This window comes from Sinohyriopsis cumingii, chromosome 4 (assembly GCF_028554795.1).
Source record: "Sinohyriopsis cumingii isolate HCF-2022 chromosome 4, ASM2855479v2, whole genome shotgun sequence".
Classification (NCBI taxonomy): domain Eukaryota; kingdom Metazoa; phylum Mollusca; class Bivalvia; order Unionida; family Unionidae; genus Sinohyriopsis; species Sinohyriopsis cumingii.
The window spans coordinates 148678590-148822768 of NC_142964.1; the positions used below are offsets into that span (position 1 = coordinate 148678590).

A 144179-nucleotide genomic window follows, 5' to 3' on the forward strand; every position below is an offset into this window, starting at 1 on the left:
GTTTAAATCTGCAGTTACAAGTTACCCTACATGTGGCAACTGTTTTTCCCACGTTTTATGCCCCACCTTATTTCCTTAGGTTTAAGTCTTAATGCATGTAACACTGTTTATCGAATAAAATATTTTTTTTCTGAATTAGTTCTTTAGGGGCACATATACTGCATGGTATAGTTTGTTTTAATCCTTCTTTTAATTTAATCATGGTAATTAAACTCTACAAATACGGTAGAGGAATGTCAAATTAACTGGCCGAGTTTCTTTGGCGGAAATGGAGATGCGATTTTGTTTGCTGAGAAAATTTCACAGCAATCCCAGCAATCATTTAGTTAAGCTAATTGGTGACAATTTTGTTCTTTTAATTTTTATTTTACTTTAGTACTGTTTTAGTCGTTTAAAAACGTCTGAAATTTACCTGAATAATGTTTAATCATTACGTTCTATTTACTGAAGAAAAAAAACACTGTCGTGTGATATTAATTATTTCGTCCAATGCCGGATTTAGCGTGTGTGTGTGTGTGTGTGTGTGATTTGGATTTTTAACGTAGCTTTAACAATTGTTCAGTCATATCGCTACGATGTCTGCAGTGTGGCAGTTTAGACATAGCAAGGCCCTAAGCTATGGGAAGCTGTAGAGATCCTATTTAGTAGAAAATAAATTTGAGAGACCTTTTCAGACTGTGAGGCCCTAAACTGCAGCTTGTTTAGCTTGCACCTAAATCCGGCACTGATTTCATCACTACAATATTCACAAGTGATAGAATAGAATATGGCATCTGTGGAATGCATACGTTATATGTATTTATGTATGATTTGGGGCTTGTTATCTTCTGAGAAATGAAAATTGACAGTCATAATGTAATAATCGGGACTTCTCTGCGAAAAATTGGGAGATATCACGAGATAGGGAGGTAGATGAGGAAATACTCCAAAAATAGGTAGGTTTTTCTCCCGGCTTGAGAGTTGACAGGTGTGAACTGTCCGGGCTTGTGGAATTTCAGTCAGGGCTCGAGTTTATTTAAGTCACCAGCCCGGGGCATGTGCCTAAATAGATTTTCTTTGAGCACTGACAAATACAGTACATAAACTATTATACCAAATATACCAGACAGCAGATTCAACTTTTGAATGTGCGATCCAAATCTGGTATCTTCATGTCGGTCTCGCTCGCAATGTTTATGTTTGTATTCGATGATTTGCTAAGTATTGCGTCACGGGACCACCTGATCAGTCGTCTCATCAAAACTCGGAAAAACTCGGCAATTTACAGAACCGTGGTATCTTCCACGGAATATAATCACTACCCGCTTACGATATTTAATTTATAAACATTACAGTCGAATTAAAATCTGTAGAGAATTACGTGCATACAAGGAAAAGTTTGATTTCTGGTCTCCTTTAATTTGTTCAGTTGATTAGCAGATTGTCTCCTTTTAACATATTATGTATGTAGCGTTTTTGTTCTTAATACTTTACATAGATTTGTTCCTTTATCAGATGTGTCCATTTTAATTTGCCTTTGCATAATATATTACTTTCATTTGATAAATTTTCACTTCTTTTCGATCAAGTTTGAAGTTCCTCAAATAGTCTGGTTTTACATAACTCTTGAATAGTCTTTTTGAATTTTTGTTATCTTGTATTGTACAAATCAAACAAAAAAGAAGAAAAAAATTGAATTTTCCCTTTTCTTTTTTAAAATGTTAATGTTCTCTGTTGATATTTTAGAATCAATGTTAAAATTTAATTGTTGAATATAATCACTTTTTGTATGAAATAAAGTAGTATAAAATGTATTCATCAGTCTCAGACAATTTTAATTAGCTATTCATATTATATACCGTACCAAATTTAATTTTTAAAAACACACATACCCCCCTCCCCCGGCCTGGTTAAAGTATCTGCCTCGGATGCGGGAGGTCGCGGTTTCGAATCCCATCTTAATCATACCAAAAGAAAAATGGTTCAAGCAGCTGCTTCACTTGGCGCATTGCATTCAGTGGTTAGTGTTAGGACTAGTCGGCCTTGCATCAGGATAATGTGGGGCTTACCACATGTCTGCTGTATGATGCTTCCGTACTAGACATCACTATAAATTGCCACAATGCAAATATCGCATCGATAAGACTCAGATGGTTAAAGTTACGTTAAAAATATAACACACACACACACACACTCACGCAGGCACGCACGCGCGCATATGCTAAATCACGTTTATTGACTTATTGTGCTCTGGTTCTATGAATGCATGCAATGATGCAATTTCCGTTTACATTTAATAATAATAATAATAATAATAATACTAGTTTCTTGATATATGATAACTCAATTAATGAATACATTGATCTCCTCTGGCTCTCTTGTATTGCATAATTGTGAAAAAAAGAACTAAAACGAAAAACAAGGAGAACCATATGTATTATAAATAACTATCTATAGTATTTACCGATACATTCACATACTAACATGCCTATTTACATTCACCCACACTCACTCGCATAATTTATCACTTACATTAAACTATTCTTAGAATCTCTTTAAAAATCTATCTCACCAAAACTGTAGAAAAAAATATTCATATGTGAGTCTATTTATTGATTCAGTTTGTAACGAGATGGGACAATAGTGTGATGTTACTTGTCTAATCAATCCATATCATCATCGGCATCAACCTTTATGCCAAGCAATCTAACATTGATTTTTGCACATCTTCAATGGTCATTTACCCGATAGTTTTCATTGTACCTAGTCCATGACCCTTCTGTCACAAGTGCAACGCTTTAACATCAGGTCCACCGCAATGCCCAGAACAGAAACAAGAGATTCAATTAGCTAGATCATGGTTATTGCTTAACCCCTGCACAGTAGTTTTTTGTGTTTGATGTCTTAGAAAATACGATTGCGAGTGAAAATGAAATATAAACAGAACGTAAATGCTATATCAAATCTTCGATCAACAACTAGTGAGCTGAATGTACTGCTGTTTCAAAAAGTGTACACGAATACTGAACCATAATATGTACTGCTGTCTCAAAAAGTGTACACGAATACTGAACCATAATATGTACTGCTGTCTCAAAAAGTGTACACGAATACTGAACCATAATATGTACTGCTGTCTCAAAAAGTGTACACGAATACTGAACCATAATATGTACTGCTGTCTCAAAAAGTGTACACGAATACTGAACCATAATATGTACTGCTGTCTCAAAAAGTGTACACGAATAATGAACCATAATAGTTTTTACAACAGCTGTTGCACTAAATCGTTTTACAAAATTACATCACAAGAAAATCCAGTTTGGGAATAGGACAAGAAGGTTATCAGCAGTATGCAAGATATCTTAAGAATTTTGTATCCCTAAAATTATTAACTCTTCGAATTAAAATGTTGGTCATTTTTGTGTAATTAGATATGCATATAACATCAGGAGCAATAGTTTAGGATCAATTTTAGAACTGGCTTCTTCCGATTTTCCTTTCAGGTGACATGCGGTAATGTGCATTGTATGTTTGAAAATGGGCCACACGTGTGACTACGCCATCAAATATATGAAATATAATGTTTTTAAATAAAATATTAAATCTGGTATGATTGTTAAACTGCAACCCAAATCTTGTCAGTAATTGTATAATCCACGGGAGGAGGTTGGCAAGGGACACTCAGCATTAACTCGTATGTTAACATGTGAGACCCTCGTGGAGGACAAGGGGAAATCCTATGTTGTTGTTGTTGCTGTTGTTGTTGTTGTAGGGTTTAACGCCATTTTTCAGCACACGGTAGGCTATACATGGCAGCCAGTATTAATGGTGGATGAAGAACCCGGGAAAACCTCCGGAAAGAACCACCGACCCACGAGAAGCTACTGGCAGGCTTTCTTACATAACCACAATTGCCGAATCTGAGACTCGAACCCACGCAGACAGAGGTGAGATGGCATAGGTTTAACATGGGAATGAGTTTATCGGGAAAACAGTGTTTATAGGGACAAAAGTGTTTATGGTGACAGAAGCATTGATGGGGACAAAAGAGAACGGTATGGTTAATATGACGAACATATAAACAAAATATAGACAAAAATAAATTGCAGTTATTGAATTGAATCTCTCTTTTTAAAAGATACCGGTGACCCTAAAACGGACCGTTTGGTTTCTTAACCAGAGTGAGTTAACATAACTGGCATTTTACTGGTATTCTTTTCCTCAAACGTTATTTAACAGGGTGTCTGTACAGTAAGAATCTCCTGAGGCACCCCTGTTTTTCCACACAAACCCTTCTCTTCCAAATATCTGTGTCCGTAATATTAATAATGGCCCGCCATGCCTTCACATACATTGGACATTCTGGGTTGAACAGCGTCCACGTGTTGTTGTGAGAACAGGTGACCTTTGGTGGGATATTTTAGACAGAGGCAGATGGAAGAACTGGAGAATTCATTTGACAACGGCAGAAAGAAGCAGAAGAAAACTTATTTGTTATTCAACAACAACAGCAAGAAGAATATGAAGTAAACGAGAAGAAGAGAAGGTAACTGGGACGAATGTATCAGACTTCTTTAATTCGAGCCAACAGAAATAGGCCTTAACGTGTTAAGCATCCCACCCCCTCCATCGTCTGGATATTACAATATAACGTTTAGATTGTCATGGTGTATCCGCAAAGAGATCATGCACATTCAGACAGAGTCAATTAGACAGAATACAAAAGAACGAGCGGGAAAAAAGAGAGTAAGAGAGTATGATGAATCATCAGTGAAAGAGGAAACGTAAGGTACATCCTAGGTTGGTGATTCCATACCCTCAAGAAACCAAGAATGAAACGAATAGTGCAAAAGATGTAGTCAAAAAATATAAAAGTGGAACAGTTGGAAAGAAACTTACTCAGCATCTGGAAGCTGACGAAACGGGTCTAAAAGACATTTCAGCACAACATGCATCAGTACACGAAATAAATTGAAGCAAAATGTAAGAATGAATAATGAATATCAGTGATAAGTGCTTTAGTCATTGAGACTTCTTCAGACAGATGCAAATTTGAATTTGCATGGTTCCACGTTTTCTGCACTTTTGCCTTTATAGTTAACAAACGACCACACTTTTTATGACTATGGGCTGACGTATATGTATTGCTTGCAGCTATGAAGATGTAAGTAACATCCAGAAGAGTATTCTTGTTGAGATAATTTCCAAATACTGATAAGCATTGCTCAGTTAAGGGTGAGTGAGTGAGTGAGTGATTTTGATTTTTAACGTAGCTTTAAAAAAATTTCAGTCATATCACTATGATGCATGCAGTGTGGCAGTTTATAGAGATGTTTAGCACTGGGGCTACATGCCGCAGACATGTAGCATGATGTCCCACCCAGTCACGTCATCCTGACACCAGGCCGATCAGTCCTAACACTAACCTCTTAATATTGGATGCCAAGCGAGGCAGCTGTTAGCATCATTTTTGTAAGTCTTTGGTATGACTCGGCCGGGGATCGAACCCACGATCTCCCGCATCAGAGGCGGACGCTCTAACCACAATGCCACCGGAGCTCAGTTAAGCAGTGAGTAATTAAAAAAGAAGTTATTCGCCAGCAATTAAGAAGGAAGAAAGACGGTGTGAAAAGCCCATGTCCAGCATAAAACAGAAAGTAAATATTAACAGGAAAGGAAAGTCAAAGAAACAAAAGAGTACAATTCAATGGCCCTGTGTGGTATGTGGCATAGATGCAAGTGACAATTATATTGATCTATGGTTCCATGCTGATTGTACGAAAATTGAAGACCTTAATGCATTACCAGATGAATAGTTTTGACCCACGTGCAAAGAAGAGCAAGAATCAGAATAATGTATGTAAAACATAATCCAGTTATTAGTTTGGGGCCTGCAAGGATTCATTAATTTATTACATGGGGCCATATGTTCTGATTGTTCCCAGGATGCGAACTTTTAATCTCACATGCAACACATTATGGACAATTTCTTATTCTGTTCTCAAACTCGGTATCAATGGGACAGCTTTGCTACACCAACCGACACCAGGAAAGCCTTATTCAGAGCCTACTATCATAGTAAATGGCCAAAACCCTCATGACAATGAAGAAGTTCACCTACCTTGGCAGCAAATTGTCATATGCAGTCTAAATCAATGATGAAACCAAAGCCCTGATTGATAAATCAGGTGTGTCCTTTGGCAGACTTAGCAAATTTGTAGAAGCGCAGAGGCACCAGTCTGCAAACCAATCTACACGCCATTTGGTTTACCTTGCTTAATTTTTTTGAAACCTGGACGGTATACAGATGTCATGACAATAAAGTGAATCCTTTGCACACAGGCTGGCTGTGAAACAGATGAGGAGAAGATAGCAGGGCAAGGTCCCAGATACTGAGGTTCTTACACAAGCTCGCTGTCCATGCATATACACACTGCTGAGCTCTTGCAGCACATCCATTATTGATCAAGCGAACAACAGTGGCATCTACTGTCATGTGTGCCACAGACAGTTCAGAGCACAAAATTAACCTGCTCGATCACAGAAACTATACAAGTTAGTTTTGTCATGGTCCTCTTCGAATTCAATGGACTAACAATAACAAATTGCCTTTCCTGAGGATACTTCAGTAATAAAAATATAATGTGAAAGGTGGAAAAACATTTACTTGCAAAGACTCTTCAAGAAACCTGTCGTAAATTTCAATATTACAAAAATCAGTTTGTTTCAAAGTATTGTAACACTGTTAAAACGTTGTACACTTATGCACAGTTTATATTTTGTCAGTAAATGGCATAACAGGGTATCCCCCCCAACACTGATACAAGTGTAGTTGCTCCTGTGGTGAATCACAGTGGAGATTGTCGTTTGAGGTTAACAAGAAACACAATACAGATATTCAGTTATGTTTCCTTCCCTGTGGAATATCACATATTATACCAGACCGTAACTTCAAAAGAGTTTCACATTGGGCCTTCAAACATGTAATCTGAAGATATAATAGACATAATGACACCCAGTTTGAAAACACTGACCCTATCTGATAGTGCAGGCGAACATTTACTGTCTTGCCAACACACCACATCATCAGGTCCAGCTAAATAATCTAAACGTTACTAGACTAGAGTTAATGCAACACAGAGGGATGAATGTGCCACATTACATTTGAGTCGAAGATTACATAATGATGTTTCTATCAAGAAATATCTATTGACCATACGCCCATAAGAATTGCTGAGCCAGCTTGGCATACATTTAGGAAGGACTTTCAACAGTAATGCACAGGAACCATTTGTTTTGCGGCACCCTAACAATTTAGCCACTGCCTACTACTCCCAAATTCTGCACTGAACACAAATTGGTTATCTGGTTTTGCTCTTCTTGCAAACAAAAATCACGGAAGCTAAATGAGCTTTTTGTTTCAAGCTTAATATATACTCAATCATGTTTTACAGTTTGAACTAAAAGCGATCAATAGATATTGTCATTAAAGCTATCTCCTATGATTTTCTGCAATTTAGCAGTAAGAAAGCGTCATCTTCTTGGTATAATGGAACTGTTTTAGTTTGTATTTAATGCGCTGTCAGAGTAATAATCCTCAACATTCCTATGAGCGTCTTTAGGTTTCGAACTCGTGCAAAATATATTAAGGTTGTTCCTTTCATTTCTAGATTTTTCCAAAATACCCCAGATTCAAAGCACAAAGTATATCTTCATTGTATTCAAATTGGTATATATTCACGATGTATGGGGTCACTTCTGATATTGGATGCAGCTGTTGATATGAGTGTAATCAAGAACCTTGACATAATTTGAGAGCACAAGTTTGTAAATTTCTTTGCATGTGTTACCTGCTATTTTAATTTTCTCTTTTATCGCTATATTTTGTTTTGTATTACAGACGTCGCTTCCAATCAAGAATATATTCAAGTAACATAATATAATACAATCTGCACTAAAAAGTAAGTGATTACTATCGTTTTAAGTAGCAAATTTGGAAGAGCAGGAACGAACAGCAATCCGGATTGATTTTAATCAATAGCTGGGACTGCATGGTGCACGTATAGATATAGGTTCCAAAGATTCTTGTAAAAGGACAATTTGGAGTAAATAAAGAAAGCTAGTTTCACGTGTCATTAATGTCTGGGAGTAAAGAATTATGAAAGAGAGATCGAAAAAATCGCAATTGAACAATGTTGTTTGCTCTGATGTTTCAGTTTACTATATTTTGTACTCAAGGTTAAAGCAAATCAGTTACATAATCTAGGCACTGATTGATGATGAATTGTAAAAACGTTTACAAAGATTAAATTTTTTTTCTTCTTCTATATGCTTTGGGGTGGGAAGTCTATTTCAAACTAGAGTGATTCTCTACTTTGATAGTTCGCCTGGTTAGAAAAAAAAAAAAAACTAGCGGCGTGGAGTTGTAATTTCACATGTCTTATATTTTTTTTTTCAGATGGCCTAAGTAGACCACCTTTTAGTTCCGTAAAGTCAAGACATCTGCTAATAATCAGCCATAAGATTTTAAACTATCTTATCTTATTCTCGTTAAATCGATAGATCTCTTCAGATCCAGGTTACTGGACGTGTTATGCCTCCAACATATTGCCAGAAGTCCTGGAACACTACCGAACCACCCGTCCATCCATCTGTAATTGAAGTATCTCATTACTCCATGACAGCACACCGGTGCTGAAATTCAGTCGTGACAGAATCCTGAAGCAACACAGCATGCAAACTCCTGCGACATCATCGATTCAGTTCTGATTTACCTTTTGTCTGAATCCCTTTATCAAAGGTTCGCTAAGGAGGAAACGATTATAAAGCCGCCATGCAGTTGGAAGTGTAGTTTTCCAGTTTAATGACAATATACCAAGAAGTGAATATAAAATAACATTTAGTAGTCGGATAATCAGAGAGAAATTGTGCACGGATGCATAGGGAGTACTTTAAGGGAATGTACTGATGAACTGCTCACTATGAAATAACTTTATTGTACAGCTCACTAATATTCATAACATTTCAAATCTTGTACACAACATATAAAAAGGAGAGAAAAGCTTGCAAACAGGTGAGTAATAAAGTGATGGAGTTGACACACACCAACAAGTTACAAAGCAAAATCAGTGATATCAAAACATGCCTTATAACGTGAATATCTACAAATAAAAAGTTTTAAATACACATTTTAAAATATGTATTTACCATTTTAAGAGTTTTTCGTTATTAAAAATCATTATGTTCTCTTATTACATATGTATATTTTTATGTATGTATATGCATGTGTGTGTGTGTGTGTAAATGTTTTCTCTCGGGGAGATAAAATCGCTTCAAACAGAGGCATTTCTGATCTGGTGATAATACACACTTGAAGATGTATAATACAGCAAATTTAATTTCAACGACAACCCATAACAACTGTTTTCGCTTCTATCACTAACGTTTTGTAGTAGTAGTAGTACCTGTGTAAATAATACTACCGACAGAGCAATGAAATTTAACCCCTAATATTAAGAAGATATCCATGACATGTTAATCTTCAGTTCAAAAGTATATTACCAGTTACCGATGTAACACTATCATTGTTCGACTCTATTATAAGACTACAATAAGACTGTCACACTGGTGTTTCGTTATAAATATGGATAGATATATCGTCCTTCGTTTTTGCTGTTTTGAGATAGATATTTTCTCTTTTCACACAAATTTTGGGTTTTATTGTACCGATGCAAGTTCCGGTTTCGAGTTCGTCGTGCTCTCTAGTGTGCGGAAGGCACGATATCACTGGCAATAAATAGTTGTCCTCTGTCGTGAGTGTTACTAAATCAGGGTCTGCTTGTGATCCACTTCTCAAAGGGGGGCAAGTAGATCTTAATAAACCAGCGGACTCTTCTCCTATACATTCCAGGTAGGTTCTGTCAGTTTGATTGCTGTCAAAGACATTCCTTGGAGGTTGATCGTGTTGAGGAACGGAATTGTCAATATCTTTGTCAACAACATCACAGATTAAATCATAAGTGTCATCGGAAGACCGGTTCCTGATTTCCTTATTTTCTCTGCTGCAATCACATAGAAAAACAATTATAATACTCTTTTATTGTATATTATTTAACTTTCTTACTCCATATCTCATATATATATATATATATATATATATATATATATATATATATATATATATATATATATATATATATATATATATATATATATATATATATATATATATATATATATATATATATATATATATATATATATATATATAAGAATGCTTGATAATAGTTGGCAGACTTAATATTTTAATACAAATAATACGTTCAATATTATTTGTATGCATATATATATATATATATATATATATATATATATATATATATATATATATATATATATATATATATATATATATATATATATATATATATATATATATATATATATATATATATATATATATATATATATATATATATATATATATATATATATATTACCTTTAACACCGACGTCAATATCAACCGACAGAAATATAAAGGTGCCACCCACTCTAATCTTTTATGAGTTTGGTAGGTCAGCTCCAAGCTTAAAAGGTCCCATGAGAGGAACAAAGTGATCCTCCTTGCTAAGCACAATGGAATGTAGAAGTGTGCAATAAAATTCCCTTCTTCACACGTGAATCCAACAAAACCTTAACAGCAACTTCAAAATCGGCTTGTCAGTTATTTAATGGTCAAATTATTAGCGTCAAATAGAATGTTGTCTTAGACGTAGAATCTATGAATGGCAGATGTTAAGAAGTATTATGAGACTGTAGATGTTTTATTTATGATGGCTTCGTTAGTGTTCCTTGTTTATGTTACCACTGAATAGATTCCTTACATCATGAAAGAGATATATAGCCTTACATGTATGATGTAACACGTGGTTTCAAATGTTAAATTTAATGTTATGGTAGACAATACCTTTTCTGCGCTAGAGGACAATGACATGGATTACGGTGGTTTTCAAACTGTGACCAATATGTGAGAGCTGATAAATACAGGTGGAAACTTTCTAGGACCCAAACATTTTGAACAAGATTCGATCGAGGATAAACTTGCATTCATTTTTGAAGATTTGAACGTGCTAATGTTGGGACAAATGGTCTGGTCTGTAGGTTAGTCATCATGCAAATGAATCACGTTTTCCTCATGCAGAAAGATTGATCAAGTCATTGAAGTAACAAATAAACGTGTTGATATATTAAAGACTCTGGAAAATAAATTAATAGATATAAAGCACAGAGTAGCAGCGGTGATGTGACTTTCTGGGGTATTGATAAAATTTTCTGAGAAAACTTTTTGATGTGGTGAAATATTGTATTTGCAGTAAGCTGAAGAACGATGTGGATTCCATGTTGATTGCCCGTAAGCACGGTTAGGAGTATATCAAGTGAGTCGCCGTTATGGTGATGTAGTGAGATGCAAGCGGTCCATATCAATGGCATTCCGCGAATATTATGACATGCAATATGTTTTAGAAAATTATATAATTTAAAAGGGCACTAACTTTGCAATTATTAGATATTACCAGCGAAAAATTGTGAAAGCGCGAAAGAGACTGTCCTCATAACTTAAGGGGCTAGGCCAGATTAAGATAAAGAACACAACTCTTTAAAAGAAGATACTTCCCCATCCCCCACCTTGATAGTGACATTGACGAATTCAGTGAGTACAACACGTATGACTGGTGACAAAACATCGATGAGTACAGTACCAGAAACACAGTAACATCAAGACACTTCAATATAATTTTGTTGATTACGATGAGCAAGATATCAATACTGTTTTAGACCAATCGATACATCATCATTTGACCAAAACATCTACTGATAATCAAGTGTATATTTCATCGGGTTCTGACACAAACAACGCACCATTCACTCCTTTTAAACATAGATTACCTCCAACAGGAAATCAATCGATTTTTCGTTCGAATGCGCCTGCAAACGTACCTGAACGCCAAGTCATTGAGGACAAACACACCAGCAAATATACGTTGACTCTAATCTTAAACGAGAAATGATGTTGATCAACAAGCCTTTGCCCATCTGTTGATTCAAAATCGAAGTAATCATAGTCACGAGTCGAGAATTCGTCAGCGAAAAGCAAATGAGATATGCTGCCAACTGCAGCCAAGATAATGCCTGGTAGTAGTTTATACAGACATAACCAAATGTCTCCACATGGCACTAATGGATAGGTCATGACACTAGAAGCTTTGACTACAACATCAGATAAGGCAATGAAATTCCCGTGTCTGAAAATGGTAACACCGAGAACAAGGCAGGTTGGGCGAAAGAGACGTTACGCTTTCACCTATTAAATGTTCCAGTGCTATCAGCAAAAAGAGTGAATGTACTAAAAAGTAAAGAACTAAATGAAATATTGGCTTCTTATAGAAACGTGGACAAATAAAATATCTGATTTTCTTCATAAAATTGTCCCCATCTTTTTTCGCATAGAAAATTTAAAGAATACAGTTTTAAAAAACTGATAGAGCGATTGCATCAGTATATTATGTACAGGAATGAGATAATATAGTATGTGTTATATTTGAGGGTTCAATATTTTGAAATACATTTTTATTTATGTTTTTCCCTTTGTTATATTGTACCCGATGGTTATAGTAGGCAATCTACATGCTCTTACAGCCTCTGGTGGTAATAGAAAGTGATTCAATTAAAGATTGAAAAATTATTGATGTGGTGATTTTAATGACCGAACAACAACACCCCCAGAATTTTAATTCATAACAATAGTCTACATATGTCCATATACAGCTGACAGTATCTTAATTTTATATGGGATTATGTCACATATAACTAATCAACGTAAGCAATTATTGTGCGCGTGTATTGAGTTCACCAAAGCTTTTGAATACTTAGTAAGTGATAACGTGTGGTATACATTAGCAAAGTTTAGTTTAAGGGAAATATTCTAGATATATTCAAATCGATGCACAGCAATGTAAAGTCAAGACGAAAATATGATATATTAAGTGATGAAATCTCTTGGGTTCTTGGTGTCCTGCAAGGAAAATGTTTATCAGCATCTCTTTTTCAAAATTTATAAATGATTTAGAGACAGAGTTAGTCATTCATGGTACTCACGACATAGATACTGGCACGTTTCACCTTTCTGTTGCTTTTATTTTTTTGTTTTATACCCGAACGGCATTATAATCTTTTTAGGTTAGCCTGATGATCTTCAAGCCTCGCTAAATTACATAAAAGTGTATAGTACTAAGTGGATATTTGTAGCTAACACATCAAAAACAACGGTTAGAATGTTTAGAAAACATGTTTACATAACTTGGACATCATATGACTTCTGCAAAAGCAACATTAGCAGAGCAAGCTAAAAAGGGAAGTAGCGAAATATTTACTTGCAAGTTACCTATATTAACGTATATCTTTAAGAACAAGCCATAACATGAATCAAGTTGATAAGCTGATAAAACCTTAAATTATTGTTGCTAGATTTCGGGATTTATTATTTAGTGCTTGAATCCTTGATTTATAAAGATCTAAGAGCCACATTTGAAGAGAATATGAATATTCTGAATACTTTAATTTTGAATAATTTGACCACGTACATTTATAAAGATTTTAAGCATGGAAAGACCCTCGTATATTCAGATATCTTCTAAATATTTAGACTAACCACTGCTCCAATATAAATTGGAATTGCGTAACGTCTGATTTTATGTTCATAGTATTACCCTTATTAATGTAGATATCCATTTCTCCCTACGGAGATATTTTGCGAATTAATTTATTTCGTCTGCATTGATTTGCGTCTGCATGCATATGTTATTTTTTTCTATGTTTTCTTTACTATGTTTCCTTTGTATAATGTATATTATAGACCATAATACCTTTCTCTTTATTGTACTATCCGTCATTCAGTTTAATTAATTTAAAGAAATCTACCTAAAAAATCCGTTTGGGCTAATGGAATAAATAATATGCGCAAATATTATTGCAATTAGGCAATTAGGAGGGCATCCGTGAAATGCATGAATACCTATGTCACTGCAGTTTTAGAAAATGTAACAAAAACACTTTGCATAACGATAAGACGTAATAACAATGCTAAGTTATCAATTTTCAAAAAAAGGATTTTGTTTTATATGCGATACAGATTCTTAAAATCTACATAGTAGTCCGTACATATTGGTTTAAACCATACCTGGATATAATTCTTGGCGGCGGAACTGGAGTGTCTCTGCAATGAAATGAAGATTAGCAACTAAGAACACCATCCAGATCACAAATATCGATGAATTCATTCTTTGTAAAGCTCTGTTCATCGAAGAAATTCGTTTGTCGAGCGACTTACGAAAACGTTATGAAACTTTTGGTAATACTCTTTATGCACATTAGATGCTTTTGAAAAGATCCAATAACTATTTCACTTGGTTTGAGATTGCCTCTGAAAAGATGGCTCTAAGAGAGAAATCATTCAGGTGAATATTCTATAACACTCATTTAAAAAAACTGTCACTGTGACGGCAACTTTGGTTAAGATAAAATGCATTTTTTTGTATGGATCATGCTATCAGAGTAGCATTGAGGGAAAAGGTTCAAAGTAATTCCTAAAATAAACTTTAAAGAATGAAAAAGTAAGTAGAGATCTTAAAATGTAAGATTTCAAACACATGTACTACAAGTACATAGATTAATAAAGTATATTTATGTTTAACCCTTTCGTGCTGATATCAATATTTTTTTGGCGGAGATATACATTGGTGAGAAGTCTATATTGTTCTAATTGCTCATGTACAATTGTAAAGCTAAAACAGACGATACTGTACGGCGTTGATGCAAAGGACCCTGAAAGTTGTTCCGGTAAAACAGGTTATACTGACGTAAATATGTCAATTAGGCGTAAAGGTCTTAAATATCAGTTTAAGTGAAAAGGCAAAAGGTATAAATATTTTACTCCCTCCTTATCTTCTAAAATATAGTCAAGTATACTTCAACGATGACTTATCGCAGGCGCAGGGACTTCCCGAATAATTTTGAACATGCGCCGTCTATGGGTTTTACAGATTTAAAGATGTAATCAGGAAGGACGCAAAAATCTGTCAAAGCACACTTACCTCAAAGATGTCAACATTATTGGTAATTCTACATTAAAACTAAATACAACGAACATCACTTTTTTGTAAAGTGCATGCAATTCCATTGATCACCATATACAAACTTTTGTCAAACTTACTGTATCTGCATTGGACTTGATTACGAAATATACGCAGTGTATCGTCTGATGTTTGATAATTATAGGTCATATACCGATGGCTACGTACTTGTGCTTACAAGGTTACACATGGAATTTCGTTCCATGGTAGCCAATATGGCCCAAAAATGGACAAAACGCTGCTTACGATCCTACTTATCCTACATAAATAGGAAATAATTCAACTTTTGTTAGAATCAGGAATATTCAATAATACTATATATATATATATATATATATATATATATATATATATATATATATATATATATATATATATATATATATATATATTGCACTTAAAATTCCGACAAAGTTATATTTTTGTATTTTAAGCTACTATTTTCATATTGGATATCAACTTAATTGACATTAGTGTATTACATTTAATAATTGGACTCGTTATTTTGTGAAAATGTTCAGCTAGCATTCCATTTTATCGGTAAGTTGAAAGTTATGCTTATTTTAATATGTGCGTGCTACCATACCCAAATTATGGCAAATACCGCGATAATATAGAGTTGTTCTCCCATAGTACGGTAATCTGAGTCAGCCGCCATACGCGGTTTTATTTACATTTACGTGATTGGTTTGACATATATTTTTTGTTGGAATAGATGGAGGGAAAGTAAGAGAAACTTTACAATGTGTAACAGTGCATAAATAACAGAACCGTTTTAATATGTACCGATAACAATATTAAGTACCACGAAAATACAGCGTTCCAGGCTACATGCCATTAAATTAGTGCGGAAACTGAAATAGCTGGACTTTTGTGAATAAAGTGGAAATGACAAGTGTCAACTTATATTTGCATCAAATACATATAATATCATAGTCACTCAGCCATCTGTGGAGAGGGATACAAACGCAACTAAACATTTATTCTCTATGTGAGATTTGCATTGACAATACATAGACAGTCTGGTGCGAAATATCAAATAGAATGAACACTATAAAACTACTGCACTTTGTCACTGTAAGGAAAGAAAGTCTGACCATCAGCAAAACTGCATAGATCATACATACATTTTCGCGAAGGAAAACCTCTGTTTTGATGATTTAAAAAAACATTTGTGCAAATAATGAATTTATCCCATTTCAAGACCACTTCTTAAAAATGGTCCTCAAAATGTAAAATCTGAATTGAATTCCTAATTAGAGTGCATTGTTTGCGCGTGAGAGCTGAAACTTTCACTGGAACTATCATCCAGGTTTTGCACGTAACTCTATTCTGCGTAGGTAATGTGTGACACAAACAAACATACTTTCAGCACAACGGTGTTTTTAAACTTGATCGTTTATATCCTTTAATTAGGGCATTTCATTCAAAAGATATACAGAGTTAATCGAGAAGGATAGGCCGAGTTATTCGTCAATCATAATAATTGATTTGATTAAAAATGCAAAGCAAAACATTCGGTGAAAAATACAATATTGCAGTAAATGTACTTGAAAATGTTAAGTGCAGAAGGGTTGTGTCCCTTAGATATAACTAAAACGCAAGATGGTCTTTTGTGAGAGGTACCTATTGTCTTTTATGGGTTAAATTATGTATTGACTTTTACGAAGCAGCTAATGTCAGTTATGGGTTGAATTATGTATTGACTCTAATTTGCATTGTTATTGTTACTTTGTTGTTTATTCTACAGAAAGCTTTTGATGTTTCATACCTATATTAACGCAACCATCTAACGTATATGCACTAAATTAAATTGCAGGGTTGTTTCTTTACTTATTTACTTGCATTTTTCCTCAAATATTCGAAATAGTTGCCTGTTTGCTGGTTTTCTTTCCCCACCCTCCACGCCCAAATTACTGTTACTCCATAATATTCTACACTATTGTCAGTGAATTATGGTTGTTATACAGATGCTTCTGTTTCTGATGTAATTTAAATGTACATTTATTAATCTCGCATACATGTTGTTTCAGTACTGTAACTTACACAACGAAGACATGGCCTTTAGTATATATCACTTGTCCAAAGTCATTTGTATATAACATGACCTGGTTTAAATTATTTTTGGTAGATACTGTGCACCTTACAGTGAAATTACATTTGTAACTGTGCAAAACTGAAATGTAAACTTATCGTTATTTTAGTAAGATTGAACATTTAATTTTATGAATACTTTAAATCATTATCTCTTCCAGAATATCGATTAACAAGTCAAGGAATGTCATTAGAATGACGTTACAATTAGCAAGCAAGTAATCTTATTTTTGGGTTCCATGACACAGAACAATAAAATTAAAACCATCATTCATTGTTCTATCATGTAGCAAGTATTTTGTACTGACCAGAATTGATACATTTGTTTGATTGTTGAACATTATAAATTTTGTTATCGTTCTAGTACAATTTAAGAAGCCATTTCCCATGCTATTTTGAAGTAAACCCCATTTTTCCTCAACTGTGTTTCATTTTATACGATTTAGAGTAAGCTTAGCTCCTTCTGGATGAATGAGATGTCAGTTTAGTTGTTTAAAACTCATTAAATACATTTTTGTTCTCTGAATTGTCGTTTGTACAGCAAATCAGCTCAACACCTTTAGCTCGTTGATCAAACTGTGAAGTTTACCTTTTGCTACCATGTACAGAGGTTCATCGTGCAATTTTATATGCAACTAACATTGTGTCTGAAAATTCCTAAAAGCGCCAATCAGCGAAATTATCGCACCTTGCCATACAGTCTGAAAGTTGAATTCACCTAGCAGTCACGAAAATCACTGCCATTCTGTTTATGATCATAGGACTTAAACTTGACAAGTTCGTTATCAGGTTCAGAAATGAGAACAAATCTTTTGCGAGTTTATCTTGCTTTTCTACACTAAACATTGACATAAATCAAAACGTTAACGCAATAATAAATTAATCATAATTCTAGAATAATTATTAACATTTAGGCAACAAATTGGAAACATATTTTAATAACTGACCGTCTTATATAATTTTTCTTAGCAAACACTGAGCTCTTTAACCCACCCATCGCAGTCTTTCTTGACAGAAACATAACAGTTGAGAGTCAAGACTGAGAAATTCCTTACGTTTCTATTCAGAAATTCAGAATTTGGGCCATGCTTATTTTCAAATGGGTAAATAATGGTGGCTGAAGTAAAAATATAAATTCTCCTTCTCTCCGTCTTTTTACGTCTTCAGCAATTGCACAACAACAAAATTATAACTAATTATAATTCGTTTACTGGTATAGTGCACACTTTTCTAGTACAGTTGAACTTAATACATGTTTTTATTAGTGCATAACTCGAATTCATTCAGACTATGATAAGTTATATACGGTTGAGAAATATTCATTGCTCAATACAAGTATTGGACTTCTCGCTTAAATTGAAGTTTTACTTCCTATATACGCACCACCCACCCAACTCCAACGGATACAGAAAACTCCCAATGAATATTAAATTAAACAACAAACACAAAAAGCAAAACAAAAGAAAAGAAAACAAAAAAAAAACCACAATATGCCCACACCATAGCATTTTGGACAAACTATATCTAATGTAATTTATTTGAAATTAACAAATCTTACCTTCTTTCAATTACTTGAAAGGGTTCATGTCTCCTAGATCTATGAACTGAAACGAAAAGTATTATCGTAAGTACACTAGTTTTCGCTTTCACAGGCTCTTCGTGCTCAACTTTGCGTCCGGTGTGGAAATTTACATAAAACTATAATAACTACCTTTTAGAAAGGATTCTTCTACCAATGTGCGAGTTTGCAAAACTAATCATAACAAGTATATACATAGTATTAGAAACTTCATCAGCTATTTAAACCTGTACAATGAAAACCGTATGGATTATATATATATATGTGTGTGTGTGTGTGTGTGTGTGTGTGTGTGTGTGTGTGTGTGTGTGTGTGCGGGGGTGTTAGGAGTTGTCTTAACATCTGGAAAACCTCAGAGACACCCTAACCAGAGCAAAGATACTCCAAGTAATGACCATAGTACCAGATCTAGTCTCTTCGGTGATAACAGGTGCAACACATTATATAGCACAGTGAAAGAGCGAAATATTGAACATGCATGGTCCTAACAGCAAGTGCAAGACAGAATGTTATTTATGATATCATATATAAGACATGTGGCCTGATGTATGTCGGAGAAGCCGAAAAGTTACACATAAAGATCAATCTTCACAAATCTAAGTAGAAGACAAAGGAGCTGGAGAGAAATCCATTGATACGAGACTTATCTTCCCCTTGTTTGCAACTGGAGTGCTGAAACCAGAAAATACATTTACTGGATACGCCGCCCACAAAACACTAAGAACAAGCAGCTTAAACCAAGAATGCTTCAAAAAGGTCGTCCATATGCAGATCAAACCATCATCTGTTTAGAGCTCATATTTTTCAACTAAATAATTCCTTCATTTGCTTTATTATCCATTAAATTACCTGTTATTACTATTACTGCAGTTCTTGCTACTGTCTTTGTAGTTCTTACATGTCATTGCAGAGACAAAGAGTTATATGGGATGCAGTCTACAGTTCTAACACGTACAACAAGAAAACAGATGCCGTTTTTGCTCATCTTTGTGTATGTCAATACCACCTAATTTATCTACAGAATTTAAACAAATTTGGCGCGTTATCTTTAACAAAAAAAATTCTTTTCGGCATAGCCATGTATGTATTTGTATATTGAAAACTTTCTTTTGTGTTTATGTTGGTCCTGTTTGTTTCTGTGTTGTATTTGCCTACAGCTATAAAACAGTGATAATCGAAAGTGCTGAGGCTAGTTACAGAGATGTTTTGGACTGTCCTTTGACAATTTTATGATTGAACAGATTAAAGAGTTATTACTTGTTTTGTTTTTTAAAAAGCACACATGTGTGTGTGCCACTGTGTGTGTGTGCGTGTGTGTGTGTCTCTGTGTGTGTGTGTGTGTGTGTGTGTGTGTGTGTGTGTGTGTCTGTGTGTACATATAGAGACATGAGACATACTGACAAAAGATGTGACCTTTTTTCCAGATGGCGAATCCAAGAATAACGATAATCATCAAGAAAACAACTACAGCCACGTTCACTCCTATGATCAAATTGGTGTTGTATATAACCACTTGTTTCGCATAGTACATATCTGAATATGGCGTTGTACGGGTGCTTTCTAGACGTACGTTCACGTCAGACGTGGATACTATCCGTAAGTAGGTTGTAGCACGGGTGCTTTTTGTACGCGCCTTTTCCTCATGTTCCGTTTCCCTACTGAAAAATTGCGACTTGTTTTTAAATGTTTCTAATGTTTCTGGTTGTAGCTTAACATGCTGGCTCAAAGGTTTTGTGTTGTCTTCAAAGGACTTTTTTCTATCCATTTTTTCTGTAAATGAACAAAAACAATATTTTTTAAATTCAAAAACATAGTGGATGTATGCATTGCAAGAATTTTGTTTTTTGCATCAGACCATTCCCAATTTAACATTTTAAGTAATTAGGCTATCTGCTTTCATCGTGAGAAGATTCTTAATGCATAAAGTATACTGGTAGTTTCCGTATAAATGTAACTTACTATCAGACATAGCTAATAGATACTATACTAGGGAGTTATCTAGACCATTCCATTTCTGTTACAACCTAATGCTGTTTTAACAACTTTTAAGAAACGAATGCATGATAGCAAAAACAACAAAAATACAGTATTAGTTAATATACAGCGTTGTGGTCGAATAAAGTTTTCAATCCGAAAACATTTTCCTAACTTTGATAACAGAGATTTAAAAAATTACACATTACTTAGAGAACACTGTTATAATAAAAACAACGCACAATACACAGAAAATACTGTTATAATAAAAACAACCCAGTACACAGTGAATATTGTTATAATTTATTTTAAAAAACAATACACAGAGAATACTGTTGTAATTAAAACAACCCATAACACACAGAGCATACTGTTATAATTAAAACAACCCATAACACACAGAGAATACTGTTAGAATTAAAACAACCCACAATGCACAAAAGAATAAAGCAACCCACAATACTTAGAGAATACGGTTATAATTAAAACAACCCACAATACACAGATAATACTGTTACAATTAAAACTCACAATACACATAGAATACTGTTATAAAAACAACAACCCACAATATACAGAGTACTGTTATAACAAAACCAACCCAAAATACACAGAGAATACTGTTATAATTAAAGCAACCCCCAATACACCGAAAATAATGTTATAATTAAAACAACCCACACTACACAGAGAATACTGATATAACTAAAACAACCCACAATACACAGAAAATACTGTTATAATTTTTAAAAACACAATACGCAGAAACTATTGTTATAATAAAATCAACCCAAACAAACAGAGAATACGGATATAATTAAAACAATGCACAATACATATAGAATACTGTTATAATTAAAACTACCCGTAATACAGAGAATACTGTAGTAATTTTAACAACCCACAATACCCAGAGAATACTGATATAATTAAAACAACCCACAATACCCAGAGAATACTGTTATAATTAAAACAATCTTCATTACACAGAGAATATAGTTATAATAAAAACAACCAACAATACATACATAATACTGTTATAATTATAACAACTCACAATACACAGAGAATACTGCGATAATAAAAGCAACTCAAAATACACAGATAATACTGTTATACTTAAAACAAAACAATACACAGAAATTACTGTTATAATTAAAACAAACCACAATGCACAGAGACTACTGATATAAAAAAACCTAAAATACACAGAGAATACTGTTATATCAAAAACAACTTAAAATACTTAGAGAACACTGTTATAATAAAAAAGAACATGGCTAAACAACGGATAGAAAATAGTGCAACATATATATTCGTATAGCAAAATCTAATTTGCAGATATTAAGCTTTATGTATTCATGGAGAGGCTTTAAGTGTTTAAAGAGAGATGGAAAAAGGAAATGCACGGCACTTGTCTTGAATATTTTACAAACGAGAAATATGATGTTATTAAATAGACAAAAAATGAGTTGCGACTGGTACAAGCGAAAACAACAGATTCTGCTCCACATGTAATAGATTACGGCAACAACTTTAGAACAAGTTGTTTTATTATGGTGGATAACATATTGCATATTTAAGATATAAACTAGTTTATCTGCCAGTTAACATCTCCTTTCTGCACGTAATAAACTGTCCAGAAGATTAATTACTCCAACGACACCATGACTCAAGCTTTTTTACCTACAACGAGACCATACTCCAGAAGATTTAGAAATGATAATTAAAGGAAAAGGATTTATTCTAGCGGCCTATATACTTCCCAAAAAGTACAAAAGCTGGATATAGATTTTTATTACATACCCGTTTAATCTGTTCGATCCAGATGTTCAGTCTAATATTCTATCGCTGATATAACATTTTCGTATTGCACACCCCGCCTAGAATTACTTTTACAGCTTAAACTATTCAATAATAGTCCATACTGGAAATAATTGGAATGATTTTTTGCTATCCATTTTAAATTATTCAAAAACATCACGTTTGTAATTTTAAGAAATACAGTCATATTAGGTGAAAATGGCCGCTTTTACCGCTGGAGATAATGGAGAGTACCGTAAGTAGCGTCAAGCAGCTCATGTGCATTTCACTGTATCAAGAAACTGGCGTTAGTTGAGGCTGACAACAATATTGTGATCAGAATGTTTGACAATGAATTCTCAGATGACGCTGGTGTGCTCGTGTTTAATTCCCAAGAGACATTCCACAATGTAATATAGTATAATGCATATATAGTGACAGATGGTACAGTCCATAAACCAGGCTTATGTACATGTGAATTGCCATTGTAGTTCCGAAATTAGGGCAGAGTCGCGTATATTTTTTGTCTCTAGAGTTAATCAGTCGATAAAACTAATTAAGTGTGTTATAAAGGATAAGGAGTAAAATGGAAATGACATATGCTTATACATGTACATATGATCATCAAATGTAAATGTGACATCACCTTTAATGATAGAAGTATATCTTTATTGCTATATAAAAACATTCTTCAGATGAATGCATACAATATTTTAGGAAAACTATTTATAAAGAATAGAATATATGTATAGTGATTTTGGTCTTTTTAGAAAATAAATTGTTATGAAACTGGACCTTGAAAATTGGTCTTTTTGTACAAACCTGTTATGAGGGACCACTAGTTTTGAGAGACACGTTTTTTGTTGGTAGAAGGGGCGGTCTCTCATAATAGGATAGAATAGAATAGAAAAAATATCAAGAAAATGTGTTTGTATTTAATATTCCAAAACGCATAAAGGCAATAGTATTTAAATAGTTAGAGGTAATGAATCAAGGAAAGGAGTTAGCAGTTAAAGAAATGTCTAAGGTAAATTACAGAAGAAAATACATATATTCTAACGCTAGATGGAAAACAAGAGTTTTATTTATCTATTTGTTTCTGGAGATCTCTTTTATGAAGCTATTACTTAACAGTAGGGGCCCAGATTCCAAATGATCTAAAGCGCTCGCCCTCATGGATCCATACCATGGCAGCTTTGTCCGCGTGGGTTCGAGTTTCGGGCTCGGATAATGAGGATATGTAAGAAATGCCGCCAGTAGTTTCCCGTGGGTCGGTGGTTATTACAAGGGTTTTCCCAGGTTCTGTCTCCACCAGTTATACTGGCCGCCATATATGGCCTATCTTATTATGACAAATGGCGTTACACGCAAAAAGAAAAATTAACAGTGTATATGTAAATATTAGGCACCGACCAGATTCACGTCTTGTGATGTCTTCAACTTAGACAAGACTATTTACATATCGAGATTTTCTTGGATATAGATAAACATGATTCTGATTTTTCCTACACATACATAAACATATTCCAGAGTTTGACAGGGATATAGATAAACATGATTCTGAGTTTGACTTGGACATAGACAAACATGATTCCACGTTTGACAAGGACATAGATAGACATGATCCTGTGTCTGACAAGATCGTTTGAGCAACTACATAACAGTAAAATTAGTTAAACTGCAACATAAAAGTCTTGCCATAAAATGTGAATGTGAGTTTGATTTTTTTTATCTGCATTACATTTCCCTGAGTAAAATATGCAGAATTTAAGAGAAAAACATCAAGAGGTAAAGTGGGATTGTTCGATTTTATTATACACTCGTGTTCCCCGCCCCCTTCCATTACCCAGAGAGCTGGGACCCCGCAAATATTAGGGAACCTTTAAAGTAATGTTTTGTTACAAGAATGCTGGCAACTAATTAATTTGTACAGAATAAAGAAAAATAAACATGGTGGGTATAAAACTGAGTAAGGACGGCGGAATATTCGCTTGAACTAAACGTGGGGTAAGAACCAATGCAAAAGAATCTCATTGTTACCAGTTCAGAGCTCCGGCGTTGTCGACACAGTGAAAGAGAGAGTCCACATGTGCGTACGACTGTAAGTGTCTTGCAAAGATAAAATATTTGAATTAGATAAGCATGATTCGTAAGATCCAGCTGATTCACCAAAAGGCTACATTTTGAAATAGACGTCATATATCCGGAGCAGCTTCTTTACGCGCACAGCGATTCTTCGCTGGCTTATGGGGCTATCATCGTTCAAGAGGATTGGCTGTGCTGCCCCAGTACCCTGCGGGGAGGGAGGACTGGGGGGGGGGGATTGTGGAGAAGGGTAAAATTATCACTCATTTTACAGCACTAAGCGAAATGTGGAGTAAAGATAATTTGATATAATTTGAGTGGAACACCATTTCTGTTGGTTTCGATCTTACAAAATGTGTATCTCTTTCCTCTTGTAAACATGAATAAAAAGTAACTTTCATTTTTAAACAACTTTTTATGATCATCATTTGGTCCTTGACTGTTGAAGACACGCATATGAAAATATGAAAGAGATTACAATGGCTATAACAAGTGTCCGGGTCATAGTCTTGGCCGACTTTACATTAGTTCACCCTTCACCTCCCTGGCTTCGTCCGAATATTTTTTTCTTTAGATTTAATTTATATATAAAACGAATAATACAATCAGGACCTAGGCTCCGATTTGGTACCAGTGATTTTAGTAACTGAAACGTTGGGTTTCAATATTTGTTTTACTACCAGTCACATTTTAAGCTGTGCAGAAAATTATATTATGAGGTGTAGACACAATGCTATATTTTCCTTTCTTTGATGCAACACATTTGATACTACCTCATTTCCAATGTTAAAGATACTGATGTACGGTACTACCTCATTTCCACGAAAGTCTCTACTCTGACGCTGTGTGCTAAATGAGCACAAATTATTCTAATATTTGAATCCAAATTACTTCCAGTGTATCATGCAGGATAAATATTTCATAGTCATTTATTGTAAGAGACTATCATTCTAACTGATTCCTGTTATGTATATTTAACTTACATTATTGGTTAGTCATTTTTTTATTATTTTTTTTAATTTCATTACATACTATTGTAATCTAACATTATATGTTGGACTGGACCTTTTCCAAAATTTAATTCATTTCTGCTTGACCAGAACTAATATTTTTGGGGTGATTTTATTCTGAGTAAACAACTAATACACAGCTAAATTATGTATGGGATTAAAATCAAAAGTAATATTTATAGAAGTAAATACGTTTATTTGGGTCTAGGTCTAGGTTTGGAATTTCCTAAGTGAATTTTACATAATCCACGTAATGGTTGGTATCTTGTAAATATCAGGATCATTCTAAAAGGTTTTATCCCATTAGGTAATGTTTACTTTTAGCAAATTCTAATTGTGACATGAGGTCAAGTAGAGAACTATATAAACTTGTAACTCTGAGGTTTTATTTTGCAGCTGTGCTTAATGATCTGGCACATTCAAATTGTACTATATGTTGTGTCCACTATTGCTTTTTAGGCTGTAAAATTTAATTTCTTCAAGTTGTTGAATTCAAGTGATTAATGTCTTTGGAAATACAAATATACTCGATAAAATTCATGGACAGAGACATTGACATTCACTGGAATTTATGGCACTGCGATTTAACGAAAGACTGTAGGCACTTCAAGACTCCATAAGCTGCCACAAACACATCATCGTCGTCAGTTTTCGGATTTATTCAGAACTTTAAATTATTAGAACTTGTGTATGTACTTCTTGGATTATTTTGGGATTTAATTCGCTATTCCGTAAGTTCTCTTCTTCCCATTTTCACTTTGTATTCTTGAGAAATAAATTATTTGTTACAATTTACAAATCTTGATGTCTTTCACTCTTTGCTGATACTTATTTTAAGAACATAGACTCGTAGCATACCAAAGACAGTCAAATATAGATATAAATGAATAGCTAGATGGATAGATGGATGAATGGATGGACGGCTAGCAAGATAGATAGATATATTAACAGATGGATGAAAGGATGGATAAATAGATATATAGATAGGTAGGTAGGTAAGTAGGTAGATAGGAGGGTGGGTGGGTGGGTAGGTAGGTAGGTAGATAGATAGATAGATAAATAAGTAGGTAGGTAGGTAGATAGATAGATGGATGGATGGACGGACGGACGGACGGTATGGTGGATAAGGACACACCTTTTCTGCGGATGGATGGATGGATGGATGGATGGATAGACAGATAGATAGATAGATAGATAGATAGATAGATAGAGATAGATAGATAGATAGATAGATAGATAGATAGATAGATAGATATATATATAGATAGATATACCTTCTTTCCCTCTGATTATTTTTCCACAGGACAAGCAACATTTGGATAATATGACCTCTTTATGGCATTTGGCAGGTTCTAACAATACAGTCGAACAATCTGATTCATCAGTGCACGAATTGACACCTGTAAAATCGAACCTAATCGGATTTCAAACTGTCCATGTATATAATGTACAATCATAAAGTGTTATTCCTGGATCGTACGAGACAATTCGTGATAACAATATGTGAATTTTTAATTGTGAAGAAATAAAATTATCATACAGTAATTGTTATGCCGTCACTGTGGTAGGTGTGGGGTGGGGTGCTTCCAATATTTTATTTAAATTATTATATAAGTCCCACAAAGAATCGATTTTGGTTGGAAGTTAAATTAGTCAAAGATAGATATAAAGCTCCGAGCCCCCAGTCAGCAATGCCGACGGTTAAATGATTGAATGTACAAAAAGTGAAATTAAACTAATAACAATTTAATGACAATTCAATAATCAAATGATTAAAATTTCCCAAGTACTCTCCTTCCGCTCGACCCTGTGATAGCCTATTGCATCATTTGATTTGTAGTGTGTAAGAGAGCTTTCCACCTGTCCTTGTATTTTACTCATCTGTTTAGTCTTCTCTCCTATTCATCCAATTCCTTCTCCACTTTCTCCCGACTTTCTCCAAATTTCTTCTCCTCCTCGACTTCTCTTTACTTCTCCACCATTTCCACTTTCTCCTCCTCGAATCCTTTTCCTCCTCCTCCTCCTCCTCGACTCTATACCGACTAGACTTGTCGACTCCGACTGCTCTGCTAGTCTTACTTCCGTCTCCCCTCTTAGAGACTCGGGACTTACTGAACCGGAAGTTCTTTCCCCCAAAAAGCCTCCTTTACGAAACTTTGTCTTTCCTTAAAATCTACTCTCTAAGTTTTACCGCCAATTTACGAGTGGATTTCTTAGAGTAATCCTATTTGCTCAGCAATCTTCCCAGGAAAACTAATGTTTGGCTGGTAGTTAGAAGGTATAATTCGGATCGAAATTGTTATCACACCCTCCGTCTCAATTTCTGTTAGATGTCTCTTTGATTCAATCCAATCAAAATTAGTGGGCCATGACTTTCTCGCTGTCTGTCCACGAGAGAACGGATTTAGAACACGCTCCGGTCCCTCGCGGTTCATCTGATCTTGGGATAAAGCTGTAACACCTAGGTGGGAAGTCGCTCGATTTAACGCTTGTGCCGATTCAAGATGCCGGATCTTCTCTCTGGTTACGGTAACCTTGCGTGAGAGATTAACTCTAACCTGCGGTTACGCCCAGACATCAAATATGGCTTGTACTAATACCTTAGTTTATACAAGACTTCAAACTGGCAAAGCAAACGTGATATACATGTTATAGAATGCCTTTGCCAAAGACATTGTAGCATCACGTTTTGGTGTATGGTCGATAGGGCACACGGTTTGGATTCTTCAGGCAAAGCAATAGGTGCCGTAACCTGCCTGCCAACCGTTTGCGAATCTCTACAGAGTACTAATTTTTTCCCTTAAGCACATAACCTTACTTGCGTTCGTGTTTCATCATCAACTGTATCACAAGCATCATGTTTCTTTTCCATAGCGTTACCTATTCAATTATTTACTAGATCACATTCCAAGCATCATTTAATTCCAGATATGTAAAAAAGACAATTTTTTAATTAATGAAAGAAAATAAAACCTTGACCTTTAAAACTGTAGTGTAAAGCATGTAACAGCGGTACTATTTTCATAACGTAAACCATCTTATTATTCCACTACCTTTATCTTTCCTCTTGAACTCCGCCTCGATAGATGCAAAAAAAATTGTCGAAACCTTCAATGTGTGCAGATATTCTAATTCTGAACCATGGTGCTTCGATTAGTGATAATTTATGACTTAATTCATCGCACGAACTGACCGAGTAGGGAACTGACTTTTTTGTTTTTCTTTTACTAGAAAAACAGAAACCATCCTCTTTTTTGGTATGTCTGTCAATCAACATCGACACATCCAGCATTACAACATTCATATATGCAATTAGCGTAAAACATGTAAGCGTAAAATTCAGATTAGATAATTGATAGATATATAATAACCAGTGCATTTTCAGAGAGACCATACAGTAAAGATCGTCACAACCCCTCTACAATATTAGAGCTAATACGGCTGAAAGGTGGGCATTTGAATTGTTAATGACTCACGAGTCGCCATTCAGCAAGGCCGTCAGCCAAAATACATGAACAACTCAGCGTAAAATATATAACAATTTAATCAACATTAATAATAAATACATTATTCAAACAAGTTCTGGATATAAATATTTCAATTACACTCCACTCATATTTAATACATTCATTGGCCTGTTAACAAATGCCTTCTTTATTCCATCATATGAGTGCTAACTTCCTGATGTGAGAGAGGCTCCATCCTGTGAGTAGTCCCTTGTACTTATTTATATTCGTTCTTCTCCTATTCACCCTTCTCCTTTCCTCCTGCACTCTTCCTGTGCCGCTCTTGTGTTGTTCTCTTTCTCCTGCACCCGTCTTGTGCTACGAATAGCGGAGAACTCGCCCCATGGAGAACTCGCCCTGGGAGACCTCGTCCCAGGTGTCAAGAGAAGTCGCCCCACTTCGCCTGGATAAGTCACCAAAAGGATCATATATGGTAATTCTGAGATGTCGCCACATGGTTGCAATTTTTCAGCTTTTTTATTTGATCAACTCCGCTTCTGTACTTAACAAAAAATAAGTGTTATCTGTCCCTTTTGCTCTGCTCTTCAAATCATTAGATGCATTTTATTTGGAAAAATAGAGTGGGTGTAAGCATAATGTGATGTCTGCAGTATTATATATGAAAGGGTTTCAACCTAATAACCTGTCATCCTGAGATGACTTTATGGCATGGACCTCTATAACCCGAAATCGACTGAATTGGCGATGACCGTCAATAAGCCAAAGGGTTATGCTATCATCTCTATAACTGAACAATTTAATCTGATTGTTCATCGAGATCTGCTAACCATTGACGAATTATACTTGAACTTGATAAAAAGCATCATTGACGCCTACTCAGAAAATGCGGTCGCTACCGAGTTCATCATCATGGCTAATGCGCAGAATTCGGACGGTTTCTGAAAGATCACTTGTACTATGCCCATCAAATAGTTTATTTTATTTTTTGTTTGTCAGTGTTCGTAATTTTATTATTTCTCAATAATAACAATTTCAAACGAGAAGTTTAAAAAATATTTCACTAGTAAATTACCGATGCAAAAAAAGCAAGATTAAGTTATTTTATTATATATAAAAATACCATGATCACGCGTACATATTGGTGGATATTAGTTTCCTTGATATGAATATTTGTAGAGATAGTATTATCACTATTTTTTAATTACATTTACATCTAAAAATGACACATGCGTACTAAATGCACTATAGGTAAATTTAATCGTCGGGTGAAAATGATTTAGGCTATCAATACATTTTTTTTCAGTTCTTCAGTTGAATGCTTCCAGATCATAAATATGTCATCTAAAAATCTGAACCAAAGAGATGGATTAAACTTTTCGTTTTGAAGAAAATCCTTTTCTAATGTACCCATGAAAGGGAGAGTATGAAGGAGCCATATTAATACCCATTGACGTACACATTATTTGTATGCAATTCGTATTATTAAATTGAAAATAATTATTTTCAAGATAAGTTTTACTATTTTACAAATATCTTCACTAGATAGGGTACTATTATTAGGATTGTTATCCACTAAATATTTACACGCTTCAATGCCATCTGCATGCATCATGTTGGTATATAGTGATGTTACATCTAATGATACCAGGATTGAAATTATCAGATAGCTGTGAAAAAGACTTCAACTTTTTAATGAAAGTAGTTGTATCTTTAATGAATGAAGGAAGTGATTTCATTAAAGTTTGTAAAACACTATCAATAAATTTTGATAGGTTTTCAGTATATGAATTGCAACCTGATATAATGGGTCATCCTGGATCATTTAAAGGTAAATTATGGTCAAAATTTTTATGAGTTTTGGGTAATATGTGGAATTGAGGTGTATGTATGTTAAGAGGGAAAGTATCAAATTCCTCATATACGGAATTATTATTTTTAGCGATCTCATTAATACATGTTGAAATTTTTTATTTAATTTCTAACTGACGTTCAACTTCTTTAAAATAATCATCTTGATTCATAATAATAATAGTGTATGACTTATCATCCTTTTTAATCACTATATTGTAGTCTTTCATTAGATTATATAAAGACTTAATTTCGTCCTTAGAAATATTACTGTGATATCGCTTTTTATGATTACCAGTTAATATCTCTTTTGTGATCGCGTATATATAAAAATCTAAATAGGAATCACATAAAAGATGACAATTCTGCTATAAAAAGGCTATCTGGGTGACATGTTTTGGGATGACTTCTCCAACCAATTGGGACGACTTCTCCAACCACTCTGGGGCGACTTCTCCAGATACTTTGGGGCATGTTCTCCCATGGCGAGTTCTCCATAGGACGAGTTCTCCGCATACCCTGTGCTACTCCTTGTACTGCTCCCTTCTGTATCCCTTCTGTACTATTCTAAAACTTCCTCCTTCCGTCTCTTGACAGTTACGTGCCGTCTCTACGTGCACCCTGGGAGCTTCCTGCATAAGATATAAGGGACGTTCATCCGGTTCTCCCTATACTCATCTCGTAATCTACCACTTTCTGACAGACTTCTCATCAAAGTGCGAACACTTTACCAGGCCATCTTCACACACTAACGTCCCTCATTCCATACACGCCTTGCTCAACATACAAATTATATTTTAACGAAGTTTTGTAATAAACACATCGTCTAGATCTTATATTCTGACACAGCAATTACCGTTATCACGGTAATCGTGCACATTGCCTGTGTCCTACGAATAATAGAATCATACACAGAAATACGTAAATACATATGCATACTAATCCATTCTGTCTACCTCACATAATTCTTAGCCTACATACTGATAAACGCAAATACACATCCCAATTCAATTTCTAATAGATAAATCATACGCTATGATGTAATATTCTCTAATAATTCTGAGATATGGTAAGTTCCATATCCTCATAAAATAGCAATCCGTTATATTACACAGTCTAACAAATTCATATTTACACAAATCAACACAAATATTTGGTTGAGATATTTCCTACCTGTAGAAGCTTCATATTTCTTTCACAGATCAATTTCTCTTTCCCAGTTTTACGAGTCTCTCGCTTGGAGTGGTCTTTTCCTCTAGAATACTTTTTGATACTTCTTGTATCCTCTGCTCCTTTCAAACACCAGGAAACCACCGATTAATTGTACACAGGTAATGGCTAGATGTTACATTCTCCTCTGTCTGATACATTTGCTCCTCCTACTGGTAGGTTTTTAAATTCCAAATTCCTCTACTTCCGATTGTCTGGTACGCCAAGTTTGAAGTTCGCGATGCTTGACACAACCTTTTCACATGTAACTGCGAACGTAGAAATTAAGCCTTCTTAGCGACATGAAGAGTTTAATCCCTTTGAAGCGACTAGCCGACTCAACTGTCTAATTACTGAATAAATACATGGCCGCCATCTCTTGTTGGTCTCACAAAGCCTTTAGTCTAATGTCATAAAACTTACGTAACCCTTAACTAGCAAGAATGTTAAAATCACAGCCATGAAGATGGAAAAATTCTGAATATTCTTCAGAAAAATACATGATAATCAGTGCATTATGAGAAAGATCAAATATTAATGATACATGATAATCAGTACATAATTAGATAGACCATACTTTAATGATACATGATAATCAGTACAATATGAGACAGATAATGCATTAATGATACATGATAATCAGTGCAATATGAGATAGACAATGCATTAATGATACATGATAATCAGTGCATTATGAGACAGACAATGCATTAATGATACATGATAATCAGTGCAATATGAGACAGACAATGCATTAATGATACATGATAATCAGTGCATTATGAGATAGACAGGGCATTAAAGATACATGATAATCAGTGCATTATGAGACAGACCATGCATTAATAATACATGAAAATCAGTACAGTATGAGATACACCATATTTTAATGATACATGATAACCAGTGCATTTGAGATACACCATACATTAAAGATACATGATAATCAGTGTATTATGAGATAAACCATGGATGAATGATACATGATAATCAGTGCATTATGAGATAGAAGACAGATGAATGATACATGATGCTCAGTACATTATGAGACAGACCATGCATTCATGATACATGATAATCAGTGCATTATGAGATAGACAAGACATAAAAGACACATGATAATCCATGCATTATGAGATAGACCATATTTTAATGATACATGATAATCAGTGCATTATGAGACAGACCCTGCATTAATGATACATGATAACCAGTGCATTTGAGATACACCATACATTAAAGATACATGATAATCAGTGTATTATGAGATAGACCATAGATGAATGATACATGATAATCAGTGCATTATGAAATAGACAATATATTAAAAATGCCAGATAATCAGTGCATTATGAAATAGACAATGTACTAAAAATGCCAGATAATCAGTGCATTATGAAATAGACAATGTACTAAAAATGCCAGATAATCAGTGCATTATGAAATAGACAATGCATCAAAAATGCATAATAATCAGTGCATTATGAAATAGACAATGCATCAAAAATGCATAATAATCAGCGCATTATGATATAGACAATGCATTAAAAATGCATAATAATCAGTGCATTATGAAATAGACAATATATTAAAAATGCCAGATAATCAGTGCATTATGAAATAGACAATATATTAAAAATGCCAGATAATCAGTGCATTATGATATAGACAATGCATTAAAAATGCATAATAATCAGAGCATTATGAGATAAACCATATTATTAGAAATACATGCTCATCAGTGCATTGGACCATACGTTAAACATATAGGATAACCATTGCGTTGTGAGATAGACCATACATTAATAATACCTGATAATCAGTGGATTATGAGATAGACCATACATTAATAATACCTGCTAATCAGTGGATTATGAGATAGACCATACGTTAAAGCAAGACCGTGCTCACATTTCATTATGAGTAAAGGGTAGCAGGTAGATTGGAGTTTAGTATATCAATCTTTTATAAAAATAACTCAAAAAAGATTTTTGTTTTTTTAAAAAAATAAAAACAAAGAACGCCTGCGCTTGTACATTACCGACATCTGAGTACGAATGTCATAAAATGTACAGGTACGTCATCTAGCTTAAATGGCTTGGACCCGCTTTTCTTCCTCAAAATTGCAGTCTTTCAATATTTTTTATTCCTTGATTTGGAATTATACATTTTTGCTGAACATTAAGCTGTCCTAATGGATTAGCATAGCCATACTATCTGACATTTTTTTCTGAGCTTAAGTCTTGTTTTATAGCCTTGTAACAATTTTACTTTTTCACAAATTTGACGATTTCCTCAAATTGTTTTCAAGAATTGAAAGATTTTCATGTTTAGAATTTGAAAAATAAACAGACATTTTCATTCCTTGTATTTCGTTTTCCTCTCACAAAAAAATCCCAGATCTGTAAGAAAAATAAAATATAAATAGTGAGAAAAGCATAAATATAAACTCCAAGCTGAAATACCTCTTGTGTAGAGTCTAAAATCTAGAAACAGGATGAATAAGGTCCTTAGGAAAATAAAATCACCACTCATCGTATACATGTTACGGCCCGAAGAACCACACTGCTGTGATTCTCTTTAATTTGTGAATTTTACAACGTATCAGGAGACAAAATCTTGATATTTGTCCCGGATTCTCGCAAGAAGTACTTCCTATGTTAGGTTAATATAGTGGTTCATACAAGAAGAATGTAAACGTTGTATTCAAGTTGTTTGTCCGATTTTCAGTGTGTCAACTTCATCATTTCCTTGCATAGTACAATCAACACTCAGTCTGAACTGCTTTGTTCGGAATATTTAAATAACTCTTGCCTGGGGGGAGGGGGAGTGATTGACAGACACATGGACAGACAGAGAGAAACTGTGAAATCTTGGTATGACTTTAATAGCTTTGTGATCCCAAAGAAGACGAAAGATAATAGCATATCTCAAATTTGCATTATAGCCGTGGATAATAAGGCGATTTTCAATAGGGCTAAAAGTAAGTTGTTTTCTCCAAGCCCGCTAGAAAGATACTCCAGAACATCCAGACCAGAACTATCTCATATGGTGCTTTTAGTACTTCTCTATCTTTGTTTCAGTTAGGTTTAACCGAAGAAAAAAGTCTATTTGCCAAATACAGTCTTCTATGGATAAAATATTTTTGTCGTTTACAGTGACAAATCTAAACATGGCTTTGGACTGTTAATCAACACGTGTATGTTTTCTTTCTTTTTCTCTTCTTAGTTAATTTCAAGAGAAAAATGTCTTCCAATCAACCTAATAGTGTCTACCTCAGCAAAACTATCGCATATATATATATATATATATATATATATATATATATATATATATATATATATATATATATATATATATATATATATATATATATATATATGAGAGAGAGAGAGAGAAAGATAGAATCCAAGGCAAAATAAATTTGATCAGTCTGCCGCTATTAAACAGTAATAACTTTCCTTGGAGAAACAATGGACGATGCGACAACGACGTATTGAGTCACCCTATAAAATGAGAACGGTTATAGCAGTAATTCCGTGTAGACTTTTCAGGAGGACAAATGGATCCAAAGCCAGTTCTATACTTCAAGTCTCTCTCCTCAAATCATAAGGGCAAAGTTCAGCAAGAAAGAAAGGCTTTTCGGTCGGCATGAGGGATTTGCTTATATTCAAACCAGTGACAATGTGATTTACAGATAATTTATAACTACCGCTTACACTTACACGGCGAGATGTAAAGAGTTCAAGACGCAAGTCCCTGCATGAAAAACGGTTATTTTTATTACTGGCTTATTTAAGTCTTTGTTCGAGCTTAAACAACAGAATCTGGCCAAAATGAACAGTACATTTCTGGCCTTTTTTTTAATACATCAATAGTATTTCAAAACCAAATACACTACTAAACCAATTCTTAGCAGCGATATTCTGTCATATGTGTAATACTTTTCCAGTCAACAAATGATAACTTCAAATATACTGTTTACAAAATATCAATGAGTGCCCAAACTAAAGCTATATATTTTAACATTGTGTTAAAGATTTGGAAAACAATGTTACCATGGTGTTCATTTTGTTCTCAAGACCAAAAAAAAAAACGGTGGCTACAAGGAGAAATCTCGTTTTAATCTGCAACTGTACCATTCCATTAGTACCCATAGTGTCATGTTGTCAACCATTTGCTTAGCGTCAATGTCAAATTTTCCTGGAGGCACATGGGTAATACTATTGTTGAACATACGGACATTGTTAACATTACATTTTCCCTTCTGGTCATTGGGCCATTTTTGAAACCATTTTATGGACTTGATGTCAAATTCCCATTGAGGACATATAACATGAAATTCCTGTTAGAAACAATAGAACCATTTTTGTAATTAAAAATAACATCAATGGTACAAAAGAGTATTCTCATACTAATGTTCCATTGAGATCATATGACCATGCAAAATAAAAACATTTTTGAAGCCTCAATTTTCAATTTCCATTGAGGCCAAAGAACTAACTGAATGTTAAACCTATGGACTTTTGACATGAAATTTACTTCAGATGCCATAGAGCTAAATTTCAGCGTGGCGGCTTAAAGTTAATGTCATTTCTACAAGTGTCATGTTGAAGCCATTCTAATGGTACACACGTCAGTTTAAGTTTTCTTCTCATGTTAGACTGAATCTTAATTTTCTCTCATTAGGACCATTGCTAAAACTATTATTATTAACCCTTAGTTCGCGGACTGTGACAAATTGGTTTTTTGGTGCCTTGATCTGTGTTTCACATTTAATCATGTTTCCAAGTAATTTTCATATCCATTTAGCACTTCTCTAAAATAGCAATATTGGTGAATTGTCTATTTTATAGTTCCTATTTGATATGTATAAATTTTTAATCCCTTATTTTAAAAACCAGGAAATATCCACACAAAAAATCATTGACAAATACTAGAATCTGCTAATATTACACATTATACAAAGAGCTGGGTATCAGATTGCACCTTCGCATTAAAATCAATACTTACATGTCTTCTTTACTTCAATTAGAAAATAATCAGTAAACCATACAAGTTAACATTCGAAGTAAATATTTAATACTTTTACCTTAATCATTAGTTAAATACTTTCTACCCTTATGTATATTTAATCTGTATTGTTTGTTGGCATTTCTCAATAATTATGTGTTATGCATATTTATCTTTTGTCACTTACCTTAGTTCAAAATCAAATTAAAGGTCTACTTGCCTTCTGACATTTATTTTATAAACAACTTAATCCAAAGCTAATAGTTATCTATTATTACTCTTATGTACATTTGATTTAATTATAACTGATTGAATATATATTTATTTATTTTAATTGAATTGTTTGTCAGTTTAAATTATTTTTATTTTTCATTACATGATATTGTAATGTAAATTTATTCACTAGAGAAGATACTTTTTTCAGAAAATAGTTTGACTTTGTTAGTTTATAAACACCAGGTGCTGATCTAAATCCTGACCTTGTTAAAATTTGTAGCAATTAACAAAGTTCTATCTTTATTTTAAAATGATTGGTTGTTGTCGAGTTCATGATGGAACTTCGTGCTAAAGATGTAAACAATTGTTTTATTTTTTATTTCTTAGAGTAAAATGATTGTTTTTTTTCAGAGTCACACTGGGTAGACGTGATCTTTAACAAGTACTTATCTTCTATAAACTTCCAGAAGATGATCACGTGTCCCCTTATTTATGTTTAGAATACGATATAACCTATGTTTTGGAGAATTATTCTCAGTAGAAGTAGAAGCTGGGCTGTTAAGTTTGAACTGGTATATTGTGCTGTTTGGAGTTATTTTAAATTAATTGCATTCAAAAGGATTAATTCTGTTATTTTTCTGGAAAAAAACATGTTCTCATGTCAGATTATTAATCAAAGACAGTTCTTATAAGAAATTTATTTAAATTTCCAAAACGGGAGTGATAATTCTTGTTTGCACAAGGAACTGTAGACTTCACCACTACAGATTGCAGCATACGTCATTGTCTTGCATCTAGGATTCTTCGTCGGGATTCCAACTTGAAATCAGTATAACATTTTGTTATTAGGACTTCAAAAATTTTATTCTTGGATAATTCTCGGATTCTTTTTTGTGGATTTGATTCTATAAAACCGTAAGTTCATATTTTTTCAATTTTTACAGAATTTTTAAATGGAAATAAATTATTGTATTTTTTCAAAGCTTGTTGTTTTCACTCTTTCTTGTGCTACTGTTTATTCAACGCTAAACACGTGACATAAGATTACCAAAACAATTATTTAGATCATTATTGCTGGATCTAAACATGTTCATTTGGATCTCGTCCAGAACATCGGTTTTAACTTGAAACTTTCTTAAGTTGTTGACAACTTGGAATGTTTTGGAGACGACTCTGGCCTACATCCTGGCTCTACTATTGTGTCTTAAATTTTATATAAAATGTTGTTTACTTGAAAAAGTATTAATTCCTGTCTTAACATCCCAAGCAGAATCAGTCTTAATGCTGTCTTCAATTTTTAATTTGAGTGGATTTATTCCTTAAAATTATTCACATCAATTGCAAAGTGCTCATGAATACTTCTTGGACAAGGCCAATTATTTTTTTTAATTCTGGTGAATTCAATCAGTGACATCTTGGATTATATATTATGATACATCAAAAGACTGTTAACTCATCGCCACATCCAATGCTAGAATTTATTTGTAATACCACTGAAATTCAATTGGAACTTCATACATTTTGTCTTGTGATAGAACTTTTAGGACTGTGTGAGATTTCATCTACAATACTATATTTACAATACTATACGTTCTTTTGAAATTTTCACTTGTATTCAAGGGAGAATTCTGCTCTTGAGTTAAAAGTGTTATAGAAACAACTGATGTGATTAAAAGCAGGTGGACATTGTTTTAGCAACTTTGAGTTCATGAAAAATGAACCATATCTGGTTTTATTGGGTGCCATGATGTCACCCAGTAATTTTTTAAAAATTTTTACAGAAGTTTTGTTTTTCGCTCTTTTCAGTTAGTTAATTTAAGATTACAGAGTCATAATACATGATACATATGTGTTAAGAATCTCTCAGTTTCACACGTATACGATACAGTAGGTATTAAGCATGCGTATAATAATTCAATACAATCGTTTGGTTTAAAACCTCTTGTACCCGTTCAACGGCAAGCTTTTCTGCTTTTAAACTGGTATCCGCCAGTATTCTTTGAGCATTTAAACATTTCTTATTGTTTGTAAATAAACCCAAATATTTAAAAGTGTAAAAACAAAATACAAAACAATCCTAATATATATTCCCCACAAAAATATATATCTGATTTGTTTATATCGATGAATTTTTAGTAACTATGTGAGTCTCTCACAAATATAAAATGTCTAATTTAATATTAAAAAAACGCAAGAAAATATGTCTTTTGAAAAACATTATCATGGCGATTGTTTTCAAGAACACTACAGTATTGCCGGATACATAATATTATAATAGTACATTGGAAAAGGTAGAACTTGTTGCCCATTGACCTATTATATAACCTGTAATTACACTACTATCGCCTTTGTCACTGAACTGTCTTAACACTACAACATTTTACATACGTTTATCTCAACGAAATAGTCACGGAATATCGCCATACTAGATGCATGCTTTACCCATAAAGAAAAAAAGGAAAAACAATACTTCAGACTTAAAACCGAAAAGAATTACATTAAAATACAAATAAATTTACTCCATTCAAAACCTAATACATTACAGAAAGTTGCAATAACCACAAACATATCCTGATTAAAATTACCAGTTTTGAGAATTATCTTAAGGAATAATGCCACCTTTCTTTTTATTCGTAAAAACTCATTAAACCCCATTATTTACAATATTCTTCCAGAGCGTCCAACAAAATTCGTTATCCTTTAGCAATTTCCCCCAAAAATCTCTCTTCTGAGAAAGAATTAGGACAAGTATATTATGATTCTCCAAGAAATTTTAATGTTTTAGCAAAGTCTAAGAACAGAACATCACCTTGCCTAACTAAAGACTAATATCAAAGAAAATAAGAATGGGGACCATAACACGATGTACCAAATATTCTATATATACTAGAAAGCAATCATAAGGTTTACCAAATAAACCGGATATACTAGCGTGTAACTGATTTACCAAAAATACCGTATATACTAGCATGAAAGTCTGATCCAACTGAAGAAAACAAACCCAACTAAGATCTGCTGTCACATCATGCGCCAGCAGAGATGGATCTATGTAATTCGGTCTAATCAATATAACAAACATCAATGGTTCTAATTTGCCGGTGCATTGTGCGACAGCAGATTATGGTGTATTATATTTGCAGTTGGATCGAATTATACACGAATGTATCCTGAAATTACATTATACATTCAAGTTCCTAGAACGGCGAACATTTTGCAAGTAAAGGTTATACACAGAAACTTGACACCTTATTCCATTTCTGGAAACTATCACAATCTACCATCGTAGCATAAAACTCTAGTCCAAATATTTAATCTTTAATGTTTGGTTAAAATTACTCGTTAATAATTGGTAAGCACCTCGACATTATTGATTCATTATACCTTTTTAGCTGCACTGATTTCACAGTTATGAAAATTTCCTTTATGCCCCTCTACGTCCAAGAACAATATTGAAACTAATTGTAATTAATTGTGTGATATAATGTGGTACTTTTTCATATACAAAATGTTAAATCAAATGAGAATCACTTTCATGCCGTTTTTATTTTCTTCTTTATTAATCTTGAATAACCATATTCACTACCGCTGCAAATGTAGTTTACAATACACCAAATGCAGTACAATATATTAACATCGTTATCTAAAAGTTCCCAAAAGACTCCGATGAAGCCTGATTAATCTCAATAATTCTGACCCTTATATTCTGCCACAACTGTGCGATAATCATCTGGTCTCTCATGCGAGTTCCAGATTAACGGTTGATGGCATTTTCGGTCGAGACTTCATCTTCATTTGAGAACCTGATATATATCGGCTGTCCTGCTGTGGCACTGCTCCTAGTTTCCATGTAAATATTGTGCCCATTTGCGGTATCTGGTAAGTTACATGACATTTGGAAAACGGGAGAAACATCAATGTAACCGTTGTCAGGAAGGTCATACGTGTGAACAGAAGACTGATTTCTATCGTTTTTCTTTTTCTTCCTGAAATTACATAAAATAATTGAATTCACTAATCAAAGATTTAACTTTCGCTTTATTTACTGTTATGATGTCAGTTTATATGTGCCTTAATGTCGTAATACAATCAGAAAATGTTTGTTTTTATTTCATTCTTCTTCAGACTAAGAAGTCGAGAGGTGTACAAGGATGCATTTTCATTCCTATCTGCTAAAAGTAGTGAATCAATTAAAATAGCCCACGGTACTCTCCCGTTATCTAGCAAAGGTCAAGGTTTTGGTGGGCTAATTCCATTCTGAATTTGGTTGTTTCTACTCGTGCTTTCAAGCAAACAAGTACAGTATCTTCTGCTGGCGTTTTAAGGGTTTGTGCTGCTCTAAGTTTAATGCGAGCTATGCACGGGTGATTACGACATCCTGTTATGCATTTTGCAATTGGGATTGTATTATACACAGATTAAAACATATAGGAGGATTTAACTCATCTACCAAAGAGATCTGAAATTGTCTGACTGACATGTATCAAGAATAATTTTTCACTTTTGTTTACAGAATTTGAAATACCAAACATTTAATAAGACGCATCTACTATAATTGTATTCAGGAAAAACACACGGATTACCTATACAATTACGACAGGTACCAACCTGATTAACCTACCTATAGCTAAGAGTTATATTTTTAGCGCTTTGTATTTTCTTTCTATCAATTATGTTTGTTAGACGATTTCGATTTCGGTTATTTACCTGGCCTCCTACCAGTTTGATAGACTGAAAGACTGGTAACAGAAACTTGCCCAAAGTACGATGCCGTTAACGACAAAATTATATACCACATACATTTTGCAAATTGTCTGGATTATTTTTGTGGAAATCATCTTTAACGGTCCATAGTGTTGCCTTACGTCGATAGTGTTACTTTACAAGAGTTTGTGTTAATCATATTCAAGGGTCCATAGTGTTGCCTTACGTTGATAGTGTTACTTTACAAGAGTTTGTGTTCATCATATTCAAGGGTCCATAGTGTTGTCTTGCATTGATAGTGTTACTTTACAAGAGTTTGTGTTAATCATATTCAACGGTCCATAGTGTTGCCTTACGTTGATAGTGTTACTTTACAAGAGTTTGTGTTAATCATTTTCAAAGGTCCATAGTATTGCCTTACGTTGATAGTGTTACTTTACAAGAGTTTGTGTTAATCATATTCAAAGGTCCATAGTGTTGCCTTACTTTGATAGTGTTACTTTACAAGAGTTTGTGTTAATCATATTCAAAGGTCCATAGTGTTGCCTTACGTTGATAGTGTTACTATACAAGAGTTTGTGTTAATCATATTCAAGAGTCCATAGTATTGCCTTACGTTGATAGTGTTACTATACAAGAGTTTGTGTTAATCATATTCAAGGGTCCATAGAGTTGCCTTACGTTGATAGTGTTACTATACAAGAGTTTGTATTAATCATATTCAAGGGTCCATAGTGTTGCCTTACGTTGAAAGTGTTACTTAACAAGAGTCTGTGTTAATCATATTCAAGAGTCCATAGTGTTGCCTTACGTTGATAGTGTTACTTTACAAGAGTTTGTGTTAATCATATTCAACGGTCCATAGTGTTGCCTTATGTTGTTAGTGTTACTTTACAAGAGTTTGTGTTAATCATATTCAAGGGTCCATAGTGTTGCTTTACGTTGATAGTGTTACTTTACAAGAGTTTGTGTTAATCATATTCAAGAGTCTATAGTATTGCCTTACGTTGATAGTGTTACTTTACAAGAGTTTGTGTTAATCATAGTCAACGGTCCATAGTGTTGCCTTATGTTGTTAGTGTTACTTTACAAGAGTTTGTGTTAATCATAGTCAACGGTCCATAGTGTTGCTTTACGTTGATAGGGTTACTTTACAAGAGTTTGTGTTAATCATATTCAAGAGTCCATAGTATTGCCTTACGTTGATAGTGTTACTTTACAAGAGTTTGTGTTAATCATACTCAAGAGTCCGTAGTGCTGCCTTACGTTGATAGTGTTACTTTAAAAGAGTTTGCGTTAATCGTATTCAAGGGTCCATAGTGTTGCCTTACGTTGATAGTGTTACTTTACAAGAGTCTGTGTTAATCATATTCAAGAGTCTATAGTGTTGCCTTACGTTGATAGTGTTACTTTACAAGAGTTTGTGTTAATCATATTCAAGGGCCCATAGTGTTGTCTTACGTTGATAGTGTTACTTAACAAGAGTCTGTGTTAATCATATTCAAGAGTCCATAGTGTTGCCTTACGTTGATAGTGTTACTTTACAAGAGTTTGTGTTAATCATATTCAAGGGTCCATAGTGTTGCCTTACGTTGATAGTGTTACTTAACAAGAGTCTGTGTTAATCATATTCAAGAGTCCATAGTCTTGCTTTACGTTGATAGTGTTACTTTACAAGAGTTTGTATTAATCATATTCAAGAGTCCATAGTATTGCCTTACGTTGATAGTGTTACTATACAAGAGTTTGTGTTAATCATATTCAAGAGTCCATAGTATTGCCTTACGTTGATAGTGTTACTATACAAGGGTTCGTGTTAATCATATTGAAGGGTCCATAGTGTTGTCTTACGTTGAAAGTGTTACTTAACAAGAGTTTGTGTTAATCATATTCAAGAGTCCATAGTATTGCCTTACGTTGATAGTGTTACTTTACAAGAGTTTGTGTTAATCATATTCAAGGGTCCATAGTGTTGCCTTACGTTGATAGTGTTACTTTACAAGAGTTTGTGTTAATCATATTCAAGGGTCCATAGTGTTGCTTTACGTTGATAGTGTTACTTTACAAGAGTTTGTGTTAATCATATTCAAGAGTCCATAGTATTGCCTTACGTTCATAGTGTTACTATACAAGAGTTTGTGTTAATCATATTCAAGGGTCCATAGAGTTGCCTTACGTTGATAGTGTTACTATACAAGAGTTTGTATTAATCATATTCAAGGGTCCATAGTGTTGCCTTACGTTGAAAGTGTTACTTAACAAGAGTCTGTGTTAATCATATTCAAGAGTCCATAGTGTTGCCTTACGTTGATAGTGTTACTTTACAAGAGTTTGTGTTAATCATATTCAACGGTCCATAGTGTTGCCTTATGTTGTTAGTGTTACTTTACAAGAGTTTGTGTTAATCATATACAAGGGTCCATAGTGTTGCTTTACGTTGATAGTGTTACTTTACAAGAGTTTGTGTTAATCATATTCAAGAGTCCATAGTATTGCCTTACGTTGATAGTGTTACTTTACAAGAGTTTGTGTTAATCATACTCAAGAGTCCATAGTGCTGCCTTACGTTGATAGTGTTACTTTACAAGAGTTTGCGTTAATCGTATTCAAGGGTCCATAGTGTTGCCTTACGTTGATAGTGTTACTTTACAAGAGTCTGTGTTAATCATATTCAAGAGTCCATAGTGTTGCCTTACGTTGATAGTGTTACTTTACAAGAGTCTGTGTTAATCATATTCAAGAGTCCATAGTGTTGCCTTACGTTGATAGTGTTACTTTACAAGAGTCTGTGTTAATCATATTCAAGAGTCCATATTGTTGCCTTTCGTTTATAGTGTTACTTAACAAGAGTCTGTGTTAATCATATTCAAGGGTCCATAGTGTTGCTTTACGTTGATAGTGTTACTTTACAAGAGTTTGTGTTAATCATATTCAAGAGTCCATAGTACTGCCTTACGTTGATAGTGTTACTATACAAGGGTTTGTGTTAATCATATTCAAGGGTCCATAGTGTTGCCTGACGTTGATAGTGTTACTTTACAAGAGTTTGTGTTAATCATATTCAAGGGTCCATAGTGTTGCCTTACGTTGAAAGTGTTACTTTACAAGAGTTTGTGTTAATCATACTCAAGAGTCCATAGTGCTGCCTTACGTTGATAGTGTTACTTTACAAGAGTTTGTGTCAATCATATTCAAGGGTCCATAGTGTTGCCTTACGTTGATAGTGTTACTTTACAAGAGTTTGTGTTAATCATATTCAAGGGTCCATAGTGTTGCCTTACGTTGATAGTGTTACTTAACAAGAGTCTGTGTTAATCATATTCAAGGGTCCATAGTGTTGCTTTACGTTGATAGTGTTACTTTACAAGAGTTTGTGTTAATCACCTTCAAGAGTCCATAGTACTGCCTTACGTTGATAGTGTTACTATACAAGGGTTTGTGTTAATCATATTCAAGGGTCCATAGTGTTGCCTTACGTTGAAAGTGTTACTTAACAAGAGTCTGTGTTAATCATATTCAAGAGTCCATAGTCTTGCCTTACGTTGATAGTGTTACTTTACAAGAGTTTGTGTTAATTTATATTCAAGAGTCCATAGTGTTGCCTTACGTTGATAGTGTTACTTTACAAGAGTTTGTGTTAATCATATTCAACGGTCCATAGTGTTGCCTTACGTTGATAGTGTTACTTTACAAGAGTTTGTGTTAATCATATTCAAGAGTCCATAGTATTGCCTTACGTTGATAGTGTTACTTTACAAGAGTTTGTGTTAATCATAGTCAAGAGTTCATAGTCTTGCCTTACGTTGATAGTGTTACTTTACAAGAGTTTGTGTTAATCATACTCAAGAGTCCATAGTGCTGCCTTACGTTGATAGTGTTACTTTACAAGAGTTTGTGTTAATCATATTCAAGAGTCCATAGTGTTGCCTTACGTTGATAGTGTTATTTTACAAGAGTTTGTGTTAATCATATTCAACGGTCCATAGTGTTGCTTTACGTTGATAGTGTTACTTTACAAGAGTTTGTGTTAATCATATTCAAGAGTCCATAGTGTTGCCTTACGTTGATAGTGTTACTTTACAAGAGTTTGTGTTAATCATATTCAACGGTCCATAGTGTTGCCTTACGTTGATAGTGTTACTTTACAAGAGTCTGTGTTAATCATATTCAAGGGTCCATAGTGTTGCCTTACGTTGATAGTGTTACTTTACAAGAGTTTGTGTTAATCATATTCAAGAGTCCATAGTATTGCCTTACGTTGATAGTGTTACTTTACAAGAGTCTGTGTTAATCATATTCAACGGTCCATAGTGTTGCCTTACGTTGATAGTGTTACTTTACAAGAGTTTGTGTTAATCATATTCAAGGGTCCATAGTGTTGCCTTACGTTGATCGTGTTACTTTACAAGAGTTTGTGTTAATCATATTCAACGGTCCATAGTGCTGTCTTGAACTGATAGTGTTACTTACAGGTCATTTATTTTATTAGACGTGATTGCGACAGTTTTATTTCATTACACCTGATTATATCGCCATTTTCTTATCGGTATGAAATATGGATATTATATACATTAAAGGAAGTTAAAATTATAATTTTATGCGAATCGTTTTAATGATTCACTATATATATATATATATATATATATATATATATATATATATATATATATATATATATATATATATATATATATATATATATATATATATATATATATATATATATATATATCAGTTCTTGGTCTCAAACTATACCTTGATGACTTTACGCGGACTGGAACTGCTGGCCTGTAAGAGCAGGAATGAGAAAATATTATCATAAGTATTGTTAGTATTACAAATATGAGAAAAGATTTAACATGTGCCAGTAAACTGTGAAATATAAGTCGCAATAATTTACATTATTGTACGGTTGCCGTACTAGTAGGGATGCATATAAGCACCTACTTTGAAGATTCTAGCGTGAAAAGTGCTTGACTAATAAACTTAAGACAATGGGTCACAGTGACTTAATTCTCGTATGAGTGTAGTACTCGTCAAGATGAACATCTAAGTTACATCTTTCTTATAGTATGCAAAGAAAACTGACGTATAGTTAAACCTACCACAAACTATGAGATAAAGTCATCTAATTATAATTTTCCTGTATATAATATGATAAATAGGCCAGGGGCTATAAATAGTATATGATAACAAGCTTATTAGAGAAAAAAATCACTATATCGGCGGCCCCTGTCTCATGGTCCTGGATCCCTTTTTTCTATATTCGGCGCCCCTGTATTCAGATGCCCTTGTCATCGACCTTTACTAAGACATGAGGATAAGTCAGACATTCTTCTCTCTTTATTCAGATTTTGGACCTATCTTTATTCTTAAGAACAAAAATAAAAGAAAGACTTTACTAAGAAGAAAGAAAGAAATTAACACTAACAAGAAAGATCACATAGATAAGGAAGAAAGACTAGCCGTCATGGAATCTACATCACTGGCCTCCATCTCTTAGTCTTTTCTGATATGACTCTATGGCCCCATCGATAACATCTCTGAAGAGTATGTGCCGAATATTTTGCGAGTTGAATGACATGAACTTGAAGGGAATTACTGCATAAGTTTCTTATTAATTATCCTAAACAGCTCTACCTCTTCCTAGGTGTCCACTGGAATGTAAACCGTGTACAATGTATGACTAAAGGAAGTAGTCCCAGCGATAATCTGTAGTATTTCTCGCTGTTGATCCGTCCTAAGTTTATCCACTCCACAGAGTCCTGCTCACCCTCCTTGTAATCAACGTACAGAAAGATCAAACCCACAGCAAATGCATCCTTCTTATATCTTTCAAAGTCAACCGAGTGTATCTTCTTGTCGTAGTACGGATTAAGATAAAGTTCGGACATGGAACACTTCCTGAAAACAATGTCTACCAGAATACCTTACTCTGCTACTTCAGAAGAGAGTTCTAGACTAGGATACACCTGAGGAAGATAATGATCTGGCAGCTTGAGGTTACTTCGACGATAAGGACACTTAAGCTCTTCGGTGATCGTGTATCAATCAAAATCCGGGTACTATCTGGATGCGATTATTATTTCGATGTTCATGGACTGAGACAAGTAGTTGTTGGCCACAGCTTCGAATAATGTTCCCTACAAGCAGGGAAAAGAAGATCGATTGTGTTCTCTCGTCCTCTTATGATGAAGTTTCTCAGCTGCGAGTTTTGTCACAGATGGAAAAGAATTGACACCTATCACTGAGGCTATTTCTGATCCAGATATGTTCGTTGTGAGCAGATCTTTCCATTCCTCATTGTGCAACTCTATCTTATGACGACCTGTAAAGTCCAACAACGTCTGCCTCTTGCTAGTCGTATTCGACTGCATAGCTGATGACATAGCCACTAGATATAACTATTCCTTTCCTTAACAGGAAGTATATCAGCAATCCATCCTTCATGAGCTGTCGAACATAGAGTATCGTAGGCCCTAATCATATTCTCTTTAGATCTGCTTCCTATTAGATCTATCTTACCTAAGATATGAATATTTATTCTCGTTCCTGATGAAAATTTAATCACGATATTATTACTGTCTTCGGGAGGTACGACATATACCATATTTTCACTAACGTTCATGCCTCCAATGACCGTAGGAATGTGAACCGTTTGATCTTCGCGATTATCAAGTGACATCGATAGTTAATCATCGAAAGAAGACCAAATATGATTATGATAGCAAATCTCAGACATATCGACATAAATTCAGTTCCAGTAACTCAATACCATCACTAAACTGCTCGTCCAGTATACCAGGGATATGAATCCTTCCTGTCATAGGGACTACATTGACCAGATATATTTTATCAGGCCTTATCTTTCCTCGAATGGCCATCTTCAAACAGGAGGAAAACAGCTTCTGGGCGGCTTCAGATACTCATACATTCTTGCATGACAAAAATTAGAGTTGGCTGCAAGAATATCCTTGTAAGACAGCATCCAGACATCTTTTGGCTGAGGTCTATCACGGAGAGAATGTATAAATCTAAATCTCCCTGATACGTGCAGGTGATACCAGTGGGTACTGATATCCTCATCATGAAGTGTTTCTATAATATATTGACAAGTCTTTAATACATTGAACCATCAATCTGCTCTAATAATATCAGTGGAGATAAGTCCGAAATTCTTTCTTCTTCTTGCAGATTTTGGACCTATCTCCTCTTGTCTATTCTGAAGAGTCATCGTCATCATCTGACTTTTTATCCTCATCTGGTTTCCTGGTATCTAAGGCTGCTGCGTCTAAGAATAGATTCACCTGTCTCTGAACCACAATCAGCTCACTGCGATCCAGCTTATGAAGAGCCTTTATTATCTCATGAGCTTATAGTCTGGCCAACACAACTGTATAGTAATCGGCTGGCAAAGATCGTCTATTGTGTGGAAGAGCTCTGGTAATAATTATTCTGTCCTGAGTCATATTATTACTCTCTCCACGTTGTCGGGCAGCCATCAACGCCAACTCTGCTCTGATCGATCTCAGATCTCTTGGAAGAAGATCATATTGAATCAGCTCATTCTTGACTTGATTAAAAGCCTTGTCCAAGTCTTCTATGTGGTGCGACAAGCCATTGTAGCCAACTCCATAAATATAGTCTGTTCATGTAGTTCTATCACATCTACCATCTCAAACTGTTTACAATCATTTTCTTTCTTCTTTAAGGCACCATGGATAGTTCCCTCCGGAGTCAGCTTCAACATGACGTCTTTGACCTGCACATGACTACGAACAAACTCCTAATTTCCTTCTTAATCTTTTCTAACGTCCATCCGTCAGGTATCATTATACCTATCATCTCTTTTCTCTCCAGCGACCTAGCTATTCTCTCATTATGGGCGCACGTATAGTCAGGTCTTCTTGTGGCATATTTTGCCTCCTCATCTTCTAGCATCTTTCTCAGGCAGGATAACATGAGCGTGAGCGTGATAGGATTATCATGATACTGCGAGATGATATATGCGGCTGCTGAGGCTTGTTCACGGGTCCGGGTGAATATATTCAGATAGTATTTACTCGACCAGTTTATGGGGCAGACGATCCACGTCTTTATACATAATATTCATTGCTTAACTTATGTTATCAATTCGATTTGTTCTTTCAAAACCTTCCGTATTGGTCTCTTGGGTGGACATCTCACTCGTCGATGTCTCGGCATTTTCTCCTTCTCTATCTTCTCCTTTTCTGCTTAACATAGTGCTTGATGATCAATACCCCAACGACTGATCCTACCAGAATGACTATCTCCACTTTATCTGCATTCGTCACGGGTTCGACGTAATAATCGCTAAACACAGGCATCTTCATAGTAACAAACTGATTCAGTAAATTATCGGTTTGTCTGTATCGGTCAGACCGCGATCAGATCCTGCTTGTCCTTCAGTGTCTCCAGCTGATCTTTGATAGAAATTCTTCTTTTACTCTAACTGTCGATACCGTGTCAAAGCATCATCTCTTATATTCTGATGTTTATTTTCTACCTCGTTATCTTTAGAAGACGTTACTATCTGAGATATACTTGTAGCTGCGCCAATGACTGAGGCCACAGCCATGACCGTCAATCCTATCTCAGCTATTCGTATTAGATCTACCTGGCATTAAGAGCAACAAAGGAGGAGGAGAAGAAGAAGTTATTCAAGAGGAAGAAGACAACGATAACTTAGTGATTGATAGGAGGCAGGACATTCTTCTTAATCATGTAGTCCCGAGGCATAATCGTAGCACTTATCACAATCATGATCTCAGATATATCTTTCAGTTTATTCGATGTGGGGTCAACGTTTACCTTCAACAGATGTTTGGCCAGCATAGCAAATCCCTCAAAGAGACCACAATCGATGAACCCTTCATACAACTGCTTTTCTATCGTGGAGATGTCCATGTTGGTACTCATCCTGGTGATTATGTTCATTTCTTAACATGGAATTCAGCTCATTAAAACTATTTCTTGCGCAGGTCCTGGAAGATTGGGACTGGGACTTGGTCTCCGCCTCAAATTTATGGAAGCTGATATAGATGGGGTAGCTGATAACCCATCATAATAAGTCCTGTCATAGCGGTAGTTGCCATGAGAATATGGATCTTTGCACAGGACATAGTCCTGGCCAAAGACTTACTCTGCTAGCTACCACGGTTTAGGACAGAGTCTTTGCCAGGCGTCTCTTCTACCTTCCTCTTTCTGCTTTTATTCTTGATAATCTTTTGACTGCAGGCTCCATCGGGGATGCCTTGTCCCTGGACGCTTCTCCCGACACATTCACCGATGTATTCCGTGATTCTGATTCGGAGTACATCGTTTTTCTTTACTGTTCCATATTTACTATGGCGCATTGTGATGAACCCTTCACATAAAAGAAGAAAGATCATACCCATCATGGCTACAATGAACCCTCTCCATGTTCCTAGCAAATATAAAATCACAGGATCACTGTATAGATCATCTTTTAACTTTTCTCTGTCGTCCACGGGGACATAGTGTTCTTCTGCTGTACAGTAGAAATCCTTAATACTGACACCAAGAGATCGGGACATCGCCGAAGATACAGCCATGTCGATTCTAGATTTCATTGTCAGCACCTTTGAGTCAGGAAGCTTGTCTACATCTTCCTGGGTCAAACTTTTGTCTGTGTACTACTTACAGCTTCCCCTAACAATCAAGTTTGAATCAGGTCTCGCGTAGAGGCTACTTCCTGCGCAAAATCTCTAACTCCTCCCTCTGGATCGTCTTCAAAAAACTCTCCACGAGAGAATAACTCATCCATAAAGTTAGCCATCTTATTACATGCATTATTAGTTTAACAGATAGAAAAGACACAGGAAGAATCAGTATGATTATAATCAATCCTTCTAAGGTTATCATGTCTATGTACACAATTTATACTTGTTAACTACAACGCAGACACGGTAACGTAGAACCTGGAGATCAGTCAGGAATTTCTTCCTTTTATTACAGATTTCGGACCTATCCCCAGTGCGATGATGGGAATGAATGTTATCGTCGGACCCTTGTATTGAAGGGTCAATGATAGTTTTTCATGATTGGGTTGTGGGTCATTCTCTGGATGATTTGTCTTGATTGGTTTATGGGTCATTCTTGGGATAATTTGTCTTGATTTGGCTATGGGTCATTCTCGGGAATTGTCTTGATCGGGCTATGGGTCATTTTGGGGATAATTTGTTTTGATTGGGCTATTGTCATTATTGGGATAATTTGTCTTGATCGGGCTAGGGGTCAACGATGATAACATTCATATGTCATGTCTAGTATATTTTGGATATACACGAGATCAGATACACTTTATACCAGAAACTGTTGAGAATCGTTCACGATCCACGTCTCCCTCAGGCATGGGGAAACTTGGTCGGGTCAACTTATAGTGGCCACGAGATCCATATTTCTTATTCTTATTCTCAGCTTCGATCTTATATCCATACCTGGAGAACGGGGTCGCTACTCATTTCTCACCAAGACAGGTCTTCTTTCATGTATCTTTTTTTATCAGAACTACACATCAGCATCATTATCATCAGCATCTAAGACTATGACCCGTTCGGCTCGTCCTATGGGTCTTTCCAGATGATGCCAGTGATCTCTGTTATGAGCTACTTGACATAGGATTTAGTGAAACTAATATATCAGCAGCACATTCTGTCCTCAATCCTGAGAACAGGCACTGCCTAGATAGTGAAGCGTATGTCTTGCCAGGAAGGTCATTGTAAGATTCTAGATGATAGTACGCTGCCGTCATTCTCGTAAAAAATCTTTCGATAGGACACTAGCACGACTGAATCAGACTGATCTATCATACTCCAAGCCGCTTCAGATTTACCCAGACCACAAGTAGAGCAGCTGATGTAATCATTATCGGAGATATTTCCATGGCATCGTGCTCCGCCTTCACGCTTCGGCCTTTCAATGTATAAATTGTCAGACGTGACAGAAATAAATCGACCAGATTTTTCAGGACTAAGCTTCATGTTCTGAACCAGCGAGTAATGGTTGGTCGTCATCTCATCCATGACTTCTATATCCTTAGAGTCAATGATCTTACCGTGAAATCTTGCGAGACGTTTTCAGCATGACTCAGAGGAGGAATGGCTTCCTGACAGATAAGAGTTTACAAAACTTCCTCTAAGAAGTCTGAAGGAAGCTGCCTGTGTAATAACCATCCGCATAGGTCTTTCCGCAGAGTATCAGGCTGAGATTCTTCTTTCTTATTCTTCTTATTGCTCTGTATGATAGTTCATGGTCATTCCAGTCTGAGATCATGGACAGTGCGGTTATAGAAAGCCATTATGTATGAATACCAGAGTATCTGTCTTATCATGAGTCCTGTTACAGAAACAGCTGTAGGTATCTAGTCCTCTGTGGACGATATCAATGTTGCTATTCTGAATTCATCCAAACACTAAGCCATTAGGATCACCTGTGAGTTTTTCAGAGATTTCCATGCTGACCGATTCAGGTAAATCTTCAAAGCGCTTTTCTCTCAGATTCAGATAGAGGTAACTTTCAAAGTCATCAGCGTCAAAGGGTTAAACCAGAGATTCGTACAGAGTCCATCACAGAAGTAATTCTTTACACTAGCTAGTTGCACTGGTTCTGGTCATGGCGAGCTTTAAGCTTTGAATGCCTGCCTGAACATCGACCATGGAGCTTGTTTGTTTTCAGCACTGCGGCCTTGACTCGATAAATCATCTCAAACACAGAAATTATCTTATCCATGTCTTGAGTTGAATCCACATCGAGGAATGCTAGTCGTGTCTTAGTGGGCTTGACAATTTCGTTACAGATCCCACCGTACCACGAATGGCCTCTCCATCAGCGTTGATGGCAAAGAAAAAGTCGTACGCGATGATCAAGTCAGGATAGCTAGATCTAGCCTCCTGTTTGATATGAAAAATGGCCTTATGATGATGCATGATTGATTGGTGGTACAAAAATAGGTATCTTCTAACTATTCGCACCTGCATGATATCCCAGTGATGAAGATATAGCCTTCTCAAATTGACCGCACATGTATTATGTCCTAGTGATCTGTCGCTGTGAAACTAGTAAATGATATAGCCGTACCACTGTCCCTGAACTAATCTACCATGGCAAATCGGAATATGGTGCTCAGTATACTAAGACCAAGGACTGTAAATTCAATCACCGTCGTGTGTAAATAAAAATGGCTGAAATAGATACGGCAGTAGCAGATAAACGCACGATGATACTCATAAGTACACGAAACATTATATCACAGACCTTAGGAGTACGTGAAATTTTATCTAATTCACCCGTATAAAACTCAATCATCTCTTTCAGATCCTAATGCTTTAACTGAATTACTCTATCGTGAGGCTTCCATGATGATCTTATGATCATTATCGTCTCCTTATAACGTGGACTGAAGAAGTCTTAGTACAACGATAAACTTTATTTTTTCATACGGAGAAACCATCCCTGGCACAATAGACCACGCCGATAATTTTATCGTTCCTCGCATCAACAACTATGTACTTTTCAGCAGCAGTGTTTCTTAACATTAACTCAGTATGTGGCCTTACTCACCTTCTGACTGATCCTTTTTCTTATAGCACATGTATACTTTATTGAGTATGTACAATCCTTGAGTGTTGATGTTTATGATCATTCTCCTGAAAATACTTTCTCCTGTAAATATCACATTGGCCGGGAGAGTTCTTCTCCGCCAACATAGTCTTCCACTACTTACATTCTAGTTTCCATAAGTACGTCAAACATTTCTTGACTCACCATCCTGACCTCTCTGAGCTCGTTTTCATCATCCTCCTGTCGAATCGCCTTACGATCCTCGGCCGTATTTGTTTCCAGCGCGTACAAGTTTCTTATGACCTGGATTTCCTCCTCTTCAAATTCCCCGATTTTCTATCTGTACTCAGAAAACTCTCCTTTATCTGTGTAATATCAGCTTCCTTTGAGTTGAGGTCATCTCCCAGGGGCTTTATCTTTTCCTCTATTTCGGCCACCTTTTCCTGATAATTTCTACAGACGACCCTTCGATTAATCTGATCGGCCAACTTGGTCCAGTCTCCTATGTCTCCTATCTTAGCAACTATACTATCGATCTGAGACTGAACTTTTTTGATATCATTGGAGTAACTGACGACCTCCAGATGACGTATGAAGAATATTGACTGTGTTTTCCAAAACAGAAATCTTAGACTCGTTTTTGCAGAATAAATCGTTTGCTCTCAGCGATCTGTGGGCAGAGAACCTCCGCAACAGTCAGTCTCTTTCCTGGTCCTCTCAATGACATGGTTGCATCTATCTATGCGTCATCACTTTTAACTCGGACACAAATGGTCAAGACAACTCTTCATAATGGATCTTACAGTTTCTAGTCCATGCGGATTGAGACAATGCTGTCGTCCAGAACAGAAAACTGAAGCCTTTGGAAGAGACTGCTGCTTGAGCCCACGTCGACGTGACGCAGTAACTGGCCTCAGTAATCACTCCAGAAAGAATTTCGTACCAGAAGCCACAACGGTAAAGCCCAGGTTGAACATGATGGCTGTATGATGATCTTACTGGGCTTAATTCAAGTGTTAAATATGACTGAATATACAAAAAGTGAAATTCAACTAATAACAATTTAATGACAATTCAATAATCAAATGATTAAAATTTTCCAAGTACTCTCCGTCCATTCAAACCTGTGATAGCCTATTGCATCATTCGATTTGTTGTGTGAGATAGCTTTCCACCTCTCCTTGTATTTTACTCATCTGGGAATTCTTCTCTCCTATTCTTCCAATTCCTTCTCCGCTTCCTCCCGACTTTCTCCAAATTCCTTTTCCTCCTCGACTTCTCTATACTTCTCCCCTTTCTCCTCCTCGACTCCTTTTCGTTCTCTTCCTCGACTATATACTGACTAGACTTGTCGACTCCGACTGCTCTGCACAGATATTCAAATATCCATGCTCTGATATAGATACATCCATATTAACAAATCTTACACACTTTAACCATTTTCCAAATTCATAATTCAAGTATGTGTAAAATCTAATATATCACATGAATAAATGCACTAGTGCACTACGAAGTAACCTAGCTAGTAGAGAATTACAAAACTAATTCTGACCACAAGCTAACAATCTACATAATTCTCTACATAATACACAAATTCATTTCTCAAAATTGCATGTAAATTAAACACGGTATGATATTATAGTATATCATCATGTATCACTGGAAGTCTCCCCCTATCCAAAACAACAATGAGAGTGATCAGTATGGCAAAGTCAGGCACTTCTGGTCGGGAAAAAAATCACCAACCCACTGATCAGCAATATGAGGGACCACAGGGTGTATGTTTCTGGCCCATACAGCATTAGGAAAATTAGCAACATCGTTACCCTGAGGGAAGTTACCGTTAGTGAAAATCAAAGAAATGCATGGCCTGGAACCTAGCATCAAGGAGACTAATATTAGCGATCAATATGGAGATCGAAGAATCGTGGACTTTTGACTCCATGAATCAGGCGTTGATGGCCTTAGATATGAACCCTGAATCTGTAATGTTCTGTACGTGTATATAAAACTACGACATAAAGAAATACAGGAGACCGCTTTCTTTCTTCTCTATGTGATCTTTCTTTTTAGTATTAGTTTCTTTCTTTCTTCTTAGTAAAGAATTGCCTCTATAGTTTGTCCCTGAAAATGGAGACAGGTCCGAAATCTGTATAAAGAGAGAAGAATGTCAGATATATCGCCATGTCTTAGTACAGTTTGATGACAAAGGGATCTGAATCTTCATCTCATCTCATCTTGGCATCCGTCCGTCTACGAGAGACGATGGCATAGCTCCAAAGTACGCTTTTGCTTATCCTTCTTTTTAGCTCTCTTTTCAGCTTGCTTTATTCTTCTCTTTTCCTCTGCGTTTTGAACTCCCTGCCTGACAACTAGGCGCCAGCTGGAACGGTTGTTTGCACAGCTCTCCCAGTCGTTGACATTGATGTTTGCTGTCTTCATATCCTTCTTGCAAACATCTTTGTAGCGCAGATGTGGTCGTCCAGTTGGTCGTGCACCTTCTGCTAACTCCCCATATAACAGGTCCTTGGGAATGCGACCTGGGTCCATTCTCTTGACATGGCCAAGCCAGCGAAGGGGCCTTTCGCTGAGAATGGAGAACATGCTGTTCATGTTGGCGCGTTCTAGAACCTCTGTGTTGGGTACTTTGTCCTGCCACTGGACGTGCAGAATGCGCCGCAGACATCTCAGGTGGAAGCTGTTGAGTTTCCTCTCGTGTCTTGCATAGGTGGTCCATGTTTCGCTGCTGTAGAGAAGTGAGCTGAGCACGCACGCTTGGTAGACACGCAGTTTGGTCTTCTCTGTGAGGTTGGGGTTGTTCCAGACCCTCTGGTTAAGTCTGGCCATCACTGCTGCTGCCTTGGCAATTCTGCCGCCCACCTCAGAATCAATGGAGAGTGAGCTGGAGATGTTAGACCCGAGGTATGTGAAGTTCTCGACAACTTCCAAATTGTACCCATCGATGGAGACAGAGGGAGGGGAGTCTGTGTCCTGTGCCATGACATTTGTTTTCTTCAAACTGATGGTCAGTCCAAATTCCTTACATGCATGGGAGAGGCAGCATACCAGCTGCTGAAGTCCATCTTCCGTGTGTGATGTCAAGGCTGCATCGTCGGCAAAGAGCAATTCACGGATGAGTACCTCTGTGACTTTAGTCTTAGCACGGAGACGGGCGATGTTGAACAGCTTGCCGTCAGCCCTGGTATGGATGTACACTCCCTCGCTGCAGTCCTTGAATGCGTACTGGAGAAGCATGGAGAAGAAGATGGCAAAGAGCGTCGGTGCAAGGACACAGCCTTGTTTGACTCCGCTAACGACTGGGAATGCTTCAGATGTTGCGCCATTGAAGCACACTGTGCTGTGCATGTTCTCGTGGAACGACATAATGACAGCAAGCAGACGTGGGGGGCAGCCGATCTTCTGCAGGAGTCTGAAGAGTCCACTCCGACTAACCATGTCAAACGCCTTCGTCAGGTCTATGAAGGCAATGTAGAGGGGCATCCGCTGCTCGCGACACTTCTCCTGCAGCTGACGTAGTGAGAAGATCATGTCTACAGTTGATCTGCCGGCTCGAAATCCACACTGGGATTCTGGGTAGACGCGGAAATACGGGCCACATAATATAGTGCAGTTTCTGTTCAGACCCCGTCTTCATTTCAGAAAAAAGGAATTCAGGCCAATGAAGCAGGGGCCGCCGATATAGAGTTTGTATTTCTATTAAGTCCATTATCAAATTCTTTTTACAGCTAACCGAATATAGTGCTTTCTTGTCCAATAGGCTGGTTATCATACACTATTTATAGACCCTGGCACAATAAGCATATTCTCTACGTAAAAAATCTAATTAGATGACTTTATCATAAAATATAGATAGAGGGTGTGATAACAATTTTGATTCGAATCCTAACTTTTTACTTGCAAGCGAGAATGCAGTCTCGCCAAGGAAGATTGCTGAGCAATATAGTGTTACTCCGAGGAAGCCACTTGTAATTTCGCGGTATAACTTAGAGAGGAGATTCTAAGGAAAGACAAAGCTTCGTAAAGGTCAGTAAGTTATTTGCTCAATTTTTGCAGAATATTACGGCATTGTAATTGTAATTATGTGTAGTATGCATACTTAATTATTAGGATTGTATAGTACGTAAAGTTACCTTGGTAGTGTTTAATTTACATGCGTATTTGAGAAATGAGCTTGAATATTATGTAGAAATATATGTAGAGTGTTAGCTTGTGGTCAGAATTAGTTTTGTAATTCGCTAATTGGTTACATTGTAGTAAACTAGTGGATTTATTCATGTGATTTGTTAGGATTTACACATGCCGGAATTGTGAATTTTGAAAATGGTTGAAGTGTGTAAGATTAGTTAATATGGATGTATGGATATATCACAGCACGGGTATTTTAATATTTGTGTACTTTGCATGAGTTGCAATGCAATGAAATGTATCTGATTGCTGTGATATTGTTTAGTATAATGGAATTTCGAATATGTACTGACGTGAAGCAATTTATTGATGTATGTATGAGAAGTAATTGATACCATGATTTTATTACGACGTTGTTTTACCATACAAGAATGTATGAGTATTTCGATGTGAATAAATGCGTGACCGAAGAAATTTAATAGCCGTTATCTGATGATAGGATAGGGGTAGTATGATATGAGAGGGCTAAGGAAAATATTGTACCGTCCATGTGCTTTCACAGGAAGCTTCTTGGAGGATATAACTTCCGGTTCAGTTGAGTCCCGAGTCTCTCAGAGGGGAGACGGAAGTGAGACTAGCAGAACAGTCGGAGTCGACAAGTCTAGTCGATGGCGCGAGTCGGTGAGGAGGAGGAAAAGGAGTCGAGGAGGAGAAAGTAGAGAAGGAGGAGGTGTATAGAGAAGTCGAGGAGGAGAAGCAATTGGGAAGAAGTCGGGAGGAAGAGGAGGAGGAATTGGAGGTATAGGAGAGAAGAATACATAGATGAGTAGAATACAAGGACAGGTGGAAATTTATCTCACACTACTAATCAAATGATGCAATAGGCTATCATAGGGTCGAGCAGAAGGAGAGTACTTGGGAAATTTGAAGCACATTACTGAATTGTTATTAAATTGTTATTCGTTGAATTTCACTTTTTTGTATATTTAATCATTTAACGTTCGGCACTGCTGAATGGGGGTTCGGAAGCTTTACATTTATTTTTCACTAATTTAATTTCCAACCAAAATTGAGCCTGGGTCGAACTTCTATAAAAATTTAAATAAAATATTGGGAGCACCCTAACCCAACCATAACACACCTACCACAGTGGCGGCATGACAACGCGTCACACCACAGTTATACTGGCTTTTGGAAGAAGAAAAAACTCTTTCATATCTTCGGTATTGTTAAACGAAAAACTTTTGATTCCCTTTATTTTGGTGTATGACTGATTGGTGTAGTGTGGATTATAGCCTTAGCTCAGGTGTGCACTTATCAAAAATAGTTTTGCTTTATTTGGTCATTGTCACTTCCTGTACTTTAGAGGTAAATTGTAAAAAATTGAGCCAGTAACTTTCGTTTACATTTTATATATTTGGTAATGCATTCACTTTACTTTCACAAGTCGTATTGTCTAGTCTGGCGAAATTAATTTTCCTATTTTAATAACTGCTGAAGATATTATACTTTAGACAAATTCAGACTGATTTTTCGACCACAAGGGAGCAGTATTTTGGTTAGCTGTGAGCTTAGATAATTTACAATTTCAACAAGTACAACATCCAAAGAAATTTCAGCCATAATACATGAATGGAACATAGAGGTATGCCAACATTCTCTCCATTGTTCATGCTGTAAATGTGAATAACTTCCCCTTAAACCCGTCACACTCTCAAAAGTTCATAATAGCTGTAAAGTGCCCCCTCTCTAATAGTTTCAGACATCGCATCCTTCTTGTTAGCGGATCACTTATAATGTTACATCGTTAACCAAACTTACCCATAATAATCTTAGTACTAACACGCTTGTGTTAAACTTTGGCATCTCAAAGTTGTATACATTGCATCATAGAATAAAATGAATAATGCTTTTGAATATAATATTCATGTGTGTTGTTAGGAGCTTAAAAGAAGTTGCAAAAATAGGACATATATCACGTATGAAAGTTTAAGAAGGAGATATTTTGGTCTGACAATGAGGTCCTATGGCAGAGACCAGGAACATTTCAGGGCTACATGCGTTATACCATTAGCGTTCAATTCTGAAAACTACATTAATTACGTAATGGAAATTAATACGAGAGAAAATATTTTTTGAAATATTCCCGAACTTAACAGTTAGCATGATTAGACTCCAACATGCTGTAGACATCATAGCTACTGTATAACACGATATATTACCGGTTTCATTTATATTTCATGTTTGTCTCTCACCATTACCAAGCATTATTTCAAGAAGAATGCATTTTCAGATTTACAGCATTTCGAGCTAAGAGTAATTGATTTTTTGGTTGGCATGATAAAGTTCCTGATAATCATATCAATGACTTGCCGACCAAACAGAAACTCGTACCTGTTATCAAGTGGGTGTGCTGCTTCCTCCTGTCGCCTGAATACTGCAAGGAAATTTAAACAAGGATGCATGATCAAAATTTTCGTTGCTAAAAGATATCAATTTGCCGTTCTTTTTCGCTTCTGTAATGATACATGGATTGGAACTGAACAAAACAATTGCACGTGTTTAATACATGTAGCACTTGGATTTCTTCGGTGCTTTAAATGTCGAAGAAAGTTCTTAATGTTCTATTTTTCTGCACTATTTTACCGATTTCTGTATCTTTTTTAATAATTTACTGTTTAGATGATCTGTTCCTAATTGTACTGGACGAATGTCAAAGGTTTTGAGTAACCTTGGAGTGACGGCCTGTTTGTGAAACATAATTCATGCATTAGTAATTACATCGAATAGCCACTATAGTTGAGACCTCACATTAAAACCATGCAGTCTACTTATCTAATTCTGATAGTCATGTACAATGGATTGTGTATTTTGTCAAATCAACGACTGTGTTTGTTGTTGTTGTTGCTGTTGTTGTTTTGGGATATAACGCCATTTCTCAGGACAAGATAGGCTATGTATGGCTAATAGTATAACTGGTAGAGGAAGAACTTGGGAAAACCGCAGAAAGAACCAGCGACCCAAGGGTGGCTACTGGCAACTTTCTCACATACACACATTAGCCGAGCCCAAGACTCGAACCCACGTAGACAGAGGTGATATGCCAGAGATTGGCAAAGGCGAGTGCTTTAAACCAGTCGACCCACACACACTGTATTCGTACGGAAATGAAGAGATATTTTCTTGCCATACATTTCATGCGTTGATTGATACAGTTTAAAACATCATAGAACGGTTGTGTGTGTGTGTGCGTGCGTGTGTGTGTGTGTGTGTGTGTGATTTGGATTTTTAACAATTTTTCAGTCATATCGATACGATGTCTGCATTGTAGCAGTTTATAGTGATGTCTAGCACTGGGGCATCATGCCGCAGACATGTAGCATGATGTCCCACCCAGTCACATTGTCGTGACACCAGGCCGACTAGTCCTAACACTAACCTCTCAATGCTGAGCGCCAAGCGAGGCACGGCTGTTAGTGCCATTTTTATAAGTGTTTGGTATGACTCGGCCGGGGATTGAACCCACGACCTCCCGTATCCGAGGTGGACGCTCTAACCACTAGGCCACCGGGTCGGTTGGTTGTGTCTGACATACTTCAGAGCATAATATCTTTGCCATGGTATTTGAATGAGTTGGAGCACTCATAGAAAAATGTTCGTTCTTTGTTTTATTTATTTTTACATTCAAACGGGATTTTTTTGTGGCCTTCGCAAGCTTCCAATCTAGTTCCCTACCAGACGCTGCATCCAATTTTCGATTGTCACTTAGTTACGGTTTGCAGTAAAAATTGTTGCTAAAAAAAAATTATTTCATTATTTAATCACACTTTCTACTGGGTGTTTGGGTAGTAGTTTGTATTCCATGGCGTAAGGTACTAATATTCGGCTGATCACTTGGTACGAGACTTCTTGGCTGAAACAGTACCACATAATCACGAAATATGTCATGTATTTAAGCAGCAATATGTTGTTTTCTCTTTATTATATACCAGACTTGCCCTAGAATTGAGGCTTAGAATATAAAATTCACACTTGAATACCTCAAACCACCCCGTAAATTCACCTCACATTCACAAGCGGGTCATATACTTAGCATGTGCTAAGAGAGCTATACAAATATGGATTGTCTAATCTGTCGTAGTAAAATAACATTTTTGACATTTCGTAAGCTATCTGATCATATCTGACCTCAAAAGAAGCCAGATTTAGCAATGCATCACAGCAGGTCTATCGTTGTTGTCAAGGAAGTATGGTGAAATAGCTTCATAGAGACGCGAACAGCGTTGAATCGAAGTTTTGAGCCAAAATTAGTTCCCATGTCTGAAATGTAACGCAGATTATATTTGTTCTAGATCACAAACTACTCGCTTCTGTGGGGACCCGAGTGGCCGAGTGGTCTAAAGCGCTCTCCGTTACGGATCACTGCCATCTCACCTCTGTCTGCATGAGTTCGAGTCTAGGATTCGGCTAATGTGGGTATGTGAGAAAGCTTGCCAGTAGCTTCTCGTGGGTCGGTGGTTCTTCCCGGGGTTTTCCTGGGTTCTTCCTCCGCCATTAATACTGGCCGCCATGTATAGCCTATCGTGTGCTGAAAATGGCGTTAACCCCACAACAACAACAACAACAACTCGCTTCTGTTATGGCAGGCATAACTTCTGTAGACATAAACAATCACGTGTCAGATGGCATGATGGGGAAATCTTATATGCGTAGTTCACAATTTGGCGTTCGTCTGAAATTTTCTGCGGAGTTGTTTTAACAATTAGATGACAAGGAGTTAAAAGAAATATTCGTAGCGATTGATGCAGATGAAAATGGATTTGACGATAATGCGATGGATGTTACAAACGCTGCAAATGAAACAGAACAACATGAAAACGAAAGAGCACCCCATGACCTCAGTCACCCTAGCCATACACAACAACAACAACAATAGCGTGGGAACTGGGCCAGTCGGTTTTGAGGCCCTGAGGGATACAAACCAAGATTCGACAAATTATCTGAGGAGGACTTAAAAGCTATCGAAATAAATCAATACTCAAGAGGTTGCTAATGGGGCATTGACGTTTTCAGTGGTAATATTTTTATTTTGTTATTTTAATTTTGTTTGTGTGAAGTTTCTGAATAAACGTAACTGTGACAGTACTCAATATGTTCGTGTGATTCTGTACAGGTTATGTATTATGGGGCGATGTGAAGCGGCAAATGAAAGGAAAGTACGCGCTACTTTAATTGGAACGCATTGTTGATGGAATAAGTAGATTTGACAAAAGAAAAGACGAAATTGGAATTATAAGGATTAAAATGATCACGGTTGGGTATTTATCGATGTGCAAACTTGACATAATCACTCACAAAGTTAACATAAAGTCCTTCGGACTTTATTTATTTTGTGAGTGATTAGGCAAAATTTACACATCGATAAATACCCAACCGTGATCATTTAATCCTTCAATAAATATTAAAATACGTCGTCGGGTCTTTGTGACGTCACTTAAATTATTATTAAGTAAAAGCAACCAAAAGTTTGAGGCGGTTCAGATGATACTATTTACATCGGAGGTCTTTTCTAATAGCAAGCAACTTAAACGGCTGAGAACCGTTACGATTGTTGTCCGAAACTTGAGGTCCCACACAGAAATCACAACATGAGTATTTTGAACTGCTGTCAAGCTCCATTCCGAACATCCTCGTCTATTTCCTATGCCAGTCGAATAATTACGAATACATATAAACAACCTTAGTTTAGACTGGTCCCCACGATGTATTCTAGACTATAGAGGCCGTAACCAGGCTAATCCTAATGATACTTCCAAAGTTGATAAATTTTTGGCAAACGAATATCAAAATGGATATTGGGAGAACATATTCTTATGAAATGAAAGTAGTTAAAAATAGCACTCAACGTTTTAACAATCAATCAAATACCTGCAATTTTAATTTTTTATGTTATCCCTGCAACTTTGCAGTGAAAGTATTGGAAAAATTATTCCGTTTCAGTATCATGAAACTACTGCCTACACAGCTGCTAGTGATAGCACATCACTTGATGGCAGGTCATTAAATCATTGAAACATCAGTGACGTTATTATTATTTTTTTCGCTTAATAGCCACGATCTTGAGGGCAATTCGAAATGGCCATTATTTATATCCGATGATTTTCTAGCATATGATAGAAAACACCGCTGACGTTTGAACTATATTAAGCTCGTGACTGTTGTTACTGCACAATAATCTTATTGCCTGATTGTCATTACAACGATTCGATGATGTTTCATAATTGATAATAGTAATCTGAGGCTGTGGAAACTGAATGCTTTTCTTCAGTATTTTCATTCATAAGTTACCGTAATATCATTTGTAATACAGAAATGCGGATATTTAATTTGATTGCTGAAACGTCGTAAATATTATTTTGTTATAACGAGGGTGTTCAGGGCATTGCTCGCCTTAGTCATTGTCTCTGTCTCTGGTTTTTCGGATTAGTTTATGAGTCAAACTGAGCAAAACGGGTGTATGGTAGGTTTTTTAAAGTTATATTTGTAAACTAGACAGCATACAGTAACCGTCAAAATTTTCTTTGGCTGTTATAAATTTACTGATATATGCATGTGAAGCAGAGCAAACATTTGTTAATGTAGCTTCACTGCATTTTTCTTCTGCAGTTATTCGGGTCGGCGCAGTGTTTTCGTTTACTAAAACGTTTAAACATTTACTCAAACATTTAATTTTCCTGATAATGATATGTGCAAAATAAAATTGTTCATCGCTTATACAGTAGATAGAATAACATACATTAGCACAAAGATTATGCTTCATAATACATCCTTGTCTTAGAGAAACAACTCACTCGTAAGCTCAGTGGCTTTATGCAGTCTTTAATGGTTAATTATTTATTAATCATATATTTTAATTCAGGCAACTGTGAAACTTCAACATATCAGAAGTATTACTCTGCATTTTTCTCTTTTCCTCTGAAGGAATCAAAATAAAATCTCACCACGCATATGCCTAAAGACAGAAATACAGGCGGATATACAAATATATGCATCTTCAATATAATAATAAATAAACAATGTTCCAATCCGATGTGGATATTAAATAATGCAATAATAATAAATAAATATAAAGATAGATAGATAGAGAGATAGATAAATATATAGATAGATAGATAGATAGATAGATAGATGGATGGATGGATGGATGGATGGATGGATGGATGGACGGACGGACGGATGGGTGGATAAGGACACTGACCTTTTCTGCGGACAAGATATCCGATAGGAATGATCATTATCAAGAACACAATCATTCCCACAATTCCTCCTGTGATCAGTCTTTTATCTACTGTTGGCTGAGGTGTTTGGTGGTTCCAAAGCTTTAAATTGTCTTCAGTCGTAGTTGCAGAGACCTCTGGAACAATTCCAGATTGTTTTAAGCAAAATGGTCACCAGCATGAAAATATTCGAGACATGCAGCATTTTATTGAAATATAATCGTTCTTTATACCTCATCGAATCTAGTTCTCAAATTGATATCCTAAAGCAAATTGAAATTTACTATTAAGTAGGATATTTTATGTTAATGACTAACAAGGGTGTGGTGTCGATTACAACTAATATATGAATGTTGTCATTTAATAAAAGTACGAATATGTTATAGACTCTAACTAATAGGAATATGTTTTCGATAACAGATGAGACGAGTAAACTGTCGATTGCAAATATTATGAGTAATTTATCGATTACAATTGGTGCAAGTATGTTATCGAATCGATTACAGTTGGTATTTGCACGTTGTCCTTTACAGTTGGTACGAGTATGTTCTCGATTACAAGTGAAGTGAGTATTTTATCGATTACAAGTGAAGTGAGTATTTTATCGATTGCTATGCATATCTATATTTTATTTTTGTAACTCCTGGTGCATGATTTTGTCTAATGTTTGTAATTTTTGTTCAAGTTTGTAAATTATAGTAATTATCTTTTTTAAATTTTGTCTACATGATTAAGGTCTGTTTTATGAATATTTAGAGCGTAAAATTACTCACAACATATAAACAGATGCTTCCATACGTGTTCACAATTACTAATAATAATCTTAATAATAAGATTTGTTGACAACTTTGGGTTAATTTCTCATGAGCTGATGGGGTTTGGACGGTTCTAGAAGAATTAATTAATTTTATATTGAGTATTATGCTTCTATCATATAAGTGATGTTGTGAAATATGGTTGTAATAGAAGTTGTATATACGGAGAGAACTGAGTAATCAGATTCATTCTTATTTTGGAGTCATTCTTATTTCTTGTGTTCCTGTTGTAACATCAAGTCTGCAGACTTGTTTTATGTTGTACCTAGATATTCTTTGTGATGAAAAGCATTTTCTTGGACTCTTCAGTGGAAATAGAAAATGCACAGTTAGACTATAATATTGCTTTGGAACTCTTGTGACCTATTCGGAGGAGTTCTGGAAAACGCCATTTGACAAAGTCACTATTCTTGGTGGATCAATATATTTCCGATTCTGAAATGTATGCGGAACTTTTCATTCTTTTGGACAACAATATAACCTTTCGGGATTATTTTGGATTTACTACATAATATTGTAAATACCTTTCACATTTTCACCTGTAACATTGATAATTAAATTATTAGTTAAGTTTTACAAAACTTGCTGGTTTTGCTTCTTTTTGTTTCTTAGTTTGTGTCAATAGATTCGTAAGACGATTACACATGCGACGAGTATTTTGTTGATTACAAATAATATAAGGATAATGTCTATTAAAATCGAAACGAGTACATTGACGATTATAGATGACGCGAGTGTGTTGTCAATTGACGTGGATACGAATATGCTACTATTTTATCAATTTCAACGGAGAAGCACACAAGTCATACTTACGATGGAAATTTATGAACTTCCATAACAAATATATAATCAGAACGATAAGCTATTACAAAACAATCTTTGCAACTTTGCATATAGACACCAACTGTCAAAGGCCTTTATAGTTATAATGGTGTACAAGAACATTGATTACCAAGTTGGAATAAACTAGTATATCGCTTTGGAGAAACACGAGTTATTTGGCGCTTCATCCAGATTGTAGAGTCTTCATATTTAGATTGTGATTTTTCGATAAAAATATAAATACCACATATATATATACACATGCATGCATACATACATACATACATACATACATACATACGTACGTACGTACGTGCGTGCGTGCGTGCGTGCGTGCGTGCGTAAATGCATCATAACACTATAAAGGTGCAACATTTTTATTGTGGTCATTGTGACACGTAACAATTAACTTTGACATATGGGCTAGAATCGCAATATATCGTTAACCGGCTATGATTAACCTCTCTTGTTTGAGGGCGTAATTGATTGCTAATTATGACCTGCTAAGATAACGGTTATAGGTACTGAAGAGGCCGATGTTAACGTAAGGTTCAGTAGCCAGAGAAAATTTAGGGCAGGTAATATTTGATGCAAGAAGTCTAGTTAATATCATCAGTCCAGTTAGGAATGCGGCTGGCAGGAAGGAAAAAGACATTAAATTTAAGGTAATAGGGTTGAGTGTGTATCAAGTTGCAAACTGAGCATATACGCCTTATTCTGTTGAGTTACGATAGGACGGTATCTGATATAACAGAGTGTGAATATTGCTCGTGACAAATATTTAGGTTGCGTTTAATTTATTTAAAGGAAAACATAGCTCCATATGTCCATCATGGTGCGGAGAAAGAGAACAGACAATCAAGTTACGTTTGATACCGACAGAGGCTGGAGAGACAGAAAGAGAAGAGAAAAAGGAAAACGGCCATTCTGATCTGTCACCAACAATGAATTTGCAAGGACTGAAAACAACTATGTTATGCCGGAATGTAGAGCAAATAAGTTCTATCATTAACTTGATTCCATGAGGAAATTTGTTTTCTCGATATACCAGAAGGGCTAATTGCATTTCGTGTAAATATAGTAATTCTGTTTCTATGAGAAAGTGTACTATTCATATGTCATATTCAATTTCATTTGTTCATGTAATTTAATAATTTGTTATAGTTTGTATATTAGTGCTCGTGCTGTTCTATTCTACATCTATGTTCAAATCCATGTTATTCCATCCATTAATTTTATATTCTATGCTATTATTTACTCGATTCGTGAAATATTACCGTGGTCGATCATCTCCTAGATAATGGTAATCAAAGCACCACATAAGTAGGGTAACTTTATCAATGTGTTACACACACACACACACACACATGCATACATACATACACATACATACATGCATACATACATACATACATGCATACATACATACATACATACATACATACATACATACATACATACATACATACATATACACATATATATATATCCCGATACTATTTTCACCCCGATCGTAAACGTGATTATATGAAGTCTCGGGTAGTAAAAATAATTTCTACTTTTATGTAACATAATCGGCTAGCGTAAAACTATGTCGCTGTTAATAATTTTTCGCAAAAACAGATTATTGTTTTAAAAATACAGTTTCTGCACTAGTTGGTCGTGTAAACGATGAAAACAATAAGAGCGTCAATGCTGCCGCCGCAGGTGCAGGTGCAAACAACTCCGTGTTTGCACACACGGTACCAGCTGTGAAAACACAGTGATTAATCTTTACCTGTGTGAATGATTTTTGAACAGGAAAATCTGCTGGAGTAAATTATATTACTCATTAGTCTCGCAAAATGATTTTGCGATCCAAAATTTGTGGACAGTCAGGCCAATACATTGGTGTTGATTATGACTATACAACGTATATCGAGATTCCTTTTCTTTGCGACTAAAGATACTAGTGCAGGAACACAGACACACACAGACACACAGACACACACACACAGACACACACACACACACACACACACACACACATATATATATATATATATATATATATATATATATATATATATATATATATATATATATATATATATATATATATATATATATATATATATATATATATATATATATATATATATATATATATATATATACGTGTGTGTGTGTGAGGATGTGTGTGTGTGTGTGTGTGTGTGTGTGTGTTCCTGCACTAGTATCTTTATATATATAAATTGGACATGAGAATCATCAACGAAGTGTCCCAGGAAGTCTTAGACATTTTCCGTACCACGAATGGAATTGCAGATCCTTCCCTTTGTTTTGGAAGTTATTATTCCGTGACCTGTTGCTTTCTTTAATGCCATCCCAGCAGCAGTTCCTACAGCACCAAGTGCAACTGCTTTCGCAACAGCTGGGGCTGCAGCGGCTATTAACGCTGGCATAGCTGCATGAAGTGGAAATATACCTTCCGTCTTAGCGATGTCTTTAATGGCGCTCGCAGAAAGATTAAGTCATGCGCCGGTCTTTGATCGTTTGGCTTCATGGATGTGCCTCATTTGATGTTCTGACAATGATAGTTTATTCGGATTTGCGATTTGTTCCTTTTTTAGTGATATTTTTGTTCTACAATTCCTTTTTGAGACTGATTTTAGCTTTTTAATCTGACTAGGAGTCAGAGAAACACTATAACAATGATATGACATTTTAATAATATGAGTGATTTACTTGCATGTTTCATGTTTTCTACTGGGGTATCAATAACTCTCATTCCTCCACCAACATCTTCAAGCAGCATTGTTTTATCTGAGAGTATAACAATCATTGCTCTATAACCATCAGCGGGCAGTCGAGCTACACGAGTTCCGAAGTGTATATCAACGACAGATTGACTAAAAAAATCTAAATGTCCCAATGAAAAGTAATAGATTGGATAGAGCGTTGTCAAATCCTTATGAGTTATCTGCAAACCAGAATCCACATTCTGATCACGCCCAATGAAAGTCATTAACCGATGATAAACAAGTGCAACATGATTTTGATCAAAATTTAGCAAAACTTCTTCAGAAGGTTCTTGATGTCCATTTATCCTCAAAGAAACTTTACTAACCCCAAGCGTGTCAAACACGATTGGATTTCGTTCTTGCGAATCTACTCTAGCATTTTCCTGAAACACGATGAATATATGTCGTGGTGCTGACACTTCTATCTGTAATGCTATCTGCCATGTGAATAACCCAGCAGCATTACTTTGAATACTGTCTGTGATCATTGTCAACCATGAAAATGTTGATTTACCACCTTGATACATGAAAGAAGGTAACCATTGTTCTTTGTCGATCGATGGAGTCATTACTGGCATCCAAAGCGAAAATTTTGTTAGTATTACTTTACCTGCATCAACTGCGTTGGGTCGCCATATTGCATCATTGTCGGTGGCTTTTCTTACAAATATCACAGTGTGTTTAGCGCCAAATATAACTTTTCTAACATTTCTACAGAATCCAGATATAAATATATGTGATAGTGGAATCTCACGTGAACAATTTTCTTCTCCATTTAATATTGATCTACGTGCGGCAAACCCTAAGTTGAAATCGTCATTTATTGATGCAACTAGGTTCCCAGGTGCATTCGGTCTCACGTTGCTGATCTCAGGGTGATCAGTGGTATTTTTTGCAAACATCATTGAAGGACCAGCTGACCTCGAGTAATCATCGGAATATCTTACAAGACCCAGTATCGTCATGGCAACATCAACATTTTCGAGACACTATTTAATACTTATTCCTTCAATCATGTACGTGGCGCTGTTAAATAACGATAAAACACAATTGTTAACAAAACCAGGTCGATTTCAAAGTCCGTACGCTGTATGATCTGCCTTCAAAAGTCAACCTGGGTCTCAGTCTCAATGAATGCCTAACCGGGTAAGAAATATTTAATTTTATCCTGAACTTGCATCTCAATTCTTCCCCGTGCGTAATGTACACGTGCGTAATTAAAAATATATTGATAATCGCGCACAGATTCATCTTTGAGAACTGGTGCGTCCATGTCAAATGCTGGATCAGATACATATTTGAACATCTTTATTATATTGGTATTGTCTAACACGAAGACCAGTTCCCGCTATCAGACTAGCAGTTATATTGGTTTCTTTTTCTAATAGTGGTACACCAGCCAACTCTACTAATGTCTGATGTGCAGCTTGAGTTATTATTTTACTAACATTTGCAGGCATCACTTCAGTGCTGGGTAATTTTACTGACTGCTGCTTTTGTCGTATTAATCGTGCTAGTCTATACTTGATAGCTGAGAATGCTTTCCTAGTAATATCACCAACAGCACCAATCCCTTTATCACGAACAACATCAATAGCTTTCATTCCCAGTTGCTTTGCAATCGGTATTGCTTTTAGGGCTATCCTTCTGATTAGACCCTGAACATCATCACCGAGTCCATCCCCGTAGATCGCTTTATATGTTGGTAATCGCGAATTTATCACCCTGACCAGTACAGGTCCAAGTTGAGCATTATGTATGATCATCTTATTTTAGACATTGTATCTAATTGTAAAACTAAATCAGTCTGGTGATCATCAAAGATTTCATCAATGAGGGACCGATAAACATTAATGTCCATGATGCCACCTGTCAATAATCTCTGACAAATAGCGACTGCTTCATTAAGGATTTCTGGGGAATTATTACCGGTTCGTTTTCCACGAATCAGAATTTCTAATCGTTCAACATCGGCAAGGATGTTGCTGAGACATGGAGTAATACGACCCCTTCCAAGAGTAATAAGACCACTTCCAGTTGTTTCTTTTGCTTCTTTCTTACTTGTTGAACTTAATTCCTTCCATCGTCTAATTTCTTTAAATTCGAAATCTTCTTCTTTTTGTTTCCTTGCTCGTTCAACCTCTGTAAGTTTCGACTTTATTTCTTTCTCCTTTCGTTTCCTTGTTGCTTTTTCAAGTTGCTGCTCCAGTTGTACGTTTCTTTCTCCCCTTTCCTGCCTTGATTGTCTAATATACTCATCGACTGCCTGTTTAAAAATGTCAAACTGATTAACATCTCTCTCAGATCTGATTTAGTAGCGATATGATATATATCCCTACTCCAATCGGCAGATATCATCGTTTTAGCATATTCGGGTTTTACATATTTATCTCTATTACGATATCCTAACGCGACAATATTATATAATTGGTCTGGGTTATAGATAGTGGCAATACCTTCGGGCGTAAATGCATCTGTAATGTTAATTCTAACTCTTGGCATAGGTTGTAGTTGAGGAGGTCGCTGTGGTGGTTGTTGAGCTGCTTGAAGACAGCCAGCAATATCAACAGGCAATGTTTCAAGATCTTTTTGAGCCGCCTCAGTTGCGTTAACAATTGTCTTTGTTGGTTCGACAATTTGTTTAAATGACTGTTCTGCACCTTCTATAGATTCCATCTGAAACTTATGATGCCCTTTTACAGTCTGACTATACATCCCGGTTTGTTGTACTCACCACCATCACCGATGTCAATAACGAAAACGTTTAATGTGATAAAAAGTGCACATAACTAAGTCAACTGAATCATCAATTTATAATTTCTAACCTGACTGTGATCAGAATGACACTAATACTGTCATCCCCTGCAACTTTAATGCTTAATCGATTTTCCATACTAACATGACGCCACATTGCGTACACTATGGATTAGTTTATTTTCATCAGACAACATAATGATATAGTTCATCCTGTTTGGTAACGGCCGGATAATTCTGTAAATTACATAACGTTAAGATTTTGGAATTATATCCCTTTGCACTCATGAACATATACATTAAACCGCTTGTTAAATCCCTGAATGATAAATTTGTTGTTGTAATTATTTGCCTTTGCTTGATTCGACATTGTAAATATCAGAAGCAGACGATATATGTACATCTGTAGTCGTGCGCACACTCCTTTGCTGAAAATGGGCTTGTCCAGGAACTGGAAATGGATCTCGAGCATGTCCGTCTATTATATTGAAAACTTCCGTTAAGCATGAAACGCGCAGAAAATGACGATATTAGGGCCACTCTACTCACAATCAGGTTAGAAATTATAAATCAACGAATGAATTGACTAAGTTCCTTGCATTTTCTATCACATTAAAGGTTTCCATTATTGAAATCGATACGGGGGTACAAACAAACGGGTTGGTATAGTCAGACTATAGTTGTTGTTTGACAGAATCACGGTCTGGAAGATATTTCTTAATTTACTCTAGCTGCTGTCGAGCTAGTTTAGCTGTGTGAGGTTCCATTATTGATGTAATAACGATTTAATTGCGCCAGACTGGAGCAGCAGGGAGGGTGACGACAAAAAAAAAATGAGTTTCCGGCTGGGTAAACGAACACGTATAAAAATTTGAAAATACCTACGTCAAAAGTAAACTACCAAATGAGCTAACCCAATTGTAGAAAATCTCGGTCAGTTAGAGGCTTTGGTTTGGCGTTATTGACCTTGTATTTTCATTTTCTTAGGAAGTTTTATTTTTGCAGATGGACCCTTCTAAAAATGGTCTGTTAACCCTCCCTGCAGCTACGATTGTATGTATGCATGCATAATAACTAGAGTCTAAGTCATTATACCTGAATATCCGGAGCTACACGTGGCACAACAGTCTGTCTCACTGAAGAGGATGTCACAATACAATTTGGTACAAAAAGGCACTCTGTCTCCATATTCACATCCTAAAAGAGAGACAAGCAAATACTACGTATGTGCTAGGTTATGGGTTTTTAAAAATATATATATAAATATTAAATATATATATATATATTAAAAATAACATTATTTTTGAAGTGTTGGTATGAAGCAATTTGATATAACGATACTGTTAGGTTATATTTGAACAGTAGACCATCGCTTCAACATTCTCTAAATCCGACAATTTTTCTACTGATTAATCATTAGCGATATAATAGAATAACTATAAAAATAGTAATAATCCCCGTTTAACCGTTTAAAAAAGGTGCAGAATTTCATTAAGTTCCTCCCTATCTTCAACCCTCCCATGCATAAGGAAGAGGATACGGAGAAGAATATGGAGTGGTGAAGAAAGAAAACTGAACTTATACCAAGTAATCCACAAGAACCTGGGACTTCGTAAAGGTTAGGTGTAAACGTTCCATATGATTTTAATGCAGTATTCACAATGTCGATAATACAAAGCTGCATCAGCCTGTCAAGAATTTTACGGTACAATTACTTGTAAATAGGGATACACGTGCCATAATCTTTTCGATGCTTTGTTTAAGTTCTTTTTTCATGTTTTCTGAAATATTAATATCGGTCTAGAAACTTATACATATTTAATATGTATACGTTACTGCATTTGTATGGAAGATTATTATATGCTCATTTTTTTCTCTGTTAACTTTAGATTATCAGAATCGTTCAATATTTTACGATATTGCACACCTTCATATTGCACCCACGCGCAGGACACGTGTGCCCAATAGTGAATTAGGAACTACTTTGTAAACAAATCATGTACATTCGCATAGTAGGCGCAATACGTTTTGGTTGATTAAATTTGTTTCTGAATGAACTAAAGCAGATGTTTTGTGGACTGCAACTTACCAACTGCTTTGCTACATTCTACGTTAACACTTTGATACACTGTTTCAGATCTTGCAATAGACACCATATTTCATAAAATTGCTTGGTACCTACAAATACCATGCAAGATATAAAGGCAAAAACTGTCTCCTTTAGCTGGTAATAAGAATGGCAAAAAAATATACTTACAATTTTACATCCAGAATTTCCTCAAAATGTACTTTCTTAGTTCTGCAAATCCGAATTACATGAGCCATGTCATGAGTTCTCAAGCTTGATTACACATTTCGAAATTGTACTGTAATTTCGACTAATATTCCAAGTGCAATTACATCTTCCTTACTGCACTCAAAATGAAATAAACATGAAATTCAATAACATCTATTTGATAATTGCAGTTGAAACACTTCATATTTTCCCACATTATGATTTAAAATAGTCAATGACAGAACAAACACACTTGTAGATGTCAATACGCTTCTCCCACGCTGCTTCAATCCGATGTATTTCATGTACAATTTGCACAGATGAATCCAGTCCAAAATCACGAACTTTCGTAGAATCGAAACAAAATACAAAATCTATTCATTCCAGAACAAATGGAAAAGTTGTTGCAATGTGCATTTATTCACAAAATGACTGCAAATTTCACTTTTAACTAGACACGTCATTTTCTTTCGAAAGTTATGCTGAGCGCGCAACTAAGTTTAAATTTATCTGGGCGGAGTTATGTGCGCATTAATAATATTGCTCTTGTTTAGTGATGAATCTGCGCTTGTGTATTTAGTTTGGAATACGGCATACATTCATTTACGTTGGTCTTGTAGTGTATTTTGTTTGTATAATTAAGCCTTAGGTAGAATAAGAAAATGAGCATACAATAAAAAGGTTGCTGCATTTGTATGGAAAAATATGAACTCGTTTTGTCGGATGGATATACTTCACTCCCAAGGTTGTGCAGTATTCCATCCAAAAAACTCGTTCGTATTTTCCCATACAAATGCAGTAACCTATAAGTATTGTTACGAGTCTATGCTGTTAGAATAAGTAACAGAAAAGAGTGAAGACACCAAACTTTGTAAAATTTAACAAAATTTCCCTAGAATAAAAAGTCAAATAGAGAAATAAGAACTTATGGTTTTACAAATTAAATCCAAAAAATCCAAGAATTAAAACACAAGTCCTATCAATGAAAAGTTCTAAATGAGTCACAGTTCAAATCCCGTTTCAAATCAAAGATGGAAGGCGATGACGTATGCAATATTCAGCGTTGTACTGATGTGTCAACAGTCTCTAGCTGAATCACAGCAAACATTATTCCAGTATTTTTTAATTCCGTATAAATTACGGTAAATGCCTTTGTCCAAGAATTAATTTAGGGTACTTTTGTCTTTCCTGAAAAAAACAATCACTTGAATTCAATAATTTGAAGAAAATAAAAATTCAACCCCAAACCGAATACAACAAAAAACAACTTAACGTCTCAAGTGTTAAGGCACGACTAATATAATTTTTATTATAACATCAGTTATAAGACTAACTAAAACGAAAACAGATTCCCGGAAGTTTGTTTATCAATTGACACGTTCTTTATATCGTGTTTTCCAGATATGACCTTCACTCAACTTACTGATTCTTACTCTGAGAAAGAATTTTTAAATAATTTAAAAACAGTTGTTTACCAAACTATGACTTATTTTAAGGTCAGCAATTAGATACAATGTTTCTATTATTAGGTATTTACATCAATTAAATAAATTTTAAAAAATCAATCATGTCAAACAGAACTGAACTTAATTCTATAAAACAATCAAGCCCAGTAAACAATATCAGATTCCAATAACATCTAATGGAATCAAAAATATTTAAACACTAACAGACAAACAATTAATTTAAATATACATAACAACATGAGCGAGATTTTCTCAGATAGATGTACTGCACGACCTTGGGAGTGCAGCATATCCATCCGAAAAAACGAGTTTTTTCCATACAAATGCATTAAGCTTTTTATTATATGCTCATTTTCGTATTCTACCTAAGGCTTTTTTATATAAACAAAAATACACTACAAGAAACAAAGTAATTGAATTTATGCTGTATTTTAAAATAAATACACAAGCACAGATTCATCAATACACAACAAAAATAGTAATGCACACATAACTCCGCAAAGCTAAATTTGAACTTAGCCCCGCGGCCGACGTCGTTTTGGTCAAATGAAAATAACAATTTAGAGTCAAATTGAGAATGAATGTGCATTGCAACAACTTTTTTGTCGATTCTATTAAATTTCGTGGTTATGGACTGGATTTATCTGTGTTAATTCTACGTGAAGTAGCATCTGATATTTGCAGTGAGAGAACAGCGTGTTGACTCATGTGTGTTTCGGTTCTGTCATTGAAGTTTTGGATCATAATGTGGGTAAATATGAACTAGTTTATTTTTTGCTTATCAAAAAGACGCTATGGAATATAATGTTCATTTCATGTTGAGTGCAGTAAGGATAACGCTATTGCTCTGGATTGTCGTCGAAATTACATTACGATTTCGAAATGTGTAATCAAGTTTTGGAACGCATGACATAGATCATGTACTTCGGATTTTCAGAATTAAGAAAGTACATTTGGAGGAAATTCAGGATGTAAAACTGTAAGTATCTTTTTTGAACATTCTTATTACCAGCTAAAGAAGACACGTTTGTGATTTATCACTTGCATGCTATTTGTAGGGACCCCATCAATATTACGATATGTCTGGCGTCTATCGCTAGCCTAAATCCGAAACACTGTATCCAAAAAATTAACGTGGAATATTGTAAAGCAGTTGGTATGTGGCATTCCACGAATCAGCTGCTTTAGTTATTTCAGAAACAAATTTAATCAACCAAAACGTAAAGCATCTACTACATGAGTGTACATGATTTGTTTGCAAAGTAGTTCCTAATACACTATACATCTACTAGGCACACGTGTCGTGAACGTGCGTGCAATATGAAGGTGTGCAGTATCGTAAAATATTGCATGATTCTGGCAATGTAAAGTGAACGGAGTCAAAAATGAGCATATAATATTATATCCGAAAACTGCTCGACCCTACCTTGGCTTTTCTCTATCACTGTGTGGGTTGGTACTGCAGAAGACTAATCGACCAATAAAGAAACATAGAGAAGGCAATGACTTAATGTTTTTATGGTAAGTCTCCTTAATCCCACACCTGTCTCTGTCTCTCTTTGTGTTTCTGTCTGTCTGTCTGTCTGTCTCTCTGTTGACCTTCGTAGAAAGAAACTCGCGAACGTCTGTTAAAAATCAAGAAACGTGGTGTATTGTCGCCTGCGTCATGCGACGATGTCTCTGGACCTATGAATGATGAAAAGATTTAGTCACACAAAGCAATGGGAAATGGGAAAGATAGAAATGGAGGATATAAGCAATTGTATGGTTGGTAACAAAGGTAGCAATGTTAGCTAAATCATAATAATGACTTAAATTAACTTTAAATACACTTAAATAATTGAATTACCTATAGCTAGTTCCTCATTTCAGTTAGTTTATATTCCCAACTTGTTTCAGTATGCTAGCCTCTATGTGATAGCCAGCGCGTTCAACGTTCAAACTGTTTTGTAGTGCTCTACTTTCTCCATGTAAAACATTTTTATCGTTTTAATCATAAGTGTGTCTTATATTTATTTAATCAATATAAATGAAATAAAATTCCAAAACTATAGGATGCAACTATCAGTTTGTAGAGGAGATTGCGATTATTCGCAAATAGGATAGGAGCTACATTTTACATGTAGCGAACACAGAGGACAGGGCAGTGCAGAGTTAGTTCATTCCGTCAATGTATGGTTGTTTGTAGTCAATCTTAACTGCGTTGGAAGTGTAAATATGTGTATTTGTATGTGATATAATTAAAATATATGTATAGAATGTACGCTGTACTTTGATATACAACTATCTGTACAAATAATTGTTCCGAAAGTGTATGGTTAAATCGTTCAACGATGCTTGATCGCGATGAACGCCGACATATCCGTGGCGAATTTTATTCCCGTTACGTTTCATCAACGTGGTTACTTCGAAATATTCTCTGCTTGAATAAACCTGAAGCTGACTTGGCGTACTTAATGGTCCACGCGCGTATAAATGCACGAATGCATCTACGACCTCGGTAGCCGTTTTGGCTGTGAACTGTTCAGCTTCCTTTTAGCGACTGGCAATATCGACGACGTTCAACAGGTAATTGTGTTTGCCGTTGTGTGTAGAAACAAGATATTAGCCTGGTAAATTTCGCTGTATGTTCTAATGTTAAACCGCCCATGTGGAGTTTATTCTCTCTCTCTCTCTCTCTCTCTCTCTCTCTCTCTCTCTCTCTCTCTCTCTCTCTTTTTGGCGCAGGTAAATAAGTCTGCCATGCTTGTCGTGCCAACCAATCGGATGCAATATTTTTATCAAGGACAGCGTCACTTGCTAATTTGATGAACGCTGTGGTGCCTTTTCAATGACCACTGGAACTGTAAGGAATCGATTCCAGACATAGTCCATCCAAGTACTCAAAATACCAGTACTCCAATATTTATTAACACGTTTATTAATTGCCTCAAACCGCTAACTTTGCCTGCATTGCGGTTATTAACGATCGTGCTAATGTTATTCAACACACCAATTAACTCGTGATCAGCTGTATGTCGCTGAGTTAAATCACGATTACTGTATCATGCGATCGTGTCGGTAACATGCGCGATCTATATCCGTGACTGGATTCTCACCATAGAGTGAAACGTCTCTGAATGTCGTTGGTATCCAGTCGAGTCCCAGGCCACAGTAATTAATCCCAGGTAAACGTTTCTGTACTGTGTATCTCGCCCACGGCGGTGATAGACCCCAAACGACGATTCATTATGCCACCGTGGACCACTAGACTTCTCTGCGTGCAAGCACGCGCCCGAGCTTGCTCGCCGGACAATTTATATTTATCGCGCCACATCGCGCCGTTTATTTTTCGTCGTAACTACCTTTGCGTCTACTGTGTCTGTGTAACCCTTACATCGCAAACAATATCAAATTATGGGCATTTTATATCATTGTGTCAACAGTTGTTTCGTTGACAACTGACAATTTATTGCCCAAGGACAATAAAGTGTCTGAAGAACGTTTATTATCTGCGACGAGTCTCACATAGTTAGCTTTTCAACGACCAAAAACCTCATCTGATAAAACACAACGAGGCCCTATGTGAGTGCTATAATCATAGGGCCGTCGGGGTGTGGGAAGACTCACTTGTTGCTAAACATCGTTATGAGAATGCTACAATGGGACAGGTTATATATGTTGCTCCAACCGCGCATGATTAGGTATGTTACAACGTCCTGCTAGACTACAACAAGGCCACCAGGAATAACCAAGGCGATGATATTGTTGAATTCGTCAACATCATCGAAGATGCACCTGCAATCGACGACATAGGTGTACGTATTAACAACTTAACGATGACATGATGCTTGGGGACCAGTGTAATCCATCAGCGTAGACATACAATAGCTACGTGATATATCTGACACAACAATACAAGCAGATTTCCAAAGTCGTCGAGGACAACGCCAATATGTTACTTGTGTTCAGCGGGAGAGATACACACACGATCAGAAACATTCATGCCACATGGTGTTTCAGAGACATGGATTTCAAAACCCGTTTCAAGGATCTTGCTCACATGCACAATCTGCCACCTATGGTCACCCACATAGGTTTGTTACCATTTCGATGTTAACGACAGTGCGATAACGGATTGACATTGATTAAATATATATGTGATCGCCAGCGCTTTTAAGATGTAATTGCAATATAATGAATAGAGGACAACGACTAGTGCAGGAGCGTCTGGCAACGCTAGAAAGATATTTGCCAGCCCGTGATACTGTACGCGAGCAATTAGAATAGGTTACATTTAGCAGTTTCTGGCAATACTACAACTTACTAGAATTTCCATTCTAGAACATTCTATATTCTCAGCAGGCTAAAATATGTTGTTAAAATTATAATAAAGTATCTGGTAAAAGGATGTAGGCTGTCTTATTTTACGTGGTCAGGCTCGAAAAAAAAAAATAATACAAGAAAGGGTGAAAACAACAAGCTTTGAAATATTTAAGAAATTATTTTTTCCCTGGAAAAATACTGTAAAAATGAAAAAATAAAAATGACCGTTTTAAGAATTAAATCCAAAAATAATTCAATAATAATCCACGAAAAAATTTTTAGAAGTCCTAATATTGATATGTTCTAATGAATTCAAGTTCAAATCTCGACGAAGAATCCAAGATGAAAGGCGATGACGTATGTTGTATCCTGTACTGTGTTGAAGTCTACATTTCCTTTTAGAAACACAAGAAATAATCTGGTGCTTGCGTTAATGAAATTTCTTTGTTCAAGAATTCTTCACGAGCACTAAAAAATATTTCCGGAGAAACGAATGAATCTTGTAGAATCCAAATAATTCGAATAAACATTAAAATGTAACTCCCAAAATGACACAACAAAATAAATACCTTTACGTCCCAGTGTTTAGAAGCTCGACCGAGATGATTTCTCCAAACGATGGTTTAAACTTGAATATTGCGCAAAACAGATGCCCGGATAAGGGCCACTTGATCTTGTTTTCATAACGTACTCTCAGCATGGTTCTGACAAGAACCAATCATTTTATTCAAAGAATAAAAGAAAAAAGTTGTTTACTTCAATAAAACTATTTACAAGCCTAGGGTCACGTATCCAACGCAGCCTCGATTTCAGGCTTATTATTCTCACAATAAAAATAAATTAAAACTAACTTGTTCACGTGCTTGTTACTAATTTTGAATGAAGATCGGGAACTAGGTCAGCTTTAAGTGTTTGCAAAATGAACAGTCAATGTCAAACTATTTTTTGGAAATGTATGGAGTTCCTAATAAACGAAATTACATTATTTTGACATATAATGAAATTAAAAAATAGAAGATTCTCAAACTTACAAACAATTAAATCAGATATGAATTAAATCAAATATACATAACATCTTAGTATTTTTATGGGAAATACCACTGTCCTAGACTCCTACCCAAATAATATATGTTTCCTTCTATTGATAATGATCATATTATTTAACCAGCACTCTTAGAAAAATGTTAGGTATGTATTTTTTGTTTACCAAAATAAAAACATCAGTGCCTCTACTCAGGAACAAAGAAATTTTGATTTTGGACAAAGTCAAGTCCAAAATACAATTATGCATAACTTATAAAGACAATAACAAATTAAATATACATAACACGATTACGATCGTTCGGTGGTCTTTCCGCGAATAACTCGTTCTTGTTTAGGATGAATGATTAGCAGTATCAACCTAACAAGAAGCTGAATATCCCGCGGTCGCGTATGACATAAAATCGACCAATGAAAGGATTCCACGGATGATTAGACGCACTCGGTGACCTATTTATCTCCCTCTTCTATTAAGTATTTACTTCATCCAGTAGGTAATTAAACTGCTGGACAAGGAGATAACTGCTATCGTCAAAAATGAGTCCGTCTTTGCCAAGTGTTTTGCATTTAGTTACGTTAATTATGACGCGGTGCTGAGTAATTCTAACCCCTCTTAAAGCATACAATTACTATGGAGGAAATGACTGGGCAAATTCATATTTACACAGCGACGCAATAAAGCTCTCTCTCTCTCTCTCTCTCTCTCTCTCTCTCTCTATTATTCAGAAATATCACAACACATAATTGTATGCAACCATTTTTATCTTAAACCATTTTTTTTATTTTTGTACGTAAAGAAAAAAGTAAATAAAAAAAATGGATTAAAATATATAATGGCCAGTCCTAACACAAACACAATTTATCATGATTGAAACAATACAGCACGCACACACACACACACACACACACACACGCACACACCACACACACACACACAGAGGACATTAAATTAATCTTTACCAAGATCACTAAAATTAACAACAATGATATAGAAACCAGCCGCAAGACCTAGTGTCTGAGGAATGAAGTATATTCATAAAAAAAATACCAGGAAGAAAAACAAAGGGACCAGCCCCAGGGAGTATGACCCGCCATAACATAATAAAATGCAAATAGCAAGGATCAACCCGTGAACAAAATTAATAAATACTTTTTCTTCCAAATTCTGTTTTGATTTTATATTACAGAAAAACAAACATTTTCACTGGGGGTGGGGATACAAAAACATGTAAAAGCCTTTAAAATTTTCGGATGGTCGTGGGAGGGACACTTTAAAAGTCTATGGGTTGTTCAGCCGTGGACCTCGTGCGACGTCACGAATTACTACCTCATACCAAAAAAAGAGTGTAGCCCCAGCTTTGGACAAACATTCCAATATGGAGGCTCAGTACCATTACGTTTCATTGACAGAAGATGATGTTCTTGGTGGAAAATTATCCTAACATAGCTAAAGTACGGAAAAGCGCCCACAAATAAAACAAATTATACAGCTTACCGTATGTAAAAGAACTTGATAAACGTCTAATTGTTATGTAACGTGATCAGTTGATTATAGACTGGTATGACTATAATATCATATAAAAAATGGAACGCAAAGGGAAAAAAATAAGCAATGGAAAAATGAAACGCAATGGAGATTATTTTTTATTTGCTTTTAATTTTTTCGTTGAAAAAATCAAAAGATTTTAATCATCAGATGTATATTTATCTGTCTGAATTTATTTTCAAAACTGATACTAATAATTGTATGAAACGTGCGCATTTAAGAAAGTCCGCAATCGTCGTATACAAATGGAAATGATCACTCATGAAATAATGTTCATTGCCGAATGTTTCGATAGTATAAAGCCTTACAGCAATGGAAACAGAGTACGCAGAGGAAATTATTTATTTTATTTGTAAGTTATTTGTTTAATTAAGGAAGGTTAACAGAAGGATTTCATCATCATATGCATATTCTGAGCGCTATTCATGATATAGATCATAATCGTAAATGAACGTTCATAATTGTTCTGCATAAATAAAATGTTACTTTGAACATTCAGTTTAACTTTAATTCGATCTTTTATTTGTTTGTGCTGTTATTGTTGTTGATTTGCCGATGAATTGTTTCATATTTTTATTAATTCCAAATTATCTTCTTCATTTTTTAAATTTTTTTTAATTACAAGTATCTGCATTGGTTATACAAATGCCCTTTGATATATAATTGTATCCATTGTGCATAATATTATCCGTTAATTGCTTTATCGCGCATTTTTTTAGCACGTTTGATTGAAAAATTTGCCCATGGCAGGAAATATAATTTAATTACCTTCATTCTACGACCGGTATATATCGACCAGCGGCGCTACCTACCGGTAATGCTTGTGTTGCATCCTACATACGCTAAAGAGTTCGGAAAGAAAGGGCAGATAATGAGGTTAATGAAATGGCTATACGAGTGGCAAAGACTGCAATTTTCATGCGCGAACATAAACCCACACTGGGTGATATGGTATCGATTACTCCCGCATCGCTGTGTATTCCCATTCAACAAACCTTGGCTAGCTCATCCTCATTTGTTTTACTCCTGTAGATCTGGACGGGCGCACGGTAGATATCTGCAGTGGAGACCTAGACAACACAACTGTATCGTAGAGATTTACCTGATACTGAGTACAATGGCAATCGTATGTGTGATACCAGTTTGTGTTGTAAATTCGAGAAACTACATTTACGTGACAGATTAGGGAAATGGCCTTAGTGATGTTGTCCAGAGATTGTTTACAGATGCAACATATATGCTCGCGGTCTTGACTTCGCAGGATGAACCGACAGTTAGATAAGTTGCATTGCGTGTAGTTAATCGCATAAAACATATGGCTCCAGAACGGTTGAAAAATATGGGATTGCTAACGGTTAAATTGATACATGATCCACCACAACAATTAGTGCCTCGAGCACTGCGGGTAGAACCAGTTATGGGTATACTGCCGAGTCAGTCAGTAAAATTATCAATGAAGCTGCTCAGACGTTTTTTTTTTTTTTTTTTTTTTAAATCAATAATCAATCTGATATAGCCGAAGCTGCGACGAAACCATCCATGGATGCAAATATCTCAAAGCTGCTACTACCACCACGATTAGCAGCTTCGTGTGGATATATCAAAGGAATATTAATCAGCGAAGGAGAGAAAAAGGATAATGTTATGGACAGGGATTACTCTGATAGACCTAAAACTCACGTATCAAAGATGTGATTATATGAATATACAGTTGAGATGGGTACAGTGACAATATTGTGACTAATCAGCTGTGTATTGCTGCATCACTAACATATTCAGTAAAGGACATATAGCTACAACAAACAAATTTTTGCTTATGCCGTACCAAAATCAATAGTTGCCAGAAATCAAATTAAATTTGAAGGACACAACACGTATACAGATGGGTATTTAACTGTCTTTGTCGTTTGTGTTTAAGATTATTTTATTACAAATAAGGGATGGATTCTGACCGCGGTGATGAGGTTGAGGAATTTACGGACAGGATGTTAGACTCGCCGCAGCGACTACTGTAGGCCTGGGTATCGATAGAACTGTGAGCACTGACAGCATGATACGTACGTCAATCGGAATTGTTGTCAGAACTATATTTTTAGCAACCGGTGTATGGATTGGAGCAAGCGAAACAATGTTAATGTGGCTGCAGTCTCGAATACGTACCTATTTAGAACATCTCGATGTACAATTAAGGAGTCTCAATAAAATCAGTAAACTGTACCTGATGGCTATCGATAATAAAATGATTAGAATGACTGAGTTCGAGATCGTATTAGCGGAAAGGGAAAACTACCGACAACGTCTTGCACAGATATGGCAATGAGGCGTTAGCGATCCCAAAAGGTGACTGAGTTCCAGACCAAAGTGTAAAATCATTTAGGCTAGGAGATTGTTCACGCAAGTAAAGAATAGTCACTGTGCTTGTGGAGAGTTTCCACAATTACAGTGCATATACAAAGACGCACGATCGCGGTAAAAAATGAAGTTATTTGTTATAGAAGAGAGTTGGACTATCTTAGTTGCCGAAATTTAAAAGTCCTATTTTGATACTATTTGACAAGTTTGGCAACGATCGGATCAGGTACACACGAATAGTATCTAGACCGCATATTCTGGCTCAAGCGCATTTTTTTTTTCTTTTTGGCTGATTGTTAAATTTTCATACTGATTCCAGAATTTACTAAAATTCAAAACTTTTAAGAGTTTAACGTTGTGTTTTTTCTTAGTTTATCGTGGTATAATCGTTCCACGAGAACATGCACAGCACAGTGTGCTTCAATGGCGCAACATCTGAAGCATTCCTAGTCGTCAGCGGAGTCAAACAAGGCTGTGTCCTTGCGCCGATGCTCTTTGCCATCTTCTTCTCCATGCTTCTCCAGTACGCATTCAAGGACTGCAGCGAGGGAGTGTACATCCATACCAGCGCTGACGGCAAGCTGTTCAACATAGCCCGTCTCCGTGCTAAGACTTAAGTCACAGAGGTACTAGTAGTTAAGTGGGATACATTAGCGTCAATGGGAATTAGCATTACAGAGACCCCTGGGACAGATTAGCGTCAAGGGAAATTTAACATGGAGAAAAATCGTGGGACGGTTTAGCGTCAAGGGAATTTAAACAGGGTGGGACTTTATAGCGTCAAGGGAAATTGAACATGGGATTTTTTTTTTTAAAAAAAATTTTTTTAAATTTAAATTTAAATTTAAATTTTAAAAAAGGGGTAGGCAATTGAAAGGCTATCTCTTTTCGAGAAATATGGCTGGCCCTGAAAAGGGCCTTTGGGTTTTCTTCTTCTTCTTCTTCTTCTTCTGCTTCTAATTTCTTCTTTTTCTCCACCAAGTTCTTATTTTATCTCCTACACTCTTTCTCTTCTTTTCTTTCTTTTTTTTCTCCTGCTCTTCTTTCTTCTTCTTCTCTTCCTCCTCTTCTTTCTTCCTCTTCTCATTTTCTTCTTCTTTTTCAATTTTTTCGTTCCATTTTGTGACGGTCGTGGATAAATACCTATGTATCTATAATCAGCTGAAATTCCTATGAAATCCCACTATCTATTTATAGCTCCAACTTGTGGGTTTTTCCTTTGGAAAATCCCACTATCTTTTTATAGCCTCAGCTTGAGTGACGTTCCTGTTTATGAATTCTAGTATATATGTATAGCTACAAAATGTGGAAATCCCCAAGTCGGTATTTATAGTCTCAAAATTTCCAGCGTCAGTGACGTCACTGTACTGAACACTAGGGGATAAATGGCAACAGTGTTGCAAGTGGCTGACCTGAATACGCGCTACTGTAGGTAGGTAGGTAGAGTGTATCTGACAGGGATAAAGTGAGTTTTATACGGACAGAGACCAATAGACACACACAACGTACGCGCGCAGACACACACACACACACACACACACAAACACACAAACACACACACACACACACACACAACGTACGCGCGCCGACATACTCACACACACACACACACACAGAAACACACAACGTACGCGCGCAGACATACTCACACACACACACACACATAAACACACACACTATAAAATAGATAAAATTAGTAACTACTTACAATATCAACTTCTGTGACGATCGTGGATAAATACCTATGTATCTATAATCAACTGAAATTCCTATGAAATCCCACTATCTATTTACAGCTCCAACTTGTGGGTTTTTCCTTTGGAAAATCCCACTATCTTTTTATAGCCTCAGCTTGAGTGACGTTCCTGTTTATGAATTCTAGTATATATGTATAGCTACAAAATGTGGAAATCCCCAAGTCGATATTTATAGTCACAAAATTTCCAGCGTCAGTGACGTCACTGTACTGAACACTAGGGGATAAATGGCAACAGTGTTGCAAGTGGCTGACCTGAATACGCGCTACTGTAGGTAGGTAGGTAGAGTGTATCTGATAGGGATAAAGTGAGTTTTATAGGGACAAACAGACCAATACACACACACACACACACAACATACGCGCGCAGACATACTCACACACACACACACATAAACACACACACTATAAAATAGATAAAATTAGTAACTACTTACAATATCAACTTCTGTGACGATCGTGGATAAATACCTATGTATCTATAATCAACTGAAATTCCTATGAAATCCCACTATCTATTTATAGCTCCAACTTGTGGGTTTTTCCTTTGGAAAATCCCACTATCTTTTTATAGCCTCAGCTTGAGTGACGTTCCTGTTTATGAATTCTAGTATATATGTATAGCTACAAAATGTGGAAATCCCCAAGTCGATATTTATAGTCACAAAATTTCCAGCGTCAGTGACGTCACTGTACTGAACACTAGGGGATAAATGGCAACAGTGTTGCAAGTGGCTGACCTGAATACGCGCTACTGTAGGTAGGTAGGTAGGGTGTATCTGATAGGGATAAAGTGAGTTTTATAGGGACAAACAGAGACCAATACACACACACACACACACACACAACATACGCGCGCAGACACTCACACACACACACACACAGAGGGAAGAGGAAAAAACAAACCCCAAATATACTATCCACACTCGGGAGGAAGAAAAAAAAAACAACCAAATATACGATCTACACAACGTACGCGAACACACACACATACACATACACACACACACACACACAGAGGGAAGAGGAAAAAACAAACCCCAAATATACTATCCACACAGAAGGGAGATAATACAAACCCCAAATAAACTATCCACACAAACGTACGCGAACGCATACAAACTCCAAATATACTATCAACACAGAAGGGAGATAATACAAACCCCAAATAAACTATCCACACAAACGTACGCGAACGCATACAAACCCCAAATATACTATCAACACAGAGTGAAGAAAAGTTTTTTGAAAGCACCTAAGCCCTCACCTGCAATGACCAACTCTGCCAAACACCTACACCCCACCCCACCCCCACTCCCAACACTACAAAACCCATTTAACCCGTTATTTTATGGCATCAGTGTGTGATTTAGGAAACATCAAGACACAAAATAATGGATCAATAGACTGACTATTGTTTACCGACTTGCATGCCTAAAGAGCGTGCGTGAAGGAAAACATCCTTCCATTTCAATTCTAACTAAAACATGATCCAGAGGGATAGAGATAGGTGAAAGGGCACAATTTCATAAAGTGTGAGTAGAAAACAAAACACGCCATCCTTATTATACAATGTCAAGACCAAGAGACACTTACGTGTTCTTTCTGGTCTATTCTCTTTTAGAAGGTAGTATGAAATTTCACATCAGGGCCAACGCATCGGCTCACATTGTCAATTTTTCCATTTCCATGTCTTTACTGGCACAAGTTCTTCATCATCTTCAATTTCTTCTTCTTCTGAATCCCTCTTCTCTGTTTCGTCTTGTTTTTGTTTATTCTCTTTTCTCGTAGGGCACTCTGAATTCCAGTGTCCTTTCTCCTGACAACGATATTAGGTATCTTGACTTTTGTCTCTCTTTCTTAGACGAAGCAGGTATTCTGGAGACAAATACCCATTTACCTTTGCAGATATAGTAAACTTCATTAGCACTTACACACTTTCGTATGACTCTCATCAAATCAACGACCAAAAGAGTAAGTTTTGTTGCCACTTTCGCATGTGAATTATGCTTTCGTATGACTTTTAGCAAATATTTGACCAGCAGGTCGATCTGTGCTGACTCTTCCATCTTTGATCGTTTGAGAGCGGAATGAATACTCTGACGCTAAGACACTCTCCTTATATACAGAGACCTGCTGCGTATGAAACCTAGTCAAATGTAATTTTGCAATAAGATGAAACGATTTCATTGAGGAAGTAAAAGGCAATGATGTACCGTATCGCCTCACACAAAACCTGAAGTGTTAGTTCAAATCCGTGTCAGCGATTTCGAAGACGACATAACTGGGCTTTAATCAATGCTCTCCATTTCTGGCACAAAACCACGAGTCCTGATTCACGCCAAAAGAAATTTCGTTCGGTCCATAAAAAATAGTATCACATCTGAGAAACGCAAAAACGAACTTCCAGAAAACTGAGAACGACGGCTTACACCTACAACGTAAATGTATGAGTTCAAGTAGTGCGTAAAACTTAGTCAAATTAAATTTTTATAGTCAAGACGAAACGATCTCTTTTCGAAGAAGAAAGCAGACACCAAATGACAATGGCGATCCGTGTCACACAACACTTTTCAAAATGTGTATGATCAAAGGTTTATTTAGCGATCTGCACGGTTAAATTAAATGTTGATGTATTTTGCAATAAGACGGACACAATTTCCATGGGATCGCCCATGGTACGATTGTTCGTGCATTAGTTTAATTTTTAAAAATATTTTTTTATATAAATCGCCTATAGGATAGACCCAGTAAAGCATGGCCATTCTCGTCACTGTCTGAATAGCTACTCAAGTCAATTCGAAGCGAACGCGGTAAGAAAATAAGTATAGCCAATGAAATGGCTTACAACGGGTGATGCATTGTTTTGTTCTAGGACTGTGTGGCATAATAATCCCTATGTTCTTGCGTTGTTACCATTACAGTGCAGACACTGAAATGTAAACTTACAAGCCCTCTTTGTGTGTGCGTGTTGTACCATTTCCTCTTACCACATCAAAATACTGAGCGTCACAGTATTGGTTCGCGTTTTCAAGCTGACCATTTTTTTATATCTCACTTAAACATTTCGACATAAACACTCACACTCACATCGGTTGAATCAGAACAGACGTGTTACAGTATTGAGGGGCATGTTATCTTTTTTTTCAAACTAATAAATTTGGGGTTTGTATGAAGTAAAGAACCGAAAGTACAGTGAAACTCAAGGATGATGACCCAATCTGTCTGTCTATTGATGCGTGTATTTACTTAAGAAGAAATATGACCTCTAAAACACAAAGAGATACGGCAAGCATGATTAGATTAAACACAACGATGTTTTTCCTTCACGCCTGTGCAATTTAGAGTTTCAATCGTCTTTGAAGACAAACTTGGTCTCCTTTTGTAGGGCTTGAAATAATAAAAAAAGCTGAAAAATCTTAAGCACTTTGCTATAGATAATTTCATCAACAGACTAAACAACATAAATACCGTTACAACAATAGAAAGCCTTAAATCTTCTATCAAAAAGAAATGCATGAAAAAAATTAAAGATTAACGATAACTAACCAATGAAACCGAATTTAACAAAGGCAATGACATGTGAAGAAATGCCTCTCACTTTGGAAAGGTAGGCGAATGTACTCTGTCATGCACCATCAACTTGAAAAAAATTATAAACAGAGAGAAACCTGAATTCAAAATTCAGTTGTTTTTTCTTTTCTTCAAAATTATTTCGTTTCTTTTTTCTTTTTTTTTTTGGAACAAATCTAAGCACTAATATAGAGTGGAAAAGGGAAAATGCACATACAAGCTTTGATATTTCTGAAAAAATGAGGGGATATTCCTAACGTTCATAACCACCTATATATGCTTGGACTTGTCTGTGACTTATCCACAAAACAAGATGTACATATTTCTGGTCAAGCTGCAAGTGTGTGCGTGTTTTTGAAAATGGTAAAAACTTGGATATACAATTTTCTCGTGACACTTATAAAGTGAAGAGTCTGTGCAAGTGTCAAAAGCCAAAGTCATGTAAGTTTTGTATTTTGTACGGCTTGTAAAGATTTCCACTTTAGGAAATGTGAAGTATCACAAGTTATTATCACAAACAGAAGTGGAACATAGGGGCTTGCAAGAAAGAAAATAACCCAGACAGTTGGTGTCATCAAGAGTGCTAGAGACGGTACCCGAACTTGCTTGCTTGCTTACTTGAATTAAAGTGATTTTCGCTCTAATGGAGCATGTATCACTGGTTTAATAACGCACCGCGTGATTTTTAATTACTCCTGGGGAAGGAAAGAGAGCCTCATCCCCCAGGCTTTTATGTACTCACAGACTATTTTTAAATTTAGCCACTCAGGTATAGGACTAACTAGTCCTTAACAACCTGACTGAAAGGCTTTACACACGAGTGGGAATTGTCTCACCACACACTCATTTTTCTGTCCGAGCGTGGTAAAGGAGGAAAAATGTGCTCAGCAAGACAGTCATGGATGTTAAGTACTCACCAAAACGCTAGCCCGTACTTATTTCAAATCAAGTCCCGTTTTTTGCTAATCGACAATAATAAGTACCAATAATGTGTTAACCAACTGTGCAATTAGTTCAAATCTAACGAGTCTGTTAAATTTCCTAACATATCTGTCTAATATTAGTACTTAGTGTACATAAAAATAGCCATACTGATCTTATTTAAATTATTATGTCTAAGCGACATATACCAGTTTGGTCACTGTTAGGTTTAAAAAGTTAAGTTTGTTGCAGTGTTCCAATGGGTCAAGTTTGTTTCGAGAATAGTTTAGTCAAGGAGGGATACCAAGCCAAATATGGTTCCCTATTTAATAAAAAGCAATCTTTTGGAGCCCTAAAAAAAGTCTGTTTTTTCTGTTAGAAGGTAACACGTCTCTCTTTTGCTTTCACGTTCTTTCCCGCACTCCTAGTCACATGATTCTTGATATCAGGAAATGCGTAGCCATGATGGGCGGTAATGTAAGCAGCGGCTTCTACCAGTTGACTGAAGGGGTATCCAGTGTAGGTTTGTCTGCAGAATTGGGGAAGAACTCTGACCCCTAATCCCCATTGAGAAGGTCTTGGTTTAAAGGTGTCTAGAGATCTGTAGGCAACGTATTGTATGGCTCTAATAAACTGCCCTGCTATGTTGACGTCAGACAATTCTTGATCTAGCCCCATTTCGGTGTACTTTTCAACGAGGGTCAGCGTCCCCCTCCTCCTCCTCAACCGCCTCAACTTCTTTTTCTGGTTCTGATACTAATTCTTCAGATAGTTTCAAATCCGCCGCTATGGTGTCTGTCGCTGTTATTGTTGTTGTGGTTGTTATTTCAGCTGAGATTGCCTGTAGTATCGAGTGAGAAAAGAACGTAGTGCCTCCGATAATTACATTTGAGTTTGCCATACCGTTTGTCTAAGATAATTGGACCTTTGTTTTGCCACCACTCTTTCCGGGACGGGTTGTTTGTTAGGTATAGTCGGCTGTTGACTAGATGTTATTTGTGTTCTCGAGGTGGGTGGAGTGCTAACTGGCAGAAACCGTAAAGTGGGCAAACGACGTCAAAGAAGTCAAAGTACGTTGGAAAGGATATCCGACCAGTTATCATTCTTGGATCGACGCTTCGCACGTCATCGACTATAAAAAGAAGTGACCATCATTCCCTTTCACACAGATTCAGCTACTGCGATCACTCCTTCACCCAATTCTTCTCTGCAAGATTTACAAAAACAACCCTTGTGGGTGTAGTGTGGAGAACGTGTGCCTAAAACGCAAATCGTCTTTTTCTGCCAAATCTTCGTGGTGTATTGTGTCATCGGGGCAGCCATCGCCAATTTGAGTTTGCAACAAGGAGACAAACAATTGTGGACCATTGTATTGAGCAGTTACATCGATTACCTGCTTCCCAATCCCTCCCTGAAATTCTCCTCGAACGGGAACCACGGGAACCTTGTGTCCAGTGTCAGTACCAGCCACCACTCCAACAACAACTCCATTTTGGGCGGAGACACTCCTCTGACTTCCAGTATCGCCTCGGAGAGCCACAAAACTCTGGAATTATGAGCAATAACAGCCAATTTTACTTAACCTTACCCAGTGACAGTTCCATGGAGGTGTTTCCCAACAACACGTTGTGCTGTTACACGGTCAAATTACCTCAGACCATCCAGTTAGATCACGAAGCCCATTGGGAAGTGGCTTTAGTGGAAATCATTCACCCAACACAAATCAAAAACATCACCGAAAAGCAAAACACTTTCGAGGTGGAAATCCTGAATGCCCAATTGGAGGAAGAAATCAACAAAATCGGGTTTTTAGGGGACACAAGACCAGCCAGCAATCCAGCCTTCATTATCTACACCTTGAAAATTCCTTCAGGTTATTATTTTAGTAGTGAACATTTGGTGGACACTATTGCGGACAGGTTCAACTTAGCCTTTGGCAAAGCACTGAACAGAGCAAAAAAAAGTGTGAAGATTGAGTACCATAAAGTGGCTCATCGTCTCGTGATCAAATTTCAAGATACGGACACATTGTCCCTCAGGTTCAATGGTAGTTTGTTTGAAATTTTGGGTGGACATGCAGAAATGGTCGCAAACAATATGAGCCCCAAGATCAAAAGTAATATGGATTTTTACAGAGCTTTTGGAAACCCGGTAGAACTGAACCAAGGACTTAATTTGATCTTTGTGTATTCCGATGTTGTGGAGTACAACGTGGTGGGACACACCTCTGTGCCGTTACTGCGTGTCATTCCTTTCAAAGTGGATAGTACCACAAACAATGACCAGGAAGGTGCAAACACCTATCACGTACACCGTGAATTTGTACATCCTCACTATTTACCCGTCAGTAAGTCGTATTTGGACACGGTCAACATTGCTATAAAAGGAGATCTGGGACAAAATATTCCCTTCTCCAAAGGGAAAGTTACAGTGAAACTCCATTTTCGAAAACGGTTCTCTAACGAATTGTAAGTCAAGACAGCGACGAGTGACATTTTCACCCTATAAAATCCGGTCAGATGCGTGTGGAATTTCAGTTTGCAGAAAATCTACGCGCAGATAATACGGTGAACGTCCTCCTGTATGCTGAATTGGACAATACGATATAAGCCAACAGTTTGCGAGAAGTCATTCTACACTATTAGAAGTCATGGAAGACTTTTATCAATGTTTGTATAGTAGGGATTCTTTGGACATGGAATGTGAAGATCCTGAGGAAGGAGAACCCCAAGACAAAGACGAAGAAGTCATCATGATGAAGTCTAGATGGCCAGAACAAGAATCACATATAGTTTCCTGTTATGCCATAGTCTTGACAGAAAAAAATTAAGGAATTGATCAAGAAAGATTGCTATGGATGTCATAACGATCATCCCAGTCAAATTCAACACGATAAATGCTAATGCTGAGTCAAGAAGAAAAATTGGACGAATATCTGGACGAAGCTTGGAGTCTCATCTCGGAAGAAGACGTGTTACAACAGTGGTATAAAGGCTTGCGTGAACATTATTGTCCTCCATTAACAACTCAAGAGATCCATCGCATCGAAGCTCTGTTGGATCAGAGTTGGGAGACAAGGCGAAGAAAACGGTTACTTGTCAGACATTTTCAAGCAGAAAGTCAGGATCGAATTGATGACTTAAGAAAAAAAAACAAAAAATGGATACCTGAGAACTTTATTACCGTTTGAACCACAGTTCGTACACTGCTTCTTGGAATCCTGTCGTCTGTGCTAAAGATGAACTCCCTCATCGCAAACCTAAAGACCATCAAGCTTACGTGATCAACACGGACGACAGTCATCTCCCAGGAACCCACTGGGTAGCCGTCTACTTTCCTCAAGAAGGATGTGTGGAATATTTCGATTCGTACGGATTGCCCCCTTTGGAAGACGATATCATCGACTTTATGAGAAGAAATGCTCAGACCACCCGATTCAATAATGTGAAATTACAAGGCACAGTTTCCTTGGTGTGCGGACAGTACTGTGTGTATTTTCTGCATCATCGCAGCCTGGGCTATTCCTTAGAACATTTAGTGACTCATTTTGATCCTCGTTATTCTTCAAGAAACGATGTGAAAGTAGATTGATGGTTTTGTGACCAGTATGCTTATCTTTTGTCTCAAGCTAGGAAACGTAGTATCCATCAATGGCCTGATGACTTCCAACAGTGGAAATCACAATTTCATTCACAACGTTGTCAGCCCTGTTTAAAGTAGAGTGTGAATTGAAAAAAAAACGTTTGGTATTTGAAAAAAATGTTTGATGTTATAGTGTTAGATTATTGTTAAAAAAATGTTAGAGTTGTTTGTTAGTATGAATAAAAAATGCTGTGTTTTGAAGAAAAAAAATGCCTTTGTGGTTTGTTTGGCTATAGGAATCTTGATTCATGCTCTTTGACTTCTTTCTATCCCTCCCATAACACTATTTGAACGTTCCGGCTCGAAAACCGTGTAGCAATGTTTTCCTTCACGTCCGCGCTTTGACAATACAAACGGGGAAGTCTCCAGTCTGCCCATCCATTGTTAACTTATCTTCCTACGAAGATGTGCTCAAGATTAGCCAAGTTGAACGAAGCCTATGTGAATTTGCATAGGGTCATGACAAGTCTGATACCGAGACCTGAAGAGATAGACAATATCATAATGTTGAAAGTCACTGAAGACCTGAAAGAAGAGCTCTTCAAGGAGGAATTCAAGAAGGAGAAAGAAGAATGGATGGAGAAGCACAGACTTCATAAACGGCAGAGAAAGCAGCAGCATGAACCTGACAGAGGCTTTGTCGATTGTCGTATCGACACCAAAGAGTTTTTCTTCTCTTTTCCGAAGAAGCAGACCTTATCCTGTGAGAAAGCCTGTCGTCAGAGGAGGCCGCCATCTTATAACCTAAGCGATCGCCATAGCTTCAAGTTCCCAAAAATTTTCAGGGCTATCCCATACTCTCGAAAAGAAATAACATTCCATTGCCTATGATATGTTAGTCAGTTAGAAGAAAAAATACAGAAGTGAGTCTATCAGCACATGATTTCTTTATCTTGGTTAGAAAGTGTGACTTTAAGTTGTTCGTTTCCGTCGATTATCAAAATTTTAAAAATAGTAATATTCTGTAAAAAAGTGAGTGAATGTTTCTTTTAGGTCTGTGCGTTTTTTTTTTTTTTTTTTTTTTTTTGTTTTTTTTTTGTTGGTGATAATATGGATAATGTAAGTTCGGGTACAACGAAATTAAAAGAATTAGGCCCAGAACTCGGTGTGGAGGGAAGAAATATACGCAACAGCAGCGGGAGCAAGAAATGCAGACCTAGCCAGTTAGCATTGAGGCATTCTGCGTTTGACAATGCCTTTGATGTCGTACACGTCGTCTTTTTTGGTGACACGACTTGATTTGAAATAAGTACGGGCTAGCGTTTTGGTGAGTACTTAACATCCATGGCTGTCTTGCTGAGCACCTTTTTCCTCCTTTACCACGCTCGGACAGAAAAATGAGTGTGTGGTGAGACAATTCCCACTCATGTGTAAAGCCTTTCAGTCAGGTTGTTAAGGACTAGTTAGTCCTATACCTGAGTGGCTAAATTTAAAAATAGTCTGTGAGTACATAAAAGCCTGGGGGATGAGGCTCTCTTTCCTTCCCCAGGAGTAATTAAAAATCACGCGGTGCGTTATTAAACCAGTGATACATGCTCCATTAGAGCGAAAATCACTTTAATTCAAGTAAGCAAGCAAGCAAGTTCGGGTACCGTCTCTAGCACTCTTGATGACACCAACTGTCTGGGTTATTTTCTTTCTTGCAAGCCCCTATGTTCCACTTCTGTTTGTGATAATAACTTGTGATACTTCACATTTCCTAAAGTGGAAATCTTTACAAGCCGTACAAAATACAAAACTTATATGACTTTGGCTTTTGACACTTGCACAGACTCTTCACTTTATAAGTGTCACGAGAAAATTGTATATCCAAGTTTTTACCATTTTCAAAAACACGCACACACTTGCAGCTTGACCAGAAATATGTACATCTTGTTTTGTGGATAAGTCACAGACAAGTCCAAGCATATATAGGTGGTTATGAACGTTAGGAATATCCCCTCATTTTTTCAGAAATATCAAAGCTTGTATGTGCATTTTCCCTTTTCCACTCTATATTAGTGCTTAGATTTGTTCCAAAAAAAAAAAGAAAAAAGAAACGAAATAATTTTGAAGAAAAGAAAAAACAACTGAATTTTGAATTCAGGTTTCTCTCTGTTTATAATTTTTTTCAAGTTGATGGTGCATGACAGAGTACATTCGCCTACCTTTCCAAAGTGAGAGGCATTTCTTCACATGTCATTGCCTTTGTTAAATTCGGTTTCATTGGTTAGTTATCGTTAATCTTTAATTTTTTTCATGCATTTCTTTTTGATAGAAGATTTAAGGCTTTCTATTGTTGTAACGGTATTTATGTTGTTTAGTCTGTTGATGAAATTATCTATAGCAAAGTGCTTAAGATTTTTCAGCTTTTTTTATTATTTCAAGCCCTACAAAAGGAGACCAAGTTTGTCTTCAAAGACGATTGAAACTCTAAATTGCACAGGCGTGAAGGAAAAACATCGTTGTGTTTAATCTAATCATGCTTGCCGTATCTCTTTGTGTTTTAGAGGTCATATTTCTTCTTAAGTAAATACACGCATCAATAGACAGACAGATTGGGTCATCATCCTTGAGTTTCACTGTACTTTCGGTTCTTTACTTCATACAAACCCCAAATTTATTAGTTTGAAAAAAAGATAACATGCCCCTCAATACTGTAACACGTCTGTTCTGATTCTACCGATGTGAGTGTGAGTGTTTATGTCGAAATGTTTAAGTGAGATATAAAAAAATGGTCAGCTTGAAAACGCGAACCAATACTGTGACGCTCAGTATTTTGATGTGGTAAGAGGAAATGGTACAACACACACACACAAAGAGGGCTTGTAAGTTTACATTTCAGTGTCTGCACTGTAATGGTAACAACGCAAGAACATAGGGATTATTATGCCACACAGTCCTAGAACAAAACAATGCATCACCCGTTGTAAGCCATTTCATTGGCTATACTTATTTTCTTACCGCGTTCGCTTCGAATTGACTTGAGTAGCTATTCAGACAGTGACGAGAATGGCCATGCTTTACTGGGTCTATCCTATAGGCGATTTATATAAAAAAATATTTTTAAAAATTAAACTAATGCACGAACAATCGTACCATGGGCGATCCCATGGAAATTGTGTCCGTCTTATTGCAAAATACATCAACATTTAATTTAACCGTGCAGATCGCTAAATAAACCTTTGATCATACACATTTTGAAAAGTGTTGTGTGACACGGATCGCCATTGTCGTTTGGTGTCTGCTTTCTTCTTCGAAAAGAGATCGTTTCGTCTTGACTATAAAAATTTAATTTGACTAAGTTTTACGCACTACTTGAACTCATACATTTACGTTGTAGGTGTAAGCCGTCGTTCTCAGTTTTCTGGAAGTTCGTTTTTGCGTTTCTCAGATGTGATACTATTTTTTATGGACCGAACGAAATTTCTTTTGGCGTGAATCAGGACTCGTGGTTTTGTTCCAGAAATGGAGAGCATTGATTAAAGCCCAGTTATGTCGTCTTCGAAATCGCTGACACGGATTTGAACTAACACTTCAGGTTTTGTGTGAGGCGATACGGTACATCATTGCCTTTTACTTCCTCAATGAAATCGTTTCATCTTATTGCAAAATTACATTTGACTAGGTTTCATACGCAGCAGGTCTCTGTATATAAGGAGAGTGTCTTAGCGTCAGAGTATTCATTCCGCTCTCAAACGATCAAAGATGGAAGAGTCAGCACAGATCGACCTGCTGGTCAAATATTTGCTAAAAGTCATACGAAAGCATAATTCACATGCGAAAGTGGCAACAAAACTTACTCTTTTGGTCGTTGATTTGATGAGAGTCATACGAAAGTGTGTAAGTGCTAATGAAGTTTACTATATCTGCAAAGGTAAATGGGTATTTGTCTCCAGAATACCTGCTTCGTCTAAGAAAGAGAGACAAAAGTCAAGATACCTAATATCGTTGTCAGGAGAAAGGACACTGGAATTCAGAGTGCCCTACGAGAAAAGAGAATAAACAAAAACAAGACGAAACAGAGAAGAGGGATTCAGAAGAAGAAGAAATTGAAGATGATGAAGAACTTGTGCCAGTAAAGACATGGAAATGGAAAAATTGACAATGTGAGCCGATGCGTTGGCCCTGATGTGAAATTTCATACTACCTTCTAAAAGAGAATAGACCAGAAAGAACACGTAAGTGTCTCTTGGTCTTGACATTGTATAATAAGGATGGCGTGTTTTGTTTTCTACTCACACTTTATGAAATTGTGCCCTTTCACCTATCTCTATCCCTCTGGATCATGTTTTAGTTAGAATTGAAATGGAAGGATGTTTTCCTTCACGCACGCTCTTTAGGCATGCAAGTCGGTAAACAATAGTCAGTCTATTGATCCATTATGTTGTGTCTTGATGTTTCCTAAATCACACACTGATGCCATAAAATAACGGGTTAAATGGGTTTTGTAGTGTTGGGAGTGGGGGTGGGGTGGGGTGTAGGTGTTTGGCAGAGTTGGTCATTGCAGGTGAGGGCTTAGGTGCTTTCAAAAAACTTTTCTTCACTCTGTGTTGATAGTATATTTGGGGTTTGTATGCGTTCGCGTTGTGTGGATAGTTTATTTGGGGTTTGTATTATCTCCCTTCTGTGTTGATAGTATATTTGGAGTTTGTATGCGTTCGCGTACGTTTGTGTGGATAGTTTATTTGGGGTTTGTATTATCTCCCTTCTGTGTTGATATTATATTTGGGGTTTGTTTTTTCCTCTTCCCTCCGTGTGTGTGTGTGTGTGTGTGTGTGTGTGTGTGTGTATGTGTGTGTGTTCGCGTACGTTGTGTAGATCGTATATTTGGTTGTTTTTTTTTTTCTTCCTCCCGAGTGTGGATAGTATATTTGGGGTTTGTTTTTTCCTCTTCCCTCTGTGTGTGTGTGTGTGTGAGTGTCTGCGCGCGTATGTTGTGTGTGTGTGTGTGTGTGTGTGTGTGTATTGGTCTCTGTTTGTCCCTATAAAACTCACTTTATCCCTATCAGATACACTCTACCTACCTACCTACAGTAGCGCGTATTCAGGTCAGCCACTTGCAACACTGTTGCCATTTATCCCCTAGTGTTCAGTACAGTGACGTCACTGACGCTGGAAATTTTGTGACTATAAATATCGACTTGGGGATTTCCACATTTTGTAGCTATACATATATACTAGAATTCATAAACAGGAACGTCACTCAAGCTGAGGCTATAAAAAGATAGTGGGATTTTCCAAAGGAAAAACCCACAAGTTGGAGCTGTAAATAGATAGTGGGATTTCATAGGAATTTCAGTTGATTATAGATACATAGGTATTTATCCACGATCGTCACAGAAGTTGATATTGTAAGTAGTTACTAATTTTATCTATTTTATAGTGTGTGTGTTTATGTGTGTGTGTGTGAGTATGTCTGCGCGCGTACGTTGTGTGTTTCTGTGTGTGTGTGTGTGAGTATGTCGGCGCGCGTACGTTGTGTGTGTGTGTGTGTGTGTTTGTGTGTTTGTGTGTGTGTGTGTGTGTGTGTCTGCGCGCGTACGTTGTGTGTGTCTATTGGTCTATGTTTGTCCGTATAAAACTCACTTTATCCCTGTCAGATACACTCTACCTACCTACCTACAGTAGCGCGTATTCAGGTCAGCCACTTGCAACACTGTTGCCATTTATCCCCTAGTGTTCAGCACAGTGACGTCACTGACGCTGGAAATTTTGAGACTATAAATATCGACTTGGGGATTTCCACATTTTGTAGCTATACATATATACTAGAATTCATAAACAGGAACGTCACTCAAGCTGAGGCTATAAAAAGATAGTGGGATTTTCCAAAGGAAAAACCCACAAGTTGGAGCTATAAATAGATAGTGGGATTTCATAGGAATTTCAGCTGATTATAGATACATAGGTATTTATCCACGATCGTCACAAAATGGAACGAAAAAATTGAAAAAGAAGAAGAAAATGAGAAGAGGAAGAAAGAAGAGGAGGAAGAGAAGAAGAAGAAAGAAGAGCAGGAGAAAAAAAGAAAGAAAAGAAGAGAAAGAGTGTAGGAGATAAAATAAGAACTTGGTGGAGAAAAAGAAGAAATTAGAAGCAGAAGAAGAAGAAGAAGAAGAAGAAGAAGAAAACCCAAAGGCCCTTTTCAGGGCCAGCCATATTTCTCGAAAAGAGATAGCCTTTCAATTGCCTACCCCTTTTTTAAAATTTAAATTTAAATTTAAATTTAAAAAAATTTTAAAAAAAAAAAATCCCATGTTCAATTTCCCTTGACGCTATAAAGTCCCACCCTGTTTAAATTCCCTTGACGCTAAACCGTCCCACGATTTTTCTCCATGTTAAATTTCCCTTGACGCTAAACGTTCCCACGATTTTTCTCCATGTTAAATTTCCCTTGACGCTAATCTGTCCCAGGGGTCTCTGTAACGCTAATTCCCATTGACGCTAATGTATCCCACTTAACTACTGGTACTCATCCGTGAATTGCTCTTCGCCGACGATGCAGCCTTGACGTCACATACGGAAGATAGACTTCAGCAGCTGGTATGCTGCCTCTCCCATGCTTGTAAGGAATTTGGACTGACCATCAGTTTGAAGAAAACGAACGTCATGGCGCAGGACGCAGACTGTCCTCCCTCTGTCACCATCGATGGGTACAACTTGGAAGTTGTTGAGGACTTCACATACCTTGGGTCTAACATCTCCAGCTCACTCTCCATTGATTCTGAGGTGAACGGCAGGATTGCCATGGCAGCAGCAGTGATGGCCAGACTTAACCCGAGAGTCTGGAACAACCCTAACCTCACCGAGAAGACCAAACTGTGTGTCTACCAAGCCTACGTGCTCAGCTCACTTCTCTACAGCAGCGAAACATGGACCACCTATGCAAGACATGAGAGGAAACTCAACAGCTTCCACCTGAGATGTCTACGGCGCATTCTGCACATCCAGTGGCAGGACAAAGTACCCAACACAGAGTTTCTAGAACGCGCCAACATGAACAGCATGTTCTCCATTCTCAGCGAGAGGTGCCTTCGCTGGCTTGGCCATGTCAAGAGAATGGACCCAGGGCGCATTCCCAAGGACCTGTTATATGGGGAGTTAGCAGAAGGTACACGACCAACTGGACAACCACATCTGCGCTACAAAGATGTTTGCAAGAAGGATATGAAGACGGCAAACATCAATGTCAACGACTGGGAGAGCTGTGCAAACAACCGTTCCAGCTGGCGTCTAGCTGTCAGGCAGGGAGTTCAAAACGCAGAGGAAGAGAGAAAAATAAAACAAGCTGAAAAGAGAGCCAGAAAGAAGGATAAACAAAAGCTTACTTTGGAGTTACGCCATCGTCTCCCGTAGACGGACGGATGCCAAGACGTGGTATAAACTGTCAGTTGCCGACTCACACAGCAAATAACGCCCGAAGGGCGTTATGTAAACTGTGTGAGTCGGCAACTGACAATTTATACCACGATAAACTCAGAAAAAACAACGTTATACTCTTATAATTGAAATTTCAATTATTCGTTATGTTATTTTGTTTGCATCATTAAAATACAGAAATTTTAATGTTTGGGGTTTTCTGTTACGTAGCTATTTATAGCACTTGGGATTTCCTGCTTGATCGTAATAAGGTCATCATAATACCAGTCCTTTAACCAATGGAAGCCAAATTTATTCAATTATTTTTTTTTTTTAAATTGTTAGAATGTTGTTTTCCTTTAATGCTTACTTCGTCTCTGCCTTAACTGGCAGTGTTTATCTTATGTTGGACACGTGAAGTGGGTATTCTTAAAAAAGTAGTTCTCCTTACAGTTCATACATAAATAAACACAATTCATTTTGATTACGTGGTAACATTCTGACCAATAGCAATGTTACTTTCCTTTACCAGCTACTGGCATTGCAATTATTTAAAGATGAACACAGAAGTGACCATAATGCAAGTTTGTAAAGATATTGGAGCAGCTTGACTTCACTTTGCTGCTACAAAATCTATACGGTATTGATAAAATTAAAACTGAAAAAGACTAATAGTGACAACGACTATTTTCTGGCTTGAATCCGTCATCCCCACTATAATTGAAAATAAAATAGAAAATGCATATATTGTAAATATGAAGAATATTTAGAAGTAGTCCTATGTCTTTTCTTTTCTTTGTTTTAGTGATTCTGTTTTTCTAAACGAAGTAATTACTATGGTGTAATTGTATTGGACCATAAACAATAGTCATAAGTTAACTCAGCCATGCAGCTTTTAAACATCTCCTATTACACGACGCATACTTGAAGATGATTGGAAGTTCCTACGTACCTATATGATTTCAATAAAGCATGATGCATACTTGAAGATGATTGGAAGTTCCCAAATACCTATATGAATTCAATAAAGCATGACACATACTTGAAGATGATTGGAAGTTCCTACATACCTATATGAATTCAATAAAGCATGATGCATACTTGAAGATGATTGAAATTTCCTAAATACCTGTATGATTACTGCAAAGACTAGCTGATATTGCCGGAAATACTTTTGCCTGATGAAAATTATCATCTTAATTAAGAAGAAATTTCTAGAAGAAACAAGTTTAACTAAACCTGGTTTTTATACGTTTATGTGAACAAAAGGTATATGTGCCATGCTATAACAATATAAAATTGCACATGGAGATGGGAGTGAAATTGGTATGTGCAAAAGAGTGTTTATTCAATCACGGGGACCATTACCAACAATTGAAATTTAAAAAAGTCAAACAATTATGACATCTACACAATTAAAATGAGCAGATTGGTTATATGATTTCGTTTTAGGTTCATAGCCGCACAAAGATATGTTGTTTGTTAAAATGAATGATTGCGCTGAAATTAATATTTAAATCGATTAAATAGGAATGGCCTGCATACTTGACGTTCCTATAACAAAATGTTTGTGCTAGACTGGCATCTATCAAATCAAACATCTGAGTGACCCCACAAGAAAAATTTAAACTGTTTTGGGTGTTAAAGGTATTTTCAGACTTTTAAATGGACCGAAACATGCGAAGGGCTTGCAAAATGCTGGTGTCTCTATGAACACTTAATACAAATTCAGAAGGTGTAAGGCATCACATTATCTTTTCTTACGAAACAATTATGCACATAATAACAAAAGAAGAACCAAATTATACTGTGCATGAAGGGATTGCAAGTATAGCTTCTTGCTGTTGTTGTTGTTGTTGTTGTTGTTGGTTTTAATGCCATTTTTCAGCACACGAAAAGGCTATACATGGCGGCCAGTATTAATGGTAGAGGAAGAACCTGGGAAAACCCCTGAAAGAACCACCGACCCACGAGAAGCTACTGGCAAGCTTTCTCACATATCCACATTGGCTGAATCCGAGACTAGAACCCACGCAGACATGGTAAGATTGCAGTGATCCGTAACGGAGAAAGCTTTAGACCACTCGGCCACTCGGGACCCCCATAGATTCTTGCAGAGTTTCACATCTGGATATAAATACAGTTCCTAATGTGTCTGTGATTCACCTTGTTGGAAAAACTAACAACGAAGGATTTTAGTAAGAGGCCAAAAAAAAGCCAACAATAAAAAAAAGAAGGATAAATGAAGAAAGTAATACTTCTCCACCATCTTATCACACTTGATGAATTCTGTTTAAATGCATGCACGTCTTAAAAATAACGAAAATAGAGAAAATAGAATTATAAACGATATGGAAACTCTAACGAATATTCCATGATAAATGTTTGAGTTTTTAAACTCATGAGTAAAATAATTTATTGCAAAACATCAAGAAAAGGTAAGATTGGAATTGAACGAGTGCATTGTAACCAACACTGCAAAAACTTACAAACATATCCAACAACAGCATTGAATGTACCATCCTACAAACATGGCTATGAAATATTAGGTTATGCGTTAGGACAGTATATCGATGACATAGACAGACTTGAAGATGAGTTAACAGAAAACAAGACTCAAATGGAATATCATGTCATTTGATATAAATAGTGCTCTAAAAGCTGATGAAACTTTGAAACCACCAGAAACAATTATGGAAACAAACAAACTAATAAACTACATAAGAAATGGTCTTACGTTACAAGACGCAGTACATACAAAACACCAGATCACTGCCCACCAAATAAGTAGTCGACATTTGGATTTTTTCGTATAGCTCAGTCATGATTTAATATGGACTGAAATACAAGTTTTAAGCTATTTGTTTCAGACACCAGATAAAGTACGGTCATTTTTTTATTTCGCATTGCACCATTATTCCAGTACTTTTTTCCGTTACATTGTTCGCCCTATATGTCTCTTTGTACCCCTTTATCACTATACTAAAGTTTGGAAATCAAAGTAAGACCTTTCCTCCAATTACCTTTTCAGGAGACTATGAAACTAATTCTTCATGTGTGTTGCTTATTTAAATAAGGACTATGCTTAATTTATAGTGATTTACTACTGCCTGATAAAATTCTGCCACATAGTAATGATCTTGTTTAGAAATTAAGATTGAAAAAACATCAGTCAAAAAACAACAGACACTTTCTGCATTTGTCCTTTCATGTTCACAATATGGATATAGGTTCTCACTTATTTTTAATAGCAGTAAAGAGATGGCGAAATCTGTACAGTATTTTGTCAGACTGAGTTCTAATTGATTCATTTGCAGCTTTCATATTCTGTGTAGCAGCAAAGTAAAATGAACAAAGAGCTTTAAACGGTTTAGGGTTAAATTAGAAAATTAAAGTAAGCCAGAAAACTCTAGAGGGCGGACTAGAATTAGCTACCTCCATACTAACCAATCTGGGAAAACCATAAAACCATGAATAGTAACACACACACACACACACACACACACATATATATATATATATATATATATATATATATATATATATATATATATATATATATATATATAGAGAGAGAGAGAGAGAGAGAGAGAGAGAGAGAGAGAGAGAGAGAGATTATTGAGTATTTATTGAATGATGATTGACTGACACATACCTTCTCTTCCAGTGTATGTATTATTGCAAGATTTGCAACAACTGAGTTGGATATTTTCGTTATAGCATAGCTCAGGATTATTACTGATCAAACCGTTCGAACAGAACACCATATCTGTGCAAGCATTTGTACCTGTGAAATTAGATTGTTAAGTACATAGATTTCTGGCATTTATGTTAAACACAATTATTAAAGCATTAATATACTGGTTCCTTTACCTGATGGAATGTTAGTATATAATAGGAAGATATTTTATGTTTTGTCTCCTTTTAAATCATCATCATCATCATCATCATCATCATCATCATCACCTTCTCTTTATATTCTTCTTCTTTTCGGTTCTATTATCTTAATTGCATCACCTTTATCATCGTCTTCTTTATCATCGCAAACACAAATACACTCATCATCATATATTTTATCAATAAAACAGTTCGACGATGGAAATACCTATTGAAACCGAATATCAGCGTGTCCATAAGCTTTCCTTATTATTTCCATGAATTAATACTCTGAACGTCTATACACACATTTCACTTTTTACATTTTCAATCTCCCGGTTCATTCATTATTCCTTGTCGTACTTATTTATGCTCACTACCCCAGTAGCTGTCTTGAGATGAAATGAAATCGTGAGAATGTTTTGAACAAAATGATAATTTAGGGAAGGGAAAACTAATAAAAGTGTGGTTTAATTTCGGATGCTAAACATGGACTTTTAGAAAATAGGAATTGTGAGTTTGAGGGAACGAAATGCTAACTTAAGAAAATGCAATATGAAACCGCGAGGACAAGAAGATGACTGAGGAGAGTGGATTATGAATTTACAATGTAAATTTATAATGTAAATTCAAATACAAATAAATAAACAAATAACTAAATTGCTGATATTCAGTACTAACTTAAATCCTCCACAGACATCAGAATTACTCATGCAAAGAAGGAGTAGCCAGTAATTATTGTTTGAAACGGCCGTACTACATTGACGAATAAAGGAGAACAAAGACGTTGTAGAAAATAGATGAAGAAATACCTTTACTGATAAGTGTCAGGTCAAGAAACACGACAGACAGGATCAAATGCACACAATCGTACATTGTCACTCTCATCAACGAAACGGCGGTGGTTCGAATCATGGTCATCTGATGAATCTCCGTTAGTAAAGCTTGGTGTGTCCTACGGCAATTAATTAAGGTACTTTATTGGAAATGCTTCGGTATTAAATGGCCTAACTGTGTTGCAGACACCTAATATACCAAACCAATCACACTACTGGAAAGAAGCAACACTGAAAACAATATTTCTCAGGTCCTCTTTGAATATGGGTACCCGATAGTATACGAATACAAAGCTTTCATCACGGATGTTACGATACATATATGATAAAATTTCATTGAGTATGCGAGTGTCACGAGTGGCTGAGGCACGAATGCAAATACTCTCGTTTTCACCCACGAGAGGAAACATATCCGTTATTCAAGTGGGAAAGTCAGAATTTGTTTTTAGTGTATGATTAAATGCATTCGCTAGCAATGTATATAACATAGTGATGTAGCAGAATTTGCATTGGTTAGCAATGTGTATAACAGATTGATGTAGTAGAATTTGTATCTGCTAGCAATGTATATAACAGATTGATGTAGTAGAATTTGCATTGGCTAGCAATGTGTATAACAGATTGATGCAGTAGAATTTGTATCAGCAAGCAATGTGTATAACAGATTGATGCAGTAGAATTTGTATTGGCTAGCAATGTGTATAACAGATTGATGCAGTAGAATTTGTATTTGTTAGCAATGTGTATAACAGATTGATGTAGTAGAATTTGTAATAGCTAGCAATGTGCATAACAGATTGATGTAGCAGAATTTGTAATGGCTAGCAATGTGTATAACAGATTGATGTAGCAGAATTTGTAATGGCTAGTAATATGGATAACAGATTAATGTAGTAGAATTTGCATTGACTAGCAATGTGTATAGCAGATTGATGCAGTAGAATTTGTATTTGCTAGCAATGTGTATAACAGATTGACATAGTAGAATTTGTAATGGCTAGCAATGTTTATAACAGATTGATGTAGCAGAATTTGTAATGGCTAGCAATGTGCATAACAGACTGATGTTGTAGAATTTGCATTTGCTAGCAATGTGTATAACAGATTGATGCAGTAGAATTTGTATTGGCTAGCAATGTGTATAACAGATTGATGTAGTAGAATTTGTATTGGCTAGCAATGTGTATAACAGATTGATGTAGTAGAATTTGTATTGGCTAGCAATGTGTATAACAGATTGATGTAGTAGAATTTGTATTGGCTAGCAATGTGTATAACAGATTGATGCAGTAGAATTTGTATCTGCTAGCAATGTGTATAACAGATTGATGTAGTAGAATTTGTATTGGCTAGCAATGTGTATAACAGATTGATGCAGTAGAATTTGTATCTGCTAGCAATGTGTATAACAGATTGATGTAGTAGAATTTGTATTGGCAGGCAATGTGTATAACAGATTGATGTAGTAGAATTTGTATTGGCAGGCAATGTGTATAACAGATTGATGTAGTAGAATTTGTATTGGCTAGCAATGTGTATAACAGATTGATGTAGCAGAATTTGCAATGGCTAGTAATATGGATAACAGATTGATGTAGCAGAATTTGCATTGGGTAGCAATGTGTATAACAAATTGATGTAGTAGAATTTGTATTGGCTAGCAATGTGCATAACATATTGATGTAATAGAAACTGTATTGGTTAGCAATGTGTATAACAGATTGATGTAGTAGAATTTGTATTGACTAGCAATGTGTATAACAGATTGATGCAGTAGAATTTGTATTGGCTAGCAATGTTTATAACAGATTGATGTAGTAGAATTTGTATTGGCTAGCAATGTGTATAACAGATTGATGCAGTAGAATTTGTATCTGCTAGCAATGTGTATAACAGATTGATGTAGTAGAATTTGTATTGGCAGGCAATGTGTATAACAGATTGATGTAGTAGAATTTGTATTGGCAGGCAATGTGTATAACAGATTGATGTAGTAGAATTTGTATTGGCTAGCAATGTGTATAACAGATTGATGTAGCAGAATTTGCAATGGCTAGTAATATGGATAACAGATTGATGTAGTAGAATTTGCATTGGGTAGCAATGTGTATAACAAATTGATGTAGTAGAATTTGTATTGGCTAGCAATGTGCATAACATATTGATGTAATAGAAACTGTATTGGTTAGCAATGTGTATAACAGATTGATGTAGTAGAATTTGTATTGACTAGCAATGTGTATAACAGATTGATGCAGTAGAATTTGTATTGGCTAGCAATGTTTATAACAGATTGATGCAGTAGAATTTGTATTTGCTAGCAATGTGTATAACAGATTGATGTAGTAGAATTTGTATTGGCTAGCAATGTGTATAACAGATTGATGCAGTAGAATTTGTATTTGCTAGCAATGTGTATAACAGATTGATGTAGTAGAATTTGTATTGGCAGGCAATGTGTATAACAGATTGATGTAGTAGAATTTGTATTGGCTAGCAATGTGTATAACAGATTGATGTAGCAGAATTTGTAATGGCTAGTAATATGGATAACAGATTGATGTAGTAGAATTTGCATTGGGTAGCAATGTGTATAACAAATTGATGTAGTAGAATTTGTATTGGCTAGCAATGTGCATAACATATTGATGTAATAGAAACTGTATTGGTTAGCAATGTGTATAACAGATTGATGTAGTAGAATTTGTATTGACTAGCAATGTGTATAACAGATTGATGCAGTAGAATTTGTATTGGCTAGCAATGTTTATAACAGATTGATGTAGTAGAATTTGTAATGGCTAGCAATGTGCATAACAGATTGATGTAGCAGAATTTGTAATGGCTAGCAATGTGTATAACAGATTGATGTAGCAGAATTTGTAATGGCTAGTAATATGGATAACAGATTAATGTAGTAGAATTTGCATTGACTAGCAATGTGTATAGCAGATTGATGCAGTAGAATTTGTATTTGCTAGCAATGTGTATAACAGATTGACATAGTAGAATTTGTAATGGCTAGCAATGTTTATAACAGATTGATGTAGCAGAATTTGTAATGGCTAGCAATGTGCATAACAGACTGATGTTGTAGAATTTGCATTTGCTAGCAATGTGTATAACAGATTGATGCAGTAGAATTTGTATTGGCTAGCAATGTGTATAACAGATTGATGCAGTAGAATTTGTATCTGCTAGCAATGTGTATAACAGATTGATGTAGTAGAATTTGTATTGGCTAGCAATGTGTATAACAGATTGATGTAGTAGAATTTGTATTGGCTAGCATCTGTGTATAACGGATTGATGCAGTAGAATTTGTCTCTGCTAGCAATGTGTATAACAGATTGATGTAGTAGAATTTGTATTGGCTAGCAATGTGTATAACAGATTGATGCAGTAGAATTTGTATCTGCTAGCAATGTGTATAACAGATTGATGTAGTAGAATTTGTATTGGCAGGCAATGTGTATAACAGATTGATGTAGTAGAATTTGTATTGGCTAGCAATGTGTATAACAGATTGATGTAGCAGAATTTGCAATGGCTAGTAATATGGATAACAGATTGATGTAGTAGAATTTGCATTGGGTAGCAATGTGTATAACAAATTGATGTAGTAGAATTTGTATTGGCTAGCAATGTGCATAACATATTGATGTAATAGAAACTGTATTGGTTAGCAATGTGTATAACAGATTGATGTAGTAGAATTTGTATTGACTAGCAATGTGTATAACAGATTGATGCAGTAGAATTTGTATTGGCTAGCAATGTTTATAACAGATTGATGTAGTAGAATTTGTAATGGCTAGCAATGTGCATAACAGATTGATGTAGCAGAATTTGTAATGGCTAGCAATGTGTATAACAGATTGATGTAGCAGAATTTGTAATGGCTAGTAATATGGATAACAGATTAATGTAGTAGAATTTGCATTGACTAGCAATGTGTATAGCAGATTGATGCAGTAGAATTTGTATTTGCTAGCAATGTGCATAACAGATTGACATAGTAGAATTTGTAATGGCTAGTAATGTGTATAACAGACTGATGTAGCAGAATTTGTAATGGCTAGCAATGTGTATAACAGACTGATGTTGTAGAATTTGCATTTGCTAGCAATGTGTATAACAGATTGATGTAGCAGAATTTGTATTGGGTAGCAATGTGTATAACAGATTGATGCAGTAGAATTTGTATCTGCTAGCAATGTGTATAACAGATTGATGTAGTAGAATTTGTATTGGCTAGCAATGTGTATAACAGATTGATGTAGTAGAATTTGTATTGGCTAGCAATGTGTATAACAGATTGATGCAGTAGAATTTGTATTTGCTAGCAATGTGTATAACAGATTGATGTAGTAGAATTTGTATTGGCTAGCAATGTGTATAACAGATTGATGCAGTAGAATTTGTATTTGCTAGCAATGTGTATAACAGATTGATGTAGTAGAATTTGTATTGGCAGGCAATGTGTATAACAGATTGATGTAGTAGAATTTGTATTGGCTAGCAATGTGTATAACAGATTGATGTAGCAGAATTTGTAATGGCTAGTAATATGGATAACAGATTGATGTAGTAGAATTTGTATTGGCAGGCAATGTGTATAACAAATTGATGTAGTAGAATTTGTATTGGCTAGCAATGTGCATAACATATTGATGTAATAGAAACTGTATTGGTTAGCAATGTGTATAACAGATTGATGTAGTAGAATTTGTATTGACTAGCAATGTGTATAACAGATTGATGTAGTAGAATTTGTATTGGCTAGCAATGTGCATAACAGATTGATATAGTAGAATTTGTAATGGCTAGCAATGTGTATAACAGACTGATGTTGTAGAATTTGCATTCGCTAGCAATGTGTATAACAGATTGATGTAGTAGAATTTGTATTGGCTAGCAATGTGTATAACAGATTGATGCAGTAGAATTTGTATCTGCTAGCAATGTGTATAACAGATTGATGTAGTAGAATTTGTATTGGCTAGCAATGTGTATAACAGATTGATGTAGTAGAATTTGTATTGGCTAGCAATGTGTATAACAGATTGATGCAGTAGAATTTGTATTTGCTAGCAATGTGTATAACAGATTGATGTAGTAGAATTTGTATTGGCTAGCAATGTGTATAACAGATTGATGCAGTAGAATTTGTATTTGCTAGCAATGTGTATAACAGATTGATGTAGTAGAATTTGTATTGGCAGGCAATGTGTATAACAGATTGATGTAGTAGAATTTGTATTGGCTAGCAATGTGTATAACAGATTGATGTAGCAGAATTTGTAATGGCTAGTAATATGGATAACAGATTGATGTAGTAGAATTTGTATTGGCAGGCAATGTGTATAACAAATTGATGTAGTAGAATTTGTATTGGCTAGCAATGTGCATAACATATTGATGTAATAGAAACTGTATTGGTTAGCAATGTGTATAACAGATTGATGTAGTAGAATTTGTATTGACTAGCAATGTGTATAACAGATTGATGTAGTAGAATTTGTATTGGCTAGCAATGTGCATAACAGATTGATATAGTAGAATTTGTAATGGCTAGCAATGTGTATAACAGACTGATGTTGTAGAATTTGCATTCGCTAGCAATGTGTATAACAGATTGATGTAGTAGAATTTGTATTGGCTAGCAATGTGTATAACAGATTGATGCAGTAGAATTTGTATCTGCTAGCAATGTGTATAACAGATTGATGTAGTAGAATTTGTATTGGCTAGCAATGTGTATAACAGATTGATGTAGTAGAATTTGTATTGGCTAGCAATGTGTATAACAGATTGATGTAGCAGAATTTGTAATGGCTAGTAATATGGATAACATATTGATGTAGTAGAATTTGCATTGGGTAGCAATGTGTATAACAAATTGATGTAGTAGAATTTGTATTGGCTAGCAATGTGCATAACATATTGATGTAGTAGAAACTGTATTGGTTAGCAATGTGTATAACAGATTGATGTAGTAGAATTTGTATTGGCTGGCAATGTGTATAACATATTGATTTAGTAGAATTTGTATTGGCTCTCAATGTGTATAACAGATTTATCTAGCAGAATCTTTTACGCTACGATATAATACTGATTGTATTTGTAGGGATTTCAAAGTGTCGCATTAGATATCAACATACGATTTTACGACACTGGTTACTGTTCACAAGTGAATGTGTTTATCTTTGCGTTTTTCTATCGATCCAAATTATGTATTAATTGATGGATTGCATGGATGAATGGATGGATGGATGGTCGTGCCTATGTATGTATGTATGTATGCATGTATGCATGGATATTGAGACAAGTACATAGACTAGATAAATCTGAAACTAGAGATGAGTTCAATGGACACGGATGATCCATTATAGTGTCTTAAAACTGAGTGTATGCGTGTGCACGTTAGTGTTGTAATAACAGGACTTTCTCTCTGTCTGTCTCTGTCTCTGTCTGTCTGTCTGTCTGTCTGTCTCTCTTTTAAATAAATTAATAAAGTTAATAACATTAAATCTTAACAATCTTCGTACGGGCGAACTCGACTGGTATTTCATAAAACTATAAAGACTTAACATCTACCAGATTTATGTTTGTATTGGAAGAAATAGCGTAGACACTAATCTGCTCAAGCAGACACTGCTGCGGGGGTGGGGGGTGGGGGGTATGTGTTATGGGGCTGAAAGGAAATATCAGGGCTTGGGTATAATATGCACTCGATGCATAATAATATAATTGGTGCGCTTTAGGAAAATTCAGCCTTAAATTCTTTTTCCGACGCTCAGAAGGTTTGTCATTTCATAAAGAAAGCGCAGCACCTGTAACACGTAACCTGCGCTCTGGCGTGTTAGCCCTGTCAGTTGGGGGAGGGAGCGGGAACACGTGTGCATACTGGTATTGCTGTCTTTCTAGTGTAACTAAACGAATTCGCAGCGTTGTTATTAGTAAATTATTGTATATGCGTTTTTTATGTAACAAAAATGGGTATATAATGAACGTTCTTTATCTAGAAATCTCATTTAATGTAATTAATAATGCATATAATCGTTTTCAGAAATTATTTCTTTCAAGTGCTGTAGAGAAGGTATGAAGATGAAATTAAACACTATAAACGACACTTTCTCTACTTGTTCAATGTGTTGACTGGTTTTAAGCACTATAAAACGACACTTTCTCTACTTGTTCAATGTGTTGACTGGTTTTAAGCACTATAAACGACATTTCTCTGCTTAATCAATGTGGTGACTGGTTTTGTGAAATACGACCCTAGGCCTGTTCACACTAGTAAAACAAATAAAATTCGCACATAAATGTTGCAATAAATAGTCCTTGAAAAAAAATTCAAAAAAATTTAAATATCATTATTCTTTCTCAATTTTTTAAACGGTCGCCGACATTCGTGGAATTTTAATTAAGTAAAGGGACTCATTCCCTCCCAAATTCCTTATTTGTTAGTAGTGAAGTGGGATACATTACGTACAATGGAAATTAGCATTACAGAGACCCCTGGGTCAGATTACGTACAATGGAAATTTAACATGGCGAAAAATCGTGGGTCAGATTACGTACAATGGGAATTAACATGGGAATAAATCGTGGGTCACTTTACGTAAAAGGGGAATTTAACATGGGAATAAATCGTGGGTGGGATTTTTTTTTTTTTTTTAAAAATTTAAAATTAAATTTAAATTTAAATTTAAATTTTTTTTAAAAAATGGGTAGGCAATTGAAAAGTCATTCTCTTTTCGAGAAATATGCGTGTCCCTGAAAAGGGCCTTTGGGTTTATGTTAATGTATCCATTAACATAAAGGGCACCGCATTGGTCTTCTTCTTGTCCTTAGGCTGCGTCTCACTGTTGGCCCGTAAATCGGCACTCTTTTGAGGCATCCTTGTCTTTCTACGTAGATCCTACGTATCCACAGACTGGTGTTTGTCCTGTGGACAACGGTCCACTTGGATCGGACATACATGAGCATGTCCGTCCTGAACATCATGGAAGACATAAGGGTGGATGATTCGACTGTGGTCCACATCTTGAAGCGACGAGAACAGGTGAATCAATGCAGTGAACTGCGCTTATTTATAGGTAGAGGAAGGATTGAAACGGATTGAGTTCATTCACCAATCCGAACACGCGTTACAAAATTCAGTCAGCCCGCATCCAATCAGAAGAGAGTAGTCTGTGACGTCAGTTGGTCTATATAGATTCGCTAGCGCTTGTGTGCAGTCAATCTATGCGACAGTGATTCAACATTACGGAAATTCAGAAAACGATCCATTGGGGTGCACCAACAGGGGAGACTGCCCAAGGGAACCCGGACTTACTTTCAGAAGAGGTGAATTGGGATTTTGTGGATTTTCTTACCTCGCAAGAATTTTTTCCGGAACCTTCGTTACCTTCTTCATTACCGCAAGTGGAGAATTTTAGACAGAGACAGAAAGAAGAATTGGAGAAATTTATACAACGACAAAAGGAAGCGGAACAAGCTTTTCTCCTACAGCAACAGCAGCAAGAAGAAGAGGTAAGAAAAAAACAACATCAACAACAGCAAGAAGAAGTAGCAGCAAAGAAACAAGAGGGTGAAAATCAAACGGTCACGGTACTGTTGGACATTTTAGCGGAGTTAAGAAGTCTGAAACAAATGTATCAGACTTCTTTATTACGACCGAAGAGAATACGACCTTCCCGAGCTAAACACGTTAACCCTGTGACTAAGCCTACCGTACCACCCTTAGTGATTTCAACCCAATCATCATCATCAACATTACGCAGTCCAGAAGTAGGCCTTGGCCGTGGCAAAGGCTTAAGGCAGTTAAAGTTGATTAGTTAAACTTACCCCTACACCAAAATAAAAAGGCCCTTTTCAGGGCCACCCACATTTCTCGAAAAGAAATACAATTTCAATTTGCCAATAACTCAAAAAAACCACCCATTTTACCCTTATAGTACGTGTCTTTGTATGAGTGCGTGAGTGTAGCTTCTTATTTTAAAATCAAAACTCAAAGACACTTACCTTGTATAATTAATTTATTCTTTTCTCCATTTTTTACAATCCAATTCACAATTCACAACAGAACACTTTAATTTAAAGTTCATTGACTTCTTCTTTCTCCTTGTTTAGTCTCCCTGTTTTTTGAATTTCTTCACCGTCACACTCTTTTCCTCTTCTTCTTCCTCCTCGCTTTCTTCCCTTCTTCTTTTCTTCTCCTGTTTCTTTTTCTTCACCTGTCTTCTTTCTTCCTCAGAAGAATCCCTCTCTTCCTCTGAAGAATCCCTCTCTTCTTCTGAAGAATTCCTCTTTTCTTCTGATTCCTCTTGTTTCTTTTTTGGGCAATCTGGAGACCAATGTCCTTTTTCTTTACAATAATAACAGGTATCTTTACTTTTGTCTTTTTTAGCCCCTGTTTTTTTTTCTTTTTTGACGGTCTGGACACACTGAAGACCAATGCCCTTTCTTCTGACAGATATAGCAAGTATCTTGACTTTTATCTTGAAAGGAAGGAGAGTAGTCCGTGGGCTGGTCTGAAGAGAATTTTCTAACGACCCCTCGCAAAGCTCTGACGAAACGTTCGATTTGGTTAGTCTCTTCCATCGTTGTGCTCGGCTTGAGAGTGAAATGAATAGTGAAAGGACAAGACACACACCCTTTTATATACGCTGGTCTGCCATGACTATAAATTAGTCTATGGTGTTTAAACTTGAGTCATTTGACGTTTTTCACTCAAGATGAAACGATCCTATTCATTCGAGAAGAAAGAAGAAGAAGAAGAAAGTAAGAGGCAGAAACGTGATCTATCGCCTCGTACCAGGGCTGAAATCTTGGCACAAATTCATGCCAGTGATTTTGAAGAGGACATGAGTGAACCAGAATTTGAAACCTCTAAACCAAGTTCACTGCCCTTAGTCAACCCTGAAAAATACTATGCCATTCGAGAGACGGAAAAGCGCTCCTCTAGAAAATTTAGAACCACGGCTTAGAAATACACGGTGAAGTTTAAAGATTTCAAGGCTGAAGTGCCGTTAGAGAAAGCAGAAGTATTCATCACTGGGGTGTGGGATTCTTTGCTCACTTCACTCAAGCGACAATGTCAACCCAAAGAAGACGATCGCTTGAGACTTTCCATACAACACGACGGTTTGAAATCCCCTGTTTGGATCGAGTTTAGCACCCCTGCAGAATTGACCGCTTCCAAAGTCATGGACAAGATTCAACACGTACAACAATCTAATGATCAGTTTGACATCACCGATGGTAAAGCCACACTGGACATGACCCACGTCTCTCCTCCTCAAGGGACTGGACGCAAAAAGATGTTATTGGTGGACGACCTTCGCAACACCAAAAAGAGTCTCGTCCGAATTAACAACCCTCAAGACCAGATGTGTTTAGCCCGTGCCATCGTGGTGGGACGAACCTATGCCAACAAGAACGACACGGTAGAATGGAAAAAGAACCTGGAACACTATTCAACGTTCCTATCGAGCCAAACAACGAAACGAAGCAGAACTCCTGTTGCAACAAGCTGGCCTGTCCAAAGACACACCCTGTGGCATTCCTGAGATGCAAAAATTGCAAGATGTCCTAGCTCAACGATACACCTTGAAAGTGCACCCTCAAGAAATGCGCGGACCTCTGTTGTTTCGAGGCCAAGATTTTAAGGACGGAAAATACATTCATGTTTATTATCACGATGACCATTTCGATACCATTACCGCCATCACCGGATTCCTGGGATACGGTTATTACTGTGAGAAATGTGATTATGGTTATAACAATCGAGAGCAACACAAGCATTGTGGAATGAAATGCCCAGGATGTTTGGCCTCTCCACCCTGTCTGAGCGAAGAACCAGTGCCTTGTTCAACTTGTCTGCGCACGTTTGTCAGCCCTACCTGTTACCAACAACATTTGAAAACACAAGGTTCACAGAAGAAATGTGCTTGTCAACTCCTGAGATTGTGCCCTACCTGTGGACAAGGCATACTTACCAATAATGCCAAGGCACACGTATGTCGAGGAAAGAAAAACTGTCACATTTGTCACCACATCGTGGACTTGGAACACCAATGCTACGTGCAAAAATACCAACCCCCACCAGAGAAAGAGGACGGTCACAAGAAGAATGGCAATTTCATCTTTTTCGATTTCGAATGCATGCAAGAGACCGGCATTCACATTCCTAATTTCTGCGAGGCTCATCGAGCGTGCGAGAAGTGCATTCAAGAACCTATCTTCAGTCATTGCCCTCACTGCAGCAAGATTCCTGGAGGGCGTGAAAAAATCTTTCGGGGACCGAACACGTTAGCCGATTTTGCACAATGGGTCTTAGACCCCATCAACAAGACGTGGAGCCAAGAGGACATCGAACGTTACGAAGATTGTCATCGTCATGCCACGGTGATGGCTCACAATTTCTCCGGATACGATGGACAGTTTCTTTTGAGATACTATACGGAACAAGGGACCGAACGTCCTAAAGTCACTTTGAACGGAGCCAAAATCATTTTCATGCAAGTGGGACAAGTGCAGTTTAAAGATTCGATGAGCTATTTGGCCATGCCTTTGAGTCGAATGCCTAAAACGTTTGGAATGACAGAAATGGCTAAAGGGTACTTTCCACACTTTTTCAATACGGAAGCTAATCAACACGCCGTTCTACCCCATTTACCTGAGGCTCACTATTACGACCCCGACAACATGCGTACCGAACAACGAGAAGCTTTCTACGCTTGGTACCAGGCTCACGCCTCGGACCCTTTCGACTTTCAGGAAGAAATGCTAAAGTATTGTCGTTCCGACGTGGACATTTTACGGCGTTGCTGTGGAAAATTTCGAGAACTGTTCATGGAACACGGAGGGGTCGATCCTTTGAAAGAAGCTTGCACCATTGCCAAAGCGTGTTCCTTAGTGTATCGACAACGATTCATGCCTGAAAAGACCGTGGCTGTCATCAGCCCTCAAACGACCCACTTTGTCAAACGTCAATACTCGGTCAAAGCCCTGCGTTGGTTACTAGCTATTGGTTACATTACTTGTGCGACAAGGAAGACAAATGGATTCAGCATGCCCGCAACGGAGGGGGTGAAAAGACCATCGGAACGTATTCGGTCGATGGCTGGGACTTAGAAAACGCCAAGATCGTGTACGAGTTTAACGGTTGCTTATTTCACGGATGTCCCGTCTGTTACCCTGATCGAAGCACTAAAAATCAGTTTTTACAACGAACCATGGAAGACTTGTACCAGGACACTTGTCAGCGGCGCCTAAAGTTGGAACAGGAAGGATACCAAGTGGTGGAAATGTGGGAACACGAGTACGATCACCGTATGAAAACCGATCCCGAGTTTAAACGCCTCGTGGAAAGTTACCAGTTCATGGACCCGCTGAACCCGAGGGATAGTTTGTACGGAGGAAGGACCAATGCCACCTGTTTGCTGTACCAAGCCGACGAAGAGAAAGGAGAAGAAATCAAATACTTGGACGTGTGTTCGCTGTATCCCTACGTGTGCAAATATTGTCGCTTTCCTGTAGGGCACCCGCAATTGTTCACGGAACACATCGACCTGAAAAACATTCGACAATACGAAGGCTTGATCAAGTGTAAAGTTTTGCCTCCCACGAACCTATACCATCCCGTCTTACCTCACCATTGTCAAGGCAAACTGATGTTTCCATTGTGCCGTACTTGTGCCGAAACGTGCAACCAAGATCAGCCTTGCCATCACACCCAGGAAGAACGTGTCTTGACGGGAACCTGGGTCAGCGTAGAATTGTTCAAAGCTCTGGACATGGGATACCAACTGTTAGAAGTGTACGAAATTTGCCACTTTCCCAAGACACAACAATACCACAAGGGTGATCCCAGTCAGAAAGGCATTTTCGCAGACTACGTGGATGCCTTTTTGAAACTGAAGCAAGAAGCCAGCGGCTATCCTTCCTGGTGTCACACTCCCGAAGACCAAATACAATTCAAAGAGAAATACTATGAACAAGAAGGCATCACTTTAGACCACATCGAGAAAAACGAAGGCAGGCGATCGTTTGCCAAAGTGATGTTAAATTGCTTGTGGGGTAAAATGGCACAACGACCGTGTTTACTCAAGACGGAATATTTGACAGAACCTTCCCGTTACTTCCAGATGATTCACGACAAAACCAAATACATGAAACACGTGGACGTCGTTCGAGAGAATTTGATCTTGGTCAATTACGAAGAAGATCTGGACTTTGTACAAGACGACCCTTTTGGAAATGTCATCATTGCGGCTTACGTGACAGCCCATGCTCGCTTAAAATTGTACGAAGCTTTAGAACTGTTAGGGGAACGCGTCCTGTACTTTGACACGGACAGTTGCATTTACATCCATCACCCGAGTCAACAGCACCCTGACATCGAAGGAGACCGTTTAGGAGCCTGGACAGACGAGCATCATGACGACAAGATTCTAAGTTTCGTCAGTGGCGGTCCCAAAAATTACGGCTACGAATACCGGGACAAACAAGGAGAAGTGCACACGACGTGCAAAGTGAAAGGACTGACTCTGAATTATCGTACCAGTCGAGTGGTGAACTTTGGGGTACTGAAAGAAGCCTTGCAATCGGGAGAGGATGGAAACTTTAAAGTGACCACTCACCAACCCAACAAGATTGTACGTTTACCCACTCACCACATCGTCAGTCGGCCCTTGGAAAAAGTCTATCAAATCGTGTACCAGAAGCGAGTGCGACTTCCCAATCATTTCACCTTACCGTATGGACAAGTTGGTATAAAACATTGGTTGTAAGAGGATAGTCACCCGCTAGAAGGATGACTTCGCCACAGTAAGAATCGAGTGAGAAACCCGATGAGAACTCCAAGTTCAAACCCTACCATTTTCCAGTCTTCTTACCTGACTATTGTGATTGTATCCGTCGATTGGACACGTTTCAGAAATGGCCTACGGATAGGGAAGGATTACCTTCTTCGCATGTTTTAGCTAGAACAGGATTTGTCTACTTGGGACCTGAGTCAGGATTGGGATACGAGGTACAGTGTTTCGCTTGCGGACTGAAGTTACGAATGGATCTATGTATCTATAAAGATTCAGCTATTCTGGAACATACTCGATGGTCTCCGCACTGCCCTTACCTTTCTATGGCCTTTCCGCCCATCACACTACGGTACAATGTTGACGGTACCTTAGAGACGGTACCTTCCAGAACAAGACATAAAAAACATAAAAAAGGAAAGATGTACAAGCTGGAGACTGCATTGCGACTAGTATAAAAGGGGCTATGGTCAAGATCGATAGTTCATTGTGACTACCAAGACCGAGCGAACAAGATGAATACTTTCAGAGAAACACAGAACAAGTTGTTTAGAAAGGCACAATTCAAGTGTGAGGCTTCGGAAGTGGAATGCGATTGTGAGCCTTGCGATGGGTACGATGCTGTACGTTGTGACCTTAGCGATGCCGTAAAGCATCATGGGAACTTTGTTCTCACTGCCCCTATCATGGAAAGTGATGCTGTGCGTGTCAAACCTGAGGGATGCGAAAGTGATGCCGCTCGTCCTCTTGGACATTTTACTGGGTTTCGTTTTAAAGGGGAATGTTCACCTTCACGTCTACCCCCCTACGGATGTCATCCAGCCCTGAGCAAACTCCTGCCCATGTCACTCAACCCTCATCGAAACGAACCTGTGAAAGACGAATATTCGTTCCCTGTGCGTTTGTCGGAATACTGCGACTTTGAAAATCGTCTTCAATCGTTCAAAGGAAAATGGCCTAAGTATCTGGGAGGACCGACCCCCGAAGAATTAGCCAGAGCCGGATTTTTCTACTTGGGCGAAGGAGATAAAGTCAAGTGCTTCAGTTGCGGTGTGTCACTTCACCACTGGAAACCGCAAGATTCGGCTTACGTAGAACATGCTCGATGGTCACCGAATTGTCATTACTTACCCTTAGTGGGACCGAGACATTGAAGTAACTTACCATAATCTGTTCATGGATACTTTACAAGAGAACATTCGTGCTTTGCCTGTGGAGTTGAGAGAACGCATTTACCGAGAGCTGGTCAAAATACAAGTGAAACGTAAAGAACAATTGCATCCGTTACGTCACCGGTGTTTGAACCACTGGTACCTGAAGGCTATACAAGGATTGATTCAATTGAAAGTGTTCCATTGGACAGACATTGATCAACGATCCCCTGGTTTTAAAAAGGATTGGTTTGTTATGGACGATTCTATCTACTACATCATTGTAAACTTACTGCATCGAATTCCAGAGAAAGAGTTAACGAATTACCAACATCTTGTACACAATGTCAACTTAGTGAAAGAGGAAACTTCTGAACGAATCGTAATGTGTAGATTAGTGACTAAACGATTTAAATTCGACACTGAAGTAAAACCATGTTTGTGCAAAGAGTACATTTCTTGTGTCACACCAAAGAGGATTTAGTATGACCTATTCATGGATACTTTGCTAGAGAACATTCGTGCTTTGCCTGTGGAGTTGAGAGAACGCATTTACCGAGAACTGATCAAAATACAAGTGAAACGTAAACTCAAAGTTATTCAACCGTTTTTAAATTATGCTCTGTTCCAAAGTACAAGAAGACTGATTATGAGTGGATATTACATCAGGCACAAAGTTAAACGAGGCTATTGGCCATCACCCAAGGATTCCATAAACAGTGTATATACTTATGGATACTTTACAAGAGAACATTTTGGGCTTGCCTGAGGAGTTGAGAGAACGCATTTACCGAGAACTGGTCAAAATACAAGTGAAACGTAAAGAACAATTGCATCCGTTACGTCACCAGATCTTTAACCACTGGTACCTGAATGGTATAAGAGGACTGATTCGTCAGAAATTTTTTCAGTGGTCAGACCTTGTTGAACACTTTCAGTTTGTGAATGATGATGAACTAGACGTTCGTAATTTTGGTTACTTCGAGATTCACTTACTGCAACGTATTGAGGAAGACGAGTTAAAGGATTACCAACATTTGTTACATGGAATCTGCTTAGAGAAAGACGAAACATCTAGACAAACTCTGACGTTTCAGTTACAGTATGTAACATTTAAATTCCCTACTGGAGAACGAACATGTTTAGTTAGAAATTACCTTTATTGCTTCCGAAACAAAGACACTATAAAATCAAGTTGCCATGCCACGGATTATGTCACATATCATTGAACAGATTCCGTGGAAGGAACTCAATGACCATATTCAAACCGTGGATCATTACCATCGATTATTACAAGAACTGTATCCATTCAATTTGGGTCGACAAGTGGTGTGTGTCTTAGTGACTTGTTTTCTGGGATTTCGTTTACCAGCCGATTCTTTGTGGACTCTTTACGATCAGTACTTACCACCTCAATGGCCTTAAATGGTCACGAAAAAACTCCTTTTGCTCAAAGCCTTGCGTTTTCATCTGGATACTTCTCGACCTCAACAGGAAAAAAAGATTCGTCAACTTTTAGCTACCCAAGACGTGTATGACGATGTGTGTGTAGCTTGTGACTTACATCCCCATTGGACAGATGTCCGTGCCTGGAAAGAATGGGGTTTTGAAGCTTGGACCCAAGAAGTGGCCCAGTATGCACGAGAGTTGTTCAAGGAAAAAAGTTACTTTTCAACCCGTGTTAGTGACGGTGCCAGAAGAACCCGTCACCCAGGACAGGACTGTCGTGGACAGGCCTGAAAGACCCTTTCGGGAGGACACTTGTGTGACCTTACCCCCTACTATAGAACTGGTTAGAACATTACCCAAAACATGTTGTACAGACACTTGTGTTTATTCCACGTTAATGGTTATCATGTGCCTTTTATCCTTGTACTTAAGCGTTTGGCTTTTATGTATTTTTGTCTTTCGTATTCATGTTTGAAAACATTCAATAAACGTGTTCTGAAAAAGTATATAAACTCTTGTCTTGTTTGTTTTCGTGTCACAAGTGACATTTCTCACACTATGGCTACCTCTGCTGTCTCTGCTCCCTCTTCCTCTACTGTCAAAGTCATCGACGAACACTTAGATCGTGCCAGTTGGGAGGCTTTGTATCTTCGCCATCCCTTTAACATGCTCATTGCTGGACCTAGCGGTTCAGGCAAAACCGAATTCGTCAAACGTTTGATCGAACATAAACATCATTTGATCGATCGACCCCCTCAGCGGATCGTGTGGTGTTACAAAGAGTGGCAATCGGCGAACAGCCTCTTGCGAGAAAGTCAAGGCGATTCCATCGTGTTTGTGGAAGGCATTCCTAAAGAAGACGACGGCATCGTCTCTGACTCCCGTCAAACCCATTTGGTCATTTTCGACGACATGTTAGGAGAAGACGAAGAAGAAATTAAACTGTGGTTCACGCGCAAAGGGCATCACAGTAATGCCAGTGTCGTTTACATCACCCAAAATTTGTTTCAACAAAGTAAAGCCCATCGCACCATCAGTCTCAATGCGCATTACGTGGTCTTGTTTAAAAGCCCTCGAGATAAATCGCAAGTGCAAGTCTTAGCCAAACAGTTAGGAACGCCTTGGCTGACTCAGGCGTACGACGATGCCACTCAAACTCCACACGCCTATTTACTCGTCGATTTGAAACCTACGACCCCCGAGGATTTGCGATTTCGTACCCACTTGTTTCACCACTGGTGCCAAGACGGAGGGCCTGTCCTGTACACGTCTCCGTCCTCGACTTAATTTCACTCCACATAAAAAAATCTATAAAAACCTCAGACCCTTTTTCGTCTGTCTCACACAGTGTGAACATGACGTCCCTTCAGTCGCATCTTCCCGTCAAATTGATTCGTGCCTTGTATGGCATCAGTCGAGAAAAAAATCCACAAATACGAGCTCGTGTCTTAGAAGCTAGTCTCAAAGAAGTCTTACGATGGTTCACGGTGACGGCACGTCAAATACTCCAAGGAATCATTCAGATTCCTCATCAAACCAAACGCTTTTTCGATCGAAACAAAGTCGCTTTGGTCCAACTGGCCGATCCCCGCATCGACACTCAAACCAAAAAACAAATCATTTTGAAACCTGGAGGGAGCGGTACTCTAGGAGGGGTCATCATTCGCTCACTCTTAAGATGAGATCCTAATGCCCCCAAAGTTATACCCAAGAAAAAAGTCCAACGAAACTCCAAGAAGAAGAAGAAAAAGACCAGGTCCCCAAGAAGAACTTCTCCAGTGGCGGGACCCTCCTCTGACCAGACACCACCCCGGAAAAAGAAAAGAAACCCCCAGAAAAAGAAACAGAGAAAAAGTCCCCAGAAAAAGAAAAGTCCAAAGAAGAAAACTAGTCGCAAGAGAGGCACTTCTTCTTCGGCCAGGACGCAACCTTACACTCGCAAACCACGACCTGCCACGGCGGTGACTACGTCTCCGGCAGCCTCATGTTCATCCACTTCTCCGTTGATGACACCAAGAACTGAAGAGTACTTGGAGACGTTGATCACACCAAGAACTTCTCCGTTGATGACCCCCAAAAGAACTTCCCCAGTAGCAGGACCCTCTAATTTAGTGGCAGTGGCTGCTGCTCACAAAGTACCTTCTCCCAAAATCAAAGTCCAAGAAAGATCGGGCATGTTACAAAGTTTACTGGATTTGTCCAAGCAAGAACTGGCTCGATTTAGTCCGTTACGTACCCCTGCACGACGTGTCATGCCTGTCCTCAAACTGATACGACGTAAAGACAATCAGTGGCGACGCGTTCCAGTATAAAAAAGGCGTGTGACCAAGTAGGGTATCAGTGTTTTTGGTGCTCCTGAAGACTCAAAGATGTCACCCTCCAGAAAACCCCAAGGAAAGAAAAGGAAAGGACTGCCACCACGTTTAGTCAAACATGGGGACATGTTATCTGTCCTGTCCAAAGCTTCTCCACCCCTACGAAAAAAACTCATTCAATCGGCCTCCAAAGAGGTCATCGATACCGTGTGCGAATGTTGTTTGAACGTCTTGAAAGGCACGATCCCTTTGTCCAAACACCAGAAACAATGCTTAGGCAAACATCGTCACGTTCTTCGCCAAATGGTTCAAAAGAAAATTCCCATTCGTCAAAAGAAGAAGATGTTGGTCCAACGTGGAGGTATTTTACCCCTCTTGTTAGGTCCCATACTGAAAGGAGTCTTGGGAACCATGTTGGGAGGACTGGTGGGAGCAAGATAAAAAGGCCCTCGGAAGTCCCAAGATCTCAGAATCGACCCCTGACAACCCCATGAAAGGACGAAAACTAGCTTTAGTGCCTTACAAACGATGGATGGAATACCATCGGTGGCAAGAACAACGCACCCCGCATTTACCTCCCAATCCCAATTTGAGCGAGATGTCCCAGTTACAACACCAATTGCAGTCCTTGATGGATCGCCAAGATTTGTCCGAAACAGAAAAATCGCAAAAGTACGGTCAACTCTTGCAACGACTGCAACTCTTTCACCAGAAAGCTTTAGACGAAACAGCTCTACCCACTCTGAAAGATTTTAAGAGCTTGATGAAAAGTCCAGCACCATCACCAGTACCAGTACCAGTACCAGTACCATCACTACCAGTGACCAAGACAGAAAAAGGAGAAGAAGAAGGGTTTCAAACTCCACCAGAAAAAGTACGCAAGTTAACAACACCACCTACCTCCAGAATTGGATGGATTAAAAAGATGATGGCTACCCCTTCTTCATCACAAGAGAAAAAGAAAGTGAAGGCAGAAGTGAAGACAGAAGTGAAACAAGAACCGATATCCCCCGCTCAGACATCCTCCTCTTCGACACCTATTGCCGGTCGCACACGCAAAGCATGGCAATCCAAGAAAATACCCCAAGAGAAAAAAAGTAGCATCCTCCAAGAGTGGGTGCCTTATTAACACAAAAAATAAAAAATGGAAAAAGTCTTACCCAGCATTTACTACGATCCCTCGCATCCTGCAGGTTACGCAGGAGTTCAAAAATTGTATCGTGCTGCCAAAACTCGACTGAAAAGTCTCCGTTTACCTCAAGTGGTTACAAGAACAAGCTACCTACACTTTACACAAACCCATTCGACGCAAGTTTGCCAGAAGTCGCACCCGAGTGGAAGGCATCGATCATCAATGGCAAGCCGATTTAGCCGATGTCTCTCATTTGGCCAGCTACAATCGCGGCTACAAATATTTTTTTTGTGTCATCGACGTCTTTTCCAAATTTGCCTGGGTCATACCCTTGAGTTCCAAATCGAGCAGCGAGTTAGTGCGAGCCCTGCAACGGGTGTTGAAACAAAGCGGTCGTCACCCTCTTCGATGGCAAACGGACAAAGGCACCGAATTTCTGAACCAAGCTTTCCAAAAAGAATTAAAGAAACGTGACATTCATTTTTTTACCACCGAGAATCCCGAAACCAAAGCCAGCATCGTGGAACGTTTTCAACGCACTTTGAAAGAACGCATGTGGAAATATTTTACGCATCAGCACACTCTGAAGTACATCGACATCTTACCGCACCTGGTGCAAGCGTACAACCAATCTTACCATCGAAGCATCGGACGTGCCCCACAAGACGTGACTCCCGACAACGAAGTGCTGGTGTTTGAGCGCCTGTTTGGTACGTCCCCGACGAGGGCTGTCCCCAAGAAAAGTGGAGAGTTGGCCGTAGGAGATTGGGTGCGCATTGGCAAAACCAAACGCACTTTCGACAAAGGTTACTTACCTAACTGGACGACCGAATTGTTTCGCGTCACTGGACGTCTATAAATTGGAAGACATGAACGGAGAAGTGCTCAAAGGAACGTTTTATTTGCCCGAGTTACAACGTGTCACCAAAAAAGAAGACGACGTGTACGACATCGAAAGCATTCTCGAACGCAGAACCCGTAAAGTGGGCAAACGACGTGTCAAAGAAGTCAAAGTACGTTGGAAAGGATATCCACCCAGTTTTGATTCTTGGATCGACGCTTCGCAAGTCATCGACTATAAAAAGAAGTGACCATCATGCCCTTTCACACAGCAGACGCAGCTACGTCGACCACTCCTCCTTCACCTAGTTCTTCTGTGCAAGATTTACAAAAACAACCCTTGTGGGTGTGGTGTGGAGAACGTGTGCCTAAAACGCAAATCGTCTTTTTCTGCCAAATCTTCGTGGTGTATTGTGTCATCGGGGCAGCCATCGCCAATTTGAGTTTGCAACAAGGAGACAAACAATTGTGGACCATTTTATTGTGCAGTTGCATCGGTTACCTGCTTCCCAATCCCTCCCTGAAATTCTCCTCGAACGGGAACCACGGGAACCTTGTGTCCAGTGCCAGTGTCAGTCACCACTCCAACAACAACCACAACCCCATTTTGAGCGGAGACACGCCTCTGACGTCCACTAACCCCTCGGACAGCCACAGAACTCCGGAATTATGAGTCACCAAAACCAATTTTACTTAACCTTACCCAGTGACAGTTCCATGGAGGTGTTTCCCAAGAACACGTTGTGCTGTTACACGGCCAAATTACCTCAAGCCATCCCGTTAGATCAAGAAGCCCATTGGGAAGTGGCTTTGGTAGAAATAATTCACCCTACACAAATCCAAAACATCACTGAAACGCAAAACACTTTTGAGGTCGAAATCCTGAACGAACAATTACAAAACTACATGAATGACATCGGTGGGTTTTCAGGGATCACAAGACCAGCCAACAATCCAGCCTTCAAGATCTACACCTTGAAAATTCCGGCAGGGTTTTATTTTAGTGGCCAACATTTGGTGGACACTATTGCGGACAGGTTCGAGTTAGCCTTTGGCAAAGCCCTGAACAAACTAACTAAACGTGTCACCCTGGAGTACCATAAAGTGGCTCGTCGCTTACTGATGAAATTTCCGGATACCCAAACGATGTCCATCAGTTTCAATCGTGACTTGTTTGATATTTTAGGTGGAGACACAAAAATGGCTCCAAATTTTAATCCGAAGATCAACAGCAATATGGAATTTTACAAGTATTTTCGATTCCCTGTAGAACTGAACCAAGGGCTGAATTTGATGTTCGTGTACTCCGATGTGGTGGAGTATAACGTGGTGGGACACACCTCCGTACCGTTACTGCGTGTCATTCCTTTCAAAGAGGATAGTACCACGACCAGTGACCAGGAAGGTGGAAACACTTACCACGTTCACCGCGAATTTGTCCATCCTCACTATTTGCCTGTCAGCAAGTCGTATTTGGACACGGTCAACATTGCTATAAAAGGAGATTTGGGACAAAATATTCCATTCACCAAAGGAAAAGTCACGGTGAAACTCCATTTTCGAAAACGGTTCTCTCACGATTCGTAAGTCATGTATCCAGTGTACCGAGGGGTTGCACGACAGCGAGGACACGGTTTAGGAGATATGTTAAAATCGGCCTTTCGTTCGGTGGCCCCTGTGTTGAAACCGATGGTGACACGCGGATTGCACGCCTTGAAAGATGCGGCACTGACACAAGGCAAAGAATTTCTCCAAAATGTCATCATCGACAAACAAAACCCTAAAGAAGCCTTCATGAGGGCAGGCAAAAATGTCTTGCTGCAAACGGGCAAAGACATTTTGGGTCGCCGAGACACACCTATAAATGCCCTGCACGCTACCGAGTCAGGCATTCAGCAAGGACAAGGCAGAAAGAGACGACGAAGAAAACACCCTTTCACCAGACTTCAAGCTAGAAAGGCCAAGAAAAGAAGAACCGTTCGAGACTTAGACGTTTTCGATTATTGAGAAAGAGAAAAAAATGATGCACCGAGAGTCATGTGCTTGTTCCAAGTCGGAACTGGATCTGTTTGCCATGCCCCCCACCATGATGACCATGCAAGAATCCCAGTGGGTGGAATTTCATCCCGTTTCCTCATTGACAGATTCAGCTCCCATCGAGTTTGAAATCAAGGGACAGCCCGAAGATTACATCGATCTGAATAGCAGTTACTTGTACTTGAAAGTCAAAGTAACCGAAGTGGACAATGACCCTCTCATTGATACGTCCAGAGTAGCTCCCGTCAACAATTTCATGCATTCCTTGTTCAGTGGAGTGGACTTGTATTTGAATAACAAACTGGTCAGCAGCAGCATGGATACTTACCCTTACCGAGCGTACCTGGAAAATCTCTTGACGTACGGAAAAGAAGCCAAGAATACTCATCTGGATGCTTGCGTGGTATGGAAGCCTGACGCATTAGGTGCAAAGTTCGACAGCACTACAATTGCTGGGGATGAACAAAATTTATTGGGATTTATAGAACGAAGAAAGAAAATTGCACTAAGTCGTAGTTTAGAATTGATGGATCGTTTACATTTGGACATGTGGTTGCAAGAAAAGTATTTGCTGAACGGAGTGGATGTCCGCCTGAGACTGAATCGCAGCAGTGCCGCTTTCCATCTGTTGTCTAATGCTAACGATTACAGAACTGTCATCCAAGAAGCCAGACTCTACGTGCGACGTGTGGAAGTGTTACCTAAAGTAGGTAACGACATCAGTCAGACGTTGAGCAGAACGACCGCCAAGTATCCGATCCGACGAGTGGAAGTGAAAACCTTCACCATTTCCGCTGGACAGCGATCCATGATCGAAGATCATCTGTTCCAAGGACAGCTACCCAAACGTTTGATCCTTGGTATCGTCGAGAATACAGCCTTCAACGGAGCTATCGATAAAAATCCTTTCAACTTTCGACACTTTGGCGTGTCCAAGATCGAAGTCAGTCGCGATGGCAAGACCTTGTGTACCCGACCTTTCGAACCTAACTTTGGTGTCGCGAAGAATTACTTGAGATCGTACTTGTCCGTGTACGAAGCCACCGGACAGTTAGGAACCAACACCATCACGGTATTACGTACGAGGATTATGCAGGAGGCTATGCTTTGTGGGCTTTCGATTTCACTCCAGACCAAGGCAGCGACGAGGGACATTTCCACCCTATAAAATCTGGCCAGATTCGTGTGGAAATTCAGTTTGCAAACCGAGACCCTGATGTAACGGTGAACGTCATCCTGTATGCAGAATTCGATAATACCATAGAAATCAACAGCTTGAGAGAAGTCATTCTAGATTACTAGAAGCCATGGAAGACTGTTATCGCTCTTTACCTAGCGGAGAAACTTTGGAGATGAAATGTGAGGAGACCGTGGAAGAAGAAGTGATCATGATGAAGTCGAGATGGCCAGAACAAGAAGCCCATTTAGTCTGCTGTTTTGCCAAACACTTGGTCGAAAAAATGACGGAATTGATCAAGAAAAATTGCTATGGATGTCAAAACGATCATCCCAGTCAAATTCAACACGATAAATGCCTGATGTTAAGTCAAGAAGAAAAATTGGACGAATATCTGGACGAGGCTTGGAGTCTCATCTCGGACGAAGACGTGTTACATCAGTGGTATAAAGACTTGCGTGAACATTCTTGTCCACCATTAACCACTCAAGAGATCCATCGTATCGAAGCTCTCCTGAATCAGAGTGAGGAGACGAAACGAAGAAACGGTTATTTGTCAGACATTTTCAAGCAAAAAGTCAGGATCGAATTGACGACTTATTATTACCTGTGAAGAAGAAAAAAACATGGATACCTGGGAACTTTATTACCTTTTGAACCACAGTTCGTATACGTCTTCTTGGAATCCTGTCGTCTGTGCTAAAGATGAACTCCCTCATCACAAACCTAAAGACCATCTAGCTTACGTGATCAACACGGACGACAGTCATCTCCCAGGAACCCACTGGGTAGCCGTCTACTTTCCTCAAGAAGGATGTGTGGAATATTTCGATTCGTACGGATTGCCCCCTTTGGAAGACGATATCATCGACTTTATGAGAAGAAATGCTCAGACCACCCAATTCAATAATGTGAAATTACAAGGCACAGATTCCTTGGTGTGTGGACAGTACTGTGTGCATTTTCTGCATCATCGCAGCCTGGGCTATTCCTTAGAACATTTAGTGACTCATTTTGATCCTCGTTCTTCTACTAGAAACGATGTGAAAGTAGATAGATGGTTTTGTGACCATTATGCTTATCTTTTGTCTCAAGCTAGGAAACGTAGTGTCCATCAATGGCCTAATGATTTCCAACAGTGGAAATCACAATTTCATTCACAACGTTGTCAGCCCTGTTTAAAGTAGACTGTCAATTGAGAAAAAAATGTTTGTCAATTTGAAAAAATGTTTGATGTTATCATGTGGGATTATTGTTAAAAAATGTTAGAAATGTTGTTGTTTAGTGTTAAGTGATTTTTGAATAAAAAATGTGTTTTGAAAAAATGCCTTTGTCTTTTGTTTAGCTATAAGAATGTTGGATTAATGCTCTTTAATTTCTTACTATCCCTCTCATGACACTCACTGAATGTTGCGGCTCGAAAACCGTGTGGGGGATGTTTTCCTTCACGTCCGCGCTTTGACTTTAAGAACCGGGGTTGTTTCAAGTCTAACCATCCATTGTCGACTCATCCTCCTACGAAGATGTGCTCCAAACTAGCTAAGCTAAACGAAGCCTACGTGAATTTGCATAGGGTCAGACACAGTCTGATACCGAAGCCAGAAGAAATAGAGAATGTGAGAATGCTAAAAGTCACTGAAGACCTGATAGAAGAGCTCTTCAGAGAAGAAGTGAACAGGGAAAAAGAAGAATGGACAGAGAAGTACAGACTTCAGAGACAGCAGCAACAGCAGCAACAACAACAACAGCAGCAACCTGAAGCTGACAGAGGCTTTGTCGATTGTCGTATCGACACCAAAGAGTTCTTCTTCTCTTTCCGAAGAAGCAGACCTATCGCCAGAAAGTCTATCCTCAGAGGACATCGCATTCTTAGAAACTAAAAAAAGATTGCCATAGCAAACAAAAAAACAGCCCTTTTCAGGGCTACCCAATACTCTAGAAAAGAAATAACCATCAATTTGCCAGTGTGTAGGTAGAGTAGTGTGAATATAAACACTAACTCTTTTTTCATAGTTTGAGTGTATGTGTTTGTGTATAAGATTGTGTGTTTGTAAGTGCTCATGTACGTTGGTGTGGATAGTAGATTAAGATGATTCTTTTGGTGTTTGAGGTGTGGGAGAGTAGATTTGGGGTTGGATTGCTTTGCGTATGTGGATAGTCTATTGAAGTGGTTAATGAAAAAATCTTTTAGAATTGGAATGGGTAGCATAAAAAAGTGAGTGAGTGTTTCTTTTAGGTCCGCGCGTTGTTTTTTCTTTTTTTTGGTTATGATCTAGGTAAGATCAATTTTATGTTTTTAGGGGGATGTTTTCCTTCACGTCCGCGCTTTCACTATAAATTGAAACTCGCTGGGCAGTCTAGCTACCCTTGTTGATTGATCAACAGTAAAAAAATGAACAGCAGACTGACTAAATTGATGGAACTTCAGATGCATCTGGAGTATGCCAGATACCTACTGAACGAGCTGACTGCGGAGGCCCTTGTGGAAGAAGTGTGAATAGAACAGGAGGAGGAGGAGAGAAAAATGAAAGAAGAGAATGAAAGAAAGAGAGAGATCAGGTGTCACCCTATGATGAACCCTGTGTGCAAGGTGACACCTGAGGCAAGGACATCTCGCCAGTCTGTAGCTGAACCACAATCACAACGAAGACAAAGAAGACAGAGGAAAGAAGAAGTGTTCACTATTCCGCAAACGGAGGAGTGGGATAGTGAAGCCACTCACCCCCCGTCTGCTCTTCAAACGAGTCATGTGAATTGGACTAATGATTGGAGTAGACGTTGTGTCTGTGGTGCCAGACCCGGAAGGTGCCACCATTAACCAGGGGCCTCTGAAGTTAAAAACAAACAGCCCTTTTCAGGGCTACCCCAATACTCTAGAAAAGAAATAACCATCAATTTGCCAATGTGTATAGGTAGAGTAGTGTGAATATAAACACTAACTCTTTTTTAAAAAAATGTGAGGGTAAGTGATTGTGTGTTAGTGTTTGTAAGAGCTCAGGTATATTTGTGTGAATAGTAGATTATGGGTTTCTTAGCGTATGTGGAGAGTATAGTTTGGGTTTTATTATATGAAATGAAAAAGTAGGGGATGTTTTCCTTCACGTCCGCGCGTTGTTTGGTCATGATCTAGGTAAGATCAATTTTATGTTTTAGGGGGATGTTTTCCTTCACGTACGCGCTTTAAGTATAAGAACCCACAGTATTCGTCGTTCAAACCATTCTACAGAGAAGATGGCTTCGAACCACCTCGATAAATTTCAAACATTGCAAGACGTCCTTGACAATTTGGGCATGATAGAACAAATGCTAGTACGACTCAATGAAGACCACTATTCTTATAGTCCGCATAGAGTAAAAATGGAAATTAACAATTTAAGAAAAGCAAAGGATATGATAAGTGGTGTGATGAAGGAAATAAAGGAGGAGAAGGAGGATGACGAGGAAAGGATAAGAATAAGAAAATGGAATGAAAAAATTGAAAAAGAAGAAGAAAATGAGAAGAGGAAGAAAGAAGAGGAGGAGGAAGAGAAGAAAAAAGAGGAGGAGAAAAAAAAGAAGAGAAAGAGTGTAGGTGAGAAAATAAGAAGTTGGTGGAGAAAAAGAAGAAATTAGAAGCAGAAGAAGAAAAACAAAAGGCCCTTTTCAGGGCCACGCATATTTCTCGAAAAGAGAATGACTTTTCAATTGCCTACCCCTTTTTTAAAAAAAATTTAAATTTAAATTTAAATTTAATTTTAAATTTTTTTTTAAAAAAAAAATCCCACCCACGATTTATTCCCATGTTAAATTCCCCTTGTACGTAAAGTGACCCACGATTTATTCCCATGTTAATTCCCATTGTACGTAATCTGACCCACGATTTTTCGCCATGTTAAATTTCCATTGTACGTAATCTGACCCAGGGGTCTCTGTAATGCTAATTTCCATTGTACGTAATGTATCCCACTTCACTACTTTTGTTTGAATAACAGATTTGCGACTTGCAAAAATATCGAATTTCTAGACATTACATATTTGTTATTATTGATATTCTTGATAATAGATATACGCATACTAAGATTTTAGTAGATACAGAAATTAACAGAAGCAATTTATGGAACAAAAGCATGAATATTTCGGCCTTGATCACTAACATGTGCCATTGTTACGTCACATGAAGAGGAGGGGCTTAATTAGGTCGTCGGGGTACCTGAATGAACCCAATATGGCGCGTTCTTCAGATAAAGAAATTTGGCAAAGTCTATGACGACTAGTACAATATCTTAGAATGTAACGAGGATTAAAATAGTGGCAACGTGTTTTGGATAACAAGCGCACGCAGTGCGTTATATAGCACTGTCCCAATCGCTTAGTAGAAGAGACATCTCCATTTTTCTATGCTGGGATCTCAACTTTTGATTCGTCTCACTCATCTGGTCGAGCCACAGAAATATCGAAAGGACATCTCATGCCCATAAGAAAGTTTTTCGTGGGAACGAGATGACAAAAACCCCTTTCATGCTTGCGTATCAATCTGACTAAAGTAAATAATAATAATAATAATAATAATAATAATAATAATAATAATAATAATAATGAGGACTTTGTATAGTGCCTAATCTTTAGAAACTCTAAGCGCGTTACAACATTAGACAACACATATAACATGAAAAACATATATAATGATATGATTACAAAAAACATGCACAATGAAATTAGAAAACATAAAAAACATGCGGAACATATTTAAGGTAGGAAACATTATTAGGTCTTTAAGTTTGTTCTTGCATTCGAAATAAGTGAGTTTTAATAGCATTCTTGAATGGGATCACTGTGTCTTTGTGTCTATGTTCAGTGAGCAATTCATTCCATGTTGCTGGGCCCTGGTACGCAAGAGAATGTTGTCCATATGACTTCGTTTTCAAAGTCGGAATAATGAGTATACGATTGTCAGAAGAGGAGTTTAAGTATCTTGCTGTTGTGTAAACATGGGTGAGGTCGGATAGGTATGTTGGACTAGAGTCCGTCAGTGAAACGTAGCACAAAGAACAAATTTTGTGTTTGATTCTGGATCGAATGGATAGGCAGTGTAGGGTACAGAGCAGCGGGGAGGTGTGCTCTGATCGTGATACTCTAGGTATGATCCAAGCAGCTGTGTTTTGAACGTTTTGAAGTTTCTGGAGTTGATATTGAGGTGAACCAGACAGAATTGAGTTACAATAGTCCAGTCTTGAAAGTACTAATGAACACACAAGTGTTTTAGTGACATCAGCTGAAAGATATTTGCGGATGGAGCTGATGCGTCTCAGCTCAAGATATGCAGTCTTGCATATGTTCATGACATGTTGGTTCAATGTGAGAGTACTGTCCAGAGTAACACCGATGTTTCGTGCTGACTGTGTGAATTTAATGCTGGTGTTGCTGGTATTTATTGTTTGAGGTAAAGGATGTAAATGAGAAAATCTTTTGTTGTGATCAGAATGGCCTCCGTTTTATCATCATTCATCTGCAGATGGTTGCATGTCATCCATGATTTCACATCCGTAATGCACCTCTCTACACCTTGGATGGTAGCATCAACTTCAGTTGGGTGGCTAGATTTGTATATTTGGGTGTCATCAGCGTACAATTGAGTGGCTGAGTGTATAGAATGAAGAGAACATGTCCAAGAACAGACCCCTGTGGAACACCACAACATACATTAACTGGGCTGGAGTGTGTTCCATTTGCAGATACAATTTGTGTCCTGTTGACCAAGTAGGACTTGAACCACAGTAAGGCTGTATCATGAATGCCAAATATATGCAGGAGAAGGTGAAGTAATATACCATAGTCTATTGTGTCAAATGCTGCAGACAAATCAAGGAGGGTGAGGACTGTAATCTTTCCGCTATCCAAACCAGAGAGAATGTCATTAACTACTTTTAGAAGAGTAGTTTCAGTACTGTGGCAAGGGCGATATGCAGATTGTACATTGCTGAAAAGACTGTTTGAATTCAGACGAGATACAAGCTGGGATAGAACAAACTTTTCTATGATTTTTTATATGAATAGGAGATTAGAAACTTGCCAAAAACCCGTTCCATGCTTGCGTATCAATCTGACTAAAGTACTGATTAAACCCATGGAGATAATGGCAACAAGACATCAAACATGCAAGAAAAGTGTGATGTTCTATGCTGGTTTTAGCTAACGTTTCCCTCCCACGATGCATGACGGAATGAATGTGTTAGTAATAAGGAAAGCGTATACACTATTACCCATGCTTGTTATGCGACTGCGATCTGGGTTTAAACTGTCTGTTGCTGACTGAAAATGATAACTGTTCAACAAAATTGGAACATTCTCCTATTTGTACTAGTGAAATCTCCGAAAATCACACAAAATATACAACTGAAATAATGAATAACAGAAACTGTGATTATATAATTAGCAAGAACGTAAGTCGAGAACCGCAAATTTTCTTAAAAATGTGTAGCAAATGAAACGATGTAACAAACTTACGAAAATATCTTCTAAAGGATAAGTTTTTTTCCTAGGGTTCATAACCACATAATTAAAAATAATAGTTCAAATGGTTAATAACCACATAATTAAAAATAATAGTTCAAACAGTTAATAACCACATAATTAAAAATAATAGTTCAAACGGTTAATAACCACATAATTATAAATAATAGTTCAAAAGGTTAATAACCACATAATTAAAAATAATAGTTTGAATGGTTAATAACCACATAATTAAAAATAATAGTTCAAATGGTTAATGACCACATAATTAAAAATAATAGTTCAAATGGTTAATAACCACATAATTAAAAATAATAGTTCAAATGGTTAATAACCACATAATTAAAAATAATAGTTCAAACGGTTAATAACCACATAATTAAAAATAATAGTTCAAATGGTTAATAACCACATAATTAAAAATAATAGTTCAAATGGTTAATAGCCACATAATTAAAAATAATAGTTCAAACGGTTAGTAACCACATAATTAAAAATAATAGTTCAAATGGTTAATAGCCACATAATTAAAAATAATGGTTCATATATTGAACATCATTCTCATTAGAGAACTTATTCAAGCCTAAACTATTTTGTAATCTTTATGTGGACAAATAATTATTATTACATGAATACATAACAAAAGCTGAACTTTTTCGTACTCTCTTTCTCTCTCTCTCTCTCTCTCTCTCTCTCTCTCTCTCTGTCGCACACATACACATACACACACACACACACCAGCATGCATATGAAAGTTTAGACTAAGTGTCGTGAACTATTTACATTCTCCTTAGTTGACAGATCTTCATGTTACATTACTGTACATGTCGACAGGATATAAACACTTAGTCTAAACTTAGAAACATTTAGAGATAAAACATAAAGCTGTTGTCTAGCGGACTCGTGGTACTAATTCATTTCCCATAGTAAACCTATGAAACCTATGCAAACACCATGATATTAAAAATTCAATAACTTAAAATTTTTGAGTGCTCATGAACAAACCTATATTTATCAGTATAAATGAAACCTGGATGTCAGCTTCTGTGTAGATGAAAGGATATGAGCCGCGGCATTTTCTGGACCTGCATGTGTTTGAAACATATGCTTTCAATTCCGCACCGAAGAGTAAGTGCTAATTTTAGTAATGACTGTTCCAAACTCAAGACTGTTAAAGGACTGAAATTCCGTCAATAAAACAATGTCTCTATTTTTTTAATTTCATTTACAACTCGAATAAGCTCGCATAAGATTATTTTTCCTACAACATAACTTACATTATTAACCAATCCTGGTCAGCCTAACCCATTTATACTTTATTTTAGGTTCACCCATTTCCAGGCTGGTTCCCTTTTTTCCATACCATTAGTACCGTGTGTCCTAGAAATAGGTGGCTAAACATATGGGATCTATAATAAATCCCATATTGAGATTACCTCGTAATCTCAGATATGGAACCTACACCTCACTCCTACACAGATTGTGACATGGATCGTTCTCTGATAGGTTGTATCCAGGGATATGCTAGTAACCCAGAAAGATTGTAGAAATTCGTGAAGGAATCTCAGGCTTTTATGTGTGCCAGCTATATATATATATATATATATATATATATATATATATATATATATATATATATATATATATATATATATATATATATATATATATATATATATATATATATATATATATATATATATATATATATATATATATATATATATATATATATATATATATATATATATATATATATATATATATATATATATATATATATATATACATAATAATAATAATGAGGACTTTGTATAGCGCCTAATCTTTAGAAGCTCTAAGCGCTTTACAACATTAGACAACACCTATAACATAAAAAAGATATATAATGATTAATGATATGATTACAAAAAACAAACACCATGAAATTAGGAAACATAAAAACATGCTATAAATATTTAAGATAAGAAACATTATTAGGTCTTTGAATTTGTTCTTGCAGTCGAAATAAGTGAGTGTTAAGAGCACTCTTGAATGGGATCACTGTGTCTTTGTGTCTGAGTTCAATAGGCAATTCATTCCACGTTTCTGGGCCTTGGTATGCAAAAGAACGTTGTCCATATGACTTCGTTTTCATAGTGTGAATAATGAGTATACGATTGTCGGAAGAGCAGCGTATGTATTTTGCTGGTGTGTACACATGGGTGAGGTCGGATAGGTATGTTAGACTGGAGTCCGCCAGTGAAACGTCGCACAGAGAACAAACATTGTGTTTGATTTTGAATCGAATGGAATGCCAATGTCATTTTGTGTGTAACATTCTAATACACGGTCATAATTGTTAATGACTAATGATTTCATATATTGCTCATATTTGTTGATAATTCCATATACCGATGACGTTTACTGATAATTCCATACATCGGTCATATATGTTGATAATGTTGATAAATTCATATCTCAATCATATATGTTTATAAGCTACCTGTGTTTTGTTATTTCCGTTTGGGTTTCTTTATCATTTCGAATTTTGGGGATTTTTTCAAATGAACGATCAGCTCCTCTTGTTAGATTATTTTGAGTTATGACTTCCGGTAATCTGTGATCTGCTTGGGCCTCTTGCATGTTTTAACGAAATTTTTTGACCGGAAACAGCATAATACAAGGGTCAAAATGGGAGGTAGATCCACATAGCTTGCATAGGGACAATCTAATATGTGAAAAATTACGCTTATCAGAATCGACGTTGTACATATTTTAATTTCATCTCCTTTGTTGAAATTCGTTGCTAGCTAGGGATCAATTTAGACCACACTAGAAACTAGATTAATCGAACATGTTTGGAGAGAGGACAAAGTTAGAATATATCGACACTTTGGACTACAAGAACCACCGATTAAAATATTTTGATTTTAACCCTTGTTCAAAGTTTCCAGTTCACAATCTGCTTCAACAACAAAAAAAGTTAACACGAACTACTTGCAATCGGAAGCCAAATAGATGGTACTTAGACAAAGCCCTTTGATATATTGCCTATTACGTCCATTCATAAATCCTAATAACCAATAACCTGGAACTTAACGTATTTGGCATTTGAACCTGTTTGGGATTTTGTATGTATGGACCAGTAATTGGTCGTTCTGGACTGAAGTAACCAATTTTTGGAATAAAATATTTTTGATTATCTTATGGTACGTGTTTAGGCTCTATTAAACAGTAACAAAGAAAGAGTGAAAACAACAAGCTGTGAAAAATTTAACAAATAATTTATTTCCCTGGAAAAACAATGTAAAAATGAATTTTATTTTAGAACTTACGGTTTTAAGAATCAAATCCAAAAATAATCCAGGAATACTCCACGAATTAAATTGTAGAAGTCCTAGTAATGAAATGTTCTAATGAATTCAAGTTCGAGTCCCGACAAAAATCCGAAATGGAAGGCGATGACGTATAACATAGTCAATATATTGCCGTTGTTTCTACAGTCTTTTGTTGTTCCACATACAAATAATATTCCGGTGTTTGAATTCCAAGTAAATTTAAAGAAGTGTCTTTGTATAAGATTTCTGTATGAGCACTACAATATTTCCAGGAAAACAAATTAATCTTTTAGAATCCAAATAATTTGAATGAAATTGAATTGCAACTCCAGGATGGTCACAACAAAGCGAACACCTTGACATCAAGTGTTTAAACGCAAAACTGACTAAATTCTCTATAAATATTGGTATTAAACATGACTACTGCGCAATTTCAGTAAAACCAGAATTTCGAATTAGAGGCTGTTTACATCTAAAGTCACGTATTCCCAGTATGACCTTGACAAAAACCAATCATTTGACTCTAAGAATAAGATAAAAATAGAAAGTTGTTTTCTTGACTCACTGATTTCTGAATCAAGGTCGGGAACTAGGTCAGCTTTAGGTGTTTATGACAAAACAGTCAAGCAAAGTAATTTCTGGAAAATATCAAATCCCAGTAAACAAAATTACATTACTTAACATGTAATGAAATAAAAATGTTTTGTTAAAATTTACAACAGAAAAGAAATTAAATCAAATATAAATTAAATCAAATATACATGACAGTTATGCTTGCCTGATTATAATACATCATTACAAATATGGCTGCAACCGTCGCAGTTTTAGTCCTCGCAATGTGTTAGTAATAAGAGGCAGATGGATCGGCGTTATGTCCCGTCCATAATTTAGTTACTACTAGAACTGAGATTCAAGCTCTATCAGGTGTTATGTAACTATGGGAGACTGGGAGGGTGTGCCTGTGCTATGATAGAATAAGTATTATCGGAGTAATATATTATACCCCAGTCATGGGTTTCTTATGCAAATACATTACCCGATCATAATACTTTTGGAGAATAGATACGAGGTGGAGAGAATTATATCTCGTATCCCTCAGAAGGTCTCATATCTTATCAGCTAATGTACGCAAAGCAAATTTTAACTCCTGTGAGAGATATGGACTAGAGCTAGCAACTCAATATGACCATACGCGGCGACTAGTGAAATTGTTTATCTGCATAAATCCAGAAGAAGTCGAAATGCAGTGCCACTGTGAAGCATGTTTTGTCGCTGCTATAGGTTCCAACAAGTTGAATAGAACCCTCTGGTATAAAATACATTTTGACGCAAAAGCTATATCTGACCTCCATTCCACGACATGTATGAGAGCTATGACATGGTAATGCCCAAATGCTCTGCTGTTGAGTACTGCACTGACTTCATGAGCCGATATGTGCAAGAAATTAATTTTATTTTATGTTAAGTTAATCGTATCTTCGACGATAGAGCCTGATCTCATAAATAGTCTTTCTTTATTTCTGTAGTTAAAAAACGAGAACTCTCTCTTCTGGTCGACTAGCTTAGGTTCGGGTAATATCTCATTGTCCATATGGGGTACTGTAGTCGCATTTGAGACGATGGTTCAACCGAGGGGAAAAAAATCACATTTAAAGACTGACTGCCCATTTACATGAGACGTTTCTCGAAATGAAAACAGGAACCTTCATACTTGACACCTGAACCATTCTGATGTAACTGCAGATAGTTCGGATCGACCAAACAAGGCCTGAGTGTCTGATCTGAATGGTTTGGTTAGAAGAACTGTAATGCATGTTTGTATGAGAGGTGAGTCAATGAAGCTCTAGAGATTGGCTCAGAATATGCTGTGTCGAGTTATGTGGGAATCCATATTATATACCATTCTGACACTGGGCCAAAACCCACGGTAAAAACAAATCAAAGTTCGCCAGTAGGTCGGCGAAATATTTGAGTTTGTATTTTATTCTCCCTTTTATGACAGAAAGACCGTGGAACAGCAGCCATATAGTCTTATGGCCGAACTTCTTCTCTTCAAAGAGCTAAATCAGAAAGTTTACTGTAAGTAGTATCTGGGTTTTAAATTGAGTAATGTGTACCTCCTCGCCCAAATGAAAGAACA

The 144179-nt window shown here is 37.0% G+C and overlaps 2 protein-coding genes across 5 annotated transcripts; both read right to left on the reverse strand.

The window, feature by feature from the left end:
* Positions 1–8958: 8958 nt before the first annotated feature.
* Positions 8959–34861, reverse strand: LOC149802310 (uncharacterized). Of its 4 annotated transcripts, XM_089956739.1 has the most exons (7): positions 34706–34849; positions 32205–32509; positions 26991–27116; positions 20246–20614; positions 18824–18869; positions 14220–14255; positions 8959–10043 (listed from the first exon to the last, which is right to left on the reverse strand). In XM_089956739.1, exons 4-7 carry the CDS (start codon positions 20607–20609, stop codon positions 9602–9604), a joined length of 888 nt encoding a protein of 295 aa, XP_089812865.1. In that variant the 5' UTR covers positions 20610–20614; positions 26991–27116; positions 32205–32509; positions 34706–34849; the 3' UTR covers positions 8959–9601. The 4 variants fall into 4 exon arrangements, with proteins under 4 accessions (XP_089812865.1, XP_089812862.1, XP_089812863.1 ...); XM_089956736.1 differs by lacking the exon at positions 32205–32509 and having other exon boundaries at positions 34706–34854; XM_089956737.1 differs by lacking the exon at positions 32205–32509 and having other exon boundaries at positions 20258–20614; positions 34706–34847.
* Positions 34862–40993: 6132 nt separating this feature from the next.
* On the reverse strand, positions 40994–108671 carry LOC149802311 (uncharacterized). Its single transcript, XM_089956740.1, has 7 exons — positions 108277–108671; positions 107244–107375; positions 74466–74567; positions 66178–66333; positions 61314–61356; positions 46926–46958; positions 40994–41452 (listed from the first exon to the last, which is right to left on the reverse strand). The coding sequence occupies exons 1-7, from the start codon at positions 108383–108385 to the stop codon at positions 41221–41223; spliced, it is 807 nt and encodes a 268-aa protein (XP_089812866.1). The 5' UTR covers positions 108386–108671; the 3' UTR covers positions 40994–41220.
* Between the last annotated feature and the right edge of the window lie 35508 nt (positions 108672–144179).

Excerpts from the sequence above, each read along its gene's own strand:
- LOC149802310 (XM_089956736.1), bottom strand. The coding sequence starts at position 34,784 with ATGTATACGATGAGTGGTGATTTTATTTTCCTAAGGACCTTATTCATC. Across the intron at positions 27,117-34,705 it reads TTTTAGACTCTACACAAGAG|GTGTCAATTCGTGCACTGAT; the intron begins GTATTTCAGCTT and ends TCGATTTTACAG. Across the intron at positions 18,870-20,245 it reads GAAAAAAGGTCACATCTTTT|TTCATAGATCTAGGAGACAT; the intron begins GTCAGTATGTCT and ends TTTTCGTTTCAG.
- LOC149802311 (XM_089956740.1), bottom strand. The coding sequence starts at position 108,385 with ATGACCATGATTCGAACCACCGCCGTTTCGTTGATGAGAGTGACAATG. Across the intron at positions 74,568-107,243 it reads TACATACACTGGAAGAGAAG|GATGTGAATATGGAGACAGA; the intron begins GTATGTGTCAGT and ends TCTCTCTTTTAG. Across the intron at positions 46,959-61,313 it reads GCACACCCACTTGATAACAG|GCCAGCAGTTCCAGTCCGCG; the intron begins GTACGAGTTTCT and ends CTGCTCTTACAG.